Consider the following 135,588-nt stretch of genomic DNA (forward strand, 5'->3'; position numbering starts at 1 on the left):
AGAAAGTGGGTTGTGATGGAACAGAGAGGGAAAACCCCAAAACAATTTGGTTGTGTGTCAGCAGCAGGACTACTCAGAGATTCACAGAATGGTTTGGGTTGGAAGGGATCTTAAAATTCGTCTGCCATGGGCAGGGACACCTTCCACTATCCCAGGTTGCTCCATGCCCCATCCACCCTGGCCTTGGACACTGCCAGGGATGGGGAAGGAAGTACATAATGGAGCTGAGTGATAAATAAGCAATGAAAAGAATAGACCTACAGACAAAACTGGGTAAACAGAGAAGGTGATCACTTCTCCAGGCTGGCTTTTCAGTAACAGATCATTTCCTCTTGTTTTGTTAATCCTTGCTGTTCTAAACCCTGATGTTAGCACACACTCTCCTTCCAGCCACATCAACATTTATTTAAATGCCTCTACTGTGGCAGGTTTTTAACTGGCTGGATGTTTTTGTCCACCTCAATTTAAGCTTCCCTCTGGCATCCCAGGATCCACTGATGCTGCCCTGAAAACTGGTGCTTCAGTGTTTTGGAGACATCTGGAATAGCAGGGGGAGGCTTTTGTGTGTGACTGTGTGTGTGTCTGGAGCCTGATGAAGAGAACGAACAGAGCTGATAATGGATGCTCACAATTAAATCCAGACCAGATAATAAAATCAGATGAAGAATAAACCTTTGGCCCCAAGCTTTAATTCTTGTTGGCAAAGAAGAGAGAGTGTTAATGCAATTTCATGTACTGCTACCTTGATTCACTTCTCTTCCTCACCAACAAATACACTCAGGAGTTGTGCACAGATTCTGGCAGAAGTAACTATAAATACTTACCCTGTGTATAAATTATAAATACTTCCCCTGTGTATAAATTCCAGCACTGGAAGCCTGGCTTTACATCTGAGCTCTCTGAGAGTTGGCTATTGAATCTACACCCCAAGAAAATCCTAGCAGAACTCAGAGAAGGAAGGAGTAGGCAGAGTCCCACCGAATTATTTTTTCAGCGACTGAGAGCTTGAAGAGGACCAAATCTTTGCTTCACTGTGGAGGAAAAACAAATCTGCATAGATTTCCTTGCCATCACTTTATGAGACAATATATTACTATTTCCAGTGTCACCATCATCCAGTGCTGATGATTGCAGGTTGGGCTGCTTCAAGGGCTATAAGAGCAGCCACTGGGATACGCTTTGCTAACCAGTATGTGCCCGTGATGGTGAAAATTAGTGTGTGATTGTCCTTGATTGCATAGCACACATCATCTCATCAGCCACCTTCCTGCTCCTCCCAACCCCTCGAGTGATGCTCTTGGGATTGTGGCTCCTCTGAGCCTTCTGCTGCCAATAGTTTCTGCATCACTTTGTGGATGTGCTATGTTCATGTTAGTGCTTATCTTTGTGTCTGCTTCTGTTTCTGCCAAAGTGTCTTCCCGTTCAGTGAAAAACACCACTAAAAAAACAAGTAGTGAGAATATTATCATTCCAACACAGGAATAGGAATTTCTGCTAATACAATCCAGGATACAGTGTCCAAACAGTTGGATTAACACAGCTCTGCTGCATATGGTACTGAGTTGCAAATGAATCAGAACATATTCTCTATCCAAAGGTGGGCAGATGTATAACTTTGATAGAAGGCCATGGACATTGGCTCTTCCAGATTTTCAAATGCTGCCAAGGAGACAGGAATGGCACAGATCTGAACTGGGCTGCAGCCCTGCTTCACACAGTGCAGTCAGGGAATTTCAGCTATTTGGGGTTTACAGGGTGAAGGAGAAAGAGTCTGTCTATGACTGCCACTAGAAATGCATATTGTAGGACCAAAGGGCTTTTTTTTCCCTGTACAAATTGCCTCAGTTCCACTTTCCTAAGTAAACAACCAGCTACAGGCTCAGCTAAACTGCTAAATGAAAGCACAAGTTGAAAGAGAGCAGTGTAGATTAACTGAACAAGAAGAAAGGAAATATATGTGTAGCAGACCTGAAAAGGAGACAGAGAGCTAATTAAATGTAGGACAATAATTTCACACAATGTCCTTCACATGCAGCATCATAAAATGTTTGCCAGATCAGTGCACCAGGAATCAGCTGCAAGTCTGAAATCTTCCTAAAATCAGAAACGTTTTGCATCTCTTGTGCTCCACCTTATTGTTGTCAGGCTGGTGCAGCGAGCTGCTAAGAGGGAAAAGCATCATAGCTCATCAGTCCCTCCTGAGATCAAGGTGAAATTCCACCATATCAACCAAAGAATGGGAAAGTGGGAAAAGCAAAGAGACCAAAACTCTGGGTTGGGCAACAAATCTGAAAGAACAATCTGCCATGTGCCTTTGCAATAATCCATGGGGGTTTTTTTGAGTAATCCCTCCCACAATCTCACAAAATTCATGCCTGTGCCTCTACATGTGGGGCATGTTCCAGTGTGTGTGCATGGAAATGCTGCATGTTCTTTTTTGGTGCTGGAGGTTGTAGGAGTGATATCCATGTTCCCTTTTCCAGCTGTAATCCTTCCACTGTTTCATTTTGGCTGTGCTCAGCCAAGGACTACACCTGAGGGATGGCTGTAGGCACCTTAATTAATTCTTGCTTTCCAGTGACAGCAACACACTCCCTGTATCAGTTGCCAAGGGTGTTACTTAGCATGTGCAGGAAATTGAGGGCTGGTGAAAAGAGCATAAATTTCATTATTGTTGAAGAAAAAATATTACAAATGGAGCAAACTGAAAGTCACTGGAGAATGATGGGGCTGAAAGGAAGAAATGAAATACGTGAGCATTCCTTTAAGGATACTGATATTTCTATACCGGTGGTTTTATGCAAAAAGCAGAATTCAGAGCAATTTTGCTTCCTGCTCTGGCTCTAATCTTCACCAAACTTCCTGATTTTCAGCTAGCAAATGTGCAGCCAGTTTTTTCTGTGCTTGCAGCCTGAATCACAGCCACTGCTGGGAGCCACTGTGCAGCCAAGAACCCGACCAGCACATGGGACAACAAACCTTGAACACGTGTGGGTCCTGTTCCTCTGCTCTCAACACTTCCAGGGTCCAACCTGCTGCATCTCCTGTCCTTTGAACACATGGTGGTGATGCCCATGTGAGAGAGACAGATCTAGGCAGATGTCTTCCCTTTGGAGAACTTTTCAGTTGTCAGTTCCTTTGAGTCTCACAAATGAAGGCAAGATTTTCTTGCCCATGGAAGAAGATTCCCCTGTTGGACTTACTCAGTACTTAACTGCCTGTTTCCAGGAATAAATTAGAATAACAAGGTAGGGCAAACCATTTCATTAATTGTGTGTTTGTGCTCCCATTTAATCTCCTCTGTGCTGCCCATGAGGGGACCAAGTGAGTCATGAGATGCTTTGGACATCAGCTCCAGCCTCCTGGGTGTTCTCCTCTTTGCATGGGATAGAATGAGGGCAGGCAGAGCTCTCCTGCCCACATCACAGCCTATGGCTTAGGCAGGTGTCCCTTTGCTCATCAGTGAGCTGGAGGTTGCTGCGTTATATAGTTTTCATGATGGAAAAAAGCACAATTATTATAAGGCGCTGTTATCTCCTGTCACATTCAATAAAATCAGCCTGGCTCTCAGGAAGTCCTGTGAGGAAGGTGTTGGGATGAAAATTCATGAGTGCAGGGTAAGAGACATTGGCAAATCAGACCTTCTGTCAGTCATCACCCCACAGATACTTTTTCTAGGGCAGGAATGGGTAAGCTGGGGTTATGGGGCCTTGCTGTGGGATTTGCCAGGCAGTCCCAAATGCCCTTGTGTAACGACTGGTGGTGAAGGCAGGTTGTGTTAATGGTCCTTGCACTGCACTGAGCTGGGTTATGCAACTGTGCAGCTCTGCCTGATGGTGGATGTTGACTTTGCTCAGCAGGCCACAGTGGTTCCTTGAAGAGAAGGAAAGGGGAAATGTTTTAAAAGGCTCCAAAGCACGAGATCTGTAATGGACAGCATGCTGAGAGGTGAACAAACACTACAGAAAAAAGAACTTGTGACAAGAGCATTGGAGGGAGAGAAAGAGACTCCTCTGCTTGAGCTGAGACTGCAGCACTGAGGTGAGATCTCTGCTGTCAGCCAGGGAAAGCCAGGGACTGCTTGCTATGGTTGCTCTTAGTAGGATTGCCACAGCAAATGTAGTACTTTAAATTTAATACTCTAATTTATGAAAGAATTGTTGCTGCTGTCACAAAATGCTGTTGTCCTACCTGACCTAAAGTTAGGAAAAATCCAAGCAGTGACTTGATTTCTCCTGGCATTAAAGCCCATCATGATAATTACTGAAAAACCCAAACCCTTTGCACTGCTGTGGCCACTTGACCATGTTTGCTGAGGTTACCCAGATGTCCATTATGGAGTTTTACCCTGTTTGTGAGGAGAATCCCTGGGAAAAGGGTGGATGGTTGTTGGGTTTCACTGCACAGCCTGGCTTGGAAATGCAGCACAACCAGGGAGCCTGTGGTGATGTTTCCCAAACCTGCAGACCTGAGGAGGAGCTGTCTGATCTGTTCTTGGAACATTAAACCCAGACTGCTTCTGTCTGGGCCTGCAGGGTTCAGATCTCCTGGGGCTTTTCTGAAGTGACAAAAAGCCAGTTGATTTTCTGGAAAAGCTTTTCTCGGGAAAAGCTTTACCCTACAAAGTGTTGGCAGCTCTCCACACTTACTTTCTTTAGGGTACAGGGGGAAACTTGCTTAGTAGCTGGCAGAGCAAAGCTCATGAGGGAATTTTAAAACATTGAAGTGCCTGCAATTCAGAGATGCTGCAGCAGTCATCTAATGCACATTTATTTTGCATGGGAATTTTGCAAATGTAGCTGAACAATAACATTCTTTTGCCATCCTGCTTTTTCTGCTATGAGGTGTTTAGCATCTCTGATGCAGATTCCCAGGAATATATGTGTTTAAATTCAAACTTGACCCTAGGAGGGGAAGAACCAATTTTCTGCTTTTGTGTCAAGCCCGAGTGATGATGAATTGGCAGGACCTGCCTTACAGATACTTTCATTTAGATCCTTTTGAGTATGTAATGGAAAATGGAATGTTGAAGATAAGCTAATCCTTGTCCTTGCTTTGTCAAGCATCAAACTGAAATAGCTGATGCCTTCCTGAGACACTTTGTCAGTATCTCATGGGAAAATGGGAGCAAAAGGCTGCACTCAACATTTCTGCAGCACTGCTCCGAACAGGGTGGTTCATGTGTGAGCCCACAAAAACCTGCAAACGAGGGATGTGACCACATTACCCCTTATCTGTCAAAGACCTCAGCCCAGCCCCTGTTTCAGCAGGAGGGCAGTGCCCCAGGGGGGCAAGGCTTGCCCTGTGTCAGCACCCAGCAGTTACTACAGAGGAGTGGGCAAAACTCAGGAACTTCTCCAAAGATTCCAGGCACTTGTGAGTAGGATTTTTTTTTAATTGGTTTCCACCTGTCAGACTTGTCAGTGGTGAAACTGGATGTTTTCACAGAGAAAAAAAAAATCCTTCCCCCTCATCCACCCCCACACGTCCTGCCTCCCCATGGCCCATCTCCAGCTCCAAAGTGACAGCTGAGCAGGTTTATTTCTGTCAACAGGAGTGGAGGAGGCTGTGAGAAGAGGCATCCCACAGCTCTGGTTCCTAGCTGATATTTTGTGTCTGATCTCTGTTTGGGAATCATTTCCTTTGGGTGCTGCTGAGACTCTGCTGTGCTCCAGCCTTTTGGCTGATGTTGTTCCTGAGATGTGCAGGTGCTTTAACAACAGCCTGGCAGCTCTGCACAGCATTGGGATGATCTGTCCCTCCTCAGAAAGTCCCAGGTGCCACGAGATTGGCCTCTGGTACCAGATCCCACAGGTGGCTGCAGCCTGGGCACAGAGGGACCTGGCAGGGTGTCTGTGGGAGTGTTTAAACTGGGACTGTGTGGGAGTGTTTCAACTGGGACTGCTCAAAGAGGAGAGTCCCTGGCACAAGCCCAGCCTCCTCTTATGGGAAGGAGCCACTGGAAAGCAGGAGTGAGGATTTTGCCACAGAGTGGCAGGGAAAATTAGGGGAAAAGGGAAGCAGTTCCCTTCTGCTGACAGTAGGAGACAGAGGCAGAGCAGTGAACAACCCATCCACAGCCATGTTGTCTTCGTGTATTCCAAAGCCCACTCTGCAGGTGAGTTCCCTGCTGACACCCCTTCCCTTACTGCAGCTGAAGCATAGGAAAGACTTGGGTGTTGAAACCAAAGTGTAAGAGGATCATTGCTATGAGTTATGGGGGGAACAAATGACAGAAGCTTCCCTGGAACACAGTTGTCACCCCAGAGATTTCCACTTCCACCAAATTCACAGAATTCCCTGAGCCTTTGAGACAGAATGGATCAGTTCAGCTTTGTGCCACCAGACAACTGAGATGACAACATTATTGGTGTCCTCAGGTCAAGCCTGTCATGTTGAATTAACAGCTCACAAGGCACAAGAAGTGCTGTCTCCCCCCTGTGAATCAGAGCTGAGACATCACCTGCACAAGTAATTGTATTAGTTTTGAATCAACAATGAAAACAAAGGATAAACAATTATCTACTTAAGTTCTTCATCCTTTTTGGTAACATTATTGGGCAGAGTAATTGAATTACTGTTGTCTTCCCATTTGTCACAGGGTTTATGAGACACCCTGTCTTCCTCTCCACTGCCCGTGCCATTGTGTGCATGAACACTCTGAGCAAACAGCCCAAAGTGCCTCTGGCTCTGCCTCTCAGGGTGGGAGCCCTGGTCAGAGGTGTCCTGGTCCCCACCTGCTTCCTGGGGATGTCAGCTGCAAGCTCCTGGTGTGGCTTAAAAGGAAACGTGGTCCCCAGCCAAAGGGATGGGAGCAGAGAGGAGAAATGTGGGAGGAAGGAAGTGTTCATGCACCTGATGACCTCCTGAGTGTTGCAGGGCTGATACCCAGAACTGGGACTGGCCTCTCAAAGTGATGCTTACAAAGGAGCTGGTCTCTTCTTCCTGGAGATCTTTTCTTCAGGTGAGATCCAGATGTAGCTGCAGTGTCTCATAGCCCTTATCCAGGTGTGCAATCCCAGGTTTGCCTGACTTGGATTTGATTTCTCTGTACCTATGGAAATGTTGCGCATCAGAACTCAGCATTGTTCCCACCACAGCTCATGATTTATTTGGAATGAAATCCACTTTTCTGCATCAAGGTTTTTCTGGGTACATCTGGTTATGACGAGGTCCCAGTGTTTGACTTTTGGAACATTAGACTTTCCAGTAGCACAGAACAGTTTAAAGGAAAATAAGGACTCTTAGCTATGAATATTTATGGCTAGAGTTGAATTGTATTTCAGACTGCAAGTCATTATTGCTGGGAGAACAGTAGATAGAAGGCGATATTCAATTTATTAAAATATTTTCTCTTTTGTGCCTTGATCGGTGAACACATTTATTTGAAATTTGTGTCATTTAAATCTCAGTATTAAAATCTTATTAAAGTTACAGTCTTACTAAATAAAACAGAGCAAGGAACAAGGCTATCCACAACACCAATAAGCCAGAAATATTTCTGCTCATAAACAGTAAAAATGTAGAGTTGACCCAAGCTATTTTATAGAGCAGATACTTTGATATGAACAGAAACACAAATTATTCTCAATTTAAACATTCATGAGGTGGAACCACAGCTGCTCAAGTGAAACTTGTACTTGTTAATCCTAAATAAAAGGAGTTGGTTGGAAAGATATGAATATTTGCACCGGAGATGAAATCAATCAAACCAAACACACCCTCATTTTGAGGGTCCGTGACTGAACATTTCTTCCAAATTTAATATTTGGAGAGTAGGGATGACTTTGAAAACATCTGTGATTGAAAATACAAATGTGGGAAGGTGGGTACTGGTAAAGATGCAGATTAACATGCTCTGGAGCTGTGTTTGGCAGCAGGAAATCCTGAAAACCTTCCCAGATTTGGGTGTTTATCTCTCTCCCAGGTATCCCACTTCTCTCTTTCTCCTGCAAGCCAGGTGAGGGTCCATTCCTCAGCCTCTGCAGCTCTGATCCTCTTTCTCCCCCTCTGCTAAAACACCAAGTGTTTTAGCAGCTTTCCCATTGTTGGGTAGCTACAAGAAAGACTCTAAAGACAGGAGATTTTCTTAGGTGCTCTGAGGAGCTACCACCAAACTGAATTGAAGTAAATTTCATCTGAGCAGAAGGGAAAATGTCCTCAGTTGCACTTAGGAATAATTGCTCTACAAGAGAGTTGAGAACAGCTAAAAAATACAGAACTCTGGCCAAAAAGAGCCAGGGATTGTGGGAACAGGCATTTGCTGGGAGATGTGAGCAAAGTTAACTCTTTGCTTCTCTGCTTTACTCTGATGCTTGGTGAGGGGGATGATTTACTGAGCAGGTTGACAGGGTTGTACCTGTGCCTTTGCTTCATCCCAGTGCAGTGGGTGATCCTCTGACCAGCCCTGTTTCCCCTCATTTTTATCACAATCCTATTCTGTATTTCTCTGTGGACAGTTAAAAACCTTCCTGAGAAACGTGATTAGTGCATCGCAAGAAGAAGGCTCAATTTCAAATAAACATGCCTTACCCTCAGTTTAAAAAATTTTCATTCCAACGAAACACCTTTCCCATCACATCCTCTGATTCATTATTTCATTTTGGTCCTACAGCTCCTAATTCTCCAGCACTCTGAGGCCAACCTCTAAGGAAGTCTATTGGTTTTGTCAAAGTCATGCTGTGACTCATGGTGCCTTCTTACAGAAAACAGGCTTTTCCTCCTGATGAAGACAACCAATCTTCAAACCCTGTGGTGCCTTCTGGAGAGATGAATATGAAACACAGGCAGACCCCGAGCCCTGGAGCTGATCTCCCAGGAAAATTAATAGCACGGGGTGGGGATGAATTCTTGTAAACAAGTGGAAGTGAGATTTTTGTTGAAGAGAAAAGCTTTTAACTGATCTTTTAAAATGAAAAAAATCAGAAAGGAGCAGAATATATTATCTTTTTTTTTTTTTTCCCTTTTCCATTTATCAGTGGTTTTATTTTGTTGCGCAGTGATGTTACTGACACAACTGTATTTTCCCTGGGAAAATCTGTGAATCCTTTTGATGACGTGATGCACAGAGAGCAAATAGAATTGTCATTGTGCACTGATGGTGCCCACACTTTCTGAAGACATTTGAAATCCTTTGTACCTTTTATCCTACACCCTAAGCTGATATGGCACAATCTTCCTCAAAGCTGAGCTTTGAAAAGTCAGAGTTTTTGGGCTGGGGGAAACCAAAGTGAGACCCCCTCTCTGCAGGAACATTTTCTGTCTCCATCTCCCTATACAGAGGTTCCTTAATTTTGTATTTTCTGATAGTGGAGCAGAAATAGCCCTTCCCAATTTTTATTTTAATGTTCATCCACGTGTAGCTTTGGCTTTCCTGTTCACCACAAGTATAAAGCTGCCACTCACACACTGACTCTTCATTAAGCTTAGTGATGAAATGTTCTTCCAGAAGAATCTTCCCCAGGGATCAGATGATAACAATGTGGCTGATCTCCCAGAGATCATATCATCCTGGGGCAAGGGGTCAGGAACTTTTGCCAGTCAGCCATTCTAAGACAAAGACACTGCTCTTCAAGGCTCTTCATGATGATGCGCTTCACAGCCAGGTTGGATAGGGCTTGGAGCAACCTGATTCAGTGGAAGGTGTCCCTGTCCATGGCAGAGGATTGGAATGAGATGATTTTTAAGGTCCCTTCCAACCCCAACTATTCTGTGTGTAATGGTGTATCCCCGGAGTGAGACAGGCAGCATGGCAGAATGTATTTTTCCCTGTCTCCAAAATTCCATAAAAACTTTTTAAGATACAAAGTGAAATCTGCAAGTGAATGCCAGTGAGCTCCAAATGATGAACAACATATTAAAAAGCACTGAGCCATGCTGTGATAAAAGCTCTCCCACCTCACCCCTGTAATATATACAAAAAGCAAGAGATATTGTCCTGTATTCCATAAAAATCAGCACCAGAGTCTTTATTTCTTCCAGACACAATCTATGAGCTTTGATTTCTGTTTTAATCTGGTCATCACCTCTGCCATTTAAGGCAGGAACTGTAAACAGAATGAAGAGTGTCATTTTCCCCTGCTAAATGATATTTTTCAAAAAGAAAGCCTCAGAAAAGAGAAACAAACAGAGCTAGATTGGGTCACTTACAAACACAAACTGGGTTTCTTTGCAGATGCAAACAGGTTTATACCAGCTGTGCAGGTGAGCATTCATCAAGGCTCAGAAACGCTCCACCAATTTGTATTTTCTTTCATCTCAACACATGCTTACGTGTTTTCCTAGATCAGCCTCCTGAAGGGTGCTCACTTCTTTGGGCAAGAGGATTAACCCATCTGGCTGCCTTGCTGTGGTATCACTGGTGACCAGCTTTAAAATCCCTGTACCATTTGCTTGCTCTGGTCTGGCTCAAGCCAGGAGGAAGTAGAGGGATTGAGTCTCAACTTCTGAGTCAGAAAGCACCAACCACGACATCAGGTGTTTTCCTGGACTGGTCATGAAAAATGGTATTTCATGCTTGTGTTAATGGTAGAGACAAATTAATCTTATTCCGATTGCCAGTTTGAAGGAAGACAAAAAATGATTTATTGCAGTAATGTGAAACTTTGTAAGAATTCATGCTCTGTGTGGGAGCTGTACTAATAATGCTATTGGCAGTCATCGCTGCTTTCCAGCTGGACAGAAGAACTAAAACATTGAAAATGTCAGGTGCCACAGATTTCGTTACAGCTCCCCGTGGCACTGCTGAGGTCAGTCCCAGTTAATGGAGTTCGTTGCTGTTTGGGTATTTTTTAAATTCAGCAAGCAATGCTTCGCCTCCTGCAATCTGCATGGAGGATAACAGCGCTGTCAAGAACGCTCTGAGAGCTGCCAAGGGCTGTGACAAGGTTGTTGCTGTTGCTGACAACCAGTGAGAAGCTGCGTTTTAATGGCTGAATGCTGGCATGTTTTGCTAATATATGTCTTGGAATGGAGGCTTAATGTAGCTCATGAGCTACCTGCTGATGCTGAGTGAAGGGAAAGGTGAAGCTGAGTTGACTGCTGGAAATGCTGGGGGGTTTGAGGCTCTGGTCTACAAGATTGCCCTTGGGTGAATCCCAGAAGTTCCTGTGCCTGAAGTCCATCCCTAAAACGAGAGCTCCATTGCAGTGACAAAGGGATGGAGTGGGCTGGGCTGTTGTAAGTGTCCTAATGCTCTTAAATCTCAGTAACAATGGCTACTACATCTCTGTTATGTTTGTGAAATTTTGGGGTCCTGGCAAGATCTAAATCTACACTCCTTCAGCTTAAAGCCATTCCCCCTTGTCTTCTCACTCCAGGGTCTTGTAAAAACTGGAGTTTTTACCCTCTCCAGCTCTCTTGAAGCCTCCTTCAGTACTGAAAGGGGTCCTAAGTCCTCCAGGCTCAACAGCCCTGGGCAAAACATCATCCCACGTGTGGCTGCAGCACCCACATATGCCCTTACACACTCACTACAGAGAATTGGCCTTTCTCTTTCTCCTCCTTGAAACTCCTGGCTGGCTTGGCTGGTTTGTATCACCAGTCATATGGTGTTTAACTAACTTTGCTGCTTGTCTATTTAGATTAGATGTTAGGAAGAAATTCTCTGAGGGTGGTGAGGCCCTGGCACAGGGTGCCCAGAGAAGCTGTGGCTGCCTCATCCCTGGAAGTGTCCAAGGCCACAAGGATGGGGCTTGGAGCAACCTGGGATAGTGGAAGGTGTCCCTGCCCACGGCAGGGGGTTGGAATTAGATGAGCTTTTAGGTTCTTTCCAACACAAACCATCCTGTGATTCCATGGTTCTATGATCCTTTCCCACTGGCATTTGGCTGAGCGAGCCCAGGACGGGGCTGGCAGCCCATGGATGCTGGGCTGGCTGCTCTGGGCTCCCCTGGCATGTTTTTTGTTCCCAGAAAACAACCCAGCAGCTTGGTTTGGCCACCCTGCAGCACTCAGGCCATGCCTGTGCATGTGCTTCTGAAGGGGTTTTGCACTTGAGTGCCCAAAATCACTTCAGGTTCTGCTTTGTGCTTCCCAGCCCACAGGAGGCCTGGAATAATAACTGTGATGTGCTGCCTTATTGCTTAAATGCCCTCATGAATATACTCCAGCCTGATCTACCGTTCAAACAAATTCAATAAGGCAGAGCAGGATTTAAAGATATTTTAAATAAATTAACTTCTGCATGGATGTTTATTAAGTTTTATGAAGCCATTTACTAAAACATAACATTTTTTTCTGAAAGGTGCCTGAAATTTTCCTGTCGTGAACTATGGAAATTGCTTTTATAATTGAAATGAGAAATAAGGGCCAAGCTGAAAGCATCCCTCATGGCTCGAGGCACAGTCCTTATGCCTTTCTAAAGGAAAAAAAAAGAATTCTTTGGCTCTTCATATCTTCTGTTTTCCTTCACATTTGTGGGGTGGGACGTGGTGCATGATTGCGTGACACCAGGTGGGAGGGTGGCTTGGGAGGAATGGGAAGCTCAGCTTCCCAGGATTTGGCTTTTTCAAGGAGCCAGCCCTGAGCTAGACAAGTCACGAGCAGACAGCAACATTGTTCACTCCAGCTTGAACACAGGCTGGATTTCTGCACAAACCACTGGGTTTGTGGTTTGTGCTCCACTGGGAGCGCCGTGCCCAGCACAGAAATCTCCTGCAGCCAGGGAACAAGGATGCTGCCACGTGCTGTGGGTTTCCACTGCTGGAGACATGAGCTGCGGGCTGAAAATGCACCTTTGAGCAGAGCAGGGGTGAATACCAAATAAAAGGATCCATAAAATAAATGATTTTGATTCTTTAATACTTGATGGCGTAGGGACAATAGAGGCTCCTGCTCTTCTCATCTGGAAGCAGCACGAAAAAGCCTTTTGAGACCATTTGAGCTAGGTTTTAGAAGAATGATTCCAAATATTTAAATTTTATTCTCTTGCTGCTTTCCAAGCAACCTTCCACTCCATCAGAAATCAAAACAAAAGGGTTGAATGGTTAAAAACTATGAAGATTTTATGGCTCAGCTCAGCTATTGCACAACAGAACATTAACCAGGAGCTGCAGGGAGAATGAAGGTGACTGATTTTTGCTCATTTAGTGTTAGGATACTTTAATATCATGGGTTATACCCAAGCATTCTGACCCCACAAAATTACATTTGTGTTAGAAATATAAATGCCAGGGAGGAAGAGGATCACGCTAAAGATGGGAGGATAGGAGGGGAAATCTCACTGTTAAAACACAGTAAACCTGCTTCTTTTTCATCACTCTTTGGGATGAGGGCTGACTCCTTCCCTGTGCCCCCACAGCTCCCAGTACAATAAAGCCACAACCTGCTCAGTTTTCTGGGCAAAGCTGCTGCAGAATAATGGCCAAGATACAACATCTGTCACATCTGCCCTGCAACAGGGAAAAGCAAGCAGGGAAGATAGGCAAGGCAGGAGCTCAGACCCCTGCAGTGCCCCTGGGATCTCAGCACTCGGAGCAGCTCAGTCTGGGAGCTCAGATCTCATTCCCACACTTCAGGCTCCTGCACTCCATGTGCTCCAAGCCCTGGATGGGCTGGATGCTCACAATTGCTCTGCCCAACAGCAGAGCAGGACAGCACAGATCTGATGCTTATCTCAGATCTCAGGAAGGATTTTCAGGGCGAACATCACTGATGGGAGTGTCCTTCACACCTAACTAGTCCCTCTGTTTGCTGAGCTGAAGTCAGGAGCAGCAGCTGATGTTTGGATGCTGTTTGAGCCGCAGAGTGCAGGGACAGGAGCTCTCAGGGCCCTTCTGCAGAGCTGCAAATCCCAGTTCAAGGCCAGTGGGACCCCACAGTTTAGAGCCCAGCCAGGGTGCCTGTGCTGATAACCAGGCTGTGTGATAAAGGCACATCTGCCACTTCAAGCAAAAGCAGCCCGAGCCTTAAATTTGGATATTTATTTCTTAGGATCAATAAATGACAAAATAAAATACCATACAGTACAAAGGCTATATCAGGAATTAACCATTTCAGTACACTTTGATCAGTAAATACAGTATCAGTAATAGCATGTTACATTGAAAGTATTTCCCATTGCCATACAGGAGGATGCCACACCCTCTTCTTTCCCTTTGTCACAGAAAATATCACAAAGTAGACACTGACACACTTTTAACATTCATTTTTTCCCCACTGAGCAACAGGCCACAAAAAATAAAGCACATCAACATATTAATATTTCAGAATAAAATAAAAATAAAAAGGTGCACTTCAAAAATATTTGCCACAAATACAATATGTGCAGGACTAGCAGGTGGCACAGCTGGGGAAGGACTCTGGATCACAAAGCCAGGACACAGCATCATGAAATTTTGGATCAGCAACTTCTACTTTCGTACTAAGCAAATCCAGACTGAGAACAGGAAGAGTGGTTGAGCTGGGATGTGAAGAACCAGACAGAGCTCCAGCAGACACAGCTTTGGTTAAAGAGACACCAAAGAACACAGCCAGGAGGACACTGGACGGACACGGCTCCCACGCCCTGTGGGTGTTTGCTGTCCCTGCCCAAGGGCAGCAGCCATGCAGCTGCACAGGTGGTGGGTTCAAACCTGCAGCACGAGCTGTCTGCAGCAGCAGCACACCCAGGGGCTGCTCCACTGAACGCTGGGTGCTGGAAATGCAAAGATCCTGCTATTGACGTGTTCACAGCACGTGCCCTGCTAACCCTGCTCGCTGATTTTCCATTGAGTTTTCTCCTGAGAAGCTCGCTGAAGTGAGGTCTCATGCACCTTACAAAAAAAGAAGCTCAGCAGAGCATTCCAGCACTGATGGACTGGGCCTGTGGTGAGACGGTCCTGTCTGGGGGAAATTTCTGGATAGCAAAATTACTTTTTAAACCTGATTTCACACTCTGCTAAACTGATGGCTCTGGCAAGGACACTCTGAAGAGAAACAAAACCTCAAAATAATGTTTGAAGAGGTCAGTTGACAGTCTCTTTTCAGAATAGAATTTCTCAGAATCCATCTGGCAGCACTTCACATCTGCAGGTTCCACAGATTTTATTCTTTTTTTAGTCAAAACAAACAGTTCCAAACACAGGGAATTTGCATAGATAAGCAGAGACCCCAACACTCACCTCTGCTTCGGTGAAGAGTGCAGCCAAGGCAGGGACACGATGGATGGGAGTTTTTGTTCTGTCTAATGTCCTAAAGCCATTCACACCAGATTAAATTAAAAAACCTTGTTGGGTTAGCAGTTCAGTCATTGTTAAAAGGCATCTAAAGAACAATTTCTCTGGTAAATATGGGGCAGTTTGTACCTTTTTCTTCTTTACTGTATCAGCTTTCCTTTACAAGGCCAGGTTGGACAGGGCTTGGAGCAACCTAGTCTAGGAAAAAGTGTCCCTGCCCATGGCAGGGGTTTGGAACTGGGTGGTCTTTAAGGTCCCTTCCAACCCAAACTGTCCACTGATTCTCTGGAAATCATGAAACCATGGGGGTTTGCAGTCAGTTATCCTCACCTCATTGTGCTCAAGGGAGCCACACCTCTAAGGTGAATATAGCAAAATTAGGTGAGGGGGGAAGAGAGGACGAAACCAGTTGTAACTTACACTGCTCAGCTCAAGGTTGTCAGATTTGGCCAGTGGAAGAGGTAGCTTTGAGCTGCAATCTCAAATTAAGGCCATGGACCCAGGTCTGCTTTCCTGTTAAAAGAGCTGTAGAAGTCAGCAAACCACTTGGGTAAATCCCCCAAATCCCCCCAGCTCTTCAGCACCAGAGTGGCCCAACAAACACTGTGGAAAGAGTTTATGATAAGTTCACTTTTACTCCAGCTTTTTCCCACTGTCATGTCAAACCAAAAATAAACCTGCCAGTTTCTCCGAGCTGTGATCAAATATTCTGTAAGCTGCCAGTGTATCTCAGTAGTGAAAATCTAAACCAAGCATCTTATGTGAAAGAGCAATTTTTGTACAGTGTTTTTGAAGATAATCAAGCACATTTCAGCAGGTTGGTGTTGAACAAGTGTAGTAATAATGTTTAATATTTCAAAAGCAAATAAGACATGCAGGGTGTTAAATTGTAATAAAAGTCAAAGCATCGCAGTTACAGCTTCCCTGGGAGGTCTCAGAAAGCTCCTCCCAGCTGCTGAATGTATTTGGAGGTGCAGTAAAAAATTTTGGGTCATCCAGAAACATTTGAATTGTTTTGCCTGGAAGGTCAATGTTAAATGTGTGACATCAAGACTCTTCTTTCTCCCAAGGCAGATATTTCCCCTCTCCTGTTCATGGTACCTGGATTTTGCCACTAGGCAGGATGAGGAGGTCTTCTTCTTCCAACCTGCCCAAGCCATTTCACACACCATACACACAAAATACTTGCTGGTTTCTCACATATTTCTGAAGAGATCAGTCTCCCTTATTCCTCTTTTTTTCAATTTATTTATTTGTGTGCCAGTCCCTGTTTTCTTTGTCAAAGAGGAGTCAAAAGTCCAGGAGCAACAAAAGTGCTTGGTCAAATATAATCTCTGCTCACTGCTTGGTACAACCAGGGCAAGACATCACAAGAAGGCATGACAGAACAGAGCTTACAGTTTGGCTGAATCAGAAGGAACTGAAGCCCCACTGACTTTTATTTTGAGCCCTTTCTTTTGCAGGGTTTTTGTACTAGGCATTAAAATCACCTCCCATCCCTGACAGGTGTGGCTTATGGGCTGCCGTGGTGGCCAGCTGGGTACAGGTTCTAAATGCTCCAAAAGTAGTCACTCATCACCAACAACTCACAGCAAATGTCCCCAAATTGGTGTTTTCTCTTTGTGCTGAGCCCAACAGGACCTAAACCACAAGTCCAGCGAGTTGGAGTCGATGATTCTTGTGAGTCCCTTCCAACTTGACCTGTTCTGTGATTCTGTGATGCAACACTTGTAGCAGGAAATGTCACCAGTGGTTCTGGTCTCCATCACTGTGTGACCCTCACTTGGGCCAGCCCACACCTCCAGCACTGTGGCTTCAGTTAGGGACCACAGGTGCTCATTAGCTGAAGGGTGACATGGGATGGGCAAAGCCCAGAAAGCCAAACTGAGCTGACTCTTCTGCTTTGTCACCTTTCAGAGGCAAGTCCTGCTCTCCTGATGACATGTGGTGTGAAAGGGGACACCAGGTCACCACCAGCACAGGGTGATTGGTCAGTTCCAGGTTCGTGCAGGTCACCATCTGGGGAAAAAGCCCTTTAGCGCGTCCCAGAGCCCTGTCACTTCAGTACTAAAGACTCTGGAGCAATTTGTTGTATCATATAAGGGGCTGTTAGAGGTGGAACCATATGGGGAAAAAGCTCATGCTACCTCTCCTTACCAGCTGGGAAATTTCAAACAGAATTTTCAGATCTTGTTTCTGTTCCTCTGGCTTGTTAAAACAAAGTGGGTTTAGAGTGAAGACTCCCCAGTTTAGACTTCCTTATGCTCTGCATTTGAACTATCTGGATATTGGGGGTGCAGATAGGTGTGCCAACAGTTATGGTAGCAAAAAGTAATACAAGAAAAGGTAGAGCAAGAGGACCTGCTGCCTACAACTGCTATATATGAGATGTCAGCCTTGTGGAAATGGCAAGGAAACAAGTAAAACTGGAATAAGAATGGGAAAAATCTGAAAGTCCCACAGAACTGGGGCAGATTGCTCTTATCTCAGCAGCCTGGAGCCCTCAAGAGCTCAGAGTTTTCTCATCTCTTAATGCAGGCCAGCAAACTGTTCTCCCTGGTAAAAAAATAGGATTTGGCTGTATGGCAAAAGGAAGATTTTCCATTTCTGTTCATTTTCAGCGCTCCATCTGGGCACAGCCTCTGCATTCTTGACTTTGCCAGAGACTCTGCTGCTATCGGTGCAGTGGTACCAAAGCCAGGCACTGTGGATGCCCTAAAGCCAAAGGTGACCCCACTCCCCAGGCCACAGCCACCCCAGCCTAGGTAAGGCATCATCTGTTCTTATTTAATTTCAAGGAGCTAGAGAGGCTCTCTTGAGCACCTCGGTCGTATTCCTCACAATGGAGATATATTTCTAAAATAACCACCTGGCTCCCTGAGTTTTCACTCCTCGTTCATCGAACATCCCACAGATGAGCATATCCATTCTCCAAGAACATCCCTTTCTGCTCAAAGCTTCTTTCTGCTCATCAAACTCTCTGCTCGGTGCCACCAGGAGACGTGATCTCAAACCCTTGGATGTGGACACGGCATCTCTGCACTGAGAAAAGGATGAAATGCAGAACAGTTTTGCCTAAGTTGAACACATTTTGGCTTCCCAGTTAACACCACATCTGGATTTATGCCAGACTGAAGTTACAATACATGTAGACATTACTCACAAGAGGCAAGGCCAATGCTTGAAAATAACCTCAAAGTTACTGGCAGAACAAAGCCTATTTTTTCCAACAAAAATGACTTTGCTAAACACATTTGTGTTACGTGAATTTGGAGACCATGCATGAAAGTCACAGAGGCCTCTCTCAAGTTTTGACTCCACAATGAATTGCATTCCTCCTCCTCCTCCTTTGGCTTCAGTACGTAGTTTCCCTTGTGACCTGGCTGGAAAATGTGTGGTTGCTGGAGATGCTGTTGGATTTCCTGGTGAAGGCCAGTCGTTTCTTCTTCTTCCTCCATGGCAGGCACAGGATGGTGAGTGTGGAGAGGAAGATCTGGCGGAAGTTTGCCGACACCAGGTTGTAAAGGATGGGGTTGATTGCTGAGCTGACGTAGAATAGGACATTTGTCAGCATGTAGAAGTAGTGGTAGAAGTTGTAAAGGAAACTGTAAGAACAGATGAAAGGAAAAAATCTGAGTGTGAAGAACTCAAAGTCACAAGGGTGAGAAAAACAGGAGCTGCTTTCCAGCTAACCTTTCTAGGCTGCAAACAGAGCTTACCAGAGGTGCCTGAGCCACCACAACCCATCTGTATCTCCAACTGAAACTGGCCAAACATGCATCAGATGCCTCTGTGAAGATATTCCCCACTCACCAGCAGTTAGTGACTTATTTAGGCTCTGGATCCAGACAAGATATTTACCTCATGCATTCTTTCTTTTTGGAAGTAGTCATTCTGGAAACTGAGAGGCCAGATGGAAATTCACTTCTGTGTCATACATACACATTAGCTTGACTTTTTTGGCTGCAGTTCTGGTCTACAGAGGTTGCAGAAAAGCCAGACTCCAGCAACAGATGCAGCTGTCTCCTCCCTCTGGCAGTGAGAGCAGCATCAGCTCATTCAATGGGTCTCTGGGTTGGGATTTGTCCATAATGTGGGACAGCATTTCCTGTTCTGGGGGCAAGCTGATGACAGCATGCTTCCAAAAGACATCCTAACCACCACAATTTAATGTTTTTTACTAGAACTGGTTGAAAATGTTTTATTATCTTTTATGCTTTTGTATATATCTTTCCTTGGGCCAACTGAGAACAACAGCCCTCAGCTGGTAAAGCATTTATAAACACCACGGGTCTCATTTTCAGGAAGATGTTCCTCAGAATCATTTATCTTGGTGAAAATTGCGGACCTTTTTTCTAGTCTGAGCAGTGTCTAACAAAAGATAAATAGAGGAGTGCTGGACTACGTTGTCCATCCCTCCACACCCCCTCAGCAATGCCAAGGACTGCATGGCCCATCCAGTTCTTACAAGCAGAGTTTCTCTGTGTAGTTGTGAAGAATTAATATCGGAAAAAATTCTCTTCTTCAGGGGCAAGGCACATGTGTTTATAAATGAACATGCCAAGCTGCTGCAAACTCGTGGTTAGCCACTGGACTGATAGTTCACTATCGTTCTGAAAATTCAGTGTTTTCCTGAAATCACTCATGGTTTAAAAAAAAGAAAAAAGTATTATGTGAACGGAGCCACAATGCATAAATACCCACTAACTGCAGACAGATTTCTCTACCCTCTTGCTCAAAGCAAATGCAGTCATTACATAATTGAACAGTGCCTTAAGTGCCTTTCATATAGGAAAGCAAAGGAGAAACAAGAGTTTGTCCCAGTGTGTGCCTAGAGCTCTGTTTTCATGACTGAAGATAGATTTTGGATTTTACTGTGGCTGGATCCACAGTCCCATTCAGTAGACTGCTATATCCTAATTTATTACGTTTTGTGTTTGGAGTTCATAGAATTTTAGTTTTTTATTGTTCTGCTTTTTGGTATTGCAGATTTTTCTTTCCTTTCCCTTGAAAGAAACAGGCCTGGTATCAGGGAGAACAGGGATGTAACACCATGGGAGGAGACACAAGAGAGCATCCCTTGGCATCTCAGGCTTCCTCAGTGTGTGTCCCCAGACAGCATCAGCTCTTAATGACATATTTAAAAATAATAATTAGTTTGCTGGCTGCTGTGCTGAAGAGCCTGGCCTGGTGCCTCAGAAAGGAGCAGGGGGTGCCTTTGCACATCTGTGAGCAGTGCACATGTGTCCATGCAATTAGCCCAGAACTCTCTGACAATCTGGGCATTTCCTAATCAGCAGCAACTGCTGGCATTTCATTTCGATCCACTCCTGCAAAACCCAGTAAATAACCTGGCCCAGGCTCAGTAAGGAGCACAGCTATTCCCCCACCTGTGTCATCTCCCCTGTCAGAGAGGAAATGTGGCCTCGTGGAGCTAAACTCTGTGCTGACAGGAGCTGCTGCATCTTAGGGCTGGGGATCAGTATCTCTGAAATCCACTCTGGATGTACCAACCCCCCTGTCCAAAGGCCATTTCATCAAGGGCTGCCAGACTGAAGTCTGTGGTTGCAGCCCTCAGGAGGAGGAGGAGGAGGGGCGGATGATGCCTTTTGGTTCAAAATAATGCTTCCTGAGGGATTTGGGTAAAAAAAAACCTCTTAATTTGCCTGGCAAATGCTGAGACATTCAAAAGAAAAATCCAACCAAAACAGCGATTAGGTTTTGAGACTTGAACCCCTCGGTTGGAGAACACCTTTGTCCCCAGATCCCCACCTCCACCTCCACACCTATGGGTGCCCTGGCATCCCCAGCCCCAGCCTGAGCCCCCAGCCTGTCCTGGCACGCCGGGACCGTGTCCCCACGTTGTCACTCACTCTGTCCAGTGGCTGGAGGGGACATAGCAGAACATGAGGCGCCGTATGTGGTAAGGGAGCCAGCAGACCACGAAGGCAATCACCACAGCACCTGCAAGGCAGGAAAAAAAGCCTTAACTTTGTGAGCAATTCTCCATCAGGCTGAAAAAGGGACCTGTCTGCTTGGCTTTAATTGCTGTAACTGTTTTCCTGCAGCCCCACTTGTTCTTGTAGTGCTGTAGTGCAAAGAACTAATAACCCTGAGGGACAACCAGCCTGCAAATGTCTGTAAAAACAAGCAAAACAGAAGTAATAGAGAGCAGCACTAAGCACTGGGGCAAGGGCATGAGGAGGAGCAGAAGGTACAGATGAAGGACTGGCCATGCCTAGTGCAGACATGGGCTCAAAGAGAATTCTGCATCTGTGTTTCACGCCCTTGTGGCACGGGGTATTTTGTCCATGGCATTCACAGCTGGTGTATGGTTTTCATCCAGGTAGACAGGGAGCCAGGGCCACTCTAATTCCATTAGTTTGTTACATGGAGCCACTGGCCATGGGCCCCACAGTGCTGAGCATCGTTAAATTGCTCTTTCTAGTGGCAGGGCTCATCCTTTTGTTCTACATTTGTGCCATACCTGAGATTACAACGTGTTTGGGTCTGGACTTTGTCATAATTAAAATGATCAATTAAAGGGTAAGCAGAGAAAGGCACTATTGCTTTTTTCCTTTCCAGATTCTGAGGGATGTCAGACAACAGAAAATATAATACAACAACTCTGAGGCATAAAAGTTCTGTTGATAGAGTGCATTTATCAGTCTGGATTAAAAAGACCTATCAGGCAATCAAGAGAAAGTTTTGTTTCCTTTTGTAATATACGTTTCAACTTCTCTGTGGAACAGCAGTATTCTAGCAGAATCCTAGCAGGAAATAAAGAAATCTCAGTTAAAACATAACACAATAAAAGGCAAGAAGAAAATAAAGACTAAATAAAATAATTAAGTTAATTTTTGGTCCCAAATTTGCTCTACAGACAAAAAGGGACGCATCACTCTTGTCCTTTATGTGACCTGTAAGGGGGCTGGGAAGCAGCAAAGCTCTGCTCCGGAGTGAGGTACCTCAAGTACAATGTGGATTTGGAATGTGGAGCCAAAGGCTGGGGGTTTTTCTGCCTTGGGGTTGAAAATATTTATGTGGATATGTCCCAAACCCATCCCTGTGGGATGCTGCCATGTTGTAGCTCAAGGAGATGTGCTCCCTTGGATAATGCAGTCCAGGAGGACTAAGTCTAGCTGTGGCTGCATCTGCCCATCACTGCTGCTTAGCTAAGAGGCACAGGAGAGCAGAAATTAAATAATCCCTGGTGTCCAGCTCCCTACTCACACCCTGCTCCAACTCCATGAACTCCCCCTCTCATTAAACACACAGCTAACAGTGGAGAAGGTTCTATTCCACGATGCATGACAGCATCTTCCAGGAGCGCTGCAAAAGCCATTTATCCAATAAAGATTTAAGCAGCTGAAGGGACATAATTTGGAAAGAAGGCTAGAGGGTCTGTTTTTATTCTCTTGTCCAAGTGAATTCATTTTTTCAAACTGTTTTTTGGCTGCTCTCTGGCCACAGTGATCACAGATGTAACTCATCACCAGACAGCCTGCAGCCCTTCAGATGCCATCAAGTGAATGAATTTGACCTGTGTCTGATCCTTCCCTGAAGAGCTTTGATGGGACTTTGGCAGGAGAGCCCCTGCACGACGTGTGGCACAGGAGAGGTGGGCACAGCCCCGGGAGCTCGGTGGGAGTGTGGCTGCCTGCCTTGCTCCTTCACATTTCTGAGCACCTGCTTTTGGCCACCTCCAGAAATCCATTTCTCTGTCGGATGGGCCTCTGGGATGGAGCAGTCCCCCTATGATTCTCCAGGAGATCCCTCCCAGGGGCTGCAGGAGAAGCAAAACTCTCCAGCCTCTCCTCCTGCATCCATCAGCCTCAGGCCAACGGGAACGAGCCAACATCACAGCTCCAGCCCATCTGCTCTCCCAGCGCCTGCACAGGATTAGCTGCATTTTCAGGCTGCAAAAGCAGCTTCCCAAATGGCTCCAAACACAGGTTCATTCAGGCACATCATAATTCTTGCAGAAACCTCCACACGCTGGCACTTCTCAGCTGCTCACCCCTGTGTGCAGCTCTTTAGGAACGGCAGGATCCGGATTCTTTCGACAGCCAATTATAAGAATCTCACACATCTGCTTGCTACATTTACCAACACGTTAAATGAAAGTGGTTTTCTCCTGGAAAATGATCTCTGCTTCTGCTGCTCAGGCACTGCTGTGCCAAATAATATGGATCTATAGTAACAAAAACACATATTGAGGGAAGTATCTGCTTAACATCAACAATTAAGTAATCTGTGATAATTCTGTAATATCCCATGCAATCACTCTGCAATTAAATCTCTATTAAACATGTGAAGTGCACTGGAGACACTTATGGTCTGATTTGGAAGTCCCAGCTGGGTGACACACTGTGCAGTTCTGTGCTGCACCGATTAGGAGATCCCGACCTGAATTTGTCACCCTTAATCCGTATGTTTTCATTTCAGCATACAAGGGATCAAGCAGATTTAGGATGGCAATCCTGCCCTCCTGAGTCCTTTCCCCTGGGAGGAATATGAAACACAAGACTGTGTTAACTTTCACCTAATACAGAATGAAAATTCCCTTTTCTCCCAGATACCTGGTTCCTTTTCCTGCTGTTTTGCTCTGCCTGTCAAAATGGTGGAGCTGTAAAAGAAATCCTGGGCAAACTGTCTGCCAAAATGATTTTTGTTGTTGTTATGAGCTGCTAGGATGTGTTCTTCATCATCAAAAGCTTGACACATGGGTTCCTTTGGTGAAGTAATAAGGAGCAGGTCACCCTGCTGAAGCTGAGCACTGCAGGGGAAGGGTTTGACTCAATATGTGATGGGATCACTGTCCAGGATGGTTTGTGAGGTTGGAGATTTCCTGCCTTTATTTTTTGAACTAAAAATAAACCAGACACATCCCTCACTTCTAATTAATTCAATAAGGTTCTAATAGGAGCAGTGCTGCTCTGTGAGCTTCTGATATTTCCCATAATTGAGCAAATGAGGTGCCAAACCTCCTCAAGGCTGGGGAGTGGATGTGGGACCCCAGCAAGGTGACCCCAGTGTGCCAGGGGTGGCAGGGAATGATCCTTCCACCAATGTATGCCCTCATTTCCCTTCTAAATCAAACTCACAATTTAAATGTGTATTAAACCATGAATTATTACATCCTGTGTCTTTCTATTTTGTCTTATAATGGCCTTTTCTCTGCCTGTTTGAACTGCATGCCAAGGAAGAAGGGGAGAGGAAGGAGGAGTGGCAGAGGACGAGCCCTGGTTTGTTTTTCCTTCAGGAAGTCCTGCAGAGAGAAACATCAATTCTGACTGACATCTTTTTCATTGTGAGGAGATTTAAACTGTGCCAATCTCTACTCTCAGACTAAACTGGACATGGCAGCAATCCTGGAAGTTAAGTTCTATTAAATCACACTGGGTATTTTATTTTGCCTTGTGTGTATCCTGGGCTGAGGCTGGGCAGTTTCCCAGCTCCGCTGGGTTAGCATGTGCTCGGGGCAGGGCACCATGGTGGGAAGCCCATGGTTTGGCTGGTTTGGCAGAGCTCAGGAGTGATGCTCATGAGGGTTTGCAGCCCTCATGTCTTGGTGGGGCCATGTGAGGTTGGGAGTGACTCAGAGCCCCGGGACAGCGATGGCTGAGGAGCCACAGCCGCTGACTCACCCGGGAGCTGCTGCGGCACAAAGCTCGGCTGGGCTGGTGTTCTCCTCCTCCTCCTCCCCACTTCATCTCCTCCAGCTCCTCTGGGATGCTGAGTCACAGCCCTGCAGCCCCGGGGTGGCCCTCGGTGAGGGTATCCCTGTGTCCTGTCCTCCTTTCTCTAGGAGAGGCAGAAAAGGGATGCTGCTCCTTCCGACAACCACCCCTGCTGCTGCTAAGGCCTCCAGAGAGGCTCAGATCCATCTTCCCTTGATAGTTTTGTCCAGACTATTTCAGCCAATTTATTTCTTTTTCTCTGCATTTGAAGAGGAGCTGAGCCACATACAGATGTGGAACAGCACACAGGTGGAATTCCTGAGCAAAGGCAGGAGCTGTTTGGGGAGGCATTGGCCCCCCTGAACAACAGCCCTCAGCCTTTTCTGTGTTTCAGACTCATCCCCAACGCTGCCCAAGGGGTGTACGCCCACCAGCTGGCACTAATGAGGTGTACAAAAGTTATCAGGCCTGCGTCAGGCTGGTTTTTGGAGAAACAATCCTTGTATATCCCAGCCTCCTGGGTTTTATATACTTATTTAGTTGATGCCATTACAAGAGAACCTCTCCCAAAGTGCTGTTTGATGTGAGAGGTGGTGAAAGCTGGGCCAATGCAGGCACAGCTGGCGCTGCCTCGTTAAACCTCGAGGTGCTGTTTATATTAACATGATGTTCTACCTGACAGGCTGTTGGCAATATTTATATCAGCAGGCCCCCAAGTAGGGATTGCAGGAGCCCAGTAAAATTAAAACTACTTATGCTGGTATTTGGGTCATAAGGCTGTGGAATAAAGGATTTCCATAAAAGTCAGTAACAATCAGCAGGGTTTGGGGACCACCAGCATGAACCAGGAGTACTCAGGAGAGCAAAGAAGAAACTGTGAGTAACAGTGAGCTTGAGAAGTCCTCAGCTCCTTTAAACACCACTGAAAACACTCAACATTTGCTGGATGCAATCTCCTAATTCTCCTGAACGTATGATTGAAAAAAACCCTAAGTTCTTCCTTATTAGTGAAAGTGAGACAGCACAGTGAATGGAAAAACTTTTTGGCATTCAAAATCAACATATTTCACTCAGACTATATTCTCCAGTCCTGACTTAATGGCTTCAGATGACAGATTTGAAAATAGATGTGAATTCCTGCCCCAGTTCACGCCAGTGGTTAAATCATCCCCTGGCACCAGTTCTATCCATAAGGAGCAAGGCAGAAAATACAGATTAAAGCTGGCCCAAAAACAGGCACTAGCAAGCAGCACATCACTGCTGTCCCACTGCATACTGGGGTCTCTTTCCAGGTTTCCTTCTAAGGTAATTATTCTTTTGGAAATTAGAGAAGGTGTTGCTTGATTCCATTTAAACTTCATTCATGCCATTTCCCCATGGGATGTCTGGATGTTTGGACGAGAAGGAAGAAGAAAGGAAGAGAATTTCCCCTTTGAAAGGTAGAGAAGGGATCCTGTTTTATCCTCACCAGGTTCAAGTCTCTTTCTATTTGGTGAGATCAGGTGTAACCTGAACTGGCTTCCTCTGCAGCCCTTTCTTCTTTCCCCTCCAGTTTTGAGTTTCACGTATCCTTTGTTCCTCCCAGAACATTTTCTGCTCATCAAAGGGAACCTGGAGCTGTATTCACTGCATGCTTCTACAGTGACTAAAGCCCTGGCCAGACTTCATGTTTAGAATCACATAAGTTAACTTTTTAAACACTCACAGTGTCACAGCTTAATACCTGGAAAACCTGCTTCCAGAGCATGGCCAAAGCTGGAGTTTCCTGCAGAGATGCAGCCACAAGAACCTGCAATTCCTGCAGCAATGGTGTGCCAGGCCGAGCTGTGGTGCCAGCAAAAGGACACATCTTTGGAGAGGGGAAAAAAGAGAACTCCTGCCCCAAGAGGTGCAGCCAGCCCTGGTTTTTGCTCCTTGGAGGGTGTTCAGAGAGCACTCTGATGCTGCTTGTTTTATCTCACTTGGCAGGCTGCAAAGTAAACCTACAACTACAAACATCTCTGGAAATATATACAGCTGTTAAATAGGTAATTTATCCTCCCAAATTTCAGTGTGACACTTCAGCTGTTAAAATCAGCTTGCACTCAAGCTTAATGCCACAGGGGTTTTGCTGAACTCCACTTGGAGTTGCTCAGACTTTTTATTAGAGATACAAAGTGCCATGAATTTTGTTCCTTTCTTGAAAAGAAATGATTCATGAACAAATAAATCTGCTTTCCTTAGAATATAGGAATTATGAAATACAACTGTTTAAGGAGTTTAAGACTGGTGCTCTTTTGTGTATTGTGGCTGCAAAGTATGAGCTATTCCTGCCTGTAGGCTGGTTAAACTAAATCTCATGGCAATATTCTTCTCCTGAAATGAGTAACTCAGACTTGGAGCATTGGTAAGGAGAAACAAATGGACTCTTCAAAGTATTTGTTCAGAAAACGAATTATTAATGCTCAAATTAATTAAATACATGGATACATCATTAATTCTTGGCCTTTGTCTTACATAACTTGACGTAATGCAGAGGCCCCAAAATCATAATTTAAAAATTCACAGACATTCAGTAAAAGATGCATCTTGACTTCATCTGCTAAGAGGCATTTTACTGAAGCATCACCCAGACAGCTATGGGAGACTGAAGGATATTCTTTTAATTGGTTAAACCTTTAAGTGCTTTGTAATTGCTTTCACTAAGCAGCTTCAGTAACAGAGCATACGCTACCTGGAACTGATTACATTTTAATAGGCTTAGCCAACGTCCCCTTGCAAAGCCTCCTCTTGATGTCCATCAATTTGTCTCAATGTCGTTATCAGAGCTCAGCTGTGCCATTCAGCAACTCCTGCCTTCCTTCCATCCACATGGGAGCTGATCTGACAGGCAGCCAGGAGCTGCTGAGGGCTGCCTGGAGAAGGGCTGCAGGCACGTGTATTGGTGGAGGTATCAGTCCATACCACAAAACTGCCCCTTTTCCAGAAGACATTTTGGCTGAACAGAGCTTTTATCCCGAGCCAAGCTCAAATACACCCTAATTTTTGAGCAGCAGAGAGAATTGGGGTTGTTCAGCCTGGAGAAGTCTCCAGGAAGAACTTGCTGCAGCCTTCCAGTGCCTAAAGGAGCCCCAAGAAGGCTGGAGAGGGACTTGGGACAAGGGCCTGGAGTTACAGTACAAGGGGAATGGCTTTAAAGTGAAAGAAGGAAGGGTTAGACTGGATATTAAGAAGAAATTCTTTCCTGTGAGGGTGCTGAGGCCCTGGCACAGGTTGCTCCGAGAGGCTGTGGCTGCTCCATCCCTGGAAGTGTCCAAGGCCAGGCTGGATGGGGCTTGGAGCAACCTGGGATAGTGGAAGGTGTCCCTGCCCATGGCAGGGGGTGGAATGAGATGAGTTTTAAGGTCCCTTCCAACCCAAACCATTCCATGATTCTATGATTGTTCTGGTGTGTATGTGCATGTGAATACTTAAGGTTATTTAGAATTTTATCAAGTGATTGGCATATCAGGCTGTGCAATCAGAAAACTTCACACTTCTGTGAAGCATCACACAGCTTTGGGAGGCTCAGCATTCCAGGGCTCCAACATAGCCAAGAAAAAGCAACACAAATTGGAGGTGGTTTAAGGAAATGAATTGGATGGGTGAAGGAGAGTATGGAATCTCTTGGTGGAAGGTATTTTTAACAACAGAACTGGTTGCCCTGATATCCTCAGTAAAAAAGCTGTGAGTGCCTGGAGCCCTCTGAATTTGAATCCTCACACCTGGTGAACTCTGTCAGCAGAGAGGGAATTACAATCAGGAATCTCATGCTTACTGACTTAATGAGTTGGCTCCCAGGCAACAGGCCTGACACATTCCTTGATCCTGATCAGCCTCATTATTTTGTACATGACCACAGTCAGACAGAGCCAAGAAAATACACAAATGCTACCAAAAGGGAGGAAAACACTGTTGTGGATGTTTTGAATGAGGCTGTTAGCCTGGCCACTTTTAGCTCTTATTTCAATGTAAACAAATACTTACTCCCAGTACATTTGAAGCAAGGAAGTTTTTTACTGCTCTGATCTTATCCAACAGCTCTGCACACCATGAACCACAAAAAATTGTTTTCTACACACTGCTTTTACAAGTTCTGAAACATTTCACCCTTAGACCTAAATCAGCCTTCTCTGTACCTCAGGGCAAAGTTCACTTTTGAAAATGGAAAATACTTTTATCCCCATGAAGTTCTGATACTCAGCCAGCAGTTTTATAAGAGGGGACAAGTGTCATTTGTCTTTTCCTACCCTCTTCCACAAATGAGCTCAGACTCTGTTCATTATTTTGGCTGTCATGGATGCTAGGATAAGTCATGTGAATCCTTGTGTATTTTTTTGCTACTTTTCAGACAGCTCAGAGACTTGGGTTATTAAAATATAAGTCACAAGGAACAGGTGACAAAAGTAAGTGTGAATCAAGCACCTCCAGTAATCAAGTGTATCTGAAAAACTGAAATGCACAGGATTTCACTCCCATTTGCTACATAAAGAGAGCATTTCTGCATGGTGGAGTGAATCACAGACAAAAGTGAGGCAGGATTTTTGTATTTGCTGGATCTTCCTTAGCACAAAAATGCAACAAACAGCTGTCCTCTCATTGCCTTCCCAGCAGGGAGGGGAGCTCAGTCCTGCTGCTGGGGTGGCCCTGAGGAGATGCCTGGAATATCTGGGCATCCCTGCATGGGGGGGCCCCATGGTGCCACATCTGACCCACTTTTGAACCACCTCAGGCTCCAGACTGAAACCTTCACTTTTGCCAAACATTCTCAGCTTTTGCGGTACACAGCAAACACAAAAATTTGCCTGGAGAAGAAAAAGAGGAGGCAGAAGAAGATGAAAAAGAAAATTATGCTTATTGTTCAGAAAGTGAAGAGTTGTTTTTCAGTGCCTCAGAGATGTGGATCTGTGGGTGAGGGGTGCAGTTCCTCCAGTGCTGAGGAATGCCAGATGTAAATTTAGGTTTCTCTGCTATTATTAATGAAGAGCTCTTCTCTTCTTGGTGATCAAAGAGGATGCAATACTAAGAGGAGAGAGGGAGAGGTGTGTGAGGTGGTGTAGTACAAGTGACAAAAGGCAGCTTCTCACTTCATGGCAGCAGGCAGAAGTGTTAAAAACCAGAAAAAGATAGCAAGGAGCACAGTCCTTGTAGGCTCGGTGGGGAAGCAAGGCTCCCTCCTCACCCACCCCTGGATAACAGTTCATTGGGGTGCAGAGACAGTAAGCAAACACGGTCCAACAAGGTAATTGTGGGGAATTTAATGTCCCCTGTGTTTTTCTTTCCTTTTTCTCAGTAGGCGTTTCTCACTTGGAAGCTGGGATGCACACGTGGCTCACCAATGGCACAGGCAAGGAATGCTGCATGGGGTGCATTCCTTGTGAAAAACAGCCAGAAAAATGTCCTGGAGGCTCCTGGTGCTTTCTCCAGGGATTTCTCTCATTGGAAACCTGGTCTAAGCCAAGGCATTTCAAATACCAAGATGCCCCATCCCTGGAAGTGTCCAAGGCCAGGTTGGACGGGGCTTGGAGTACCCTGGGATAGTCAAAGGTGTCCCTGCCCTTGGCAGGGGTTTGGGACTAGGTGAACTTTAGGGTCCCAGCCAACCCAAACCCATCTAAAAACACCAGAACATCAGAAAGCTTTCTGCTAACAAATTCTCCCCATCTCATGTTTCAAACCACTATGGGCACACTTTGTTAGCTATTTTGGGTACTATTTTTGAGCAGCTTTTGCTTTATCCTCTCTAAGGTTAAGGTACCAGATTATTTGGTCTTTTCTGCAGCTTATTTAATCAAGACATCCACTATTCTGCAGTACAGCCCAATTCCTGAGTGCAGAATCTTTTATTTAAGCTCTGTCTAAACCAGAGCTCCACAGAAAAAGGGAAGTAATGAAACAACACAAGCAAGGTTTAAATTGCTGTCGTCAAAATCACTAAAATGTTGGGTTGGTTTTGCTTTTCCAGAGTGAGCAGGTCTGCTCGTTAGCTTTGCAAACCAACAAGCAAAGACACAAGGAGAGGGCGTTCTGGGTGAAAGTGTTTTCCAATTTCCACCTGTTACTCTTCAAGCTACGTTTATTTAGACACCTCCAGCCAGCTGCACGCTGAGGGAAGGCGATACTCACGCAGGACCCTCACGCCGTGCTTCAGGGCTTGCACTCTGCTGGGCTCCATGGACATGCTGAGCATGGTCTGCTGCCCACCAATGGTGCACACCTGGTTCTCCTGGGCCGCCTGCTTGAACATCACCAGCAGCTGGTTGGCGATGATGGTGTTGAGCACGGAAATGACGACCATGGGGAACACGAAGGAGATGAAGGTGTTGACCTGCAGGGGAGAGATGGGGCACAATCAGGGATAGGAGCAGCGGAGCAGGAGGCTAGGTTTTATTTCTCAAAGCAACAGAGGAACAGCCTGCAGTGGAAAGCTTTCCCTCCTCTTACTCAGCTGGTTTTGAAGGTTTGTTGTAGAGAGGGAGAACTCAAACGCTGCTGACGCAGGTTCATTCATGTCGGTCAATACCCAAAAAAGGCAAAATCATTCATATCTAATGACGTTCTTTTCCCCTTTTAAGTGCAGTTCATTGCCAGAAATGTCTCCACTAAAACACGCCATTGATCTTTTCATCTCACAACAAGCAGGATGCTGCTTAGCTGTCATCATGCATAGCATGACTTCTAAATAACAGTGTGTTATTGTCTTTTTCCTGCATTATGAGCACTCCTTGGGATCTTTTTAACTATCTTTTTTTGTCTTGTGTCCTTTCCTTGTAGATTTAATGACAGCGTTTTGTTACCTCATAACTACGTTAAATAAACCTTGTGCCTTAAAGGATTAAAATTGATCAGAATAAACAAGTGGAAATCGTAATGTTTTTAGTACAAGTTATTTGATTACTACAGTTTTGATAAAATTAAATGGAGGATCAAATTTAGCAGTGATTGAATCAAGTAGGAGTCACAGTTCATGTCAAATGCAGGAAAGCTTTTGGGCTGTTTAAAAACTCCAGTGGAACTGAGCTTGGCAAAGGGCAGCCCAGGGAAACAGAGGCACGTGTAGGGTTTGCCTGCACATCTGCAAGGCTGCCCTGGTGGGATGGGGAGATGCTCTGCTAGGCCCAAGAGCTCATCCTCTCTGCTGGATGGCACAGGAGGAGACTCAGCACATCACTCAGCTGAGTGTGGAACAAATCAAAAGCCCTTCAAGTTTTTAGAATTTCAAAATATTGACAGGAATTAAACCGTGCTGCAAATTGCTGTGAAAGCAATTGCATTAGAAGTGATAAAATGATGATAAGATGAAACTATGAAACTCAAGAGGGAATTTGCTCAGTGGGAGGGCTCCAGGGCAGGCTGACTTCTTCCCCAGACAGGGACTTATCTTTCACCTCAGTGATGTAGGACACACAACAACCCTGCACTCCAAACCAACCCCAGGTCCCTCTGCAGATTACAAAACCTCATCTACAGACAGGTGCTCCATCTGCTGGGATGGAGACATCCCCTCTCCACCCACCTCCCCACCCCTGCTGGACCATCACCACGGTGGACAAGGTTCTCTGTACACCCTGTGGCTGGTGCAGATTTGTGGGCTCTGTGCTCTGGAGGGATTCAGAAATGCTGGAGGTGAATGAGGATCACCCAACCACACCCCCAAGATGCTGCAGGGCATCTGTAAAAGAAATGAGCAGCACATAAGCACACGGGAGCAGAGGCACATCAGAAGCACTTCACTTTCTTTGTCCATAGATCTGAAGCAGAAAGTCCTCTCTTGGTGAAGATAGGCTCTGTGGTTGTTGTCCAGGTTTTCTTTGGCTCTGTGGTTGTTGTCCAGGTTTTCTTTGGATGGATCAAGTCTCCAGACAGTTTTGTGCTCCAGAGCTCAACGTGTTAAGCAGAAGCACCAGCTGGGTTTTGTCTGTCTCCCACGTGGTGAGAACTTCCTCTCCTGTTTATGCTGGTAATAATAACAGAGCTCCTCTGTGGGCTGAATGAATTCCTAGATACACCCCACCACTACAAGCTGCTAATGCCCTCTTTTATTAAGTATAGTGCAGTTTTCTACTCTTCTAAAAGATCTCACAGCCTCCTGCATATAAAGAAGAATTATCTTTTGGAGTTGCCTCCATGGGCTAAGACAGATCATTAAGCAGTAAGGACCAACTATTTAACCTTTGCCATGCAGCTGGGCTGAGCTGGAGCACATAAGGGTGAAATGATTGCTCAGATTTACCAAGTCAGACTAAGACATGAGCCCTGTAGCTTCTCACTCCAATCTCTGTGGCTTTAGCTGCAGAATGCCCTTCTTCATCCCCACTGCTGAACAATGTCTGCACATCAGCAAATGCACCACTTAACTCAGGAAATGTTTCACTCTGTCATCTGTGATTCAGGATTTATTGGTTTTCATTCTAAATTTTTCCCCTAGATGTGAATTACACTTGCTTGATATCATTTTGCAGAACTCTAAAAGTCTTCTCCAAGCTTTCTTAAAAGCCTTGATTCATTCCATAGTTGCATTGTGAGGTCTTTTAAAGAGCTTAAGAAATTGGCTAGAATAGCATTGACTTTCCCTTTTAGGAATTGTTATGGTAAAAGTGGGAATATTATATAGTTTCCATCAAAGGCTACATTTAAAGATTTATTTTCCTGCCTTGACTTGTAGGAAAACTCTCATACATTAAAAAAATCAATATTTTCCCCAGTAGCAAAATGTTTTAATTTGTTGAAGGAATTATGAATTATTTGCAAACACAAAGTCCCAAAGTACATAAGGGCTAGAAAAGCCAATTTTCCTAGACAAACCTTTTATATTCCCTGTTTTTCTGTCAAGCTGCTTGCTGGGAGCCCAGTACTCTGTGCACATCAGTGCAGCAACACCTCATTTTCAGGTGACTTTGCACACTGCTGGAGCTGGTGCCTCCAACAACTTCTCAAAGTCAGTGGAAAATTTCCCATTTGCTCAAGAGGAGCTGTTCTGGGATCCCAGGATTATATATTCGAAAGTTCAGGAGCAGAAAGACTTGTAGAGGTGTTTAATGGGATTTTTTACATTTTCTCCAACATCGTGGGCTAAAGTGGATACAGCTGTCAGTGAACACCCACGGGAGCCTTTGGAGCTTTATAAATCTTTACAGACTACTCTGGCCCCAGGAAGGAGGGTTTAGAGACTGTGCAGGCTCATTTTGAAGGTCTCAGATTTATGTTGGCTCACCATGGAAAGCACGGTCTGTGTGATGCTGGATTTACACTAATCCTGTGTTCAGGGTTATTTGGGTGCACAAGCACAGGGGTCTGCCCTCATCTCTGCTCTCACCAAACACGGTTCAGTCTGTTTCTCCTCTCCTTCAAAACTGATGTGTTTGCACCAAAGTGAACCCACCAGAGCCCAGCACCACAACGGGCAGAATGAGCTCAATGCAGGAGCCCAAAGCTGTGCATGGAAAAGCTCAGCCTTGGTTGACCTCTAGGCTAAAAAGCTCACACAAACACGACACCACAAGCCCCATGACAGTGTGCTAAATCCTCATTAAAAAAAAAAAAAAAAATCCAATATTGCAGCATTTGCCAGTGGCAGGACAGAATGGAACACCAGCCCAGTTCCATGCTGCTCTCACTGCTGGAATCAGTGCAACCCCAAATGCTGCTCAAGCACCAGGCCGGCAGCATCTGTGGGATGGGATTAGTCCTCAGGACCAGATCATGTTTTGTCTGGTACAGAACAGCAACCTTGCCTCCCAGCACTGCCTGAGCAGAGACAGCCAGAGACCCAAGTCACTCTTCTCTGGCTGTGCTGAGCAGGACAATCACAACACAGGTGTCACCTGAGGGTGAGCTCCCAGCAGAAACCTCTGCTGAGACCCCGAACCCCCACAGGCCCCTGAGGTATCTGTTCACCAGATGGATGCCAGGATGAGGCAGAGACACCTCTGTGACCCACCCAATCCTCAGAGGTACCACACCTTCATTGTCCCCAGGGTGGTGACAATGACCTCCCCTGCTCCATCAAGGCCAGCAGGCCTTGGGGTCCTGCCCTGCCCCAGCACTGAGCCTTCCTGGCTCTCTGATGATAACATTCATCCCACCTTTCTCTTAGCTATCCACTGCCAAAGATGATTTCAATATGAAATAGGAATTATTAAAATTATGCAGGGTCTTGCAGGACACAGGAGATGGAGCAAAGCTGAGGACAGGGCCTCATATGCTCGTGAGAAGATAAATGGAAATTTGTGGGATTTAAATCAAACTTCTAGAAGGGAAAATAATGCAGTTATCAGCCTCACAGTTAGCTCAATAAAAATCAAACTTTGTGTGAGACAGAGAATTCAGCCTTGTGAATTTGGCTTCTTCCTTCCAAACAAAAGTGTGGGAGAGACACGGGGGAAGGAACAGCAAAACCAAGGGACACGAAAGCAGAACCCAGTTCTTAAGTTTGTGACTCTTCCTAAATCTTTTGCATGGAAAACTGCTCCCCTGGCTCTGCTGAGCTTCCTGCTGACGTGGCTCACTTTTGCCAAGTCGTCCCTCAAATTATTTGACTGTGTGGTTTCCCTGGGTTACCACCGCAAGCAGCCATCAATTCCCTCGCAGCTGTGATGGAGAAGATGAGCACAGAACTCCACAAGGAACTCCCCAGAGGGCTTCAACAAAGTCCTGTAAATCAGAGGGTTTGTAAAGACTTATTCTTTTGTGCTCCAAGGTGACTGTTGGAGGAACACAGATTCGAAAGTCACCTTGGAAAAAGATGGGGTTTGGATCCCTACTAGAAGCCAAGACTTTTTTTTAGATATATCTGGAGGCAAGGAGGGTAAAATTTATGAGAATTACACTTGTTTGTGGGTCGCCTTTGCTCCCAGAAAAACCTGAGCCACCTGCAGCTGACTGTTCTCATGGTCTATCAGTACACAATTTTGGACAGGCACAGAAAAAATGAGTGACGTCTTGGAGAACTCATGGTTAAAAGTAAAAACGTTAGGCTAAAGGTTCTTCTGGAGATGCAGTGGCAAATTAGACACTAAGTATTTATGATAAAAAGAGCCAAGAATCAGAACTACTCACAACATTTTAATTGAAAGAGTTTTGATGAGAAAATAGAAAATGTTCCAATACTGAGAAAATAAAAGATTTTTGAACATGGGTCTTGTGTTTTCCCTCATGCCTTTTTTCCAGATAAGTAAGTAAAATCTCCCAAAGACAATGGAGCATGAAATGCTGGTCACAGCAGCAGCACAATGTGGTGCATCCCATGGGGCAGCAGCTGGGGTGCTCTGCCAGCAGGAACAAGGCCCCTGCAGTGGACATGGGGGCCAGCTGAGATTAAGGGATCATTTTAACCCTGGGTTATGACAGGGATTTTGTGCCAGGGATCAGAGATGTTCCCTTGTAGCCTGATAAGTGAGGTGACAGCAGAGGCAGATCCTTGGTCTCTGTCAGCTCAGCCTCTCCAGGGACACAACCCCTTCCAGCAGTGAGCTGGGATGCCCAGAGCGATTTTTCTCCCTTTCTTTTCAGGGCTGTGGGAAGGACAATTAAAATGGAGAGAAGTGTGGATGATGACGAGCTGGGAAAACCTCATTTGTACCCACTAAGCTTCTGTCATAGCTCATTTCCCTGTGCACACCTGGGGAATGCTGTGAGATGGCTGCAGCCTTCCTGTTTTCTGCTGGGGAGGATTCTCAGTGCTGAGACTCCTGTGGATGGACCTGGGGAAATGGGTGAGAAACTCCAAAGGAGCTGAAAACTGACTCGGGAGGAGATGTGTCCTTGCTGGTTTCCTGGAAGTGATGAGGGAGAGGACTGAGGATACAGAGCATTGTTTGATTTGTGGTTTTGAGCAAATCTATTAAACCACAGAGCCACATTTTAACAATCTACCACATTCTGGTTCACCTCATTTCCAATGGAAATGGAAAGTAAATTATCCTCCCCCTGACTATGGAGGCAGTATTGTTAGCATATGTCAATCAGGGAAGCACATTCTGCTACAACAACATTTGGCTGCCAAAAAATCTTATTTGACTAAATGTACTTTACAAAATTACTGGTTATCTCACTCAGTAGCCAGAATTAGTATTTTTTTAACCAGCCAGTGGATAATTTCAGCTGTTAATAAGCACAGTACTGCATTCCAGGATACAGCAATCTGTGCAAGACAAAGCAGGGAAGGGGAAGGTACATCGTGTTGGGATGCCAAAGGGAGCATTTGGCAATGGCACTTGTGTTTGATGTTCACAGAATGTGTCTGATGAAAAAAACATCCACAGGTTTTTTCTCCCCCACAGTAAATAAATTACCATCTAATCAACCCCACCTTTACATCAGCTCTCCAGCTTTCCATGCCAAGTATCTCATGATTGTCAGGTAAATGCCATCCCTTAGCTACTCCAGGGCAGGAGAGGCTAGTGTTTGTGAGTGACAGAAGAAAATAGCCCCTGCTTTTGGAGCGAGTAACTGGCACAGGGGAAAGCGTGGAATCTGGTCAACTATGGCCTAGTAAGGGAACTTATAGCTTCTGGAATTTTTTGAGAGGATCAGTACTGGCTCTGGTCCTTACCTTGGATGAGGGCATCCTGGTATGGGAGCACAAATCCTGGATAAATGGGAATATTTGGCAAGTGACAAAGCCTGTGTGTGTATCTGGAGCTCTACCAGTGCATTTGAGCAGGAGCTCGACCTTCACAGGCTGCCAGTTTTATCTCGGGCAGGTTTGTCTGTCGTGCTTCATTCCGGGCGGCCGCTCTCTGCAGCATCCCTGACAGCATGGCAGGGGTGACACAGCTGTCACCCTCGGTCAGAGGCTGCCTGCTGACCCGGGTGGGTGGCACTCTGTGCCCTGTGCAGACACTTTTGGTGGGTGCATGAGGGTATGGTGGAATCCTGCATCCCTGCAGGGTCCCCTTGCAGCACCAGAGTGACACAAACCCCACTGAGCTCAGCCGTGTGAAATAACCCTCCCCTTTCCTCCTGAAGAGGGACAGGATGCAAATATCTGTGTAGATCCGGGATATAATATCCCATCATTAGCTTCAAGAATAATCAAAGACAAGATACCAAAACCCAGCTATTATTTTTCTCTTTGAAGGACCCTGAGAATTGGCCACAAAAACCTCTGATTGTACATCCCGGTGTACCCTGTGCATTTTCTACCCAGCTAGAGGTGAGTACACATTCCACACACATTATCCAAGGTAACAGAGTGTGGCTCTGTGAATTGCTCTGATCTCACCCAAAGAGCTCCCCTCTTCACCCCCTGGAGCTGCAGGAGCTCAGAGAGACTGAGGAGCACCTTCCCTGCGCCTCAGGGAGACCTTTTCAAAAGCGCTGAATATCAAGCCCAGACATTTCAAAGAAAGGTTAGGATGATGTAAAACGTTGCTCCCAGTCACAGGTATTGATGTCAAAACATGTGATCAGTTCTCAGTTGCAGAGGCAAAGCCTGAAGCCAGGACACAGCTGTGTGGGGACACTGGGGTGGATGGCAGTGACAAGCAGCTGAACCTCAGGAGCTGGGGCAGTGATGAGAGTGTGAGCATGAACACAGACACAAGCAGGACATTCAGAGTTTTTTTCATCCAGGGGGAAAAAATCCCAAAGAACATTGGAAAATCAGGGAAAAAATCCCAAAGAAAATTGGAACACAGGCTCATCCTGTCCAATCCATTGCTGATTAAATAACTTGGCAGCTTTTGTTGACCTCAGCTGGCATCAGCCACAGGAGCTGGAATTGGCCAAAACTCTGTATTTCAGACCTCTGCAGGAGCCCCAGCTTTATCTCTGCTTTGGATGTGGTCTGGGAACAGGAGACTGCAGGTACTGGTGCTGAGGTGAAGAAAGAGAACAGATTAGTCTGAAGATAAATTATCAGATGGAACTTCTGAGTTCTTGAGTCACTGGACTGGTTCCTGTGCCCATGCTGCTGCTGCCCTGCAGCCATTAGTGTCAGTGAGGCTGGAGCTCCATTGACTGCACAGCAAGGGCAGGTGAGCATCTGTTCCTGACATTTATTTGCTTTACTCATTGAGGGAAAACCCCTCCAAAGACAACTCAGAGGATAATGCAGAAGACTTGTTCTTGAGCTCTGGCTGCTCGATGCTGTGGAGGAGTTTCAGGTTTTGTATTGGTAGATATTTATACCAGAAGAAAATCCCTGTTTCTACAAGGGTTGGGGTGGCAGACTGCAGTCTGTGCTGCGCTTGGAGATCTACAAGGTGCAAGTACCTACAACCTGCTGCACAGCAGGAGGACATGGCCATGCACAGGGCCGTGGTCCTCTCCTCCCTCTGCGCTGGCTGGATGCCTCCAGAGCTGTCTCCAGCTGGATAACACCAGCCATGAACTCTTCCAAAGAGCTTAATTTAGCTCTAGCACTGAGATCAGAAAGAGGATCTGCTTAAACTCTGTTTTCATTAGCATTTTGTGTCTGCTCCATAGTAGTGATGGTTTCCTGGCTTCTCTCCCTAGATCTGTGGCCATCACAGAGACTAACCAGGCAGTGTGGATTAAGGTTTTAAGAATAACCAACGTGCACCATTTTTGAGCCTGTGTGTGGTCCCACACTGATGAACTATAATGGGAATGCAGAGCAGCTAATGATGTTGAGAAGCTGAGTTAATCACATACTCTGCAGGAGTTAATCAGATACAGAACAGATGGAAATAAATTGCGTACTGACAAAAAACATCCATCATGTCGATGGCAAAAACATTCCCATTCATAAACTTCCCTCCTTGGAGAAAACATTTGCACATAAAAAACAACATCTGAGGCAGAACAACTTAAATGGGTCTCTTGCTCGTGATGGGTTGGAAAGATGTCAGAGCACTGAATAATGGTGGCATTCCTGAGCATGACTGGGTACCTGAAGGATCATTTAACCTCATTTCTATGCACGGTTGCAATGCTGTGACCTGAACTGTTTTCATATTTATTTATTTATTGTAAGTAACAGAAAAAGATATTATTCATCCATAACTGTTTCGTATAAATCTTATTATTCCCAACTGCACACAAGGGTAATACCTAAATATTGAACTCCCTGGGGACCTCAGAGCTTTTCATTACCTCCTTAAATGCCAGAGAACCTACTCCATTATAACTGTTTCTAAGAGAGAAAAATTCCTCTTTTCCTGGTCTTTGTCCATCAAACTCAAACTTGAATGGCTCTGCTGATTCCAACCTCCAAAGAGAAAGAAAAACTGTGAAATTCAGGAAATCCTGGAATAATGGACTGGAGAATAGACTAATTGGAAGGTTCTAAGGTATACCACTGTGCACTGGAAATGCCTTGTATATCATGGATACTCAGCTTTTTCTCTAAACAAAACTGAAGGTAAAATGTTTATTTAGAAAAATGGAAGATTAATAAAAAAACCCAATGCCAAAGGAAAAAACCCAAAAACCAAATAACCCAAGTTCTCTCTAGGACTGAGCTTAATAAAGATGATGAATTTGGGGCCTTTTGCATCTCACTTCAGTTAATTTAGGGCCTCCTGCCACTGATTTAAGAGGGATATGTGGAATTTAAAAAGCAAGGGTTTTGGTATGGGGCAGCTGCTGCCTTCCTGTACCTGGTAAGGGAGGACAGAAGAAGTGACAGAGCAGCAGTGATGATCCTCCATCACATCATCATTAACCCAAATCTTCAAATCCTGCCCACTTCCTCCTTCAGGAAATCACACAATCACAGAATATTCTGAGCTGGGAGGGGCCCACAAGAATCACAGAGTCCAGCTCCTTCCCTCTTCGTTTCCTGTGACTGGTACAGTGAGCTACAAGGTAAATTAAATCAATTTACCCAATTTTGCTTGCAACCAGGAATAAAGTCAATTCATACGCTGTCAGTTTGCTGGCCTCAGCCTTGCTCCTTATATCCATTGCACTATTTAGTGCAATATTTTTGGTTGAACAAAAACTCAGTGAATAATGTTCATGCTTTTCCCTTTGAACACACAGGTCTTTGGTACTATTTCCCCCTCACCCTACCCAGCAGCTATGTTCTACTAAAGGGGAAATAATACTTCAAATGACAGACTGGAAATACACTTTAAATAATTTAACAGTGCAGTTGGATTTCAGTTCTCACTATCTGCTGGTATTTTGGTTCCTGCCTGATTTTGCCAAAGGGATATTGCCCATTGCCTTTCACAAGTTGAGTTTCTCCAGCTCTGCTTCTTGTCAGCCCTCTAAAGAATTTAATAAATGTTCATACGGTGCCTAATGCTCCTGACGGCTGAGTAATCCTAATCCAGATTTTGCAGTCATTTTCTGCTTAGCCTGTTTTGGTTCTTCTTTCCTACTGGGCTGCACAAGTTGTGGGGGCTCACGGGGTGGACATCCTTCCAAAGAAAGTGTCTCCATGGTGCTCCCTGTGGAGCAGACTGATGCTGATGTTGAGTATGGCTGATGATGTCCTTGTCAAACCCCAGCAAATCAGCCTCTTTCCTCTGTTCTTCACCACAACTGCAAGTGCTCAGCACATCTTACACTCCGGTGTGGCTTCTGCAGCCTGGGATGCTGCAGGAGGAGCAGCCACCACAGCCTTAAGGACAGCACAGGCTGCTCGTGTGTCTGAGGGCACTATCACCACGAAAATAACTCACAGCAGCTGATTTTGTGAGCCAGCACCCAGATCCTTGCTGCTCTAACCTGTGCCTGCTATTCCTTTCTTGTTTGGTTCATGCTTGAGATGGCTGTTGTCATGAATGAGGCTGTTATGCTTGGATATTTACTCAAAGACAGCATCAAGAAAAATATTCAAACCCTGGTGACAGCCAATTATCCCCAAACTTTTCTTGTTCTGGCAATACTGAGTCATTTCATCCCTCATCATCAAAATGGATGCCTTTTTCCCACATGGGTATGAAGTCACTCGCAGTGGCTGTTTCAGGATTCTGACTGAACAGCCTGCTTCAGCAGGGGAACAAAGCCAAAGACACAAGCACAGGAGCATAACAAGCAAAGATTTCTGACTGTGAAGAGCAGCAAACAGTTGAATCAAGTGGTGCTTTCTTTCTTCCTTCCCACACTCTCCTGGTAGGTGGATCATGACAGAGAGAAGTGTGGGGCTCTTTGGCTCACGTGGTGCTGCCAGGCTCCAGTTTTACGCTTGGAATGAGTGTGTAAATGAGTGTGGAGCACTCAGGTGCTGGGCTCCCCTCTGCCACCCGTGTCCCAGCCAGGTCCCTCTCTGGGCACAGGGGCTGGGTGGGCAAAGCTGCAGTGGCCCCTCTGTCCTGCCCTTTGTGGGGAAAAAATGAGGATGCAACCAGCAGCTGGCTGACAGGAGAGCAGAAACTCATTAGAGCACAGGGTAATTAATAAATGAGCTCCATTCCCCAGGATGCTGCTGAAGATTTAAGATAAAGACTTTGTTATAAACCAGCCAAGGACTACAGCCTTCAGCCTGATGCATGAGGCACACACTGCAGGAGGATCCAAAGGAAAGTTAATTTAAACAAAAACCCAAAAAAATGGGAAGCACAAATCATTTTCCTATTGAAAAACATGTTATACCCAATTCAGGAAAATTCAAAGGAAAGTTAGGTTAAACAAAAACCCAAACAAATGGAAAGAAAAAAATCATTCTCCTATTGAAAAAATACATCAGACCCAATTCTGGTTTTGCATTTCTGCCAGGTAAGGTGGAGGTAGAGGAGGATAAGAGATGCTATAGTGTCTGAGAGACAAGTAATGTCATGACAAAAAAAAAATTATCTGTTGAATTACATTTCAGGATCAATTTTCCTGAAGCTTTTTGTAATATTTCACATATGCTGAAAAGTCTCATTAATACAGCTGGTAAAATAACAGCTTGTCTGCTTAAAGTAATTAGTAGTTGACAATTGGGTTGAATTTTAAATCCATGAGGAGCTTTGGTTAGCACTAATAAATGTTGATTAAGGTAGCAATTAAAATCTAACAATCTCTCTGGGGGTCTGAACTTAAAAGCTGAAGTTTGGAACATACCTCAGTTTGCAGAGAAAATGCTACAGTTCCTCCCCAAGCTGCTTTATTAAGCTGTGGCAGTGTGGATTTTTATTTCCTTTGGTTGTTTTTTTCCCCTTTGTTTTTTTTTTTTATTTTATTTCCTTTTTTTTTTTTTTATTTTTCCCAGTTTACACAAATTAATTGCAACCTAAAGTAGTGCTCCACAGCTTGGGCAGCCACCAGCACCTCTCCTGGCTGACATAAAGACTTGGGGACAGTGGTGACATCTAGCAGAGTGAGGTTTGAGCTTTCTCTCAGGAAATGCTGTAGGACCCTCTTGACGTCCCTATTTCCATGGCAGTCCTTCCTTGGCTCTGAAGTGGGCTGGAGAGATCTCCAGCTCTCCTTCAAGAAGCTCTGCCTCGCAAACACAGCCAAGAGGGGAGGTCAAGCAGCGCTCATCTCTCCTGATTCCCTCCCCCGCCGCTCCTCAGAGCATCCCATAATCAGGGTGTTTGGATGAGCTACCAAGGAAGAGTATTGACTAGACAGTGTCTTGAGGAAGAAGAAAATTCTCTCTCTTTGTTGCACTTGAGCGGCGTGAGCAAGGCAAATCACAAAGCACATTTTGTTTATGACTTCTTTTACTGATTTATCATCAAGGCACTATTCATGGACGTCTCAGGTTCTTTGTGATCTTACTCAACCCGGTACAATTTCAGTCACTTCCCTGCATTTTTTCTATTTTGGAAGTCAGAAAGCACATTTGTATTTCATGGAGCACCTCCTTTATAGTGGCCAAATCATTTTGGTTTTTTTCACTCTTGCTGTGGGCAAGACATAAACTGAACACAAAACCAGACTTGTCTTTATCACACATTAGCTCTGCATCACCCATTAATTACATTGCATCCCCCAGGTTTTTAGATGAATGCCAGTGGGGGAAAAAATAGGAATACAATGTGAAATGGGAGCACCTTGGTCCTCTGGTGCTCCTGGGAGTGTGTCGGTACTTCTGCTCTGGTCATGCCTCTTAAATCAACAGACTTGTCATTATATTTTTTTCCAGGTCTGTTCCTGCTGACTTTGGGAGCTGCTGAAATGAGCTCCTTTTCCTGCAGGGTACTTGCCGTGGCTGTAATGTTAAAAACAGACCAGCAGAAAATTTGTGCACACCATGGTCAAATCCAGGGAGCAGTACTGGGGCAAGGCAGGGAGGTCAGAAGGAAATTGTGTCCCTCTGACTCCCCAAGGCTCCTGCTGAATTTGATGGCTGCTGCTTGGTCCTGCTCCTGGCCCCAGCATCCCTAGCATCCCCAGGAGATGAAAGAGCCTCCATCCTGAACAGCCTCTCATTCTGGGAAAGAGCTTTAATAATCAGATTCTTTTTAAGGTGCTTTCTTAGCCCAGCCTATGTGATCTGAGTGTGGCTGTTGGTTTCTCCACAGAACTGTGTGTTCCTGAGAACATTTCCTGAGTCCATTCATTGTTAAGGATATTTACAGAAAAAGAGAGCTGGAGAACTGAAGATGTCAGGAGCTGGAGGAGGAAAAGGAATAAATCCAGAGGGTGAAAAAAAAGCCCATTCACTATCAGTCAATGTGTCTATCACTTTCTTTTTCCTTTTTTCCTTCTGTGTTGTAAGGATGAAATACAAATGGCTCGGATAAATGTGGAAAGGAATGCAAATAAAAGCTTCATAGCCAGAGACATTCAGAGCCCTTTTTTTTTCAGAGGAGGCTTGCTTAAGAACTGGATGAAATTGTCCATTTCCCTTTGAGTGAGCAATTTCCATGCCTGAAGCTTTGGGACAGGTTGTTTTCTCTACAAGATGGACACAAGGGTTGAACCAGCTCAGAACTGCAGCCACAGAGGGGCACAAGGGTGAGCAATGGTTTGGGTATCTTGGCACTGCAGTTTTGGGGTTTTCAGGGAAAATAGCTGCTCTGAGAGGGTCTCCAGTGGACACAAGTCATCCTGGACATCTCCACCCACAGCCAATACCACCCTCCACATGGATCCACCTGTGCTGCAGTGGGCACTCAGAGCTGCTGTGGAGACATCACCTGGGGTCTGGAAACATTACTGCATGGAAAGCCATGAGCTCCTGAGGAGAGACCAGGGTGATTATTCATGCACAGGCTTTCAGACTACTTGAAAGGGCCTATTTAATATTTTTACAGTAATACTATGCACTCTGCTGCTCTTACAGTAGAATTACAGGTGTCATCCTGAGGAGGTGTGTGTGGGGGGCAGGTTTTTGGAGAAAAGCCATTTTGGCAGGGAGACAAGACAAACAAGGGGCTGCAGAGAGATCTGGCATCTCCAAGGAGCTCAGAGGATCTCCTGGTTTCAGGCTGCTGCCCTGCCCCCTCACACAGCCATGAAGATAAATCAGCAGGGAAATACTCAAATGGTGGGGACAGCATGGAAGGACACGTTGGATCAAGTGGCATGCAGAGGGAGAAATCCTAAATCTGGCACAGGGAGGGAGGAAAGCAGGTATGAGCCATCTGTCCCTGGTGACAATGTCTCTGTTGGCCAATTAAAAGCCACTGCATTGAACAGGTCGAGTCCTAATGAGCTGTGTGGGTCCAAAGCCTGACTGGACAGCTGAAAGACCCCATAACCCCAAATCCACGTGGTCTTTCAGAAAATGAACCCAAGGCAGAACAGATCGAGGAGGTCATGGCTCTCTCCGGCAAACCACAGCACAGGCAAGCCCTGAATGCTTTCCCACTTCTCACAATTGATTTTCTTTTTTCCAAATTAAAGTACAAAATGAACATGTGAGACCAAATGCTATCGGAGCAGACTGCAAATGAGGCTAATAGGCCAAATGTCAGATTTGTTTCTGCTGAGGAGTCATTACTGAGGAGTACAGACTTTATGTAACCTGCTTTGCTCTAAAGCATAATCCAGCCAGCTAATGACTGGCATGAGAAAGATGTTTCGCCTGTGGAATGGTTTCTTTGCTGTTATAAATTTCTCTGGACCTTATCCCAAAAGGTAGAGGTATAGCCAGCATTTGAGGTTGGCTAAAAATCTGATGGCTAAATAATTCCTTGGACTCTGTATGGAGCAAAGGTATAAATTGCTATTCCTCAAATCAAGATTCTGATTTGCAGGTTTGGAAGAGTCTCTAACCATTTCCCCATGGCAGCTCCAACTCCTGCAGCACAATTCACAGGCTCTTAACAGGCGTTTTTCAGCTTTACCTTTCTCAAAACCACAGAGCTCCATGGAGGAGTGGCTGAGAACGTTGACCTGGAGCAGGTATCAGCTTCCTGAATCCCAGGCCCCCAGTAACTCATGGTGCTGTCCAAGGCTCTTGAGTGTGGCTGTTGGTCACATCCCCCTCTGCTCACAGAGATGTTGCAGCTGCTGTTGCTGGCACTTACTTACACCGGCCTGTGCTAGGCATTAACCAAAATAATTTCCTTTTTGAAGCACAAAAATTTCAGTGCAAAAGTTGCTGCTTTTATCCCTAAGGCAGGCTGCCCAGACTCAAGGCTGTCTCAGGTAGGAACCATTCCTGTCCAAACAGTTGTGGAGGCAGATTCCTTGCAGAAGAGGAAATGATTTAGCAAGATGAAGTAATCACAGTGTCATGAATGCAACCAGGATTTCCCTGTTAATTACCTCACTGTTAATTAAGGGACCATTTTTTTATTAAAATTAATTCTCATATGTTAAAAATGTATCACTTAAAAAGGGGATGTACAGAAGTGTTTATCACTGATACCCTAAGATGCTAATTTCCTAATGTTATGTCTTGTAATCAAGTTTAATTTTCTGACTTATCCTCCAAAGGAGAAACTTTATACCAGTTTTGACATTTAAATTACCTTTGATTTGCAAGTCCAATACTGCCATAAATATTCATAGCCAAGAATCGAGTATTTATCCTTGAATTTTTTTATATTTTTAATTCACTACTAAAAACCAGCTCCAGAGCGAGCTGAAGGAATGAAATGAAGCACATTTTCTCTGAAGCACTGCGAGCACCTGCCTCTGCTCCCTAACAGTGCACCGACACATCCACGCTTCTGTTTGATGCCGCCGAACAAAACTTGACAGCGAAATCATCCTTTGATCCTTTCCCTTCCATCTCCTCACTAAAAGCTGCTGCGAGGCGGGGGCTGCTGCCCAGCACTGCTGTTGTTTTGGCATGTGGCACGTCCAGCCCGGCACGGGGGCAGAGCAGGGGCAGCCCACGGCAGGGGCAGCTGCTGGCACGGTCGGTGCCGCGTGCGGGGCTGGCACGGCTGTGCCCGGCCTCTGCTCTGGGCAGGCAGAGCACTTGGGCTCTCACAGCCACACAAACACAGCAGCTCCAGCCGTGTGGGAATCAGAAGGACAGAAACTTCCCCAGACACTGAAGGGTTTGATCTGCAGCCTTAGAAGAAGCTTAGGTTGATGTAAAAATACAATACAGAGATGTTAAGCAGAAAAAGAATAAACTTTTATTACAGTTGTAGGTGAGAATATGCCTTAAGTGAGTGAGAGACTGATAAAATGGTGAGGAGTTGTAATGTAGAGATGTGGTGTCATGGAATAAGCTAACAGTCTAGAAGTTATAACAGAAGCCAATGTGTGCATGTGAGTTAGAAGCCCATTAGATAAAAGTATCCTCAGTGCAGTAGAAGTGAGTAAAGGTGATGGGTTAGAAAAGCAAAATAAATCCTGTGGCAACTGTCCATTGGGTTAGAAAGTTCTAGACTGCCTTGTAACGAAGAAACTTGTGACTACTCTTGAGTTACAGGCAACTGCTTGCTCTTACAGATCTCAGGCCCTCTGGGACTGATGTTTATCTGAGCAATAAATTGTTCTGAGCTTGAAAATAGTCCTGTCCCTTCATTTCTAGCAGTGACAATGATGCACTCACCCTGAGCATGGCCATGCAGAGGACAAAGCCCAGCTTGGCACGGGGGAGATGCCTGCTGAAAGAATGCCAGGCTTGGGGGGAAAGAGCCTGTTTGGTGCTGCCTGGCTGTGACCCTGGGAGCTCGCAGACCCTTCCCTGCCCAGGGTGACAGCGTGCCAGCCCTCAGCACGTTGGCCACAGCTATCCCAGGAAAAGGCAGCAAGCTCCAGGCCATGGGAGGATCCCTGTTCCCTCTGGCAGTGACAGCAAGGTGCTCTCTTGCTGCTCTCCTGCAGCCCCCACATCCATTCAGGCTTTGACACAATTTCAGTGACCAAGGAGAAAGCTGTGCTGGCAACTGGCAGCTCTCAGGGGTGATGTGCCAAACTCCTTTCCCCTTCCCTGAGCAGAAACCCAGGTGAGAAGCAGAAGAGCTGAGATGCTCCAGGCCCTGCCCTTGTTGGAGGGGGCCTCTCTGGTGGCTGATTTCAGTCTCAAAATGTTCTAAAGATGCTCCATTTTTCCTCCAGTATATTGTGAAAACATGGGTCAGTGTGGGATGGGAAGAGGGGCAGGATCAGTTCAGATGTTGAGCAGAGAGCTCTGAGAGGATTCTCGGAGCCCAACTCTGAGGCATAGAGCAGGCAAACACCTGCACACATCAGTCACAATAAAGGGCAAATTGGCTTCATAATGAAACATTCTTCTCTTTTCAGTGACTGATGACTGCTTCAATTTTTTTTTTTTACATTAGGTACACTTCAAATGTAATTAGTTTCTCCAGTCTTTTTTCTTCTTTCAACAATAAGGCAGGGACAGAGAAGCAGCACTATTACTACCCATTTCTTAAAATAATTTCTATTTGCAAAAGGCTAATAAAAAAATCAAGATACGCTGTGACCCTTTCTGCCCTTAAACCAAGGAATTTATTTTAAGCATAAACATCTACTTCTGAGATGAGCCACTGCCAGTGCTTTAACCAACACACGATGGACTTTGACACTGCTTTTATGGCATGTTAGACACCCCCAGCTCACCCTCACCCCAGGGACAATGAATATGTACCTCAAATGTACTTCTGCTGCTGCCAGGAGTTTCCTTGACTTCTTGTGTGGGCATCTTTGCACCACAGTTACACTGAGAGATTGATTTTCTGCTCCATAACCAAGGTGCCTGCTCCTACCTGAGATCAAAGGAGGACCTGCTTTCCCGGGAACTCACCCAGATGTTTACTTTGTCTGCTTGCTTTTCATTTCAGTTCAGTATTTTAATAAAAGTTGTTTTCTCTACCTGCAAAATAATAGTTCATAATGGGTGACAGGCTCACTTCTGATATTATTTACCTCTTCCATTTGAAAAGGAATTGCTTGCAGTAAAACCCCATTCAGTTGGAATCTGAGTGTCGCCTCAGAAACTCCAAGCTTTGAAAATGTGAGATGGACCACAGAAGATCAGGGATGCCAATTTCAGGTCTGTTTCTGCCAAAAAACCTTAAAAATGTTATTATTTGGTGGGGTGATGCTCCCTCTGGTCAGTGCTTAGGACTAAATTTAATCCAGGACAGCAACGCCCTTCCAGATTCACTTTTCATGAAGGACCAGACATGAGAAGGATGAGCATCAAAACTGGTGAAACGAAGCAATTCAGCTCTGAATTGTTTGCAAAGACTCCACAATGGTTAGAGAAGACTCATAAGAATACCTGGACTTTGTTCTCCCAAATAACTCATGGCCAAATAACTCATGGCAAAGAGATGATCCTGTGCCACTCTGGCAGAAAAAAAAGACATGACAATGGCCTGAAACTTCTTGATTTTTGATTCAGTAAAATCTGAGAGTCTTTTAAGTGACAAGTTCTCATAAATAATTCCATCTAATGGAAGATACTTTGGTAATTGCAGTATTTTAATTTCCACCCTTTAAGTGCAGAGAATCCTCATTAGCACTCAGCATTCAGGTACTGCAATGAATTTTCATGGAGAGAGTAGCATACACAGTGCTGAAATGGTGGAACTATGATGAATTTATGCATCATTTTATGGACAAAGATATTAAGTGATTCATTAAGCAAAACCATCCATTCCCTTATGGGTACAAGAAAGTTTTTATTATTCCTGTTCTTCAGGTAAATAGACGGAGGCATAAAATTACTAGGTCTGGCCTAAACTTCTTCTTCCCAAGCATTTCCACAGTGACTTTCTCTGGTTTCTAGAAAGGTTTATTTATAAAAGAAGCCTCCAAGTGACCTTGGAGAGTCTGACTTTCCATGCCTCAATCTAACTCCTGTGCAATATTGCCTTGACTAAAGTCAATAAAAACATCCACAGGGGAGCTGAAGTGCCAGGCTGGCAGATTGAGTGCATGAATATTATAAATGAATGAAGCAAAATTTGGATTTCAGGACAAAAAGTTGCCTTTACACCAATGCAGAGAGAACTGGGCCTTGTCATGGCTGTTTAAAGGAATTTGCAGTACTTTGGAGAAGTCACTCCTCTGTTGCCGTGTGCTGCCAACTCGGAAACCGAGTCATGGAAATTAAAACATCCAGTTCTCAATTATTCCACTGGCACTGGAAGTGCTGAAGGAGGAGGAGGGATATTAAGTAAGAGTGTGCAAGAACAAAAGTGCAGGTTTCACACTGAACTCTGAGCTCTCTTGTGTAGCAATGACTCACAAAGACTCGGGCAAGCAGCACTCTGCAAAGGTGACACCGTGGGCAAAGAAAGAAGAGTCATGGCACATTTTCCTTCTAATCATCTCCTGTCTTTTAATTGGTTTAAAAACTAGATGTTAGCAAGGAGACAAATGCTGCTTCCTTCTTGTATACTGCAGCAGGGAAAGGTAAAGCACTGCAGGCAAATCTGGTGGGAATCACAAACTCACAAAAAGACTGGTTTGGGTTGGAAAGGACTTTAAAACTCATCTCATGCCACCCCCTGCCATGGTGGGGGGTGGAATGGACCTTCAACTAGATCAGGTTGCTCCAAGGTCAGTCCAACCTGGTCATGAACACTTCCAGGAATGGGGCACCCCCAGCTTTCCTGGGCACCATGTGAGTCGTTCCCTCCATTTAGGCTGTGAGTTACCAGCTCAGAGAGGCATCACTGGATCTTATTTAAGATAGAAATTAAACATTGCCAAACCTCAGCTCCCTGCTGAGCTGCTGTTTACAATCAGCAGGTGAGTGATGGAGACAAGGACAGTGACCAAAGGCAGGACTCAGCCAGCCCAGGGGAATTGCTGAGCATCACTCCATCACTGCTGCAGACGTTTTCCTGTGGGGATGGATGTTGGGGACAATGAAACAAGAAATCACTATAAATATGATTGCCTGGCAAAAGATTTTGAGAATATAGAAACTATAAGCGAAAATGAAATGAAAGCAAGCTTTGAGATACCAAGCCTTGGTTATTGAACAGCTGAAAAACAATGGTATGGCCGGCTGAAGGTAATCCCCTTTTGATGAAACAATACCCTCTACTTGTAGACAGCTTCAATGGTCAGAGCAAACCCTACTAGCTTAGCAGAAGGGGTCCGAAGAGTAGTTTTTAGAGTTTAAAATATAACACAGTATGGTAATGTCATGATTCTTATAGGCTGTATGTAAATGCTATGAGATTTGTATCTTGTACCAGATTGGTGAGTGAAAATTAGAATATTCAGCACAGAAGAAGATTTATTGTATTGTAATGGGAACTTCCCTCTCTTGCTCTTGCTCTTGCTCTTGCTCTTGCCTCTCTCTCTCTTGCTCTCTCTCTTGCTCTTGCCTCTCTCTCGCTCTTGCCTCTCTCTCTCTTGTTCTTGCTCTTGCCTCTCTCTTGCTCTTGCCTCTCTATCTCTTGTTCTTGCTCTTGCCTCTCTCTCTCTTGTTCTTGCTCTTGCCTCTCTCTCTTGCTCTTGCTCTTGCTCTTGCCTCTCTCTCTCTTTCTTGCTCTTGCTCTTGCCTCTCTCTCTTGCTCTTTGGGGCCTGCTCCAAGCTGTGGCTGGCAGCTCTAAGCAGGGCCCCTGCACCCATGCCCTTTGCAATAAACCACAAGTTCCAAGCCCTGGCTTCAGAGATCTCTCGTCTCCCTCCGTCCCGACCGTCCTACCAGCCAACGCTCCTACAGATGGTTAACACACACTGCTGCTTCTTGCTCCATTACTCACAGCTCTCAATCATTTTACCTTCTATCCTGGCACTGCTTCATTTGGAAAAAATGCTACAGAGACAGGTCTATAGCAACTTTGACCACATTTCAGGTTCACAGCTTAAACGAGGGAGCTGAGGAGTGCAGGTTCACTCAGCCCAAACTTGTGGGCATCCAATTACATGCAGGTCACTGCAGCTGCACTTGTTACAAGCAGACAAAGCTGTTTGCTCTGCAAAAATCCTGTTTCAGTGTAATTATTTTACATTTTTTTCATGAAAAAAGGTTGTTTGTATGAATACATGCATGGACCAGCTTTAATTCTAAAGGTAGAGTTCAAACCTAATTTGAGTGTGTCAAAACTTCACAGGTGAGGACCTCTCAGTTGCTGCATAGACATTCAGAAATTCTGCTTTTCTGCACAGCCTTTGGTAAAGCAGAGATCCTACAGATGAAAAAAAGGGATCGGTCTGATCTTCCATGATACAGCCAGTCTCACAACCTGAGAACCAAAATAAAAAGCACAAACCAAACACAAAGAAGGAGAGACACCAGCCACTTGAGTGCTATTTGGATTAATGTATTTAGAACAAATTAGAGACCTTATTAAAGACTCTTCCCCCAGGACCCCTCTGGTCTATACCTGAAACATGCAAGGAAAAACATTTGATCTTTACCAGTGAAGGAGCAAAAGCAAAATAAATTAAAAAAAAAACCCAAAAACACATTGAAGACAGATACTTCAAATAAAATTAATCAAGAGAGAATGCCAAGAAGATTGTGCCTAACTTCTAGGGGACAATTGAAGTATCAGTTTACTTATTTATTATGCATTAATTAAAATGCCTAAAAGAAGTGCAACCTGGCTCAGGGAGTGATGAAGCCAAGTCAGATGTGCTTTGACTCATCACAGTGGCACAGTGAAACCTGTACAAAAATATTACCAGGAAGATCTGTTTGGAGAATTTAATATCTTTGTGCATTTAAGGAGTTGTGACATGCTGCTGTAAGGCAATGAAAAGTACAGGGACTGAGGAGATGTGAGAACACAAATTATAAAAACAACTGAAAAATGTTTTTGTCCTGTAAGAGGTTTCTAAGAGCTGAAGCAGTTCTAATTGCCTTGACTAAAGGCAATTAGAAAAAAAAAAAAAAACAACTAATAAAACAAAAAAGTGAAAGCAAACCTTGTGGCCCTAAAACCCTCGTGTACCTGTGTTATGAGCTTTGAATATCTGCTGTAACTTAGAGCTGCTCTAACAGCTTTTGCAATGTGTTTTTGGACCCCTCTGCAGAATGAAGCCCCTAAATTGAGGGTAAAACCCTGTGCTTGTACTTCTGGAGATCCCTGGCTCAAGCTCCAGCAGCTCAACCAGTGACGCCACGAAGACTGAGGCAGGTGGGGAGTTACAAACCTGGGGGCACAGCACACAGCCCTTGCTCAGGAATGCAGCAGTTATGGACAAATAATCTCCTTAAGAGAGTGGTGAATTTGATGCAAAGTGAATTTTTGTGAGGAAACCAAAAGCTGTGTGTCATAATTCAATATACAGTACTGACAAAAAAGGGGGAAATGTTGAACTATTTCAGTGTTTTCAAATAAACACTTGTTTTCTCCCTAAAAACACTAGCACATTTTGTTTCAAAATATTAAATAAGAAAACATGCTGATCTCCTGCTTTATTTCAGAATTGTCCTAAGCTAAAGAAGAAAGAAGAAATAGATGGGTTGTAAGCCCAAAAGGAAGCAAAGTGATCCACCTCAGCTCGAACCGTAAGTGTAATTTACACACAAAGGGCTGTAGGTCAACCATCCCTGATAAATTTCTTAATTAATTCTTCTTGGTTTGACCCGAGCTCCTTTTTCTCCTTTGAAAACAAATTACTTCACCATGAAACCACAAATCCCACCATTCTCCCACGTGCAGCAGGAACATCTCCAGTGGAAAGGGAGGAGGAAGGAGAAATAAAGACTGCAGTCCATGAGCTCTGGGAGCAGCGTGCCCTTGGGGATCCCCCACCTGCTCTGATCTCATCTGGAGCCTGCTTACCCAACATTTCTCTGGGTTCCTGCCACAGCAGAGAAGGTCAAGATTTCTCCCAAAGCATCAGTGCTTTTGTGAGCCCAGCATTTGCGTGCAGAGGTTGAAAACTTTGTTTCAAGCATGAACCACCAGTGCCTTCAGAGTATTTTGCCTCTCCCACCCCCATCCAGAAAAAAAAGTGTAGAAATGAAGAAAGTTCATCTGGATGAAACAAAGGAGGAGGAAAACAGCCTGTCCTTTCATTTTGATGGATCTTTCTCTGCAGGGAGCACTGAATATCTTCATTTTCCAGGTATCATTTGGTCTCAGATTAGTCATTCTTGACACAGGCATTTTCCAGCCAACAGATTAGGCTTCCCCTACTGAGTGCAAAGTATTTGGATGTTGTCTTGTAAAATAAGTAATTTCCTCCCTCTCCTTTTGGCCAGAAGAGTGATTACTGCTTGCTGGTTTAGGCAGTAAAAGAGTGTGTTATTCTGGAAAGAATGAAAAAATAAAATAAAATAAAATCCGGAAACATTTCCGTTTCCCTCAAAGCTCGCTTAACTTGTTTTAAGGTTTCAGGCACAGAATGGTTGACAATAAAATTATTTCTCTGAGCTGGGAGAGGTAAAGCAGATTGTTACACACAGGGAGGGGGGAGCTGACTGCTCTCATAAATAAGTCAATGTGTTACTCCTGCAAGACTGGAAGTGGAATGACAGCTCCTCCAGATGCTGATGCTCTACTTCTCTGTGACCCTCAGAAAAACTGAAGTTTGCTAAAAATACCCTCCAAAAGCACATGTGCTCCAGGGCTGCAGAAACCCTTTGGAGCAGGGGAGGTTTTAAATAGGCAGATTGTCGCACTACAACACAAAATAACTCACCCACTCACACTAAGATCAAAAGAGCAAAAGGAAGTAACTTTTATTTCTGACCTCGCAATATATAGAATTCCAAAAGTGGCAGTGGATTGGAGGATAAAATTGCCACCTCTCCAAACACACTGGTCAAACCAACAGTCCATCAATTCTCTCCTCCCACAAAGAGGAATGCAAAACAATCATTATTTACATGAACAGTGGTAAGAACTCCAGTAGAAATACGTAAACATCAGAAGGTATAGAAAACTTCTAAAGGAACTTTAAAACTTTTAAAAGAACAGGGCAACAGGCAGATCCCAGCTCAACCCCCCTCCATCCCCAGCTGGGCTGGGTCTCACACCTCTGCTCCCAGCTCAGGTGCCCAAACCACCACAGCATCATCATGTGCCTGAGGGCCTTTGTGGCCAGGGAGTGGGGAGGGCTGGTGGAGCCTGAGCTGCTGAGCCTCCCCAGGGTGGTGGGGATGGTCCCTGCTGCATCCTGGCTGTTTGGGGAGCAAATCATGGCTCTGAGGTGCTGCTGAGCCACGCCACGTTTTAATGGAGATTATTTCAAGTTGTGTTTCCAGTAGGGATGTTTCCACACATGCCCAGCCTTGCTCTCCTCCCTGCCCTCTCTTGATACAATGAGGAGGCAGGTAATAAAACACAGCAAAAATTAAAAGCAAGAGGAGATGGAAGCCCATTAAATTCCAAAGCAGAGCTGTGTTTTGGGATGAAAATTCCTCCATTCCTCAAAATACAACTCGTGCAGACAGTGACTACCCAGGCAGTGGGCAAGGACATGTCACCTTCCCTTCCTGACACCCAGCAGAGGAAATAAATTAGTGTCATCAACCCCCAGCCTCTTTCTTTCCTTCTTTTGCAATTTGATGTCTGAGATGCATAAGGAAGAGGAAAGCACAAGTGTGACAGGGTGTTTAGCACTGATCTTTACTCACACAGAGAATAAGTTACCAATCAGCCAATCTGTCCCTATCTCCTTATTTAAAATGCAAACTAACATGAAGGAAACAATAACATTTTAATTAGATGGAAATAGAAAAGCTACAGGAGAATGTCATTGTTGCAGCAGTCTGAGGTTCCTGAGCCACATGTAATTACTTTGATGGATCACACACTAAAGGGAGAGTTACACAGCACAGTTTCCACAACACTTTTTGCACCGTTCCATCTCTTCTCACTTTCAGTGATGGAAGCCAGGGATAGTTAGGGTGGGAAATTATTTTCTTTCCAGTGCAGCAAGGACAGCCTTCTGGGAAGCAGACCCAGCCCACACTCCAACCCTGACTGTTTTGCTTTAAACAAAAAGAAAGAAAAAAAAGCCTCAGAGCAACAAACCAAAAGATGCCCAGAAAGCATACAAAATGGAGAAGAACATGTAAACCATGATGGAAAGTAGAACAAAAGAAAGGGAAAACTGGAAGTAAAATAACTCATGAAACTTTTCACAAGTATAAGTATGGGCTCTTACAAGAAAGGCTGTCACAGACCAGCTCTGATGCCAGCTTGCACTCTGGTGTGGTCCAGAGTTCAGCCTGGTTCCCCCAGACTCAGCACAGCTTCAAGTCCAAATTTTGGGGAGGAACAGGCCAGACCATGCGGTGCATGGAGGCTTTCGAGGCGGGGCCTGCTGCCAACACAAAATGTGTCACTCTGAATCATCCACACACCAGTTTCAGACTAAAAACTCTTCCCTGAATCATGGGGAAAAGCACAAATGTTCTGCTCTGAAACAGAAAATTCACTGACTCCTTCTTGAGCCAAAAATAGGGAAAAGAGTTATGTAATTCATACACTTTGAAAAATAAGCATTTCAAAGTTATCTAAACAGCACTAATAACAGGGAGATCTCTGTTTATTTAATCAGTCCACTTTTTGCTGGGCTTGGTGCTGGTGCTCCAGGCAAGTTTGTCTTGTTCACCTTAAAACAACTTAAACAAAAAACTTCACCCAACAGCTGTGAGAGGCTGGCAGGGCAGCAGCTCCACTTCACATCTACATTACTGCCTTAACTATGTGCTCCTAAAAACATCCCAGGTTTTGTTACACACCACATCGTGAGCAGAAGGAGAAGCTGGAAGCATTTTTTGAGTCTTGGAACAAGCTGTCTTCTTAGGGGTGACCAGTCCACATTTTTTCACTGGTTTTCCCCATTTTTTATCACTGGTTTGCCCCATTTCCAGCCCAATCAGCTTGAATGGAGGCAGATTTCTGACCAGTTGGAGCTAGAATTATAAATTAAAAAGCTGTGATTATTTTCAGCTGAAATTCTTGTTTCCCTGGATAAGTACTCTACCCCCTCAGCAGTCTTTGCAAATCACTCTTTGTGACCAGACACAAAAGCCCTGTTTTCTATGAGATCACTTATCTCCAGCAAATCTTCAATGGAATATTGAATGAAGGCATCAAAACTCTGTCAAAACAACCACTACCACAGCCTGGAAAGTAATTTTTCAAGTCTTCTTTCTTGATGTTTGCTGGTAATAATTTTCATCAAGTTCATTCCCAGAAAAGGTTGGAGGATTTTCTCCCCATCAGCCTCCTGGGATGCTGGACACAGCAATGCCCAAGGCCAGGTTGGACAGGGTTTGGAGTAACTTGGTCTAGCGGAATTTGTCCCTGTACACAGCAGGGGGTTGGAGTGAGATGGTCTTTAGGTCCATTCCAACTAAAACCATCCTGTAATTCTATGATTCACTGCTGGTGAAGAGGTCTTTGATTGCCAAACCCATTCCTGGGTGATTCCCAAGCGTTGGGATCACCCAGCTCCGAGGAAGGAAAGCAGCTTTGCCCCACCTCAAGCCCCTGTCTGGGACTGCTGTCTGTTTATAAGTGAAGGCAGCCAGGCAGAAAGACTCTTTCTCCACCTGAGTGGTTTCCCTGCTGCTGAGATGCTGACCTGAGAGGCCCCAGCCACAGGCTGGGTCTGGGCAGGAGAGCAGCTCCTGAGGGTGCTGGATCTGGAGAGGAGGATGGGGTCGGTCCACGTGATGGCTCCACAGAGCACAAGCAGGTTTTCCAAGTGTGCTTGGAAATTTGTGAAATTTCTAGGACAGAAATGGAGGGAAATCTGCTAACTATTAAGGTTTTCATAGAATCTCATTGCTTAGCCACTCAATATGGAAATTTTTCCTAGCATCCAAGCTGACCCTCCCCTGGTGCAACTTGAGGCTGTTTCGCCTCATCCTATCACTCATTGCCTGGGAGCAGAGACTGACCCTCCAAAGTATAAGGAACTGAGGTGTGGACCAGCCTCCCAAAGAGGAAAAAAGCCCAGTGCTGGAATGGAATTAATGCCCACAAGATTTTCAGCTGCGCTTCAATCTCGTCTCAGCAGTACCCACAGGTCACAAGTCAAGATAATCCCCACAGCCCGATCGATGCACGTGGCCTTTTCAGCAAACTCCTCTCTGCTGCCATGAGGCTCAGGAAAGGTGTTAGTGCAAATCCACATGGAAATCAGGCACTGCACCCTGGCAGGCACAGCCCCAGCAAAGGGCACCTGGCACAGCCACGCTGCTGCAGCCCTGTGAAACTGGGGGGGGAAAGGGAGTCTTGCAAATCACCTGAACTAACCCTTTCTCCTGAAAAATCACTTGGACTGTTTTAGGGTTTTTATTGGATTTAAGAGCACAGCTCTGATTTAGAGCACCAAGGGAAAGCATTGGCTGTCTCTTCTGAATTCAGTGGGGAGGAAGTCAGTGTGTTTGCAGGCGTGTGGCTGCTGTGTGCAGCTCCAGCTGCAGTTGTAGAGCTCCAGTCAATAGCTGCTTTACAGAAAAAACAGTTTTGTTTTGCAGGCACAAAGACCTCTTCTATCCCTACCCAGCAGGAGGTTTATAAAACTGTCATTTCTTGCCCTGTTTCTGCCCTTGCCTCTTTGCTTCTACTTCTTACAGACTGCCGATTGGGTTTTTATTGCTTTGGGTGTTTTCTTTTAATTGGAAGTGAGTAAAATGCATTTTTCCCCTAAATAGTTGATGAGTTTAACAATTTTTTCCATTATTTCATGGGGGAAAACCAACAAGCTGTGCAGCAGAAAACAGAAACATTATTTGAACATGGTTTATGCAAGAGCACAGAGATATGACCTCACAATGAGGGGGCAGCTCCTTAGGGCCCTTAAGAGCAGTTTTTGCCTGGGCAATGTTTAAGGGATGAAGTTTAGCACAGCACTAGATGATATGAAAAAACCTCTGGGGTATGACCAGTGATTTTCCCTTTCCCAAACACTCTTTTTAAAGTAAGGAAGACACCAGCAAGCTTTATTTCTGGTGTTCACTATATTTGTTACAGTATTTCTTGCAGAAGCTCCATTGATAACAGGGGCAAGAGGGAAGATAAAAGCAATCATGAAAGGGAAAGACCTGCCTCATCCCTCTCTGATAAAGCCATTCCCTGCAGATCACATCTTTAGCCCTTTTTGGAGGAGCTCAGGCTAGGCAGGGACAGGGGTGGGAGACTCCTTTGCTGGGAAGAGACAGAACTGCAAAGCAGTAATGCAGCTGGCATCTCATTCTCAAAAACAAATGGCTCCTGCGATGCTTCATCTTCCTTCTCTTTTCCTGCAGGACCCCTAACATTAATATCACTGAGCAAGAGGCCTGTTCTTCCTTATAAAAAAGCAGAGCAGCTCCCTCAGGCACAGCTCTATCCTAAAGCCCCATCTCTGTTTTTAACCTAAAACATTTCTCTTCCTTCCAAGCATCTGCTTGAGCTGCCAGCCTGCCCCTCATGCAGTGGGAACAACGCCACAGAGGGGGAATTGGAAGAGCAGGGATTGCAGCAAGCTGAAACCTTGTTGAGACAGGACATTATGGGAAGCACCAGGGAGACCTGATGGGATCTGGGAGGAGCAGGGAGGGTTTGTGGCTGGGGGCTGAGCTTGGGCAGTGGGTGCTGGGAGCCACAGCCTCTCTGTTTTGCTGTTATCATCCCCTTTCTGCCCTGGCCCCTTGGAAAAGCCCTTTTCTTTGGGTAATTGTGGTTTTGTTCTCACTGGAAGCACTGCCCTGGGACACACTGTTGGTGACACCCCCGTACTTTGGCTTGTGATGAGCTGAGGGAAAATGCACCCATAATGGAGCTCATTTGGAAACTCCCTGAGCTTTCTGCTGCTCCCGAGCAGAGTATTCAGCAGTGACACAAGATCTAATAGGCTTCTGCTGATTCCTTTGACTCAGAAAAATGTCTATTGCAGCTGCTAGTGCTCTGTCTTCAAACAAACTCCCTTTCTTGCTAGATACTAAAGAATGAATTGTATTTCCTTGGCTCCAGGATGCTCCTGGAAAACAGCTGTCACATCAGGCAGTGTTTCTGGCCATGCTGCCATTGCACTGATCTCTGTCCAGTTAAAGCTGGGCTGGTTGTTCCCCTCTGATCCTCCAACGCTGCCCTCGAGCAGCAGCTGCCCTTGGGAGTCTCATCACTGCTTGAGCCCCCCTTGGAGAAAGGAGGGGAGAGGTTTCCCTTCCCCACTGCCACAGAAGACAAGCTCTCAGCAAGCAACAAGTGCAGCAGTGACAGTGACAGAGCCAGTGTCTCTGTGATGGCACAGGGAACAAGTGGCATCACTCTGGTGGGGCAACAAACAGCTTTGGTCACACTCTGCAGCATGATGTTGGTCACATTTCTCTTCCATGAAAAGTGAACAGAGGGAGACACAGACCCAAAACAGACACAAACCCTACTAGAAAATTCCATAATGAGGTGCTGGGCCCATGGCATTACACCTGACAAATTCACCAGAAAAGATCCAAAGGAATAAACCAGCTCCAGATAATTCCAGGGCATAAGAATATGTTCAGTATCATCTTAAACTCAGCGAGGTTAATTTTCCTGATAACCTGTTTAAAAGAAAAGTGGGTTATATGATTAAAAGAAGTAAACCCCTCTCCAATGCCCTGTTGTATGACCAGCAAAAATAGCCTTTCTAGGTGCCCACTCACCTGGATGTCAGCATTTCCCAGAGGTTTTCATGCCTCCAGCCCTTTCTTTGGCTGTGGAATCACAAGCAGGCTTTTGGGCACTGATTTTTGCAAAACAGGAGGCTTAGATATAGATTTCTGGATTCAAATATTGCCAGCACTTGCCTACAAAGCACAGGGCACAAATCCACAGTGTAAAAACCAGAGTAATAGAAAAGCCAGACTGTTAATCTTCATAATGTGCCTCTCAGTGGGGATTTCACTTGAATGTTATTTGCATTAAATATGATACTGAGTGGTGGATATGCAGTTATAAATAAATTAAAGGCCATATTTAAGTCAAACACTGTCCCCCTGTTGACTGCAGCCCCAAGTGTGAGAGCTGCTAACAGTGGGCAGGCAGTGCAGCTCTGTTCATCTGCATGACTTGCTAAAGGGAAAATGGTGGCAAGTTCCATCACTGGTGCCCTGAGAAACTCTTTTTTGGGGAAAATCAGCCTGTTTTCTGAGGTTAAGGGTGTCAGCCCAAGCTCTATGAGTGCTGGAAATGTTGTAGACACTTTTGCTTCCCTGTCCCCATCCCCACACTCTGCTTATGGATTTTCTCCATAAAGGCTGAGCAGGCAGGAGGCTGTGCTGGAGCCTCCCCTTGGGCTGCTGGGGATGGGAGCAAAGAAAATTCAATTAGACTTTCAAGGGAGAAAAAAAGGACTTATCCCAAAGGAGAAATGAACTTACTGGTTACTTTATTACTGCTTTTCCTTGGTGGTTTTCTCTGCTGCAGCTCCTCTCAGCCTCGTGGAGCCTCAGGTATTACAGGGTTTTTTTCCTGGCATGGTTTGAGCTCCAGGCTGTGTTCAGAGTGCCAGGCTGGCCAGGTGCCCAGCTCCTTTGGACTGCTGCACTCTGAGACACTTACTGATCAAATTCCTGCCCTTTCTTGTTTCCCTTTCAAGGGATTTTCTATCCTGCATTAGCCAGGAAACACCTGCAAGCTTGTCAGGGAGACAAGCCTTAGGCAGAGTTTGCTCCTTGGCTTAGTAAGTGCAGTCTATCAAGTGTTAGGGGCATACACAGCTCCCCATCATTGTTCCTTGAGGTCAAATAATCTCTTTATTAGTCTAAACCTATCCTTCTTCTGCCTACAGTGCTTTATCAAACTTGACACACTTGGATTTAAGGAACAAGCATGACAGTGTCACAAGCCCATGACTGACAGCAATAAAAATGAAACGTGGGAAACTCAAAGGATTGAGTTTCTTTTTTTAATTAAATGAGTATATTAAACTGTATAAATTACCCCCATGGGGATAAAATGTAAGGTCTTTGCAGGAGGAATCAATAGTGATGGCAGTAATGAGTTAAACTTTCCCAGCTGCTGTGTGAGCTGCATTTTTATAAGATGGTTTTGGAAAAATCATTGAATAAGAGAGGAAAGTGGATTAATTTCTTATTGAACATACACAAATAGTTATGGACTTATTAAACAAATTCTGCAAGGGAACAAGGTGGTACGAAAGTCCTGCCACGTATTAAGACCACATTTGATCAGTTCAGCAGTGCAGACATCCTTTGTTCTTGATTAAGTTAAAATTAAGAGTATGTGGCATTGCAATGACTGTATTAATTAGCTCCTTGGAGTCCTGATCAAAAGTAGGGGTCTGCTGAGCATCCCAGTGCTCGTGGCAGCTCTGCAGCAGGTCCCTGCTCCCAAGTCTGGGTGAAGCTGGTAAGGTGATAAACCCCTTTTTTCAAGGTTAAAGGAGAAAGAAAATGGGATGGTTAAGGGGTGAGACTGCTCCTCCTCTGGCTGCCTGACAGCTCCCAAAGCCCTGAGAGCAGACCAGGGCAGTAGGGAGCACCTCAGGCTGAGCTGCCCAGGAGGAGAAGGCAGCAGGGACATCCATGGATGAGCCTTGGCAGCAAGGGGCTGCCCCCCTGCAGGTGACAACACAGCCACGGGCAGTGCCACCCGACCCTGGCACAGCTGCCCCTCCTGTGCCTCCCTGATTTAGTGATTCTGAACATGCCTCCTGCTCTGTCCATGACTCTTCAGAGCTACTCCCAGCTTTTTCATGAGCATTTTGCATAAAATAGATGTTTTTCTCCCTTTTCAAATATTGGGCTTTATGAAAGTTTACATTTTTTTCCTTTTTTTTTTTTCCATTTCTACTAGGAAAATCTTATCTCTTTGATTCCTGTCTTCAGCTGACAATTGCCTCTAGCCCATGAGAACACAAAAACTTCAGAGAAACCTCACTGAACTTTTCCTCAAAGGAAAAGGTTCAGCTACAAAGACCTTGTCCATTCTATCTTTCTCTCCCTGGGAGAGGAAACGCCCCCATGGAGCTGTGCCCAGCAGTGCACTCTGCACTGAGAATTATTGAAGTGAAAAAGCCACAGGAGATGAGGAGCAAGGAGCTCACATGCTGAAACCACCTGCAGGTGAGCAGCTCCTCCAGCCCAGCAGATGCATCCTCTCCAAAGGCCGAGGATGAGAGTCTCACGGCACAGCCCTGTGCCACAGCACCCCTGTCCTGGCACGAGCAGGGGTGGTGATGAGTTTCTGGTACCCCAGGGAGGGAGGAGGAGGATGGACCTCCTCAGACAAGGCACTTGAATAATGGGATTCAAAGCTGTCTCACTAATATTTTCCTCCCATACACAGAAAACAAGCGAGTGCAGAAAAATACTGGGAATGAACTGTCAGCTCAGAAATGTGCTCCCCAGTCAGGGTGAGTACTCCACCATTTCTAAACCCAAGCACTTTTTTTTCTAATAAGTCATCAGCTCAACTGATTTATCATCATCATTCTATGTTTGGGGTTTTTTTAATCCCACACCTAAGAGACTTCGCAATTGGATGGAAGAAATGGTATCCATGGGAAGCAAGAGGTGGGGGAGCTGTCCCTGGAGCACGATGAGTGAGCTGGGCATTGCAGGCATCTCCAGCTTCACACGGTGAGAGCGGCCTGTCCTGGAGGGCAAAGAGCAGCCAGACAGACTGGGAATGTAAAAACCCAGATTCATCTGCTCAACGTGAGGGAAAGGAGGGGTGTCAGCTCTGGGACTGATGGGTTTGGCATTTAATGCTCTCTGCTTTAAGGCTCAGACCTGCAACCTCATCAGCCCAGGATCCCACCACGTTCCCCAGCGCCTCCAGTCACCTTTGCTCGCTCTCTGTCCCATGGCCCTCAGCAAGGGGCAATTTCACAGCAGGGAAAAAGCAATGGGGACACCATGGAAGCCCAAATTCCCCACCCAGGCACCCCTGTGTCCCACAGGGGGATGCTGCACATCCTGCCTGCCTCGGGCAGGACACAGAAGCGTTTCTAAACGTCAGGAAGAAAAAAAGCCATCTGTGAGTGTTGAGCAGATGCTGCACAGAGACAAGAGTGAAAGTCTTTAAGGGAAAGGAGGGGGGAAGCAGGGAGATGACAATTAAATAGCTGTTTTAAATGATCTGAAAGATTAAAGGCAGATGAAGGTTTTTGGATTTTTTTTTCCTCTGGGACGAGCAACTATGAGATTGCCTTCATGTCTTCTGCCTTCACAAGCTGCTGGTAAGAGGAAAACCTAAGAGGTAAATCGATCGGCCACATTTCCTCATTTTTTTATTATCTCTCCAGCTGACATCTTGGGAAGGGGGGAGGGAAAAAGAAATCAAGTGAATTAAAATCAATTGGGGGGGAAAAAGAGAAGAAATTATGTAAGAACTGGCAAAACACAGCAGGCAAAGTGGTTATGTAAAGCAATGAACACAAGAGCTTATTTAAATTAGATCTAGCTGCGAGACAGAGCAGAGTGTAAACGGGCTGGGATTAGGCAGGCTGGGCTGTCGTGCATATGCTGAGTTAAAGCCCTGGGTTCCCTGAATAGTCCATGAAAAAAAGGCAGCTTTTTAGGGATGCTCCCACCACAACAGATGGGATCGCTGCTGGGGCGGGGGTCCCTTTCCACCACTGTGGGGAAGGACCCAGGCACATTTACACACCAATATCTTCATTTTCTTGTCTACCTGGAGGTGTGGCAGCACCATGACCTGATGGGACACGGTCCTGCCACAAAGGTGCCATTTGTGAGGGGTGAGCGGCACCCAGGACTTCTGTGGTGTAGTGAATGGTTTAGAACAGCACTGTTCTAAATTAAAGCCACTGTAGGATTTTGGCTGTGACTTGAGGAAGAGAAATAAACTTCAATTCCTCTAGTCAATACCAGTATAAACACAGGGTTCCTGGACTATTGACTAATCCTGGACAGGATTTGCCAGCAAACAGGAGAGAGAATTCAGTCTTGGTTTATGGCTTGCTATTTTCACGTAATAGGGAGAAATGCTTGTCATGTTTATTTACTTGGCATCACAGATCTGACGGTGGGCAGGGCCCTGCCTTCCGATGCACCAGAGCAGTTAGCACATCCCACCACCCTGCCAAGGTGCTCCTCACCAGGGGAAAGTGTAAGGGAGTGTTTGCAACATCATACATGGAATTAATAACTCTGTGAGCCTCTCAGACAAATGGAAATTGAATAGATCACCTCGGAAGAGTGTGTAGAGAGCATGGTAATGGATGTCAAGACTCCTGGTCCTTCCTTTCCTTTCCCTTCACACCTGAGGCTCTTTGGCAGGTCTCTTCAAAGGCATTGCATGAAGAAATGTAGGCAGAAATAAAGCTGAGGAACCACTTGGGCAAACAGTTGCTTTGTGTGCAGAGTTATTTACTCTACAAATCATCCAAACTGTGAGCAGGCTTCATAAAACACAATAAACGAGGGCTCTGGAGGGATGGGTGAGCTGCAGCCGCGCAGGGTGGGCTAAAGCAGAGCAGATCCACAGTGGAACAGAGATCCTTCAAAAGGGTGAGGAGGTCCAGAGGAGTTCCCCAAGTGCTGCCCTAACAAATGAGCAACTTGGAGCTGCTGGAGCTGTGGCAGTTTCTGGAGGAGCAGGGCCTGCTGCCATGTGTTTTAATAAATGGGATCACACCAGCTGTCCGTGCAAATCAAACATTAGCATGTGTCAGACACTCTCCAGGCACTTGCTGTGACTTGGGGGACATTTTGCAGCAGAGCCATCCAAGCACAAGCTGTGCCACACCAGTGGGAAAACATCTTCCCCTGTGAATTTTGGGGGGCCAGGAGCTGCCCACACCCAGCTCGCCTGGCACGTGTGCCCAGTCCAGGCTCAGATGAAATCCTGGGATTTTAGTTTGAGGAGCTGTGTGTGGGGGCACTGACAGTGCACCAGGACTGTAGGTATTTCCTTCAGCTTCCCCTCTTCCCCAGGTCTTGCTGTGAACCTCTCCAGAAAACAGGTATGAAGGTAAGAAAGTAATAAGCAGGGAAATCAATTTGCACTGCATCTGGCCAGTAAAATTCAGAGCTTTTTGAAAATCAGGGCTGAGGTTTTGCAATGTTAGTGGCACACGGGGCTGCACATGGTAGATCAGGACACTCAGTGGGATGCTGTTTTGAGGAAGTTGGTTCCAGAGCCACCCCCACGGGCACAGACTCATAAGTGAACAGGGAAAACCTCTCATCCTGCCCCAGAACTCTCGTATCTATTGCTGCCACAACGAGGAGCTTTAAAACCTCCTCCAGCTGAAGTGCCATGAAAACATGAATTTACTTCTATGGCTTTAAGAGGTGTTTAATCTATGTGAAAAAAGCACCTAAAAACTGGCAACAGTGCTTTTCAGGGGATGTCTGCCAGCTAAAGAGTTTGCTAGACCTAAATAATGTGGCTATAATGGACTTGCTCCTGGTACCAGATCCCACTGGATGCCAAAATCCAAAGCAGACGTCCCTGACTGGCAGAGGCAACGTGAAAACTTGGCAATGGAGAATGTATAATAAACCAGATCCACAGGCTGATTAAAGCAGCTGCAAGGACAGTGATGAGCAAAGCTGGGAAATAGTTCTAAGAATTCCATATTAGAGGCCACACAGGGCTTATGCCTCGACGGCAAGAGGTGAGATGTGCCTGGTGTCGGGATTGTGGGGACACACAGTGTCGCCCTGCAGAATGTCTCACCTCTGCTCTTCCTGATTATGTGCTGCCCTGAACAATTTGTAATTGCTAGAAGAATATCAGTCATTACCTCTTACACTTGTTGTGGAGCTTAAGTGGTGAAAGTTAATATGTGGAAGAACCAAATTTCCTGAGTGTTGTTTGAATAATTACTTTTTAAATTATTCTTACAAGGAATCCTGGTTGTTCCCATTCAGTCTCATTCCACTCTGGAATGTCCATTAAAATTTGAATACTCAAAGCAAATACAGAGGAACGTTTTCAAAATCAGAAATATTAAATTACTACAATCAAATAGGCCCTTACAGCTCAGAATATTCTGTGATTCTGTGAAATACTTTTTCCAGGAAGGTTGTTCCAGTTCAAAGAGGATCGTTCTCCTGTAATGATCCCAGCAAAACAACTCACACTGGTCTCTGAGGGTAGAAATGGTTACAATGCCCTGTTCTGGGACAGAACTTGAACTTCTTTCAATCAGTCAACAAATAAAACCACTCGGAGAGCTAATGGCTTCCAAAAAAAAAAAAAAAAGCTAGTTTGCTTTGCTTTAGACAGTTTGCCAAACAGGAATAGAAGTGAAATATGTTGAGTGATTTATTACAAGTGATTTGCCAGCTCGAGCTAGTGCACAACTGCTCTCCTTAATTTAAAGACAGAAAACGAATGCAAAGAGATGCAGAGATGTTCTAAAGCAGCTTGAACCCACCACGAAAGACCAGGGCTCCAGACTGCCGCCCAGCAAGACCTCTGCACGTCACACTGCACATCAGCACTGCCCTTTCTCTCCCGGATCTTCCATCACTTGTCTTTTTTTAAACCTCTGCACAGCCTAGGCCGTGGGAGCGGCGGCTCGCACGCTGTGCGATGGTTTCCATTAACGCACTTCAAACCTGACTTGCAGCTGCTTTGCTTATTCACTCCAGAGCCCTCCCCTGTCCAGGGCCCTGCCTCACGTTGTGTGATGCTTCCCTGTGCTCAGAGGAACGGAGTGAAACCGTGAAACAACCTTCTTGTCTTGGCAAAGCCACTTCTGCAGCCAGATCCCCCGAGAAGGAACAGACTGGCACAGTTTGGGGTTTGGTTCTTCCTTCTCCCCCAGCAACTGCCTCTTCCTTTTAACTTTTAAATTAATCCACTAGTTAATTAAATATATTTGAGGAAAAGCCCACAGGTGAACTTCACATATACATAATACATTCATGTCTTCCTACTCCTGACTTGGCTAATGGGGTAAGGCATAGCCTGAATAATTGCAAGACTGTAAGGTACACTGAGAATTGTTTAAAGTGTAATCTCCAAAGATATGGATAGGAAATAATCCTCTGGTTGTAGCCCTACCATGGTAACAACGAGCATCAGTTTAATCCTAGAAGAAAGATGAGTGGAAATAATGCATTTCAGTCCCATTGTTCTCAAATCAGATGGCTCAGTCTCCTCAGAGAGCAGAGAATTTGGGTTAAGTACACTGGGCTGCCACTGACAAAACCTTCCAGGCATCTACAGGAGAAATGCAGCCCTCACCACCTCAGATGACAGTTAGGGATCAAGATAAAATGCAGAGGAAATCCAGGGCTTCTATCAGGGCTTGATTTCGGTTTACTTGAACAGTACAGAGGGGAAACTGGCAGAGTTACGTCTAAACATTTACTGACTCTGGTCTTGAATCGAAATGCACATACCCTCACCTGCTTTTAGTGGGAAGGAATGGTTCTGATTCATTTCCATTTAAGTTCCCTCCCTTCAAGTGTGGCAACATCCCAGCAACTTCAGTACACATGCAGCTTTAAATTCCAACTGCCCGCTGATTAACCCCCCTGAAATTCATGTTCCAAATAAAAAATTGAGCAGCTATCACACGCAAGCCTGGCAGCCAAGGGACTATGGAGATTGGTGTCTTGCTCTCTTCTGTCCCTCCTTCCGTGTCTTTTACATTTTTCAAGCTCAATGCTCCAGTAAGCAAATGCCTCAACCTGCCAGGGCACTGGAGCACGGCAAGTGTTGATGCTGAAATCCGTTCCACGCATGGGCGTGTTGGATTTAGCACTGCGTGGAGAGCGGCAAAGCCGTGCTGAAGTCAGGAGGGGCTGCTAAAACCAGCTACGGATTTCCCCAAAACAGCAAAAATAGCAGCCTCTGGTTTCCACGATGCAGCTCCTTTTCAGAAGCCTATGTTACACCCTGTGTCCAAAACTTTCTGAAATTAGGAGCTGTCACTACTGAAGAAAAGGGCTCTGGATTAACACAAAGAACTGGGAGAGGGGGAGAGATTTTTTTTCCCCTAAACTTGCTGGCTGCTTTCCAGCAGAAGGGGGGGAGATGCAGAAAATGCAGAGAAAGGGTGGAGATTTGGAGGTTTCTGACCATGATCGGCCACCAGGAGCTCCGGACCGGGACACGGGAAGCTCCGGGCACGGGAAGGGGCCGGATTAACCACGGAGCAGGATTTTCCCCGGTGCAAGGTCTCTGCTCAGCGTGGCGGGGCAGGAGCGGGTGCGGGGAGGGGCGCAGCAAGCGGAGCCGAGACCCCCACAAATCCCTCCTGAGCGCACCCTGGGCCGGTGCGTCCCGTCAGGGCTGCCCGGGACATCCCATTCCTGAGCCGGACCCCGCTCCAGCCTCCCCGTCCTGCCCCGCAAAGTTTGGCCAGCCGGGGGAGGAGGCGGCTGCCCGGTCCCCCGGCCCCTCACCTGGATGACCGTCTTCAGCGTGGAGGTGTCCACGATGGCGGTGCAGATGAGGGAGTCGGGATCCTGGTCCTTGCCGTAGATCTGCCCCATGGTGAAGATCATGGGGATGGCGAGCAGGAAGGAGGCGATCCAGATGCAGCTGATGAACTTCTTGGTGCGGCTGCGGGACATGATGCTCTTGGCTTTGAAGGGGTGGCAGATGGCCATGTAGCGCTCCACGCTGAGGCTGGCGATGTTGAGTGCCGTGGCATAGGTGCAGGCGTCCCGGAGGAAGTAGTAGCCCTTGCAAACGGCCCCCCCGAAAGCCCAGGGGTGATGGACCCAGATGAAGTTGTAGAGCTCGATGGGCATGCAGAGGAGGAAGATGAGGAGGTCGGAGAAGGCGAGGCTGGCCAGGTGGTAGTGCACGGTGCTCTGCAGGTTCTGCAGCGACTTCTTCCGCACCAGCGTGTACGCCGTGATGGAGTTGCCCACGGTGCCCACCAAGAACAGAGCCAAGTAGATGACGGTCACCATCACTTTGGAGTAGATGTCGGTGTTGACGTCCAGGTCCTCCTCGTCGGGCACTTTGGGGAGCAGGTCGGAGCGGTTGGACGCGTTGGCATAGCCGCTGGGCTGCGGCTGCAGCGGCCCGGCGGGCACGGCCGGGGCCGTGGCGTTCGGGTGCATCCCCGGCGCCGGGCAGCGCCGCCCGGAGCCGCCGCGCCGCCCGGAGCCGCCGCTGCCCCCGGCGGGGAACTTGGCTCGTTTTAATGCGGCGGGAGGAGCCGGCGGTCCCGGGGCTGCCGCGCGTGTGCGAGTGCGAGACGCGCCCCCCGCTCGGTGCGAGCGCCCGCGGCCCCGGATCCCTCCTCCCTGCCGCTCCCCCGCACACAGATGTGTGTGCTGCGCGGAGCCCCCGCGGCGCACCGGGACACCGACACACCGGGACACCGACACAGCGGGACACCGATACACCGGGACACCGACACACAGCGGGACACCGACACACCGGGACACCGATACACGCACCGGGACACCGATACACCGGGACACCGACACACCGGGACACCGACACACAGCGGGACACCGATACACGCACCGGGACACCGACACACACCGGGACACCGACACACTGGGACACCGACACACAGCGGGACACCGATACACGCACCGGGACACCGACACACGCACCGGGACACCGACACACCGGGACACTGACACACACACCGGGACACCGATACACGCACCGGGACACCGACACACACCGGGACACCAACACACACACCGGGACACCGACACACCGGGACACTGACACACACCGGGACACCGACACACCGGGACACCGATACACGCACCGGGACACCGACACACACCGGGACACCGATACACCGGGACACCGATACACGCACCGGGACACCGACACACACCGGGACACTGACACACTGGGACACTGACACACACCGGGACACTGACACACACACTGGGACACTGACACACACACCGGGACATGGACACACACACCGGGACACTGACACACACACTGGGACACGGACACACACCAGGGTCACCGACACACCGGGACACCGACACACTGGGACACTGACACACACACCGGGACACCGACACACACACCAGGACACTGACACACGCACTGGGACACGGACACACAGCGGGACACTGACACACACACCGGGACTCTGACATACACACACCGGGACACGCACACACACCGGGACACGGACACACACACCCGCCTGCCCCACTGGTCACCAACACCATGCCCGGCCCCGCCACAAAGAGGGGCTTTGCAGCCCCAGCTCGGTCCCCAACGCGCGGCCCGTGTAGGGAGAGAGGGAGGGAGAAGGTCCCGGGCTGGGCTGCACAGCCACTTCCCACTGAGGCTCCCCCAGTACCTTCTCCAGTCCTCACTGAGTCAGGCACAGAGGCACAGCTGGAAGCTGAGGGCTGGTGAGGGGCTGCTCGTGGGGCTGAGCCCCCTCCTTCATCCCCCACAGGGTGAGCAGAGGTATCAGGGGTGCTCTGACACTCCTGTACATCTGTAGGTACTGCTGATTCCCAGATACCCACTCAGCTCTTGCTGTTGCTAGAGTAAATGAAGTGGAAAATTCACCTATAAATACCTACCTGTGCCCTGGCCTGCTTGGGGCACCCTCAGTGCCATGGCACATCTGCTTTGCTTTGGTCCCTGTCAGTGACTTTTCCCTTAATATCTTCATATTTGGGGCTGTGGGTTCCTCTGTGAGCTTCCCTGTTGCAGGGACAGGGGCTGTGGGGTTGTTGTGGTCATGCTGAGGGTGACAAATGGATCGTCCACAGGGAAAGGTTACCCAAGGATGAGTGGTCTGTGATGGGGTTACTCTTTCAGGCACTCTGTAAACCTCTGGTGAGCTGTTTGTCCACTCAGTCGCCTTTGAGAGGAAAATCTTCAAAAATTAAGAGAGAAGATGGAGGAAAATCCCACTCAGGGCATCACTGGTTTATCCAAAGACAGCCATAACTTTTCCTATTCATTACCAGATGCGGAGTACTTTGTTTCCAACAGCCAGTGGGCTCTGTGTTCACCCAGGCTGCTTACCTAGCTGATAAAAGATGTCTAATTCTTCAGTCAATCAAATAATCTCTTGAATACAAGCAGCAAATTTTCCCCAGCCATCCACCAAGAGCCAATATTCCCCCCAGTTCTGCTCCTCTTAGATCCATCCAATAAGAACACCACGGAAGACTAACCAAAATCAGATTTATTTAGTCATGTTATTCAGACCAATTTGGAGAGAAATATTTTCCGGCTCTCATCCCACTCTAGTTTAGAGAATGACTAATAATCTCTTAACACCAATGTTTCTTCCATTTAAGCTCTTCTGTTATGAAATTTCTATTAGTTGAGAGGAGTCTGTCAGAGTTGCTGTTCCCAGCTGGTCTCCCCAATTGCTCCTGACCCTTGGACAAGGTCTTGGGATAGATCAAGAGTATTTATCCTGGAAAAGAAGAGTGGAACATGAGGTAAGTTGGTGGGGTGTACTGATGTCTGAAGGAGATCTGCAGCTGGGATTCAAACCTTCTCCTGGCTACCCACTGTCCCCAGCCCTCAACCCCCAAGCTGGGGGAGCTCAGAGCCCCGTGACTGAAGCACAAACCCACAGTTACGGACTAAAGCAGCTCTCCCACAGATGCAGCGAGTTCCTTTGGGATCTTTATCTGTAACGAAGAGTTATTGTCCCTTCTGGTGCTGTAACTTTGTTTTGGCCTTGTGAAAAGCTGCTGCTATTCCCACAAACAAGATACCCATCTGCTGGTCTAATTTTGCAGTGTGGATGTGCACGTTTATATCAATAGCTGTCTGCAGAAATGCTCTGGTTTGGGTTTTGCTGCCTCATCTTTCTGCACACAGGCGATGCTCAGGCACGGCTGACAAGGAGACAATTGTCCCAGCAGCTCTTCCTGAATGCTCCATGTGCTGCCTCGTCCACTTTCCCTCCATGCCAAGTACTGGCAGGGAGTATCAAGAGATATAATTTAAAAATAATTCTAATTGCAAACTGAAATAGCAGGTACCTGGAAATAATGTGGCTGTTGATGTACAATCAACACTTCAACAGGCTGGTGCAGTTTGTACCGGCCAAATCTCTCCTTTCCTAAAAGTGCACGGGGAAGGTACTGCCCCAAAAGTTGGTAAGGACCACCCCAAAAAGGGGCTGAGTGCTCCCATCAGGAAAGGCCTCAGCAGCACATTTCTATGAGCTAATTAAGTTAGTAAATTCTAATAATTCCTCGTCAGACCTGCCTCAGCCACACGTGAAGGATTCTCAGTCTCTCGAGCAGACAGCTATTTCTCACAGACAGTGTGTTGAGCACAGAGCTTGTCTCTTGGGATGCAGCCTCGCATTCCCCAGGCAGGGATCAACCTCTCCTCCTTTCCAGAAAGTTTTTGCCCAGGTAGGCTCTCCCTTCTGTCCTCACCTCGCTTTTACAGAGCTGGGCCCCTGCGGCTGGTCCAGCCTGGGACCCTGCCAGCCCTGCTCTCCAAGCAGGCAGGGGCTGAGCCTGCCCAAGGAAGCCACCCAAGATATCCACCCCTTTCCCATCCCACACCCACCCCTTTCCTGCCTCTCCGTGTAGCACCTCTATCCTCTCCCAGCTGCCAGCGCATGCCCTGGGGGATTTGTGAATTCCCTTTCTACAAAACGAATAACAAAAGCATCTCTCCTCACCTTCACTCCTGATACCAGCAAGGTTTTAATCCTCATTCCCCTCCCAGCCAAAGCAGAGGCGGGGATGAACCGCTTCCTTCTGGTGCTCCAAAGCCTCCACCATAAATCCCCAGTGTTTGTTTCGGAACCAGCCGACCTTTTAGCTAATCTGGGCTCGTTTTAATATATTTTGTGTGTGTGTGTCTGTGGCTTAAAAAAGGAAAAGAATCATGGAAACCAAGAAACGCCTGATCTCAAATGTTACAGCAAGGCATTTACTTAAAATCTTGCAGGAAAATGTCACCCAAAGACCTCATCTATTTAAACTGCCTGGACTTCGAGCCGAGAGTCCCATTGTGCTTCACTCCCCTTTTATGGAGACTCAAGTATTTTCATCTTTCCTTTTTCCAGGTGATTCCAGTCACTAGGAATTTTTCATGTTAATCTTATTCCTGCCCGATTTCAACAGAAGGGATTTTTCTGAATGGCACGGGAAGCAGCAAAGGGGTTGGTGCTAAGAGACAGCATCAACCTTTTTCCCATGGAGCACCCAGCCCCAAACCCCTGTTAGAGCAGGTTTGTGAGGCAGGTGATGCTGGACTGATGGAAGCCTTTAAAATCACTTCCCAGCAGGCTCACTATAGACAGGCTCTCCCCTAAAAGTCAGGAGTATCTAAGATAGGTTGGGAAGGTAAAATCCTGGAGTGTACATGGACTTTTCTGGGGGCATGCTGTGCCTGAAAAGTGAGGAAGTGAGGGAGAAAGGGATGGTAGAAAATGAGACATCGATCAACATTGTTGGTGGCAATATTGACTGGATCATTACTTACAGGCACTCCTACACTCAATTTATTGCAAAATAAAGTGTTGGTTTGGCTGAGCAATAAACAATATTTACTGCCTTTGGCTGAACTGTTTTCAGAAGAGTATTTTCAATCAAACCAGTTGATACACAGGAAATTTATTGACTCTGGTTTTCATGGCAGATTCACCCGCTGAGGCTCTGCAGTGTGAGCACGTCGGTGTGTGGGTTGGCAAAGTGGACAGACATGCCCAGAGCAGAGCAATGATCACACACCCCAGCATGTGTGTTCTTGGGCAGCTTTAAAAAAGAAAAATGCAGCCCACCACCCAGATCACACTGTGATGTGTATGGTGCTATTGGTAAGAAAATCACTCTGAAGAAGGATCAGTCTCTGGGAAGGAAACACTTGGAAATAAGGTGTCCAGGCACCTTTTACAGGTCCTGTATTCTGGGTGTTACATGGTCAAATTCAGTCCTTTACTCAGGTAAAACTCCTCCTAAGATAAAGAATGTACTGGCTGAAAGACCCAATAGTATTTGTCTCAAACATCAGAGAGTGATGCATTAACTGGACACACACAGGAGATATCAACTGCTTCAGCTTAGAGATAAAGGAGTTCGGGGTCCCTTGAGCTGTACTGCAACAAGCCCAAATCTGATTCCTCATGGCAATAAATGCATTTTTTCTTTATATATGCAGTACAAGTGCTCACCACACAGACAGTCGTGCTGCACATAGGGTTTCTCTGTGCAAATCCTGGGGTTTATTCCAAGAACAAACACATAAAAAAGGCGCAGAGGAGTCTAAATGGAAAGTTTGCACTCGCTGTGCCTGGGACCCTCCATCGTAGCCCCAAGCACGGCAGATGCAGTTGGGCTGTTCCTCTGCTCCCCAGGGGTTTAATCTGCTTTTGCAGCCCTGGCAGCTCTGCCAGCTGTGCTTCCAACAGCTCCACGCAGCGGTGCCGGCTCGGAGCACAGCCCTGGCTGCCAGGAACACTCCAGCTCCAGCCCAGTCCCCTCTCCTCACACACACCACACCAGCATCTTTCAGGAAGTCTCAGGACTCAATTCGCAGATTAACCTCATTTTCTCAGCCCTCCTCCAAATAGTTGATGCTGTTTTCCAAAATTTCGGTGGGGCTGGCAATTGTAAAATGCAAAGGAAAAAGCAGCACAGCAAAACTCCTTGGCAGCCAAATGCTCTTTACTGTCTTTTCCCAGTGACCTTCCCATGTGTTTGAAGTGCTCACAGATCTTGATTAAATGCCTTGGATTTCAGGAAACACAAAAAGCACTGGGCATGCTTTGTGCTCTTTCCTGGTGTGAGCTTTTTTGTTAAATGCTGGAAATGCCATGGGCTGGAAGAGCTTTTTCCTTGGCTCTATGTCACCAAACAACAGGATGTGTTCAGACACCCTTCACCCTGGTCCCTGGCACCCAGAAAATCCCTTTCCTTTTCCAGGGAGACCAGCACTGACAGATGCAACAAGCTCAGCACCAGAAAGGTTCCCAGTGGAAACTTTCCTGGGACTCCCTACACTGGCTTTGACATTTCAAACTCAAAAACTTGGCATTTGGTGTCTTCCAGAACCCACTGTGACCTGTGCAAATGCTTATTATTGGTTCTCTGTAATCTGGCTCGTTCCTGCTGTTCTTCCCTTTAAGAGCCCACATCCTCCTATTTTTTCAAGCACTGACACCCTGAGCCTGGGCTGCTCCTGGACGCAGTCTGGCATCCCTATCCCTTTGTGAGCAGAGAGTGCTGACACTGCTCTGCAGCCTCTGAGGGTGTGACAAGGTCCCTCCTCATCATCACCAGGAGGAAGAGCAAGAGGCTCTGCTGAAGCTGCTGAGCTCCATCCCTGCCCTGCAGCTGCCTGGGCACAGCCTGAGCTCAGCCTGGAGAAGCCAAGTTTCTGTCCTGTTTCCTCATTGATGTCACTGCAGGACCTGCTGCTCTGATGGTGAATGTGAGACTCAGAAAGGTTTATTCACACTCCTGTGACCAGGAAACTGTTGGGATCACTTTGTGGGCTTGCCTGGGATGCTTTGTTTCTGAGGCAGGAGCAGTCCTGCTGACCCCAGCAGATCTGCAGAGGCACCAGCTCCCAGCCCTGTGCCCATCCTGACGCCTCCCAGGCACATCACACACCCCAGGCTGCGCTGATTTCCTTCCTCCCCTCGGCCAGATTTACCCAGACAATTTCTCAGTTCAAGCACCTTGAACCAGAGAAGATAAAAACAGTATTAACCCTGTTAGAGTGAGCAGAGGGTCCCTGAAGAGGGACTTTCTTTTAATTCTTCTGTTATGGCTCAGAGGCTGTTGCACCCAACCCAGGGGAAAAGGCTCCCATAATCAGGTAAAAGCCCCAACTCCAGAGGCTCTATAGTGTAGAGCAGCCCTGGGACTGCTCTAAATTAAACTGTAAGAAAACAACCAAAGGATGCAAGAGATAAAGAAAAAGATATCTACCCCCCCCCCCCCAAAAAAAAAAAAAAAAAAAAAAAAAGGCCAGGGAAGTTCATTCCTTTCATCCTGTGTTAGAGAGGGAGCTCATTCAGTGCCTTTCAGTGATAACTGGGGCTGCATTCAGTGCCTGACATCTTTTTTCCCATAAGTCTCATCAGAGGTGTTTGGGGAATTGCAGGTACTGAAGAAATGTAGGGGAAAAAAAAAAAAAGAGCCCAGCTTGTGGGAAACAAATCTTTGGTTGATTTAGTGAAAAGATGTTTACTGAGAAGGGGAACTCTCTGGACAATAGCTATCATAAAGATTCTCATAAATCACAGACAAACTGTTCTGACTCCAAGGGAAAATATTTCCAACTGTTTCACTGTTAAAAAATAAGTTGTATTTTTCCATCTTACAGAAAACAATGTCTGCTTTTGATGCATCTTTTCATTTTTACTTCTAGAGACTTCCCTGCTCTACTTCTTGTCTTGCCTAACCTGTGAATATCATTCCAAAGCCTTATGCCAAAGCAAAGGGGTGATCCTGTGGTGTCTTTGCTAGAATTGGTAACTGGCTCCTCAAGAAACTTGCTGAATCAGAATCACAGAATGGTTTGGGCTGGAAGGGACCTTAAAGGTTGTGTCCCAACCGCCTGGGACAGGCCGTGGGCAGGGACACTTTCCACTGTCCCAGGCTGCTCACAGCCCCTTCCATCCTGGCTTTGGACACTTCCAGGGATCCAGGGGCACCCACAGCTTCTCAGGGCACCCTGTGCCAGGGCCTGCCCACCTTCACAGGGAAGGATTTCTTCCTAATATCCAATCTCTACATGTTCTCTGTCAGTTTGAAGCCACTCCCCTTGTTCAGTCACCCCATGCCCTTGCACAGTCTCTCTCCATTTTTCTTGTTGCTCCCTCAGGTACTGGAAGGCCACATTTAGGTCACTCTTTCCCTTAGCTCAGGCTACAGTTTTTGTCTTTTGTTTACAAAGCCCATGTGTGCAGATGTTGAAACCAAAACAAGTTCATTTTTAATGCAGTGCATGATTTTACAGCAAAACAGAAAAGGTTGCCCACCCAGCCTTGAATCCAGGTCTGAATGCCCGAGGAAAAAAGTCTGGAGAATGATTTGGATAGAAGGGTGCATTCATACAAGAAATTGCTAAACATCAGCAAAGCCACGCTGGTGACAAGGATGTGAATTAGGTTAGAAAAATTAGATGGAGTCCTTCTTCCTCAGCAATGACCATGTCATCAAAGGAAGTCATATTTCACCAGGTGGCAAAGAGGAGTAACAATGACAGAAACGTCCACAAAGGCAGCTGTGAGATAAGCTGGCAGGCAGCTGGACAGATTTCAATTAACAAAATTATTTCTTTAAATTACTTCATTCTCCAGAATTTGCTCTGACCCTTCAGCAAATTTTGCAGCCAAGTTGTCAGCTTGGCTCTGACATTGTGTGAGCTTCAGAGAGACACTTAAAGCCCTTGTCTTACCTGGAGCTATGCTGACAAGATGAGCAGGTTGACCTCAGTGCAAGGAGAAATATTCCTCTGCAAGGGAGGCACAAGGAGAAACAGAGCTATGAAATTCAAGAATTAAAAACCCAAAAGTCAAGCTGAAGTCAGGGTGGCAGGATCTGCCTGGATTGTATTTGCATAAGTAATACTTTTAGAGGGCAGAAGTCTTAGGCAACATTTTCTGTCACCTCTACAGCTTAATTTGCACAGCGAGGGCAATGCTTGGCAATTATTTTCCAATGTTTGGGGCCTATAACAATATGGGGCATATAAAAAATGTGGTATTTTGACCATAAATACCAGGAGTTATTTTTAAAGATTTTTAGAGTAAATTTTAAAGCCTTGTGGAGTTCTTCACCTCTTGTCCCCAAACTAGCTTGTCTCGAGGGGTGTCTCATTTGAGTGTCTCCCTGGAGAAAGAGAGGCACCTGGGGCACCTCAGTGGATCATAACAGGGAGAATAACAAATTAACAGCACTGATGAGCCTCTGAAACCACTGGCAAACGAGCTGAGCTAGCAGCAAGTCCTAAATTCATCTTTGTGAGGACTAAGCTTTGGATGCATTAGGAAGATGTGTAGTTCCCACCTGCTTGTATCTGTACCTTAATGGAGATCTTCACTTCCCAGAAGCCTCTCCAAGGAGTTCAGAAATACACCCCTGTCCTCTGTGAGACTCTCTCCTTCCCTTGATAAGTATGCAAACACATTTTATTATGAGCCTAATATGCCAGCTAGAAGGAGAAATTGATAGTCTGCCATATAAAGAGATCTGAGATATGCTTGAAAAAGGGCAAACTTGCAAGAAATAAAATCCATCTTGTGTTGCAATATGAGGAGATCACTTTATCTGTTCATCTTTTATTGGAATAAAAGGGCATGTGTAGGTATTGAATTAGCTGCGTGACATGTCACAGCCTGAGCTGGAAGTATAAAAAGAAAGATTTTGATCAAATGCACACTTGCTTCAAGATGTAAAAGGGATGATGTGAAGAAGCAATTTTGCAAATTTAAGTGAAATTGGTTTAGAGCAGATTTTGACAGCAAATAGAGACAGAAAATGTGACAATCTCACCCTCACCCACCAACCAACCCACAGCAAACCCAAGTGCAGGGTCTTGTCACAGCTGCTCCCTTCCCTCCTGCAGCCCATGATGGGAGCTGACCCCGGGCACTCAGCACATCTCTGCTGGAGCCACGGCAGCTCACAGCTCTGTGGCTGGCCCAGCCTCAAAGAAAGGGAGAAGAGAGCTGGAGACAGGGATGACTTCTTGGGGGGTGGCTCCTGATCCTGTTTAGCTTTTGAACCTAATCACAGAGGATCTGGGAGAAGGTGATGCTCCCAACCCAGGAGAGGTGCAATACTCTCATGTTCAGTTCCTGACAGGCTGAATTTCTTCTTCAAGTGCTAAAAGGCAAGGAGATAAGTCAAATCCATTTGTCTTTAGATTCTCAGTTTGCCTAATTGCAGACTTCCTCACAAGTGCCATGCTCATGGAGGACTCAGAAGACATGAAGCTATTTTTACTCTTCATTTAACTCTTCTCAGCCATTAGCAGCTGAGAAGTTGTGATTAGTGCTGCGAGTTCTCCTGTAAAACAGTTATCCAGTGAATCACTCTTCACTGACAGGGCTCTGCCCATCTTCCCACCAGCCTCACCAGGTGATAGCCTACTATTATAACTCCTCCAGGAGACAGTTTTTTCATGGAGAAAACACTTTTCTTCCTCTCCTGCCTGGCTGGGAGCTGCTCTGCTCAGCTTCATGGCAAACAGCAGCCGCTCCTGCTGGTGGTGACCCTTCCAGCCAGGGTATCCCCACAGATGGGTCTTCAACTGCTCACACACCAGAGAGCCACAGGGGATGGTCCTGCTTGGCTCCAGGGAGCTGATAAAGATGGAAACAAATAAATGTCACCCCATGTTCCTGGAGATCTGAAGTCATGGTTCTGGGTTATGAAGAGCAGAAGTGCCCTTGCTTTAGCCACCTCCAGCTGGATCAGGAGGGGATTCCCCCCAGAAACGAGGACTTCCCTCCAGTGTCTGGTGCACACAGCACTCCTGTCCCCCATTCTCTGCTCGACTCAATGCACAGCAATGAAAATCAAAGCACAGCAGTCTGCAGGGTCGCTCCTGTGCTGTGTTTCATCAGCAGGAGGAAGCAGGAGCAGATCCAGACCTGCTGCAATACCTTGTCCTGCTGTCCCAGGGGATGGGCTGGCCTGGGCTCAGCAGCAGCACTGGTATTGATCATGGGCAGGTTGTGCTGGAGAGGAGCTGCAAGTGACAACAATAATCATCATCATTTGCATTGCTTTATTTGATCACACAGACAGAGCCCAAAATGTGCCGATAATAACAGGAACACCCTGTGAGCATCTTTGATTTTCTCTTCATGAAATCACACATTTCACTGTTGTTTCTGAAAAAACATTAGATAAGAATCATTACAAGGCAAATTAGGTTTGAATGTTGCCAGTTTGTGGAGGGAGGATGGAGACACAGCCTCAGTGAGCTCCTTTTCTACCCAGAATCTGGAATCAGTGGCAGAGCTCCACATCTGGGTCTGATCCTGCCTTCCCGACTGCCCAGATCTGCACCAGAATTCAGGAGTTTCTGATTTTTGCCACGTCCCAGCTGACTAGGAGCTAAATAACATGCTGGGCTCAGATATCACCACCAATGTGTTTTCATATTTCCATTAAGATTGGTCTTGACCATCCTGGAGGTCTTTACCAACATTAGTGATTCTATGATTTTATGCCACCACCTCAATAAAATGGAGTGGAGAAACAACAGGGCCAAAACCCACTCCCTCCCTCTAACTCGGTGCACTCCTGTCTTACTGTCTCAAGCTAATTATTACAGATTGTGTTTATGTGGATCTTTTTGCCAACCTATAAAATAGCAGCAAATCCTCATGCTTGGTTTTGGCACTGAGCAAACTTCTCAGACAAACCTCCCTTGAAGCCCCCTGGGTCCTGCAGCCTGTGGATTTGTCCTCCAGGGTGTCGTGACAGTGAGGTTTGGTCCCAAATGGCTTAAATTACATTAAGTGGTTTTCCCATTACTCCAGCAGCAAACCCCATTCACGGGTGTAATTTCTAACCTGGCACAGATGAATGAAATTAAATTTGTGTGATGATATCCAGAGAAATGTATTTGTTTTGGAATAAATCAAGGAGACGGCTGGTGGTGCAGGTTGCAATGAAGCTGCAGGAAACCTGATGTTACTGCTCAGAGCTGCCACTCCTGGAGCCAGGCTGAGCACCTGCAGTGCAATAGGGCAGATTATGGATGCAGAATATGTTGTAAACATTATACATAATGGGCTTTGGCCAGCACATATGGATTTGAGCCCACAGAAGGAGCAGCCTTCACTTTCCTTCCCCACTTCTGCCCACTGAGGATATTCCTTCACAGAAAGAAGACGTAAATCCCAAGGTTTATAACCAATTCTGAGCGTGGGGTGAGAGGGTGTTTGATGTTAAATGTTTAAATTAAACACAGCAACTTCTGCTATTCAGACAGATCCCACTCCCTTGGGAGGCTTCCTCGTAGGTGTGCTTAATGGGACCAGCTTTGCAGCAGCCAAAATCAATGCTGAGTCTGCTACAGCACAACCACAAGCTGGAGAATGTTGGCTCAGGGGTTTGGTTGTGGGCTCCCAGTTCAGCCTGTGATGAGGGGATGTGCATCCCAGAAACTCCAAGACAGCTTCTTAGTTAAGGATTAAAATTTGCCAAAGTACTTTGCTATAATTGCACACTTTTCCTTAAATTAAATGCTTGAATAATTCTAGAAATTAGCTTGAACTAGAAAATGCTTCACCTCTAACTATAATTTGCTAGGAAACCAGTAAAAAAAGGAAGAGCTCAAGCAAGAATAAGTAGCACGAGTATAAAGAGGTTTGGGAGAGAGGAATTAAGTGTGAATATGAATCAGCAATAACTTACATTTATGTTGCTGCCACAGAACCCTGAAAATAAAATCCATGAACAAACGGGGATAAATATTAAACCAGCATTTATGTTCACTTTCATTTGAACAGTGCAAGTACTTCAACACATTAAAAAAGATTTAGATTTTCTAGATACTCAGAGGTTTTTTAGTCACTGTCAAATTTGATTCAAGTCGATGAAGAAGTCTGAATACTCTGTATAAACATGCAGCTTAGTAAGCCTTGTGCCCAGCCCAAAATGTAAAATATTTTTAAGCAGCAGATTAGAAATGGGATCCATACAGCCTCCTCATGATTGCTCTGGAAATTTGGACAAAAAAGAGAAGCTGCATGGGAGTGTGCAGGGGGTTTTAAGCTGTGCTGAAGCAAAGGTGGGAGAACACAGCCCTCCCCAGCAGACAAAACACATTTTCTTTGCAGGGTGCTCGAGAAGTGGAGGCAGGGACCAGCCAGGTCCAACTAAAGCCCTCACTCCGATCTGACACATTTCTGTGTTGAATCATTTGACAGCTCAAGTGTGACCTGGGGCTGGAGGCTCAGCAGCTGCTAAAAGACTTGTGATGTTGAGACTGCCCAGCTGGAGAGTGTTGGGTGCCCATGGGGGTCTCCTGACCTGTGCACTCCAACCCTCAGGAGCTGCTCAGCTTTGTCCTGCCCTTGCCATGGCTGAAAGAGATGAAACCTCATGGGGGAGATATCCAGGGCAGGAGCAGGCATCACCTCCTTCCTGAGGCAGCAAGGGCTGCTTGGAGCCATGGACTGCTCGTTTGAAAATGAGATAAATTTAACCAGTACAGGAGTTTGCAGCACAAAAGGGGTTCTGAGGAGGCTGCAAGGTGCTGTGTGCTTGGGCAGCCTCAGCACAGGGAAAAATCCATGTCCACAGAGGCTTTGGTCACTGATTCTAGAGCTGGGAAGAACTGACCAGGGTGTTGATTGACCATGGATGTTGATGCTCTTTAATTTTCAGGCTTGTGAACGTGGTTGCAAACTTGGAACTTTGTTTGACTCACGACTAAAAGGAACATATGATTATTACAGCATTTGGACCCAAGAATCAGTAAAAAACAAAAGCAGCATATGAGGCAACATATGGTAAATATGTATTTAGAAGCACAGAAAGTAGACAAACTCATCTGGGTCAAGATTTAATCAGATAATGTTTGGTTTAGACTCAGCACTAATGCTGCTTTGGAAGCATATTACATTTGGAGTCAGTATTTAAAACTCTGTTACAGACAGCTGAAAATAAAAACTAAGGGGGAAAAAAAGAGTGGCAAATTCATGGCATGGCAAATTTAAATTTCTTTGGCAACCAGGAGACCAAGTCTAATTAATCCATACCCACCCACTTTCCTTACACTTCTGGTACAAAAAAGCTAGCCTGGGTGTGTAATGTAGTTAATAACTCATTTCCTTTTAGTTTCTTCATCTTTATTTATTAATTCCCAAATTCCAGCTAGACCTACAAATACCATTTTAGACTCTGAAGAAGTTCCTGAAAGAAGAAAAAGGAAAGCTCTGATAATGCTGGAACTCCTTTGTGTTTTAGTGAAAGTCATTCTGATTCAAGAGGTCCTGAAGGTTTTTAGCAAAATATTTTCCCACAAAGTCAATGAATCACAAAACACAGTCAGTGCTGCCATGGCTTGGGGTAATCTTTTAAGAGCTCTGTGGCCCTGTAAATGTGATATCATCTAATGTTTTTCCTGTACCTTTATAATTTCCCAATTCCATCATTATCTGACTTTGGCAAGCTCCATAAGTTTATGTTGCTCCAGCATGACAAATGCACTGTTCACATTCAGATCTCTCTTACTCAGGTGGAAACAATGGAGTAACACCATTATCTGTAGGCTGGGAAAAAGATCATGACCCATCCAGAGTCTTTTCCTCAGCCAAATAGTTACAGCTGCAAGCCATGAATAACACAAGACATATGGGAAACCAACACGAGCATGCACGAGACTCGTAGCACATAAAGTTGCCTCTGAATCCTGATGGATGGAGTGGTCCAGCTCTGTTCTCCACCACTTATTTCCTCACAGAGCATTGCACTGCACAAGGCCCCTCGTGGAATCCCTGTGCCAAGCCAAATCCAGCCACCAGCAGAGCCTCTCACACCTCGTGCTTGAAACTCTGCATGCCTTGGGACTTTTCATTGTTCTTCCATTTGATTAAATATTCACAAAATCTCTCCTCCATTTGGTACAGGGTTCCCTACCCAATTTGCACTAACAGGTATGAATTTATTCATTTAGTGAGAACTCAGGTGAGGACACAATAAAGATCACGGGAGAGAGCAGGCACTGCACAATAGCCAAAGTCCAGGACGACTGATTTCTGAGCAGAAATCTTTTGAGCAGTGTCTTTCTTTGAGAGTCAGGTTTAAGTTAGGATCAGGCACTTGATGTGGTCGCTGAATTTCCTACATATTTATGACTCTACACATGAGAAAAGTTGTCAGCTTAGCAATGAGATGAGAACAGTTTGCCGCTCCCTCCCCGTTTAACAAAGGCACCAGGTGGCTGGCAGAGACGCTGGATTACTTCATTAGCAGCAAGCAGAGCAGAAGGCTGGCTGTGAACAAGCAGAGATGAAGGAAGCCAAGCAGATGAAGCTGCAGGATGGAACCCCTCCAAGTGCTGATAGGAGAAGGGAAGATGGGCCAAGCCAGTGAGAAAACCCTGTCACCTCTTCCAGGAATTCACAGAGCCCTCCAACACCCCTTTCCTACATCTGTGAAACCACCTCCTGTCGAGACACGCTCTGCCTCAGCCTCTGTGTTGTCTTTCCCAACAAGGGCTGCTGTCCACAGGACAGTGATTGCAGCAGCCCCCCTGGGAGCCATAAACCACTCAAACATATGGCCCTGCTCCTCCACATCTGCTGGGATAACTGCTGCCTCCCCTCTCACCCGGGACACCCAGCAAAAACGGAGATGTGCACTAGCGGTTCACAGGTACCTATGGCTTTGGAGGGAACCATTCCACTCTCCTGGTTTTTGGGCCATCTCTCCTAATTCCATCAGATTATGGCATTAGTGAGGGTAGGAGAGGCAATAAGCTAATGCATCAGCCTTTCAGGCTCGGGGGGATTTGCTACCTTCCTTTTCCTTGTCTCACAGAGATGCAGCATGGTTTGACACAGATACTGGGAACCAACCTTGAGACTGCACCTGGGAAGCAAGGAGCTGATCCTGGAATTAATTAATTAATGTATCCGTCAATTTTAAAAAGGCACACAAAAATATCAGACTTTTGGGGCACTTGAAAATTCTGTTACCAACAGGTATTAAAAAGCATATGGCTTGCTGCCTGCCCAGGGCATCAGGGAAATGAGAACGGAATATCTCCAATTTTAGCTGAAGAAAGGACTTGGATAAAGGATCACAAAGCTCTCTGACAGGGCATGCTGCCCCTCAAGGTGCTCTAAATAGCCACAAGCAAATGATGGCAATTATGGGAATGTTTTCCCTTTTCTTTTTGGTGGAGATTCAACGAGCCCTGGCAGTACGAGTAACGTCATGCATTGTTAATAACAGCATGGGAAACTCAAGCACGGTTCTCAGGGCCTCACTTGTGCTGAACACAAGACAATCTTTCCCAAAGCAATTGCACCCCCTCTGAGATCCAGGAAAAACCCAGAAGCTGAGTTTATTCTATGTTTTCTCCTAGGTTTTTTTCCAAGTAAGGATTGCAGCAGGAAAGGTGTGGCTGTCAAGCCTTTCTCTGGAGGGAAGCTTGGGTGTCTCCTCCCTCTGTGCCCCAGCTTAGCAGTGATCTTGTGCTTATCTCCCTTCCCATTCATCTGCTGTGCCTTCAGAGCTGGCACTGCAGACAGGGTAATCCTCTTTGGTGCCTCTAACTCTAATTAAAATGTCACTTTCCAAACTCCAGTGAGAAGAACCCAGTGGTCCTTTCTGCTCGTCTCACCAACCAAATTAGCCATCAAGTCACAACTGGGAAATTTAGCATCTCTTTGCAATGATGGTAATTAATCACCATTTCAGTTTAAAGGACTCTCTGGTTCACCCAGGACAGCAGCACTGAGGGAAAGCAAAAACCTGAGGAGCTGTCAATGGGAATCTTAATACAAAGGTATTGTCAAGTGAATGAAGCCTTGAGAACACATTTTCAGACTTGAAATGTAAATAGATGGAAAAAGAGGAAGGCTACATCTTCTTCATGGCAGTCAAGTTCTGCTGCTGGTTTGAACTGGCATGGTCAAAAGGAGGGAAGACTGCGAATATTCTTGCATTATAATCCACGTAATTGTGGTTTTGGGGCAGGTCACTTTGAAAGTCATTCTCTATTTAAATGTTCCAGGTCAGGGTGAGTTGGCTTTGAGTGTGAACGCAGTGTAGACAGTACATCCTCCACCAAAACCTCCCTGTTCCTCTTCTCCTGCCCATGTGCCACCAACGACAAGGTCTCACCCACCAAGACATGTCACAGCAGGTGAGCAAGGACCCTCCCCAGCTGCCGTGGAGAGGAGTGAAACTGACAGCCTCTTCTTAGCAGGAATAACACAGGAAGAGCAGGACTGCTAAAAACATGGCAAAATGAGTAGCTAAAGCCACAGGGACCATTTCATAATTCCTCTGGAAATGTGGAGCTGCTCGTCAGTTTTCCCTCACTGCTATTTCACAATGCTGGCTGATTAAATTTTGCTGTCTGGTATTGAGTCTAAATAACAATGAATAACTTATGAGGAGCTCTTCTAATGAGGCACGCTCTGTTCCTGCGATTCACTCAGCGTTGGGATTGTTGCTCACCAGACCCAGGGGAGCCAGCCAGGTCTCCTGCCCACTTTTCATAAATCTGGATAACAGTTGGTGAGTATCTGTAGCTGCCACTCCAGTGCCACTCGCAGCTGGCTCCCAGATACGTCAGGCCATGGATTGGGACTCCAACCTTTGCTCCCACATCTCTGGGCATCATGGCCAGCTCAGGAGATGAGTTGACTGGTGAAGAGTCCAGGGAGAATACAAAACCAAAATCCCACCAGCCTCCCTGGAAGCATTCGCCTGTCCCATCAGCTCTTTCTTCTAATCCAGCTCTTGTTAGGTTTTTATTTTCTGTTGAAGGCAAGTCTCTGGCAGAATGAAGTGCTGAACAAGATACTTTAAAACATTTTCAGTCCTGCAATGGGTTTTAGATCTCCCAGCCCCCATTCCTAGTGGACGGAATTTGCACCCAGAAGTGGTGCAAAATGTCCATTTGCTTTGCTTAGTTGAGGCAGCAGGAACTCCACCACCCCTCGCTCTGCTCTGCTCTGCCCCTGATAGGGGTGATGCTAAAACCACTTCACTTGGATACAAACCACATAGGATGTTTTACAAAGACAGCTCTGAATTCCCCAGGCTGAAATGCACTTAAGCAGCAGCTTTTGTGCAGCTTTAGCTCTGATGATCCACGATCAGATGGGTAGTGCAAAGTGCCTGTCTCTCTTCCAGACTGGGAGGCAGCAATTTCTCAGCCCAAGTGCTGTGAGTGCATCCGAAATGCATGAGGAGCTGTTTAAGCACCAGTTGCCAGAGCCTGCCAAACAAGAAATAGATTTGCCTTCTCCATTGAAGTGAATTTTTATTTTTGTCAATCCTGCCACTCTTATAACATGTTCCCCTGTGAAATGTGTTGAGCTGAGATAACCGGGCATAACGCATCCGCAGGGATTTGCAGTGGCAAGAAAACAATCTTGATATTCACAATGAAAAATGTCAAGTAGTTTTATAGTATCAAATGATGATGGTTTTTACATTCTGTCTGCAGAGAGTAAGCTGAGGAAAAAGCTGAGCGAATTTATGTACGTGTGTGTATTTTCTGTTTCCTGCAACCACTGATCAGATCAAGAAAGCAATGAGGAATCTCAAACAAACCTCATTGTTTTGCCTACACACCCCAGGACTTCTTTTCTTTCTGTGGGTTTTTTTCCCCTTCTAATTACAGTGATGCTATTACCCAAATTAGCAGCTGAGAGCACAGCACACCTTTTAAGAAACCAGAAAACCTTTTCAGGACCAGGTGTGATGGCAGTGAGACAAATGCCATTGAGACGTGGCAAGATGATGTCCCAGGCAGGAGGAGAAAACACACTGGATTTGGGGAGTCCCCTCTGCTCCCTGCAGCTACAGAATCCCCCAAATAGTGATTATTTGTTTATTTAGCCCTTGTGGACCACAATGTAATTGCAGCTCAGAGCACCTCTGAGGAGCCCATGTGTGGGGAAGGCACTGGGAGGAAGGTTTACCCTCCAAAGGGGATTAATTAGGAGAAAAGCAGCTGGTGGGCACAGGATAAATAAGAACTTAAGAGTATAAATGAGTAAGCATGAGATAAGAACATTTCTCTCTCTGCTCCTGGTTCCACCATGTGTTTTTGCTATCTGCCATCTTCTCCAGCAGGGATAGTGCTAAAAAACCTGAGTTAGTGAAATGAAGCCTATTTTCCAAATATGTGCTGCTGGCTGGGAGGTATGATGTGTGTTAACTCTGTCTCCCTCGAGTGATTTTCTAAAATGTCAAGTAAAACTTATTAATTTTGTGAAGATTTGTGCAGAAATTTCAGTTAAGGAGTGGGCCAGAGGTGGGGATGAGCACCAAGACCCTGCAGGGGTTGAAGTCACATGGATTACTCAGGTGCTGAGCAAGAAGATGTGAGATCCACCCCTCCTTGGGTTTTGACTCAGACCTAAAGCTCCTAAAATTATTTGTTTGCACCAAAGTTTGCATGATCTTACCTGAATTCAAAACTGAATCTGTCAAGGTTTAGCAGCACTTGGGTCTGGTACAGAGTTCCAAGCTAATCTACCATGGTCGTCATGTTATATTGAGTAAAAATTTAATTTTTTTTGTCTTTTCCAAGATACTTTCCAGTCTGGGTCCATTTAATGTCACTACCCAGGTATGTAATACCTAATTAGGCAGCAGGACTGCAGAAGGATGCAGCTCCGGACTCTGTGTATTGTCAGGAGGCTGCACAGGGTGAATTTCCCCAGAGACACCCATGGCTGCACAGTGCCACTCCTTGCCTATGTGTGAGAGAAGGGAAAAAGCTCCAGGCAGTGAGGTGGGGGATGCTGTGGAGCAGAGGGAAGGGAAGCCCCTGACATTACACTTGTCAGCCAAAAGGTTACCAGGAATGATCTCTCCCTGGTGCCTTCTTAACCACCTGCTTCCAGTGTCACCCTTCAATTGGCTGCAGGTAGGCAAGGATGGATTTCCACTATTTCCACAGCTGCTTAGGAGTTTTAATTACACCTGGCACATCAAGAGAAGCCTAAATCAAAGCACTTGGCACGGGGGAGGTTGAATGTTGCTCTTTTCAAGCTACATATTGTTTTTGGTTTTATCTCAATAAACAGAATGTTACAGAAGCAAATGTGGCAACGCTCAGTGAGCGCTTCCTCCTTAATCCACCTCAGCATTTGCCTGCTCTCGGTTGGTTTCTGCAGTAATCACATTTCCTTTATCTTTAATTCATAACCTGATCTTTCATTTAAAGTGTTTCTTTCTTCCTCTAGCCCTGTGTATGCATATTCCTGCAATACACCATATAACTTAATGCCAGAGGGAAAGTGAGGTGAATTTTTGCAGTGCAAAACTTCCGAAGGAGGCTGACATTTGAGGAGGGATTCAGGTGCCTGAACACACGTCATGTGCTGCTTTGGAACCCCCCATGGCAGCTGAGGCATCCCCAGAAGGGCTGGAAGACGTGACAGGAAACCTTTGGGAGGCCATGTCCTCGGGGGGACCGTGGTCCCCAAGGTTGGGTTAATAGAGCAGACAGAAAATCACAGTGTCACAGCAATTATTCCTCATGCTGAGACAATCCAGGGGATGATGGAAACCTCCTCTCTGGCTTATTTTATTCAGGGATTTTGAGGAGATGAGGGCAAGAGCTTTTAGCCTTTGCAGTGTGGCTGGGGAGGGTTGTCCCCAATTTTGGGCCACAAGGGGACCCAGCGGCCCTGGCCCTGCAGCTCTGGAGAGTATAAAATGCTCAGATCTGCCTTTAATCTACTGACAGGATTTGTATAAGAATTCTACGAAATCTGGTAACTAAAGCTCTCAAGAGGTAGAGGATTTGCTGTTAAGCTAAGATGTTATTTCTTTCAAAACCTAATCTGGCATAGATGTGGGTAAAACTCCCCAAATCCAAAGAAGCCCTATTTTAGCCTGAAAATATGCAAAAATACATGTTTTAAAAGAACTGGACTCCAGGTATAGGATGGGTGCTTTTTCCTGAGCTGCAGAGACATAAAAGGAGTTAATTTTAATAAATGTGGGATCACTTTCTTGCCTTGTGGCTGTGGAGGGGAGAGACCCCCAGGGCAGCTGTTTGGAGGAGGAGGGTTAATAAATCACCTCCCAAAGCTGCTGCCCCTCTGTCCCATCTCGACTGCACCAACAGGATTCCTTATCCAGGTAGGAAAACTGTTTCCTTGAGTCTGGATTCCCTGAGCTGTGTCCCTTTGGAAATGAGAAGCCAGAAAAATACAAGAATAAACCTTAATAACCTGCAGCTACCTCCTGGCACAGGGCAGCATTTGCGATGAGATCTTCCCTTAACATCTTGAGCCTTTGGATGCTTTGTCCTGCTGAATGGGAGGTGTGGGCGAGAGGAAATGAGCGACATCAACAAATGCCAGCCTAAATTAGCAGCAGCAGTCTGGGAAGTGGGTCCATTGAGCAGTTTATCTGTGAGTCAGATCACAACGGGCCCCGCTCATTCCCACTGCTTTCCCCCAGGAGCCCATGAACACAAAAATAATTCTGTAAATACAATTATTTGCTTCTTGGAAGTGCCTTTTTCTCCCCTGGAACAAACAGAAATAAAATTCCACAATGACTCTATAGGAAGGAAGTATGAAACTCAATTCATACATAGGTGCATTAATCTGCTTTGCAATTTAAAAAACAAAATGTGCATTCCTGAAGAATAAACCCATTTTTCCCAGCTGGAGAGGGGCTGTCCTTGCACAGAAGCCACAGCACACACAGCCTGTGCTGCTCCTTTGTCACTGTCCTGGTGTGACCCAGATTCACAGGGGATTTGTTTCCACTCTGGGGAATGAGACCAAACACGGCCAGGGAATGCAGAGGCCAGTCCACATTTGGGGAGGTTTTGTAGCACTGGCCTCACCCTGGGCTTTTATTTGCCCTGGATTGGCTCAGATGGACCATGTGTAACTTGTAGACTGATTTCTGCTGCTGGAGGAAATTGGGGCAGGTAAATGCAAACGAGAAAAAAAACAAAAACTGGGAAACAGTTTTCCCTCTAGGAAATAGGGCAAAGCTGCCTGAAAAAACAGCCTCTTGGTAAGTTCCCTAAGAAAGTCTGGAGCTCTTAATATTTTTATAACTTGTTTTATCCCTCTCGTAGGACAAGAAAAAGGGAAAATACGACCAGAATTTGCATGCAGTTGCTTGCAAAAGGAATAATTTGATGGTCTAAATTTAATTCTGTTCCTACACCCAGATCAGCTGCTGGAGCCTGGGAAATCCCTCTGGTCAGTGTGTATCTGGCAAGAGACATAAATCATCTCACATTTATCCTTTTAGGAACTGAAACTTCCTGGTATAAGCAAAAACTAGTATACAGATATTTATGAAACTGAATGAAAAAAGAAAGGGAGGGGAAAAAAAAGAAAGAAGACCTGCAAAATGAAAATTTTGAGGTCTGATTCATTCCGATGGAAACAAGTTGTATAGTTCCAGGTTTTCAGCTCGCTGAAGCCCCCTGTTATTTTTTTTTTCCTATGCAGAATGTAAAATCTTGTTGTCATGTTTTGGGATAGGAAAAAAATGATGTTATTTTTATGAGATTGAAAAAAATAAGAATCTTTCTGCCTTTCACTGTTAATGAGGCACAAAAGATAACAGACCTTCATAGTGCAAAACCCTCTGCTGTTCTGTACTCGGGGGTTTTCCCCCATCTCCTCCCTTTCCCCCTCGTCACTAATAGCCCTGTAAAAATGCACAGCACTTCACAAAGGCGGAGAGGAGATAACACAACACATTTGCAACTTGGGGCAAAGAGGAATTGGCGGCTCCGAAACTCCGCTAATGAGAGCAACCTTGCGCTTAGCGGGAATGTTAATCAATTAGACACACAGAGTATTAATGGTGTTCTTTTGCCTAATTAGATTAGCAAAACACGACTACAGCCACTTGGGTTTTTCCCCTCCAGCTCGCAGGGAGCATCACCCACCTGGCTGCGGGATGCTCCGGAGGGAGGCGATTCCCCGGGAGCAGCTGCACAGCCCCTCTGCCCACCCTGGGGACGGGCAGGAGAGCAGCCCAGCGGGGAGGTTTCTAGTTGTGCCCACAGTTTTTAAATGCCTGAGGCTGAAGGCAGAGGTTGAGCAGCTCTCGCTGTGCCCTGGGCAGCTCCCAGCGCCCGCAGAGCTGGAGCGCGCTGTCCCAGCGGAGCTCGGGGAGGAGCAGATGTTCTCCAGCCTTCGCAGCATTCTCCAGGAATCTAAAACCCAAGCGGGTGTTCCCAGCAGCCAGCCCACGTGGAGCTGCGGGGACCTCCAGGACAGCAAAATAACAGAGCTGCGGGAAAATGAGAGGAGCCTTATCTCCGAGGGAAAAGCATCGTAAGATGTAGAGCAAGACAAGAAGCCGATAAGGTGCCAGGAGCACTCACAAGTCCACTGACCTACAAAGTGTGAGATCTCTGAAAAACGCTGATAAATTGGGCCTTCATCAGTTTTCCTCCCGGTTATCTGATTTATGCAGATGCAGGTAACAACACTGCCGAGGGCCCAGCTCTCAGCACAGAGAAAATGAAAGACACTGCAGTGCCTTAATGAGGGAATATTCTTAGAGCAGATCCAACTGAAGTGTTAAAAGGATGGCACAAATGATCTTCCCAGATTGCTGGTGGGGAATTGGGAATTATCACATTTAAAAAAGAGAAAACTGGGGAAAAAGAGCTGAAATAAGGTTTTAAGATATTGTTAAAGAAAGATGAACCACACCTCAGAAAGGCCTCTGACTGGGTTTCTTTAGCAGCTTGGGCTGTCTCTCAGAAGCACAGGGAGCAGCAAATTTTTGAGCAGTTAGATGGACAGCCCTTGATGTTTAAAAACCAAAAATCCATCCTTTTTTTGGTGCATCAAGCTCAACCCTCCTGATTTTTTTTTTCCTTACAGAGTAAAACAAAGTGAAGTGTCTACATCTCCCAAGACAAATCCTCTGCCAATTCCTCCTTAGGAATGAAGACATGCAGAGACAACAAGCGTTTCATTTTTTCTATTAAAAATACTTTCATTGCTACTCTTTAGGTGGTAAGTGTACAGCTGGAATTGGCACAGGTTGCCCAGAGAAGCTGTGGCTGCCCCATCCCTGGAAGTGTCCAAGGCCAGGTTGGATGGGGTTTGGAGCACCCTGGGATAGTGGAAGGTGTCCCTGTCCATGGCAGAGGCGTGGAATTGATGATCTTTGAGATCCCTTCCAACCCAAACCATTCCATGGTTCCATGATTCCATGATTCTATGAACTACAGGGCAGATTTCATCTGCAATGCCATAGAGGCTCGGGAAGCTCAGCATTTTCTATTCTTCCCCCTGCTGAGGTGCAAGGCTTCATCTGTGATTTCATCAACTTTCAGAGCATTGCTCCACTTGGAACAGGTTTGTATTTTTAAACCAGAAAGCCAAAATAGTAAGAGATCACATTTTTCACATGAGTTTGAAGCAGGGCACATTAGTATGTTGAACACTCATGTCTGGAGCTACAGTTTCTATAGTTACTCGTGCATCAGTGTTTCACTGAACTAATGCAACATTCATTCTACAGCAGCTCTGCTTCCCCCTCACTAGAAGGAGAGGTTTGTAAGAGAATTTGTGGTGGGTTCCTCCCTTTGTGTGCATTTAGGTTTCTCAGGACTCTGTTAACTGACAGAGTGTTACTTGATAATGAAGCAGGCGAGATGTAACACCTCGGAAAATTCAAATTTAATGTGAGATTCATTCTTCTGTGTATCTCTAGGAAATTGGATGGCAGGTTCCTGGCTGGAGAAGACATGCAGCACCTCATTAGAAGGAGCAGAATGGTCTCATTTTCCTCTTCTAAAATTGTTGCTTGCAGGTCAATATGAAAACTTGAGGGAAGACAAGAAAATCCTGGCATTTATTCTGTTCCAGAGAAAATTATTTGGCAAGAGAAAATGCTAGCCCATTCTGCTTCCTCAAATTCCCTGGAACTGTGTGATGGAAAGCCAGCTCTGCTCCCTTGGCAGAGCCACAGCCACCCCTCACACCTCCTGGCCACCCTCAAATTTGCTGGCTTGAGGTTGCCCTGGCTGGTAAAACACACACATTTCCCTTAACCTACCACTCCTCTTTTTTTTTTTTTTCTGTTTGATTTTATATAGCAAGTTAGATAAATTATTAATTATGAGCCTGACACAGAGACCACTGGGCTCAGTATAAGGTTTACCATGGAGTTCCACCTGGGCCAGAGCACCCGGGGTTGCTCCTGTGCTCCAAACAAACATCCTTTTAACATCAGGAGAACCCAGTCAGGCTTGTCTCAGAGTGAGGTGAAAGGATTAGGCTAATAGCAACTCCAATTATAACATCTGAAGAAAGAAAATCAAAATATAAAAACTGCCCTTTGAATAACAGCTCAGAGCCCTCCATCCCAGCTTGGGAAGGGAACACTTCAAATAAGAATTTACCGGCTTTTGTAGAAATAATACAGCTGCTCTGTTTGAACCCTCACCTGTTGCACAGCCTTCTGCTTACAAATTGTACATTTTCCCTGGAATAATGCATCACTAGATACTACAGTTTTACTTTTGGACCTTATTTGGATCTCATAAAACGTATTTGTGGTTTTTGCTGTAGCAAAGCTGGAACCCAGTGCACTGGCTGGGTTTCTGTCCTCTCCATCAAGCACCAGGAACCCGCAGTCACCAGCACACGGAGCTGCTGGCCATGGCACCGTGCTCCATTGCCATCTAGTGGCACTTTCCCCAGTGCCACCTGGCCCTGCACAAAACCCTGACCCACGGCCACGAGCAGGGGCTGCCCCTTGGAAAAAGAGGGGCGTTCTTCCTTTTGCTGAAATCACATCATGCCAATCACGTTCTGTTTGCTTGGTTGGTGTTTCTTTTTCCTTCCTGTGTTATATGAAGCTAAGCATGGAAAGTGAATTGTTGGGGTTTGCTCCCGTTCCTGTGTGTGGCACGAGGCCAGGAGAGCTGCAGGGATGGGGCAGGGGAAGCCGAAGGATGCAGCTGCTGGGACAGGGAGGAACCGAGGCTCTCCTGCACAGCCAGGCGTAGGCGACACCGCGGCAGCAGAAGTAGAAGGCTTGGAGGCTCTGCAGAACCATCTGTGTGTCACTCAAAGCTTTTATTTACTGGCATTTTGAAACCTCCAGGAAGCTTCCAAACAAACTCCTCAGCAGAGAGGAACGGCTCATCGACTGCCTGGGATGTTGCTCACAATAAATAACATCCAGCCCCTGCTGCCTGCCCTCCCCCGGGCGCTCATTTGTTTCACTTCCCCGCGGCTCTGCTCAGCACCAAGCGCAGTTTGTTTGCATTCCCAATTCGCCCTCAGCAAACCACAGGTGACACCAACTTCTGACCTTTACTTACCCACAGCAGGGCTGGCACACACTCCATGGCTTCAACAGGGTCGGTCTGTGGATGAAGAAGGGAAATGATTCTTCTTCCCCAGCAACCACAAAGTTCTTTTTGCCTTCAAAAGCGACAATCCTCTGTCTCAGGAGGAAAGGCTAAGTCAGCATGAGACACCAACTCACAGGGCCTCGATGTCACCTGATGTCTGGACCTCCTGTAGCCATGAGGGGCTTTGTTAATGCTACAAATAAAGCACAAACCTGAGTTCTAACCTTCCTCCTCGAAGAAGCCACGATGGCCTTGCAGCAAATGGCACCATGGATACACTCCTGCCAAGAACTGCAGCTGGGGAAGGGTGACAAGTGATGAAAAACACACACACAAGTACCTGTGAAAGAGTGGTTGTATTTCTATGCTTTTATGGCAATATAATACTTTATATCAGACTGGGAAACATACGTCCAAATGTTTTAAATGACCTGTACACCTAAACAGCCTGGTTATGGAACAGGAATGCCATGTTGCTGCTTACTAAAATCCTTGAATTACCAGTCCCACAGCAACATAATAAATGCCCAGAATCCCAGGAGCTTTTGTTTAGCTCTGGAAACAACACCCTCAGGTAAAGCTCATTTTATAAACACTAAAATTGCATTTCAATATCCATATATATATCTATATATCCATATATATACATATACATATATATATATCCATATATGTGTGTGTGTGTGTATATATACACATACACCCATACATATATATATATATATATATATATATATATATATATATATAAAAAGAAAAACTTCTAACTTTCATAAATACATCATGGATAAAATAAGCTCCCAAAATACATTAATGCATTTCCTGATCTAAGATCCCTGCTTGTACCCCAAGTGTCTAAGCTGGGAAGGGCAAGGCCTGGAGACAGGCTCGTGTTTGCATGTGGCTCCAAACCCAGGTGAAGGTGTTGGGGCAGTGTTGGGGTTAAATCCTGCATCAGTGGGTCTAATCCTGCCTCCCTAGAAAAACAGGGCTCTCCTGCACACTGTGCCCCATCAAAGCTGCACCAGCTGTCCTTCCACAAGCAGCCAAAAGCCACCATCCATCTTGCCGTTATCACTTTTAGTTTTTCCAGCAGTTACTAGAGATAGAAACAGAATCATAGAATAGTTTGGGTTAAAGATCATTTTGTTTCAATCCCCTGCTGTGGGCACAGACATCTTCAGTTAAACAGGTTTGCTCAAAACTCCATCCAAGCTGGCACTGAGCACTTCCAGGGATGGGGCAGGGGGTGCACAGTCTGTCCCAGCACTCGACAGAGGCTAGGAAACAAGGGCTTTGGAAGCAGGGAGGTCACCCTCTGGCTTTGGTGGAAGGGGATCTGTGAATGGAAGAAGCTGCTTTCCTCCACTGACCTGAATATCAACTACACTCCCAGCAGCACCATCCCTGCCTGCAGCAGGAACACTCTGAGAGTCAGTCCTTTGTTAATGAAGGAAGCAAATGCCCATCCTGTGTCCATTTGTGAAAGCATAAATACACAAAATATACAAAAACATCTACAAAGTAATTGTGAGTCAGAGCTGGCACGAAGGAAGCGCCAGTTGTGCAGCTCAGTGATGCAGGTCCTGTCCTGTGAACATGGTTACACCAGGCAGGAGCTCCAGGGGGGCTCCAGGGACTCCAGGGGCTCCCTCTGCCTCCCCTGGGCATGCACCTGGACCATGTGGCTGTGCAAACACTGGCACACCAAGCACTAACCTGGCCTCATCTGCACTGAGAGGGAAGCCAGACTCACACAGGCCCCATTTCCACTTCTGCCCCTCAGAAAGGAGCTGATCAATATTGCAAGAGCACATTCAAAGGTCGTTTTGGGAATGCTGCCCTCTCTCCTTGCAAGCAGTCACAAGCCAGCATCCCCCTTCCACAAGGCAGACCCATCCCTCAGGCTACTGGTCTAGAGACAAACTGAATTCACTGCAGCCTTTCTGTTTACCCAAACCCACTGTCTTTAGAGAACAACCCAAGATGAACATTGCATAGATCTGTATCTCACATCTTCCCACTCCCAGCCAACAGCAAGAAGTTCGAGTTTTGCACAGTACATTACCAAAGGCATCACTTTTAAACAACACAAATAAAAAAACTGAAGTGTCACCACGGCGTAAACCCTGCAATGAGTGAGGCAGTGAGTGTACAGTGCTTGGCAGCTCTGGGAATGGCTGGCCGTAGTGTACTGATGGATTTGCTAATCAAATCTCCTCTCCCAGTAATAGGAACTTGCATAATGAGAGAAGCTGCTCCTGAACAGAGTGATTCTGTGTGCCATGGGAAGGAGGAGGACACTGCCAGGGCTGTCTGCTTTGCATGCAGCAGTTCAAGGGCCAGCTGACCTCTTTGCAGTGCGGACTGCAGAACAACAGTGCTCCTCCCCAGTTTGGAAATCCCAACAGTAGTTTTGCTACAGTTGGCTTTACAATTGAGATATTCAATACAGTCAGCCCAGATCCTCTGGTGGTTTAAACCTCACATGCTCCATTGGAGTTACCAGTGATTACTTCCACGAGTGGAGAATGTGGTCCTGGCTTGTCAGAGACACAGAATAAAGCTACAGTAGCCCTTTCTTTAAATAAAATTAAATAACTGCATGTGGCACCAGCACACAACCTTAAATGTGCTTCTGCTGTTAGGAAAATAGCAAAGCGCACCAGTGGTTACTTAAATTATTTATCTTCAACCAAAAAAAGAATAAAATTTTAAAATATTACTGTTGATTTAAAAACTCCTTGAGATACTGCATAATGTCTTCTCCTGGTATTTCTGAGGCTGAAAAAGTCACTTGCATGTGGACAGCACTATATATCCTCTTCAGCTGGCAGTGAAGGCTTGTGCTCCTGGAGGTCACTGGTGCCATTTTCGGATGCATCCAAGCTGCCTGGAGCTGACTCTGGAGGTGGGGGCTTGTAGAGTAAACAGGCCACTATAAAGAAGGTTGTCCCGAGGACCTGCAGCCATGGAGACACCCCATTACTGTCTGCTCTCCCCCAAAACCAGGAGCCCACCCCACATCTGCCATGAGCTTTGCTGACCAAGCTTTGGGGAGGAGGAGATGTTGGCCAGCCTGGGAAGCAGAGCAGCACACAGAACTAGAGGGGACAAAAATCTGAATTTAGCCAGTCCCATAGCAATGGGAATTTGGAAAAGTTCAGCCCCACACAGACACCTGGAGCACAGTGCTGCATGAGCCAACACTGCCTCAGCCTTTTGCTGGAAGGCTTTTGAAAACCTCTTTATCACAGCAGCTGCTAAACACTACTATCTAGGGCAAGGACTTGTTTGGAAGCAGTTAAAATTATGGTTTTGTGCTAATAAATAAAGCCCACAGCTCTAAGCTCTCTTATTTTCTAGCAGTGACTGGGGAATGGTTATTTACAGCCTGCCCACAATGCCATCTCTCACTCTCACTAATACACTGCACTTGGATATTTTACTCCATTTCTAGCAAAAATCACTTTTGTTGCTGTTGGAAGGGCATATTTCATATGGTGCAATAGAAGCTGTAATCCTAGAAAATAATGGGAATTTAACAGAATGATGTGTCTGGAGCACCATTACCTGATGAGAAGCAAACGGTGCTTTTGCCTTCCTTGAGAAATTTCTTGTGTGAAAATTTAATTTTGTCTGGAGGTGGGCCAGATCAGGGCAACCTAATTTTGTAAAATTCTTTCCCAGAGCAAAACGTTATGTCCTAAAAACCTGGCTGCTTTACCAGGGAGTGGAGTTAAGCAGCAGCATCACCTTGTAGACCAGTCCAGCGACGAGGGTGGATCGGCTCATGGCTGAGTTCTGGTAAATGTAGCAGGAGCCCTGCTCGCCACACTGGTCCTGCCAGAGCAGGCAGGATTTATCAATCATGGAGCCAAAGGCAATGGGGCCAGGGATGCCTCCTGTGGGCAGAGAGAGGGCACCTTCAGTTTGGGCAGCACCTTGCAGAAAAGCACCAAGTTCTGCTGATGTCATGATAATAATATAGAGTAAGGATAAGAGAACTCATTCTGCAGCATCCAGAGCCACCAGGTATCAAAAATATGCTGGATTTCAAGATCTGAGTGTCCAGCAGGTCTTTTGGGCATCCTGACCTACATGTTGCACAAGAGCCAAAAGACACTCACAGGAGCTTCAACATCTCTGCTCCTTTTCCTTAAAATAAGGGCACATTGCCGGGACATTGAACCTCTGTCACCTGTGACGTGTTACAGAACCCTCCACTGAGTTTGCAAATCACATGCAGAGGGAATTAGGCTGTCCTGGATGACAGCAAATGAAAGAAAGCATCCTCCTTTTCAGCAGTGTGTGTCCTACTCCCTTCTTCTCCAACCGGAGTGTTTTGGTGACTCTTGGTGACCACCAGACCATTGCGGTGTGCAAATTCCCTCTGCTCCATACCTAAGGTTCGTACCACAATCCACTGGATCCCGAGTGCAAAGGACCTTTGTCTGTCAGAGACACACCTGGGGAAGGAAAGGGGTTTGTTTAAAAATGCTGCCAGGCTGCACCTCCCTGCTTCACAGCTCCAGGTCCTCAAGCCCAGCACACCTGGGACCTCCATCCCTCTGGAGATTTCGGATCACCCCAGTGCAATGTCCCTCCACCCCTGCTGTAAATGTGTGTATCCCACATCAGAGGACAAAGCTCCCAATGCTGAAATTTCCTTCCCCAGCTAGACTGGGACAGGAACTAGTCCTGATGTCTCCAGGTTGCCACTAACTCAAGTGGTTCCCATCACACCTTTCCCATGCTTGATCCAGCAGGATAAAGCAGACAGGAGGATATTGAGGCTTCTTGCAGTGCTGGCAGAGGAGGAGGCCATCCTGTGCTTACCTCAGAGTGGCAGTCAGGGCAGGAATGCTGCTCAGGAAGGTGAAGAGGATGACCACGAACATGAAGCAGAGGAGCAAGGGCTTTTTGGCACAGGAGGAGGTACATTTCCCTGCCTCTGCTTTGCCAGAGCCAGGCAGGGGGGCTTTGTCAACACAGCTGCACTCTTGGTAGACCTGGGAAAGAAAGGCTGGTGGGGGCTCTGCCAAGGAGAGCGTGGTGACAGTCAAAGCTTTAAAAATAAGAAATTCAGGGAGGGCAGAAAGCAGCTGGTTAGACTCCCAGAATAAAGTAGAAATCAAGCTGCATTTTTGACACACCTCTGTTTACAAACAGGTCAATCAAGAAAGGGAAATTAACTCTGCCGGGCAGCTAAGTATCACCTCTACCCTCCCTAAGCCTTAGCCTGACTCCATGAGCAACATGCTGGAAGGATGAGGAGGTGTATCAGGTTCATTCAAGACCCAAAATGAGCATTAGGAGAGAAATCAGGGGCTTACCAAGCTCCCTGCATGCCTGGGTGATTTTCCATGGATTTCAGCACAGTTTGACCCAGAATGAGGCAAAGATGATTGGACACAACAAGAGAAGGAAAGCAGGGTGACCTCAGAGGACCTTCTGCCTTCATCTCACATGGTACCTGAGAGCATCCACCCTGCCCTGGCTGATTTTACACTGATTTACAGCAAAGCTCAAACCTTTTGCAGAGCCAGCCAAATCCCTCCAGAGATGTGCCACCACCCTGTTCATGCACAGTGCTTTCAGACCTACCTTCTTGCCATTCCTGAGGTTTACAGACACACTTTTGCAGCCAGCGTGGCAGGGGGAGTAGTACATGATGCCATCAGTTCCACAGACGGGGCTGTAGGTGTCCTGCAAACAGCCACACTGGGCATTGCAGGCTGCTGTCAGGTTGAGGTGCCCACCTGGCAAAGCACTGAGGGAAACACAGGAGCAGTCAGTGAGCAGCACTTTACAGGAGGACATGGGGAGAGGAAGGGACAGTGGGAGTTTTGATGGACCCCCAAGGAGCATAAAGCCAGGTTTGAAAAGGCTTTCATCCCACCAAATTTTAAACATGTCCTGGAGCTGTCTCTCCCCCAGCCACCAAGGGAGTTTAAGTGACCAGCTCTTAGGATGACACTTCCATTCAGAGAGGAGATTCCCACTTTTGGTCCAGTTTATCCCACTGGATAGAGATGGGGGCTGCTGCAAAGGCAGCTGAAGAGTGGAGTATCTCCCACTCTGGTGCTGCTGATCTGCCCTCCCTTATTAACTAGGGAGCCTCTTCCATAAACTTCATCTCACTGCAAAACTTAGGACATTTATTTTCTGTGTCTCACCCTCTGCCTGTAGGACCAACCAGACACCAACTTTCACCCCCAACACATTCACACATGACTGCCACCAGCACTGTGTGTTTGAGTTATCCTGTTCTGAGCAGAGCCCCTCAGGACGGACAGGCAGACAGACAGGGTGGTTGTTGTTACCTTCCATCATACATCTGGGTTACTCCTGCCATGGGCATGTTAGGGCAGTGGATAAAAAAAATGAATATGGCCAGCAGACTTGACACTGTGCAAAGCAAGCACAACTTGATGATTCCTGAGCAGCGTAGCTTAAATTTATTCACAAGGAATCCTCCCAGGAATGTGCCTCCCCCTCCGGCTGGCACGACCAGATAACCTGAAAAAGAAGAGGAAAAAACTCACAAGTGAGTTTAGAAATGTCAGCAAGGAGTTTGCAGGTTTGAATACATTAATTGCAGTGTGTTTTGCATATAAATGACTCCTTGCTTTCTGTGTGGCTTCTTGGTGGGAGTTCAGTGGATGTTGCTGTAGTGGGTAGTCCTCTCTAACAGTTCAGGTAATGTGGCATGAGCCTGTAACGGCAGCTTTTCCTACCCAGAGATCTTAAAACTGACTCTTTGTCAGAGGAGCACATCTTGAGTGCTGATGCTTGTTGGACACCATTCCTTGGTCTATTACAGCACTAAGGTGAGGATCCTCCCAGTTTCTGGATGCTGACAAAATATCCCCCCAGCTCTGACATCCCTCCTCAGAGGAAACGTTGAGCCAATGTTTCCTGGTGATGCACTAGGAGGAATTACAATTATTTTGCCTTCCTCTAGAGGGTAACAGATGGCTACAGAAGTGACACATTTCCTCCTGATGTCAGTAGATGCAGCTCTGGAAATGCACAGGGTGTAGGTGTGCTGATAGGAAATGATCCCATCTAACACTGAAGGGGATAACCAGTCCAAAATTAAACTGCAAAGCATCTGTCTCCATTCTAAACAAGCTAAAAGTGCTCTTTCTATTTGTTGGCAAAATGGGAAAACATTGCAAAAACATGCTTTCCTTACCAAAAAAGGTGGCAGCTTCAGAGGCACTTAAACTAAATTGAGACTCCAGGAATTTGGGTCCAAATGTGGACATCCCAGCAATCAGGGTCGCTTCAGTTGCTCCTGCTAAGCAGAGGAAGATGAAGGTGGGGTTCTTCAGAAGTAGCAGCACTGACCTGGGAAGGAGAAATATATTGGAATGGAATCACTGATTTCAGGCACATTTTAATTTCAGGTCTTCTAAGTCAGAAGGATCACATGTAAGATGAGGCAGCATCCCATCGTCCTGCAACTCTTTGAAAGGAAAAACACCAAAAGGAAGCTAATTGGGGTTTGAAGGAGCTTTTTCAGTCAGTGACACAGAGTGTATGTGTGTGATGGCACTCACTCTAAGGGCACCCACAACTTGATTTCAGCAGTAATTTTCCAACATTTAGGGTCAGGCTGAGTACTTTGTCTGTTTAAATGGGGCAATACTGAAAGGACATTTCTCCTCACCAAATCTCCATTATTTCAAGGTTTTATTAGTGCCTGTTGGCTGATATCTTGGGACTCCCAACTCAACCAAGAGCAAATTTGTGCTACATCCTCACATACACATGGTACTTGTGCACCCACACTCTCAGAACAATAACAAGCTCTGATAACCATAGATGTTTTGTAACTCAGGGGAAATACCAAGCAAGCCTTTCTACATGCAGGAAACACCTCCAAGACACCTGAAAAACGGAAAGCAATCTTTCTGCCACAGCCTAAGCCCAGTTTTACTTGAAGCTTAACGTATAAATTGAGTAACTCCATTTCACTTTGACCCACTGGGATTTAGGAGTGAGCTGCAGATATGCCTGAGAAATTGCCATGTGTCATTTATATGCAGATCCAGCAACAATTCCATCCCTGAGATGCAGAAAGGCCCTCAGGCACAGGAATGGTCTCAATTATCTCTCACTATCTCGGATATTGGACTAAAAGGACTGACATTGCTTTGCAGGGGATGTTTTGTAACCAGCTTCAAATTCTGCCCCATGACTTCCCCCTAGCCAAACCCAGGGCGGTGCCATGGGTTATCCCATTTCTGGGATGGGCACAAATCCTGCAAGAGCAATGCCATGGGATGCTCACTGAGCAGAAAGGCACAGTCACCACCTCCTGCTCTGGTGGAAATGTGAGATCAGAGAAAAGCTGCCTTGGTACAAGCAAGGGAGAGACATGCTGAGGCTCAGAGTCAGATTTATGCAACTTTACTCACATGAACAGGAGAATTTCATTATACCAAAAGAACAAAGAAGCTGAAAGACAGAAATACCACACATTCCTACACTTTGATTACAGGGGGCTTTACACTGCCTAGCTCTTGGGATTAGTTTAACATACTATTTTATTTTCCAGATCTTTTTGACTGTGCTTAATTTAGAAAGCATAAAGCCTAATATTTTAGTGAGAAAATGCTTGTGGATCTTGTGGCTGAGGCAGAAAACGGACAGTGCCTTCACCTTTTTACAGAGAAGAGTTACTCCCTGGCACTAGTGTGACTTTGTACCCTCTGCCCAAAAGTTACAGGCTGGACTTGCAAGTAGGAAAATGCAAAGGAGCTCCTTTCAGCACTAAGAATAAGGATTTACTCACTTTAATCTGTCTGAAGACAGAATATGTAGTTGCGAGGAGCTGTGGCACATAAAACCTTACCAAAGACAGCACAAACGTTTTTATTACATCAGTAGGACTTTGAACACAGCCAGAAATCACCTAACTCTTGAATAGCCTTGGCAGTACTCAGTTATTGCAGCCAAAAGGATTTCAGGAGCCCCAGCACTGCAGAGAAGTGCTAATTCCACCACCTAAAAAAGCTGACCCTCCAAGGCTTTACTGATCTGGGCACATATAGGAACTCTTTCTCACATAATGGCTCTCTGAGTAGGCTGGTACCACCTGCATGATCAGAGCCTGCTCCTCTGAGCATGGCGTGCCCAGAACACCCCAGATAAATGGATATTTCTGCAATATTACAGCATGTGAATGGGGGCTCTTCCAGCACAAAATGACACCCACTGTCACCAGCACCAAGGGAACAGAGGGCACCACGTGCATCCCACAGGAACATAAACCAACCTCCCTTTGTTTCATTTCATGGCTTTTCTAAGTCCCACCCTGCACCAGGAGTGATCAGTGTAATACTGACCACAGCTGCTGATGCTGAAGATCAGGGTTTGCCAGGGAGTGATCCTCACAAACTCCACCCTGCAGCTTGCAGGGACAAAGCCTCCTCTTGGTACAGCTCTACATGCCCTCCCTTTGAGTCCCTCTGCTCTGACAGGAGGGGTTACTCCATGAGAGCAATCATAGGGAAGCAGAGAAAGGGAAATGCTGTTTTATCAGGCCTTTTCAACCCAAGAGTTAATACAGAAGTGTCTCCAGGGCAGAGGATTAGGCTGTATGGTCTGCATTCCTGTAAGCTCCTGTTCTCAGGCAGCACTGTGCATGCAGCAACTCACGAACCTCACTTAGAAAGGACCTGATGGCATGGAACAGTATTTTATTTATCAGTATTTCTGCTTATCTTTGTGAGACTGTTACTGCCTGTACTGTGAGAAAATGTGTGGCACACAGTCCCTGACCAACACAAAAGGAACAGGGAGTGTCCTTCAGCCTCAGCCTCCAGCCTGGTCCACGTGTCCCCAAGAGCTGCCTGCACAGATGGGATCTCCTCTTTAATGCAAGTCTCCAGAGCAGAAAGCCTTGAAGGCACTTCCTTTTCCTTAATCAAAACCAGGGACCACAAAAGTCTGCTGGGTTCCTGCTTTCAAACCGCACTGAGGTCTGGACTGGTCTGAATTGCCTGATACAAGTTCCCTTTGGGTATTTGGTATTCAGGTGTGAAAGATGCTCCTGGAGGAGGATTGTCTCTGTTCCTGCTGTCAGACAGCAGAAACAGTGGGAGCTTTGCTCCAGACAAGCAAGAAAAGCATCAGCCACTGAATTTCGTCCCTCTCTGCTGCCCAGTTTGTGTTGGTTTTAGTCACAGACTTATCGTTATTTAAATGCGGTTTGAATTCAATTTCCGTGAGGAGAACGAGCCATGACCTCGGAAAATGGCACCCAGTCAAGAATGCCATTTAATAACAGCATTGAAATCTGTTCAATGTAATATTCCCCATAAAACTGCCTTAACCCCTGGTAAACTTCCTACGAAGTCTCCAAGAATTTCAGATGGGTGTGAGTTGTTGTGTTGACACAACACAGCTCAATTGGTGCTGAAAATTCCTGTTCTGAGCACCTGCTTCCATCCTCCTCTGCCAGCACAACAAAGACCACAGCTAATGCTCAGAAGTGATTGCTGGCAGCAGCCTGGGGTTTAGCAACATCTTTGCAGGGAGCAGCCATCACACATGGATAAAATCTCCTCCCTAAAAATGGTCCTGGAGAAATAATTAAAAAAAAAAAGAACATCCCCTTACTGACTGCAAGCTCCAAAAGGAATCAATATCCAGATATCTCTGCAACATCCAGAGCCTCCATGCCAGCTAACCCCAAGCAATAAATAAAGCAGCACCTCTCCCCCTGCCCTCCATTTCAATACAACTCAACATATTAAAAAAAACCCATAAAATATTTCAAAAATCCATAACAAAAAAATATAGTTAAAAGAACACATTTTATTTTGGCTCCTGCTTTGTTCCCATCACTGAGCCGAGCAACAGCTCAAGATTAAGCAAGTTGCTGTGTCACTGCCTTGCTAGAGAGATAAGAAGTAGTAATAGATAAAAGGTGGCTGGAAGATGTGAAGGCAAAAGGAAAAAAAAAAAAGGAAACCAAGAATAAAAGAGAAAGGGAACTGAAAGTTACTGTGTGGTATATTTTGTTCCCTGGGATTGGAATGGAGCTGTGAGGATCACAGGGCCTGTTTCATCTTGTTTCTCATTAAAAATGACAAAACAGGGATCTAACCCAAGTAAAAATAGAGGAAAGGAATAAAGCCCCGAGGGGCTGGGGAGGTGGAGCTGTTGGAAACACGCAACTGGGCCACGTGAGGCCAGGCAGAAGCAGACAGGCAGAAATAATGCTGCTGGGGAGAGGGAGGGAGCTGGCAATGCCTGGGCATCTCCCATCACCTAAAGCTTGGCATCAAGCCACTCTCAGCGAAACTCAGTGTGTGGCACAGGACTGCAGGTGGACACGAGCTTCTGAAAACCCAGATGGGACCAGCCACTTGTCGCCTGCTCCCCTGTGTGATCCTCAGCACCAGTTCCAGCTCAGCCTCCTTGCCAAGAGCTCCCAGACCTTGACAGGGTCAGGCACCTCCTCTGCAAGAAGTGTCATTGCTTGAAGAAGAGCACTTCTGAGCTGGCAGGGCTGAAGGAAGCTCAGCCTGGGCTCATTACTCTCCCTCCCCTCTGCACAGGGCTCCTTAACTTCTGTGTGGGGTGGTTTTCTCACCGAGGCAGATCTTTCACCGTTTTCCCAAAGTCTGGATCCGACGCTTTCTTGTGGCTCCCATCCTTTAGCTGATGAGCCTCTGACACCCTCATAACGATGTAGCGCTGGGATCCTGAAAATGAGAGGCAAAGGGAACGAGGAGCATGTCAGACACGGGGCGTGGATGCTTCTGCAGCCGTGGATTTGCAGGGGGAAAACGCAATGTGACATCCTCCCTCCACCAACAGCTGCAAGGGAGAAGCAGTAACAGAGGCAGATGGAAAGCCCAAGGGGTGAAATCCATTTAGGAATTACAATTTAAACACAGGAAGCTGTTCCTTTGCTCCCACATCCCCAGCTACACAGGTACAGGAGGATGGAAGCTCAAGGACGAGCGGGATCACCGGCAGTCCCAGCCCCAAACCCCGAGCCCAGGAGGAGCCCCGTACCTGGGAGGCGCTGGGGGTAGCCCAGGATGGGGATGGAGATGAGGAGGGAGGCGGCCCCGGCCCCCAGGAAGCCAATCCACCACGCCCCCACCCAGAGAGTGTTCTCGGGGGCCATGTCGATCCTGCAAGAAGCCAAGCCAAAGGGACACAAGGGAGAGAGGTGATGGTTGGATGGAGACGGAGCGGGGCAGCTCCGTGTGCCTCTCTCTGAGGCTGGCAGGGCTGGGGGGCCACGGGGGTGACAGCGAAGGACACTGAGTGATCTGGTGGGGATGCCATGTCCACCACCCCTCCTGCCTCAGCACAGCACTGCCTCACCAGAGCACAGCATGAGCCCAGGAAACCACACAATTTCATTCTCATTTAATCTCGGGTTTGCACGTTCACCTCACTGCTGCTTTTCAGCTGTGCTTTAAGGATTGCCAAGATCCTTGTTCCACCCCAAAAACACCCTTTGCAAGAAAACTGATGGAAATAACTAATTTCTTCCCCTGGAAACCCATTCCCCCTTTTTAATCCATTTATCTGGTCAAGTAAATGGTGTCCCTGCCTAAGGCAGAGGGGTTGGAACCAGATGATCACTAAGGTCCCTTCCAACCCAAAGCATTCAGTGATTCTACAATCTACCAAAGAACCTGTAAGGAAAGAAGAATAAATCACAAATATTACAAAGCAAGGGGGGACTGAGCATCCTGGTGGGATGACTGGGAGGGCGAGCAGCACCGCTGGGAGCACTACCTCATCAGGGAACTCATTCAAAAAATTCACCTGCTGCTCGCAGCCTCATTAGCACAGGCAGTGCAGCGTGAGGAAGGATTTAAGCTGACAGGTTTGTCAGCAATTTCCCTTCAGCAGCAGCGCTAATGCAAACCACCCTTCCAGCCTCCTTGCCTGCAGACACACCACCCAACACCCCAGGCACACTTCCACCCAGCCACCAGCTCATTGCTCCAGATCATTGGTATTATTTTGTTCTACCCCAAAGGAAACACAGAGCAGAAAGGGAAAGGAACAAGATTTTTTTTAACAACTTACTCTCTGCCAATTTCAGTATAAATATTTAGAAACATTCCTCCTACCAGATAACCCGCTGCAGGCCCAAGGATTGCAGCAGTGTAGAAAACAGCTGAAAGGGAAAACAAGTCGTGTTAGACAACATCAGCCAGGGATCCCCAACCCGATTCCCTCCTGGATGCGAGGATGCTCAGCCTCTGCCTGCCTCATGCCCTTCCCCCTAAACCACCAAGACACAAACCCAGATCGTTCCAACAAGTTTTCCTCTCATGCTTCTGTTCCAGGGAAGCTTTTGCATCCAACCTGGGAAGTTTTATAGTATGGGGCAGGTAAAACTGGTTCAGAATTAAACCATATTTAGCAGGGATGCAGCTGATCCCACTGCCACATCATTGCCACAGCAATGAGCAGCAGGATTCTCTCCCCACTGACAACACGAAATGTCTACACTAAATACAGCACCACTGGCACTTATTTCAGTTTGCTGTTTAAACCATGAAACATGGAAAGATCAACTTGCTGATGATCTCCTTGTGATCTCCTCCCACACTACACAGCCTTCTGATACAGCGTGGGCAGACTGACACATTTTGAAATTGGTAAAAGAACACCCTTTTGGCACTTTCACCAACAGGACTCTTTAAGTGTTAGGCAGCTGCTGAGTGACCAGTGATACAGAGGAGTGAGCTGCGCCTGTTCTCTTGGCTGTGCTTTGCACCAGCAGTAGCTGAGCAGCCCAGTGACCATTCCTGCTGTGCTGAGGCCTGAAGGGATGATGATCTAAAGATTTAGATTAGATATAAATGATGGTGATAAAACACTGGCACAGGCTGCCCAAACAGGTGGTGGATATTCCATCCCTTGACTCATTCAAGGTCAGACTGGATGGGTCTCTGAGCTACCTGATCGAGTTGAAGGTGTCCCTTCTCGTTGGACTAGATGACCTTTCAAGGTCCTTTTGCCCAAATCATGCTGTGATTCTATGCCCCCTTGCACGGATGGGGGTATGGCCTCATGGCTGTCTGCCAGTGATGCTAATGCCACATGGGTTGGCCCCATGCCAGGAGCAGGAGGCACTCCCCACCTACAAGGCACGAGCTGCAGGAGGAAAAACACCCAACCGAGCTCACAATTTTCCTCCTGATAAATAATGAAAACCTCCCCAACAGCTGCCACGTCCCTCTGAGTTCCACCTCGCCCCTCAACGGGAACAAAAGGCTGAGCAGTGTCGGGCGAGGTGCTCCCAGTGTGGCCTGGGGACCATGGCCTCTCCTTCCCACCACCCTGCTGCTAAAGGGCTGGAGCTGCCCCTCAGCCCCACTCACCAATGTACACGGGCGAGTAGTTGGTCTTGACGTTTTCATCTAAGTAGGTGACGCCGAGCGTGTAGAGCGGCGTGGCTCCCATCCCGTGCAGGAACTGCCCCAGCATGAAGACAAACCTGTAGCCAGAGAGGCTGGAGGCAGCCTGGGAGCAGGGCAGGCTCTGGTTCCCCCCGCAGACGCCCAGCTGGGCTGCCGAGCGCGCCTCGTACTGCCCCGTGGTGAAGTGGGGCAGGGCGAAAAGCAGGGAGCCCAAGCCCATGACCAGCACCCCCCAGCCCAGCCAGCGGGGCTTGTGGCCGTTCCCCCCAAAGTAGCTGACGAAGGTCAGGCAGACGCAGGCCGCGATGTCGTAGGAGCTGGCGATCAGCCCGCTCTGGTAGCTGCGCAGGTCGAAGCGGCGCTCGATGGAGGTGATGACGGTGTTGATGAAGCCGTTCACGGTCATGCCCTGCAGGAAGGAGGCCACGCAGAGGAAGAACAAGACCCCTTTGGATGTGTTGCAGAGCTGCAAGCAGCCGGGGGTGAACCCCCCCCAGCCGCAGGCCAGTTCCTCCCCTTCAGCAGACACGTATTTGATCCCTTCCTCGAACGGCGTCTCCTCCTGTGCCGGGCTGGGCGTGCAGAGGGGCTCGGCGCAGGAGCCCGAGGGGCTGGGAGCCCCCGAGGATGCGATGCCATTGCTCAGGGAGGTGTTGCAGCCATCGCCCCCGCTCACTGCACCCAACGTCCGGCCGGCCTCGCCGGGATGAGGGCACGCGCAGGAGAAGTCGAGGGGCTGAGTGAAACAAAAGCCATTTTCTCTGGTGGAGTTCCGGGGCATTGCCATGAACGGGAATGCAGAGTCCAGTGGCAGACTGAGGTGGGCTGGTGGCCAGGGTGGCTTTGTGGGGCAGCGAGGACCAGCCTGTCCAGAAGATGCAATTTGCAGCAGTTACTTCAGTAGGGAGATGGTGAAAGTCTGAGCCAAGACCATTCTGATCTGTGCAAGGAGAATTTTTACATGCCTTTATATAAAACCATGCTCAAACCCCTCAAATAAACCCCTCAAATATTCTTCTTCCCCCCCTCCTTTTTTTTTTTTTCTTTTAATAAGTATAAGCATTTCACTGTGCAGTTCACCTGGTCACGTGCCTTCCACCATGGGATGTCTTGGTATGTCAGGTGTCAGGGCATCACCAACATTACAGAAAAGAGCAAAACATTCAAGAGCCTTAAAAGAAAAGCATCTCTAAGGCAGTGTCCCCATTGACTGAAGCCCCTTATCCCTCCTCTGATAAAGACCCAGTGAGACCCTCACAATCTCCATCCCCCTTTTTCCCTCTGCAGAGAACAGCCCACACAGCTACAAGTTTCCCACTGCTACAAGTCCTTTGGTCTCTCTTTCACACTCTGCCAATAACAGTTTATAATTATCCTGAAAAGTTTCCACAGTCAGATTGATTTTATTCCAAGCCCTCAGATCTGTTTACAACTATTCAGTAAAATCCTTTCTATAACTAATTAGACTACATGCCATTTCAGAGCAGGCTGGAGGGCAGAGGCAGCTGACTCTAACCTGATTACCAATGCAGACTGCCTTCTTTCACCCTGTTCCTGTGCATTGCATCACCTGACCCTGCCAGCAACCAAGAGTATTTTTCCTTAAATACCTTGGCTCAACGTTAAATGATGAAAATAAGGTTCTCCCTTGAATACTGGTTTTAAATATGCAAAAAATGCTAAGCGAGAACTGTTTAATTAGAGAGTACCCCCAAAGCATCCTGTATTTCTCAATAATTTTGCCAATATCTGTTCAAGAGGCTCCCACAAAAATGCTCCCCCTGAGATGACAGCCTCATCAGCATGGAAGAGGGAAAAAGGGCATTTTTTTCCCTGATAAAATGAGCTATGTTCAGATGGCTGTAACCTGGGAATACTGCAGCCTTTGGTGAAGACTTTAATACTTATCTGTGTGTTGCTGTAAAAAAATGATTGACATTTGCTAAATAGATGTGTTTCCCTGCACCAGCAGGTCTTGCAGGCACTGGGGCAGGAGGACTTGGCAGAAAGGACTTGGCACCACCAAGGTGCTGCTCCTACCCCAGAAGGGCAGGCAGGGGGCAGCCCACGTGTGCTACCAAATTTTGCCATTCATGTCAGGAGTGCTACAACACGTCTGGTCCCTAAAGTAGGTTAAACAAATGAGGTCCAGCTTTCACTTGCAAATAACTTTATCTTAATTACCCTGTCTGGGGAGCAGCGTTCATGGACTATTTCCTATTTCAAGGTCCAGATTCCAGCAGAGATTTGATGTCAGTGCAGGGCAGGTTGAGCCTGGTGGGCAGGAGGGGACTGCTGTGCAGCTCCATGCTGGACTCCTCCAGGTAACTCCTACCTTAGCTGGCTGAGTACAGCAGGTAACTTTGATCTGTAAAGTGTAAATGCAAAAACTGACTGCAGGGGTTGAAATTTTGCTGCAGAGACAGACTGTTGTAATGAGCTGGCACAAAAAAAAAAATGATGCCTTGGTGCAAGGCTCTATTTTTTCCACTTTTTTTGCCTCTCCAGTGTTCTTATGACTCTTACAGCTCTAAATCTGTTTCTCATCTTTGGATGCAATATTGGAAGCAATAAATAAGCCTGCTTTAGCACTCTGTTAAAGTCAGGAGTGATTATTAGGCGCTGAATCAGGCTCTAAGGGGCGGAATGGTTCGTACTCATGTAAATCAAACGCCTCCTTGCACAGAAGCCAGGGCTGCAGCTGCACCCTCCTCCTATCAAACTTGTATCAGACTCATGTCTGATGTTACACTTGACTGCACTTGTAAAGAAGGTTTCTTGGCCGGGGATTGATTTTGCTCTCACTGATTTCAGCAGACAGAAAAAGCACATCTCTGTTATTACCTGATATGCAAGCAGGAGCCGTGAGCTCCCCAGCTGGCCCAGCTTCACCCTGGAGGAAACACTCCTTTAAACACTGGGATCTCTCCTTTGATACCTCATGAATTTATATCGAAATTTTAGTATTTCATGAGTCAGGAAAGAGACTACAGTTCTTCATCAAAGGTTTTATTTCCTTGGTGGCAGCAGTCTGGGCCATCAGACCCAGGTGACCACAATCATCCCCTCTTCAACTCCTGCCACTGTTAGTGCGAGTTAACAGCAAACAGGGTGAAACATTTCCAAGAAAGCAGCCAACCTTTCCTCCAGGCAGCAGATGTTTCCCCACACCCAGAAGCCTTCTCAGCCCAACACCTCCCTCCTGTACATGTCCCAGTGGACCTGGGCTAATGACTCGTGCCCAGGTGCCGTGGGCATGAAGCCCACTCCTGCTCTGTGCTGCCTCCCGAACTGCTTGGCATCCCTTGAAGTATTTATAAACTGGCTGTGACACATTCACTGTGGGTATCAGCTTTCACAGGAGCCATATGCCACTTTAGAGGACAAAATATAATCTTCAGGGGAAAAAATCCAAGCAACTTCGTGCACTTCCTAATCATTCATATTCTTCCGAGCCATCCATTTACTGCCTCCCATTCATCTCTGTTTTTAATGACTCAGCGGGTGATTTCTTGCTTACACTGAATCAGTCCCAATGCTATTATCTCTCTGCCATAGATTTCCTCATTTTGCAGCAAGATTTCTACTTTTTTTTCCCCACTGTACAGCTGGTTCCAGAGTGCCAACATTATCGAGTCAACACAGCAGAAGGAGCAAGGCAATGAAAGCATATGATTTGTATTTCCTGATGAAATCTGTAAAGACTTCTCCCCCCATAATATTTAGTATTAAATCAATAGTAAAACTTACAAGCTTTTCATCAGGTGATCATTTAAAAAGTCACAGGACCAATTAAAAAATTTTGTATTTCTGCCAAGGACTGCGATGAGATTAATGTTGCAAATTAACTCATAACTGACATGCAAAATAATCCCATTTGCTGAAACATGCCCAATAATAGTTAATCTTCCTTTTCACATTATGGTTTTTTGACTTGTATATGGTATTATTGTGGCAAATAACATCTATACATAACTTCTGCTTTCCACAGCTGAGCACAGTTTATGAGTAGACTTAGCATTTTTTTCAATTCTATTGCATACATGGAGATATTTCCTAATGAACAGGGGTAAGGGATTAAAAATGATCAGGAAGTGTTCTGCAAACAGGAGAGGAGCAGCCCCAGGCAATGCTTGGTGGTTGTGATGGATCTCCTTTATTTTCCTCTGGGTCTCCTCTATTTTTATTTTCCTCGATGTGTGACTGAGCCTGGACTTACTGATCAAGTACTTAGAATCTGGGAAAGTCCACATCCAAGTGCCAAGCTCATATTACTGCAGCAAGGGATAAATTCATCTGGGTTTGTCCATTTAACTTCTCTTGGTAACACGCACTGAAATTTTCCTCTGAGAGTTTGGCTTCAGAGGATTAGCAGCACTCCTGTCATGGCTGATAAACACCATATGGATCAAGTGTAATCCACTGGCTGCTTTAGGAGTGGGGAAGCCTCCCAGAAGTGAGATAAATCCAGTCCTGTGAACAGAGCTTGTCCTTAGGGCACTGGTTCAGTGCAAGGGAGATAAAAGCAAGAATGGGATGAGTGAGCTGCTCTGAGTAACACTGAACTGGTTTCCTGGCAGCTGAGGAACTTCACCCAGCTCACACCAAGTGTAAGCCTTATATTTTAAGTGTAAACCAAGTGTAAACCCAGCTCACACCAAGTGTAAACCTTAAAGCCCGGTTTTTAAAAGCATCCCTTTGGATCAACAATAGAGGATGCTGCTATTGTGGATTGGCACGAGGACCAGACTGGAGCCTTTGGTAAGCAATTCCTGCAGGAACAGCATGGTCCTGCACACATGGAAAAGTTTCAGGAATGAGAAATACACCCAGAGAAGCAGCCAGCTGACCATGCACCGAATGCTGTGCTCACCATCCGTGCTGCAGGGACAGACAGAGGATGAGGGAGGAACTTCCTAGGAATGGGGGGTAATAGGAATATCCTGACCCACTCCTCATGTCAGAGACCTGCTTTTCCATGATTAGCCCTACTGGAGTCTGAAGCATGGAAGAAAGCAGCAGAAGCTGGCTTCAAGTATTCACATGAGCAAGGACATATTTATAATTACATAAATTCCAAATAGTAGAGCTCAGCACTCACAAACCCTTTGTATGTTTTCCAAGTGCTTTCCATTCACTGGGAAATTATTGCAATATACGCAAAAAATCAGGAAGGTGGCTTGGATAATTTTCAATTAGCTGCTTGAAAATGCTTTGAAGATAAATCTAGCCAGATTTTCTGAGTCTATTTACTTGTTCCAGCTTATCTGTGCAAATACAATTGGCTGCAGCTGCCTCAGACCATCTTTAAAAACTTGCAGTGCCAATGTACAGAGCAGATTTAACCCGGACACTGCTTTTTGCCATAGCACAGATTAACCAGACAAAAGGGTCTTTTATGCTAATTCCTAACTCCCCCTCCCTAATGTCACTCTTGCTTTAATGTCTTTTTCCTACCCATACATTTGGCCAGGGCTGGGAAGGTTTCCACGCTGGCACAGCACTGTGCTCTCCATCACTGTCACTGCCCATGGAGCTGGGTGTTTCCAGATACATTTTCCCAACCCCTAGCCCTGCATGGTGTTATTTCCCATCATTTGGATTCTTACAACCCATTAAAGAATGTTCTATATTCAACACACTCTTCTGCATGAGCTGCTGGTCAGCTCTTCCCAAGGATTACCAGTTAGTTCCTACAGCTGTCCTTTCTTTGTTTCCAAGCAGAAGATGCAGACTCAGGCAAATCCTTTATGATGTAAGAAATTAAACAAAATGAACAAAACCCAAATAAAGCGTGAGACATGTGATTGTCTGGTGTTTCTAAAGACAGAAGCACTAAAATGCAAAAAATGCAACATCTTGTGTTACACAACTCAAGGATGTTGAGAATAGATGTATTTCAGAATAGATGTATTTCATTAATGTCGACACCATGGTTTACAGGCACTTACACTTTTTTATACTTATGGTTTGATCAATATAAAGGCAGAAACAAAAAAGAAAACCAGATTGAATGTTACCATGAAACTACCTAGAACCTCACTTATTCCTGAGACACAATTGCCTTCCAGCCCCTCTTTCTCTGTACTGTGGGGACTTTCTGGGGGAAATCACGTACCACAAAGTCATTTTGCTCTACAAGCCAAGGACAGACTTCAGCTTGAGCTTTCTATGACAAGTTCTCCAGCTCAGCCCTGTGTTGGTGGGCTGGATGCCCACTCATTCAAGTCCAACCAGACAACACAAAGCTCAGTGGAGCACATTAGAAGAGTTAAAATCATCAGAGAAAAAGAAACTTGCTGTTCATCAGCATCTCCTGCAACACTCACCACTGCAGTGAGCACAGGACAACATGAGATGAGCAGGTGGAAACGTGGAGCCAGGTGGGAGCAGGAGAGACAAACACCAAGGATTCAGCTGAGGGAAGGGTATTTCCCCACAACCCCCCTTGTTTCTTCTAGAACAGCAAGTTATAGCTTCCCCAAACAGCCCTGGGAGCACGAGCTCACCGGTGCACACTGCTTAGCCTGGATCTTGTTTAACATCCAGCGATGCTCCCTAATCCTCTTAGGTATTAGTCTTGAGATTCCTGCCAAGCAGGGGAACAGCAGAGCCTCCCAGACAGCACTTAAATGAACTCACTGCTTGAAATGTACAATACTTCAAAATGCAGTAGAACTCCAGCTGTTCTGCTTTGGTTAACCTCAGATTAGCGCCTTGGAGGTCACTGCGGCGTGCAAAATGCAAAGTTAAATCACCTCAATTTCTGTGTCTCAGCTGCCTCCCTAGGAAGCCATTCTGCACTAGGACTGCAATTTTTTGTCTCATAATGACTTGCTTAAAGCTAAGTACCTAATCTGAGTTTGACATTCCTATTGTGCCTCTGTTGCTAACTGCAAGGAGATCATCCATTCAGGTTACCCACAGCCCTCAAGTCGCAGAATGGTTTGGGTTGGAAGGGAGCTCAGAGACCATCCAGTTCCTGCCCATGAGCAGGGACACCCTCCACTATCCCATCCAACCTGGCCTTGGACACTTCCAGGGATGGGCCAGGCACGGGCCAGGCACAGCTTCTCTGGGTAACCTGCGCCAGGGCCTCACCACACTCACAGGAAAGAATTCCTTCCTGATATCTAACCTAAAACTACTTTCTTTGAGTTTGAAGCTATTCCCTCTTGTCCAATCACTCCATGCCCCTGCAAAAATTCCTTCTCCAGCTTCCTTTAGGCACTGGAAGGGGCTCTAAAGTCTCCCCAGAGCTGTCAGAGACTATTCCCAGCACAAATGACCCACCCTCAGTCCTCTCCCCTGTCTCCACAAGAATTAGTTTGCGTTGCTAAATCACCCATTATTGCAGATATGATCTGGAGAAGGAACAGGTACATAATCATATTTCTGTTGGATTAGCCGAGGATATTACTCCCAGTTTATTCTGGCCTCATGTTGGCTACCACAACAGAAACAATATTTGCTCTAGCATAAAGCCAGATGGTGCAAAATTAACCCATTCAGCACAAATCTGATGTGGCACAGGGGATTTGGTCCAGTACTGGCACAGGCTCACACAGCTGTAAGACTTCTGACATGGCATCTGCAGCCTCTTAGCTTCCTGATACCAAGTACTCCCCATCCATCCCCTAAAGATGACCTAAACAGGAATCACACTTCATTTTATTTCATTTAACAGAATGTCAGCTTGCAGATAATTTGCATTTGCTCATGCAATACCCTAGATCTTGACAGGCTGTGGTATATTGGGGGATTTCTCTGAAGAGGGCAGATCCCTATTTGTGTCATCGAGAGGAAATGATCAACACTTTCAAAGGGATGACTTCTCTTCATTCTCTGACTCAAAATCCCACAAGCAGAAATTAGAGCAGCTATGAAGTGAAGGGCAGGAACTCAGGGTCAAAGGGGAATAGTTTTTCTTGGATTTTTTTTTCAGCCAGATTACAAAATCAAAGTATTTTTTAGGGAAAAAAGTGTTTCATCTTGCTTTCTCAACATGAAAATGACTCCCTAACTCCTTTAAACCATCAGCTACAGGTAAACAAAGCTTGTCAGCATTTAATTTTTTTCTTGAAGCAACCAAGCCAAGGTCTGGGAGCTCCAGTGACTGAAGATTATTGATGCCATACAGCAATATGCCATTAACAATAGCAATTAAATTCAGTTTTATTGCAACTCTACAGATGTCAGCAAAGTAGCACAAGTGAATAAAGGGGACTTCACTGCTCTAGGAATTTCAAGAGCTGATGGAAAAGCTCAGCAATTTGCTGAATGAGGTGAACCAGAATAAACAGAGTATTTCCCAGTGCTAACATATGCCCACTGCTCAAGCTCATTTACAATCGAGAGGTGGAATGACACTCTTTTTGGCAGAAGCAACATTGCAGAACAGGTTCAGGGGTACTTCTGCCTGAAGAGGGATTTAAGGTTAGAACAACACTGCTCTGCTAATAATAAACACTTCACCACCTCATCACATGCTCTCCTCTGTACTAGAGAGAGCTCTGACATAAAATCCACTGAAGTTAGTGGCCCTCTCTGAGCACTTGTCTACAATCACTTATCCCATCTACTGAAGTAGGATGGATGCTTTTGTCTGGGATTCATAAAGCAGATGAAGTCTCTGATCTCTCTGGGAGCGTCTTCCCCGGAACGTGCGTGCAGGAACTCTTTGTTCTCCAATCCCGCCATTCAGCGTCCGCGCTCGCACGCCACGAGGTCACTCAGGGCCAAGATGGAACTAAACTAATTCTGTGGTGGGGACGTCTAGGAATAAATCAGTTTTGAAAAGGGAGAGTGGCTGCAGGAGAGGAGATCCCACAGACAGAGAGGGCTGGGATAGCTGGGCATAGGTGCAGCGAGAACCACGCTAACACCGACCCTGCTGACAAAGCCCCTGATCCTGCCTGGGGCGTGCTCTGGGCTGCTCCAGCTCCCAAATTCTGCTTCACTGCACAAGGATAAGCCCCTCACCAGACCAAGACAATGCAGTTTTTAACTGTGCTGGGGAAGCACAGCACCCTGCAGAGCGGCCAGAGAAACCCAGGCCAATGCAGTTCATTACACCTGTAACAGCCTGTCCGTGGTTGATAATTCTTACATGTTGCTTTAACACAGTGACCTCAACTCATTAAGCACAAAATCCAAAGGGGAACCTTTCCCCTGAAATCATACCCAGCATCTCACTAACCTACCAGCAAAAAGCTGCCAACTCTGTTCCATGGGTGCAGAATCTTGCAAAACTTTTCCACCATTCACTGTGATTATGCAAGATACAAATGTCCCAGGCTCTGAGTAATCAACTTACAGGCAACACCTCAAGGAACGCATGAGGAAGACAAAAAACCCAAATGGTAAAGCAGAATGTATGGCATCCTGCATATGAGCACCTTAATCTGTGCAAAGGGCTTGGCACACCCAATTAAAATAAAGAAAAGCAAAATGAGTGCTCAGTGATGCTTTTTGGGGTGGACTGAGCAAAATGAGCAGCATAAAACAGAGCCATGATTCCCTGCTACTGCACTGTGTAAAGCCCCACATGGGAGGGCAGGATCCTCCCCAAGATACATGCACAAAAAGAGATTAAAACTGCCTGGAGGAGTTTGCAGTCATGAGGCACCGAGCAGCTGCATGCTGATCTCCCTAAGCCGGTGGGTATTTCTTTTGTTAGTGGCTGATCCCATCTTCCCCCTTGCCTGCAAATCTCTAATCTCTGTAAAGACTTCCAGCAAGTGCTTGCTCAGGTAGCTCCTGGATTTACTGGCCAAGAATATCCAACCCAATATGGCAGGAATCGCTGCTTCCCAATCTCATCTCTCATCCCAGGGTCACACTTCGTGTTTCTGCCACTGTCACCGAACAGGTTTGCCCCATGGGCAGGAGAACTTCAGGGAATATCAGTGGAGTTGCCACTTCCCAGGGCTTCAGGTGGCACTTGTGACACCTGAGCACGCTCGTCACTCACTGCAGGGCTCTCATGGAGTCGTGGTGGGGCAGGTGGCTCTGATCTGTTCCCCCCAGCCCGCCCAGTGCACAGAGCTGCTGCTTCAGTTTCCGACCACTTTTGGCAGTTTGCAAGCCAGACCTCTTTGCATATAAATAGCTACATTTTTTTTTCCTTTTCATTATTTGACTAACCGGCTCCCCCCACAGCTTCATCCTTTCTCACGTTTACGAGAACTCTGACACACTTTTCTGAAGATCTCCTTTGTGTTCATTTCTGCCTCATATGCTATTTTAATGTGTGTTTTTACAACCAAGTGGCACTACAGAAAGTAGAAGCCCAGAAATATATATATATGTAAAAAGAGGTGCCAGGCAGGGATAACTTCAGGTTTGCAGTGTGTTGCCTGGTAAAATCAAACAGCCTATAAAATGGTAATAAAATGTTAATGCAACAAACTCATGTGATTAAGGTCCACTTGTGCTTTTTAGACTCTCAGAGCTGAAAAACATGGTTTTATTACAGCAGCTTTTGATTTGTATCATCTGAACAAATGGGTTATAAAAGTAATATAGGGCAGGTAACTAAAGTGCTCTGATTCCACCCAGCATCCTGCCTGCTACTAACTTCAGTTCTGCTCCTGTGAAACAGGGATTAATTTATCATTAACATAACATTTTTTTCTTATTGTAAGGATCCTGCCGTGCCACTTTACTACCCTTCCTTACTTTTAAAGCAAATTAGCATCTTTTAAATTTTCCATAGCAAGACACAGTCACGCTACAAGGAAAACCCCAAACCGCAGTGATTCAGTCCGAACACAGTCCCAGGCAGCAACCCAACCTTGCAGCATCCTCGCAGAACATCGCAAAGCGGAAAACCTCAATGACTTGGGCCATTTCGGTGACTCTCCCCGCGGGCTGTTCCCGCCACGGACCCCGCGCTGTGGCCACCAGAAGCCCCCCGAGCGGGGCTGAGCCCCGGCCGAGCCCCCCGTGAGCTCCGCATCGCCCGCGCCCAATCCCCGCGCCCTCGGGGCTCCCCCGCAGCCGCGTGGGCACCGCCCGGCAGGTCCCGCCGAGGCTGGGGAGGCTCTCCCGGGCATCCCCCGGTCTCGCATCTCTCCCCGCACCCCCTGCCCGCGGCACTGCCCGGTGCGATGCCCGGTGCCCGGTACCTGCTGCTGCCGCCGCCGCCGCCGCTGCCCGCGCTCCGCCACCTCCGCTCCGGGCTCCGGCGCGGAGCCGGGGCCGGGGCCGGGGCCGGGGCGGGCAGCCCTGACGGACGGACACCTCCTCCAATCGTCGGGGCCGGCGCCGCCCGCCGGGCCAATGGGGGGGAAACTGAGGCCGAAGCGAAAGCGGGGAACGGCAGAGGATGCGGGCGAAGGGAGGGACGGGAGGGATGCGGGGAGAGGGACGGGGATGGGAGCTGGGGAGCGGGAGAGGAAGGGCAAGGAGAGGGTTCTGTGTCTGGGGCAAGAAAAGGAGGAGAGGGATGAGGGAGCGACAAAAAGAGGGTGAGGAGAGAGCAGGGGTAGGGATAGTGGTAAGGGCTTCGGCATCACATCAAACCCTGCCTGTTCCCGGCCCCCTGCGCACCTGCAGCCTCGCAGCCCCAGGCTCGGGCTGCCCACCCTCGTCCGGGGCTATCCCGGCCTCCCTTCACCCCCGGCCGGCTCATGGAGAAATTCTGGGATGCATCCCTGCCGCAGACCGAGGGGGAAACAGTGCTAAGGAGCTGCATCTGCAGCTCTGGTGGCAGAGAGCAGCGACAGGACTTGGCTCTTTCCTCCAGCTCTTGCTGGAGCTGAGCTGGCGTAGAAGGGGGAGTGGAGGAGCAGGTGCGGGCATTATGGAACCCGGGACACAAACACGGCTATCGTGGCACGATACCGTGCTGGTAGGCTGGATACGACTGAGCTAATGATTACAGAGGACGCACAACCCCTCCGGAGCTGAGGGAGCTGAGCAGCAAAGCTGTGGGACACCCCAAACCCCCTGCATTTGCATTAGCACATTTGTTTGGGCGTTTTTCTTTGCTTTTTGGGGACTCGTCATCGCAGTGGTTGGTTTAAGGCAGAGAGGTGGCTCTTGAGCATTTTCACAGAAGAGTCTCCGGATCAGAGCCCACACCTGAGGGCTCCACACCCTCCAGTACATAAACCACCTGGGCAGGAAGAGTCCCAGCAGATGTGATGTGCACGTGTGAGGCTCTGACCATGCAGCTTCTCATGCCCACCCATGCAGCCTTTGCATCCCTTTTTGCATTTCTTCCAAGAGCTGTTCCACATCACATGGGGATTTGGCTCGGCTCGGTACGCTTGCAGATAAATAATTCAGGCCCTGCATGTTTAGCTCCTGAAGTGCAATCAGCACTCCATTTCCCGGAGTGCACAGGATAACCTGGGTAATGGAAAAGCCCAGCTAACACTGCATGAGGCAGAGAGGAGGGCAAAGACGTGGGCAGACATCTGACATCCAGCTGCCATGCCGAGCCCCACCATCCTCTCTGTGCACAGTGCAGGAACAGCAGTGTCCAAGGACATCAAGGAACCAAGAGCTGGGGCAGAGGCTGAGGCAGAAGCAGACCCAGCAGCTCATCAAAGCTCGTCTTGGGCTGTGGTAATGTACTGTCCACATCACTGTCTCTTCCTCATCCTCTGTGGCTCTAAGATGGAGCTGGAAGGTGCTGCCTTTTTGTGCCATTCTTGCTTCCCTTGGAGCTGGAGGTAGATGGGGTCCTTGTGGGGTTTGGTTGAATTGGGAGCTGTTGAATCTGCTTTTTAAGTAAAATGAAGTATAGGAGAGCCTGTTGTTTACAACAGTCTGTGGCCAGATAAACTAGGAAATATTTGCTCCATGTATACAAACTGATATTGCTTTTTTATATACAAATCATTTCCTGCACAACAAAGCTGGGGTATTGTTCTGACTGGTGCTGTCAGTCACTGATGAATAAGGCCCTGTTTCAAACCAGTTTTATTCTAAATAAACAGGGTCGAAGGACAACAGATGTGCAAAGGTGAAGCAGTGCATCCAGGGCATTTGAGTTGGGGAATTCCCTCACATTTCCTATTCCGTGGTGCAGAGCTGAGTGAATCATTGGCTCTGGCTGCAGGGGGATGCATCCTGCTCCTCAGCTCAGCTCACCTCACTTCTCCACATGTATTTTGGTCTATTCTGCCTTGGCTGAAGTTGTCCTCAGAGGTGCAGAGTAATTTTTTTCCTAGTTTTTAGGGATTTTTTTTTTTGTTCAGCATCTTGAAGTAGGTTAGCTCTTGTGTGAGGAAGATGTAAAGATAAGGAGCTTGTGCTGTGGATTTGCATGAGCTAATAGCAAGTGTGATAAGGTAACCAAGGGGGAAGGTGTGGCAAGGCAGGACAGAGGTCTGGTAGAAGTCTGTCTCCTACTAAAATCTTCAAGAGACGCTGGGCAGGCACTGCAGATCAGCCTTGCCATCTCTGCTGATTCACTTGTAAATAAAAAGGAGTCTGTCCCAGGGGCATGTTTGTTTAAACTCCAGTTTCCCGAACCCTGGGGCTCAGCATGAGCCAATGCACACCTTGCTGTGTGAGTGGCAGAAGGCTCCTCCAGAGCCTTCCCAAAGGCTTATCCCAAAGGTCTTGGTAGCTGTTCTGAGGGATGGGGGAAGCTGGAATTTGTTTCCCAAAGCACAGAGGTTGTTTCTCAAAGCATGGGGCCTGTCTGCCTCTGTCCATCCTTGGAGCTGAGAATTATCAGGGCAGTGACAATAATAAACAATGACAAGGAGACTGGTAACTCTCTTAGTAGTGTTATTACTAACATTATGGTTATTATACTGTTGTTATTATATTTGTTATCTCCGTGTGTTTGGGGCACACTGATAATTTTAGTTGGTCTGAATCCCTGATTTTATGGGTCATGTTAACACTTGCAGATATGCCTGCACCAGTTTTCATTCAATATTTCACACCAGGATGGATTTATGATGTGTTATACTCCTGTCAGAAGCTTTGGGAGTGTCAGCAGCTCTGCACTGCCATTTTTTATAAATCTCCATAAATCATTAAAACGCTGGGTTTAATGAATGCAAATTCAGGGCCACAGAAGGGAAGTCACTGGCTGGAGGCACTCCTAGAGCTGGAATTGCTGTGTCATGAGCAGATGTTGAAAGAGGTTTCTTCAAGTCCAGTCCTGTGAGCCATGTGGGCCCTGTGATCATTGTGACAATCTTTTGGCTAAATCTGTGCAGACATCAACTTTTTCAATGATCATCAAATCTTGTTTTTCTGAGACCAACAGAGCTGACTAGGCAAAAAGGGGGAGTTGTTTATTCATCATGTGAAGTCCGGGTCTGGGAGCATTTACATTTTTAATATAGTTAAGTGTGCATGTATTTACAAGATTAGATTAACATAGCAATGAACAATTTATTTAAAGCCATAATGTCTCATATGGATTTCTGGTGCCTGAATGATCATTTCCTGATACTGCTGTTATTAATACTTCCATAATTCACATCTCCTATTGCAGAACAAGCAGTGAATCTCCAGGAAGGAAGAACAGATCTGGATTTTTTTTTTCCCAAAAGCAGAATTCTTAGTGTTTTATTATAAGTATAATTTATAAGTTTTATTATAAGTATAATTTGAGACAGAAATTCATTCATAGGAAACATATAATAAATAACAAATAAAGATAGGATTTTTCAAGACTGCTGGTGCTGGCTTGCAGTGAGAGTAGCACTTCTGAAAATCCCCCCTGGGATTTTACCAGCCTTTGTGTTATCCTGTTGTGAGACCCTGTTGTCTTTGCAAACTGGACCATCAGAGTCTGTCCTGCTCAGATCTGTGAGTTGCCTTCATTATTACAAGAGCAAAGGTTCCTGTAAATGAAAGGGTGAGGTAGGAGGTTTGTAGTAGCTGCTGATTAAACAACAGCAAGTGGTGGCCGAGGCATCACAGAGCCAAAAGTGTAACTGTGTTTAAGGAAGAATTATACAAATTCACGGCTGACACATGCTTTGGTGGCTGTTAAACCCCATAATCTCTGTGCAAACCTCTAGTTCAGGGTGACCCTGAGGTGCTGGTTGTCACTGGCCAGGGGAGTGAGTGTCCTGCTCTCACCCTCTCTGTAAAATAACGGCATTGCCCCACTGGGCCTGGGGGTAATTGGAAGCTACATTAGGAACTTTGTTGCTCAACATGTGCAAAGTATGATGTGTTAATTTTAAAAGAGATAAAGGAGATCTGGGGCTTCTCTTTGAAAGATTTCTGAAGGGTCTGAGCTCTTTTTCCTCAGGTCCTTCCCCTTTGGGGATGTGCAGACACCGCAGCCTTCATTTCCTAAGAGAGAAACAGAAGTGAGTTCTCACATTCCAGCTGAGCTTTATTGGAAGGAAATATGACATTAAAATTTCAAGAATGATAGCAGAGTCCAAAGACACCATCATCTGAAGGGAACACACGCTGAAGCCGAGTGCAGCAGCTGTAGGTCTGTCCCTGCAGAGTCTGAGCAGAGCGTGGCCCCAGCAGCTCTGCATCCCCACCAAGGACATTTTAGCCTGAGCAGTTAAAAGGGAGATTTTCACTCCCTTTTGGTGATGATGAACACAGTGCTTTAGTAACTGTTGCTTTTTGGCAGAAAGCAGCCCAGATTAGCAAAGCCATGCCGCTGCTGTGTTCTGGGTGCTGTTGCCATCAACACCCCTGGCCCCTCTCAGGTCTGGGCCCGCTGTTCTGGGCAGGCTGTCAGCAGCTCAAGGGCTCCTTCCTCTGTCCCAGTGTGCACAGGAGCTCTTCAGCTACACGTGGGAGTGCTACAGAAGTGCAAACAGAAATTAATAATAACAATATTTACAATCCAGATCATTGCATGCATTGTGTTCTGCTCCACAATTTAAATTCTTTGAGCATAACCAACCTCCCAAGTTCTTATTTAGGAGGGACCATAAATCATGGCTTGTCTCCTGAGATGAGGGCTGGGACAAGGCATATGCTGCACCTTACCTCCATGGGCTGCCGGACACAAAGCTCCACTCCAGAATGAGGATTTCCCCCTTGGGGAGCTGTGGGAATCCAGGATGAGGATCCCCTCCTTGGGGAGCTGTGGGAATCCAGGATGAGGATTTCCCCCTTGGGGAGCTGTGGGAATCCAGGATGAGGATCCCCACCTTGGGGAGCTGTGGGAATCCAGGATGAGGATCCCCTCCTTGGGGAGCTGTGGGAATCCAGGATGAGGATTTCCCCCTTGGGGAGCTGTGGGAATCCAGGATGAGGATCCCCACCTTGGGGAGCTGTGGGAAACCAGGATGAGGATCCCCTCCTTGGGGAGCTGTGGGAATCCAGGATGAGGATTTCCCCCTTGGGGAGCTGTGGGAATCCAGGATGAGGATCCCCACCTTGGGGAGCTGTGGGAATCCAGGATGAGGATCCCCTCCTTGGGGAGCTGTGGGAATCCAGGATGAGGATTTCCCCCCTGGGGAGCTGTGGGAATCCAGGATGAGGATCCCCCCACCTTGGGGAGCTGTGGGAGTTCCCCAGCTTGGGAAGGCAGTGAGGGCAGAGATGTGCCCCAGTCCTGCTTTTTCCTCTGTTCAGTTCACTGGAGGGAAAAAGCTATGAAGAATAATCAGAGAAAAACATATAAAATCAAAACAAATACTTTGTGGCATTGTGGCAGCTCAGAATTCATCACACTCTTGTACCAAGCAGGAGTGCAAATGGGAGTGTGGGGAAAATCCCCTGCACCCAGGTCTGTGCTTCTTATCCCCTCTCTGTGCTGTTGGCACTGTGTCCAGTGGGAATATGTAGTCCTCATTTAGCAGCAGCACAAGCTCCAGCACAGCAAGGAAGAGGCACTGAGCTCTCACAGGGCATGAGGGAGGCGGCAGCATCTTGGAGAGGATCCTGGCAATGCCTGCGCTGTGTGGGAAGTGGTGGAGAGCACCGGCACAAGGGTTTGAGCTCTGGTTCCAGCTCATTTGCCACGGTCAACACAGTGTGTTTGTACAGCAAGAGGAGGTCTGTTCATCAGAGCAACACCCTTCATCTTTACGTGTGTTTCTGAAGTGTAATCACCGTCAAACTGCCCATTTAATTCGGCTTCTCTCTTGCTAGGAAACAAGAGAAGATGGTTGTTTTCAGTCACCAAAGGTTCTACTTTTTATTTTAATAAATCCTGATGAAAAAAGCAACATCATTATAACTAAGGCATGGACTTTAAATTACTTTATTTCATAATAGTTTTTTTAGGTTCCTATTGAACTAACTCTTTTTTTTTTTTTTTTTTTTTTTTTTTTTTTTTTTTTTTTTGTCACTGGCTTAAAATGCTGGCACAAGCATTGCTCCAGCTTGCAGCAATTTTCTCAGCCCAATGCCCCCTGCAGATTTTGGTAAATGCTGCTGCTGCAGTGCAATGAGGTACAGAGGTTTATTGACAGTGATATCATCTGGGATCTGGGAGATGGTCAGGTGCAGCATGTGTTTGGGAAGAATATATTCCAGCATGATCTCTAGCATGCTTAGTTGGCCGTATTGGAAAGATTTCCAGATAGCTATCGATTTTCCAGTCCTGTAATTAGTTCAGAGATTATAAACATAGAAAATATGGCTCCAGAAATTGATTTTTTTAATTGTTCATAGAACCAAAATATGGTGTGACTGCAAATCACATGCTTCCTGCAGAGGAAAACTTTGAACTTTGGAAAAATATTATCCCTGTAAACATGGAGAAGAAATCACGAGGCTAATTCTATCACTATCTCAGATAAGGTCTTGATCACACTAGTTCTGCCTGATTTTAAAAATCCAAGTCTGGAATGTCAGTTTTTTTCACCTCTAATTATCAACTGAAGGAAGATGTCTCTTCTTTTCTCTGGAGGGGATTTTTGGTCTTCCCCTGGGAGGTGAATGAGCTGGTCACTCCTTCATGGTGACTCAGTGGCCTCGTTGCACATCCAGGGTGGGGTGGCTGCTGCTTATGGAAAATTAGAGTAGATAGATCCAGTAAAAAGCCAGAGTTTGTCTTCTAAAGAAGCTGTTATTTCTGTCTAGCAGGATAATGTCAGATATTTCCTGTGGCAGCAAAGCCAGGAGACCCCAACCGAGGCAACAAGAGTACTGCAGTTAAGGAAGTTATTAGAATAATTTCATCTCATTGCCCAACTGTGCCAGGCATTAAACAAATAAAGTGAGTCACTTCTCTAACGAACTTGCAATTTAAGAAGGTTGGGTGGAGGGCAAAACCCTCCAAAACGATAATTTCCACTTTACAGGATTGCATCTTCTGATTTAGTCACACAGGCAGTCGGAAAATTTGTCTGCTGTGAGGTTTCTTGCAAAATCTGTGAAATCCCAGGAAGCAAGATGTTCCTTTTTAAAGCCCCAAACCTAACAATAATAAAAATAGCCCAACTGGACAATCTGATTGGGTTGAAAAACTGCTTTTGCAGCTATGTAATTCCTAAATAAACCCCATCTCAACAAAACCTTGGGAAGTCTCAGGAGCTGGGAAGTGCTGCAGTTAAGGTAAATTTACTAAGATATTAATGAACCAGGGGCTGCCCCTCCCTCACCCACGGCAGCTCCCGAGGTGAGCAGTGTCAGACCAAGGCATGAATTCTCCTCCTGCACATGCAATCATTGCAACAGCCCAGTTTTATTTTCTGCAGGAAAATGGTATCACTGGGAAGATCCTTACAGAAAAATCCTGTAAGAGAAAGAAAATCCTGTCGAAGGAAAAGAGGAGAAAATGCTGCTTTTTTTATATTTACCTCTTGGATGTTGAACTAGATCATCTCCAAAAGTCACGTCCAGCCCCAACCATTCTGTGATTCTGTGGCTTTTTAACTTCTCTAAACAATTTTTGGGGTCACTTGGATTCCTGGGAAGCAGAATTTGGGGTACCGATGAGACGAGTGCTTCCCCTATCTCCCTTTGCTCTAGGACAGGTGGATTTGAGGAAAAAGATGAAGTGTTTCACCCCAAGAATGTATCCAGTCTTTGTGTAAGTGAATGTCCCTTCCATGAGGGCAGTGTGGGACTCAGGGCGTTCCTGGTATTTTGGGAAAGCACCAGGCAAGCCTTAGTGCCCCTAACAGTGCATTTTTGGGGTTAAGCAAGTAGCAAGTAGCCATTGTGGCAGTTACCCGATCCTGAGGTGGGAGGATTTGCGGGATGACCTTCAGGCATCTCTCAGTTCTCCTCTCCTCTCGGAATTCCTACCGGGATAAGGAGGGGGAGCAGCTGAGTTAGCCCAGTCTCACTCTCCCATCTAGTGGTAAAACAAGGAAAAGTGGTCCAGGCAGAAAAAAATTAAACTTTTGCTGCTTGGAGCCTTTGGAAAGGTATCATTGCAGGCTCAGTTAAAGCCATAATCCCCAGCACGCTGAGGGTTGGGAATGTCACTGAACTGATCCAGAGGGGCACACAGCAAAGTGCAAAGGTGGCTCTGAGTCCTTTCCCGGGTCCAGTGGGGTTTGGGGTGCCCCTGCTCTGGGAAAGAGCCATGAAGCAAAGAGGTTTGCACACTGAGGGATACAGCCCAGGGGGAGCAAAAATAAAAGCATCAATTTCCTGAGCAAAAAAAAACCTCCTAAACCACTCGTGGAGGATGGGAGGTGGAAAATTTTGCAGCCACGTCTTCCCACAAATAACCTGTTGTCTTCAAATAACCATGCGAGCCCCACGGCTGCTCCACTGCCTTCTCAGAAAGGCCTCAAAAAGCAGGGTGGGGGCACAACCCACAAAGGCTGGTGCACAAAGGCAAGGTCAGGGACCCACAGGCATCCTCTCAGGAAATGTGGTCTCAGAGGTGTGAGCTGGGGCTGCCCTGCTGAGCGTAGGGTGCAGAGCCCGAAACCTCTGCAGTGCAACAGCCTCTCCTGGGAGGTGATCAGGGGAGGCTGAAGCATGGCAAGGTGGGTTACTCTGGGCTGTAAAGCTGTGTTTCATTTCAGCCAGACACACAGAGCTGGAGGGGAAGGGTTTCATGTCTCCCACAAAAATTTAAGAGGCTCAAGGTGATTCAGGCAAATCCCCCCAACTTTTTCCAAGAGGAACTGGTGCAGAACCAGCTCAGTAAGTGCCAACCCCATGGGGATGTTTTTCCTCAAGTTGGGGAGGTGCAGGGGCTGAGGTTCAGCAGCCCTGGATTCAGGAGGCTGAGATTCCTACTCCAGTGTCCACAACTCAGTTCCAGAGACTTGAGATGCAGAATGGATGAACACTTACTGAAGATTTATGTTCTCATGTCAGATAGAAGATTTGTGGTATTTCCTGGAAGGCTGGATGATGTTTCACTTTCAGCAAATAAGGTCAAAATCACAAGGGGGGAAAAAAAAGTAATCTGTCATGGATCAGCTGCTTGCCAGCCCCAGAGGTGCAAGAGTTTGTCTCACATCTCTGTTCATATAAAAACACTTTCCTGGAGCAACGCACTGCTAAACGTGGCTTTCACGAGGGTGTCACCCACACAGTCTGCAGCACAAACAGACTCAGCTGGGAAAAAATAACTCAAAGGAGTACAGGATTCACACCTACACTACCAGATTATGAAAACGAAACGAAAAGGAAGAAGGTACTGGGCCGGTTTGGAAGGGCTGGGATCGGTCAGGTAAAAAGGAAATCAGCAGGCGGTTCCTTAAGCAGCATCCCCGTGATGCTGGAGCGGGGTGCAGGTTGGATCCAGCATCAGAGGCAGGCGGTGATGGGGCCGGGACACCTCGGGGGATGCCCGAGGCTGTGCTGGTGTGTGCTCATGGGGCAGGACAGCTCTGGGCTGTGCACGGTGCAGCGGGAGCAGGGTGGGCGCTGGCAGGGGACGCTGGCCCGGCTCAGCCACCGCATCCCTCGGATCCCGGCGCGTCGGGAGAGGGCAGCCTTCGCCACAGGCAGGTGAGGGCGGGAGGATCCGCACCCCACCGGCCCAGCCCAGCCCGAGGAAAAGCTTAAAGGAGAGTGTTTAAGTGTCCAGTGTGGAAAAGTGTCTTGTTCATATGAAACACGGAACACTGGTGCTGCCGGCGGTCAAGCACTGTCCCGCCTGCGAGGATGTCCCAGCACGTGATCCACATGTCCGAGCTGGGGGGATGCAAGCACACCTGGAGCAAGGCTCACCGTGACCTGCTGCTCCGAAATCCCCTCTCCACCAGACTGGCAGACATAAATCAGTTTTCCCTTCTTCACTGCAGACCACCAGGCTCATCCGTTTGGCTGCAACAGCGCCACATGTGCCACAGACTGGGGACGTGGGACATCATGGGCTTGCAGCTCCAGTGACTCACCTGCAAACCCTCCCCGGAAAGCGTGTTCCCTGCTACAGCACAAAAAAAAAAAAAAAAAAGAAAAGGCTAATGAAAAGACAAACTGGAAACGTGGAAGAACAGTTAATGCTACTGCTGTGATGCTTCATTTGAGCTGCAAAGAGAAGATAAAGTTCTGCCTCCCACCAGAGATGTCACTGGGGAAAATGATTGCTTCCTTCTCCAAATGGCATCACATTGTTTCCTCTTTGCAGCTTGCTGCCAGCTTGGTGTCACAGCCTGTTTTTCCCGGACAATAATCCAGTTAACTGGCAGTAGTGGTGCCCTCCATCCAATCTCCCTGCCACCCTCCCCAGACAAGATCACTACAAAAGATATTCAAAAATAGATTCACCTAGGAAAGAAGAATAAATAAGTATTGCTCTTCGCCTGTGAATAGCTAATGAAGACCCACTTAGCAGTCTCGGCAGACTCATCAGCCTTGGCGGCTGAGCCTTGATTGTGTGTCTGCAGCTCCGTTCCTCTTCTCTGCTCATTAGACCCAGGTCAAACGAAACACACACAAGCCATGGCAGAAATGCTAAGAACCAATGGAGATGGGCATAGTGGTGACCCATTCCAGCTGGAAAATTACAGGTTAGGAGTTTTTATTGCCTGTTACATGGAGCTGTTTCATCCAGCAGCCAGACGTAGGTCACTTCTAATCCCCAAGGGTGAGATCCAGCCCACCACACTGTCCCACATCTCTTGTTGACCTGGACAGTCCTGCATGGGGAGCGCTGGGGCACATTTTGGGGTTGTTCAGGATCCAGTGTGCTGGGTGCAAAAGCAGCAGGTGTGGGCTGAAGGGATGGCACATCTGCTTGGCACCCATCTCCTGGGAGCAGCTCTGGAAGTGACTGTCACCCTTATGGATCACTGCACCATCCTCCTCTGCCCAGAAAGACTCTGTAGAGTCCTGTGAAACTATAGTGAATAACATACATGAATACACTAGGAGCTCTATAAATATAGGGAATCCTCTAACAGGATTTTCTTCTTAAACACCTTAGGACACTGATTTCTCCTTTTCCTGAAACCAAACCTGGTCATTCACTCAGGCACTGCAAGGTGAAGTTAGTTTTAATATTATATTTGCTAATAACCTGGGAAAGAAGAAAGGGAACAAAGTAAGAAAGAGCAAGGCAGCCAGCTCCTGCCTCACACTGTCTTGATTGTCTGTCACTGAATTGTGGCAGTGCATAAGATGGGAGAGGGATGCAGAGGTGTGAAGCACCATTGCCAGAGGATTCTGCTGCAGTCTGGATTATGTTGGAGTAAAATCTGCTCTGTTCTCCTTGTCTGTGCTCTGAGACCTCCCTGACAGTGATTACTCACAGAACATTCCATCTTCACTCCTCTCTGTTCCTAACCTAACAAACCATCCTTTTCTCACCAGTTCTGGGTCAGAGGAAAACGTTGTTATTTGGTTACCTCTATTTTATGGTCTCTTAATTATTTCCACCTCTGTGATTATACTAATTAGCTAACTGGTTTCTAATGGTTGTACAGTAGCTTGCATTACACTTTCATTAATCACAGCCTTAGCCAGCCTAGTTAAGAGTCCCTGCTTTTTGCATTATGATTTAAAATTATTAAATGCAAAAGTAATCTGAAGGGGAGAAAGGAGTCAATAGGAATAGACACCACCTTCTCCAGCAGCTTGGCAAAAAGCCTCTTTGATATATTTAGAAATGTTATGATTCACAAGAACCTGCCAACCATTTATAGTGTCTATAAAAAATAAGAAAAAAAAGGTAAATCTGAAATTTTCAATCACAACTGTTAAAGACTCCTTCTCACTTTCTTTGATTCAAGGCAGTTGACTGACACATTCAAATGGGATCAAAAATAAAACAACTGACAACACATCTCCTCCATCCTGATGGCTGTGACCGAGCACTCGCTGCAGCTACACCCAGGACAAAACAGAAATGAAAATCAAAGAGAAGGTTGAGTTTTCACTGCTGGAAAAACATTACTCTGACAGCTCTCAAGACCTTCCTATAAATCCTTGCCTAGGGAGATTATGTGATGTGCTAAAGGACTTCTTAAAATAATCAAAATTAAGAACAAAGCATCTCCCACTGGATAGCTTAAATACCTGCACAGGGGAATGTTCATCATTGGCTATGATGGAAAGTCATAATAATAATAAAAATAATAATAAAATAATGGTTTCATTTTTATTATCATTATTGACACCTACGTAACAGGAGAAGTTCAAAAGGCTGTACAAACACCAATAAATTATTTCTGCCAACCTGCTGCATATCAGGCACCCAGTTCAGTGAGGTGCTTTACTGCAGCACAGTTTTAGTGAGAACTAAATAAAATGCTTTTAGGCGATGGGACAAGGGCGACGATGCTCTCTCCTGCCAGGGTGTCTTTGACAAGGAGCAAGAGGCAGAGAACCTTCATTTCCTGAAAATAAGAGGCTGAAGAGGCCCCATGACAAGCGAATCATTAAATAGGGAAAAAAAGTAACAATAATACAGAGCAAAATTTTGCTTCAGGGAAAAATTTCTCCTTGGTTTTAGCACAGATGTTGATATTGCACACTCAGAAATGGCTGTGTGGAAGCACATTACTAGATGGTGCACAAAAGCAGAGAGCTGGATTTGCAAGGAAGGAACTAAAGGATTTAAAAATTAAAAGACATTTTAAAAATGGTTCCTGAAAGGCATCTTCTCTCTGAAGGAGAAGTTATGAGTAGAGAGACTGAGCTTCCCCAAATCACAGAGTCTTGAAGTCAGAGCCTGTCAAGCACTTTTCCAACACTTGGCTTCAAGAAAAGGGAGCTCTGGTGGAACTGTGGCCTCTGCAGATCCCTGGAGGGCTCCTCTGCGTGTGGAAAGGCTTTCAGAGCCAGCCTGGGTGGGAACTCCTGCCTCACCTCACCTGGAATGTGTGTCCGTGTGCTCAGGACACACCTGGAGCAGGGATCTGCACCATGCCAGATCTCCCCAGGGCAAGTCCAGCCCAGACACCCGTCCTGCCTGATGCCTGTGCATGTGAATTCCACACAGCTTATCCACGCAGCACCCTCAGGAGCTCCCAGGAAGATCCCACAAAGCACAAGGACGTGCTCTTCAAATTAATGGATGGAAATTCAGAGCCCACATCCCTCGGGAGGAGGGGATCCTGACCCCGTGGGCTGAGGGAGGGGCAGGCCGAAGCAGAGCCCAGTATCTTGGGCCTCACGCATGTGAAGGTGGCACAAAGCAAGGCTCACACACAAAGGTGATCGCTCTGCACTTTGCACATTCCCTCTGTGCACCGGGCTGGGATTTTTCATCTCATCCATAATTCATGGTTTGCTGCAGCGACTCCACAGAGGCAGCAGGACCTCAGCCCCGCTGGTAGCAAGGCAAAGGCAGAGTCGCTTTTGTTGCCAGACTGCAAACTGTGGAGCTGGGCCCCTCCACGTCATCCCAATTAACCTATTAGGTTAGGCAGGAGTGTGAAGGAACAGTGAAATAAAGGCTATTTGCCCCTATAGATAAGTGGCTGCTAGTGGCCACTGGCAGCCCCACACGAGCCCACGCTGACCCCCCATGTGGGCTGTCTGTAGCCAGGGGAGGCTGTGCCCAGCACAGCACAGGGCTGGTGCTCCTCTTTTACACGTGTACATGTGATTGCTAACCCAGCTCGGTGTTTGATGCCCCTGCACTGCTAGATTTTGGGGCCAGGCTGTTTTTCTGTTTCACCTGGCCCCAGCAGTGCTGAAGGGTGACAGTCCTTGCAGTCACTGTGCCACTCCTGCGGTGTCACACGCTCCGAGCAGCCCACGCTTCCTCCCAGGGCTATAAACCTTCCTCCACCAGCCCCGCTGCCTTTCCTCTCCATAACACACAGACCAAAAAACCCGGTTTGTCAGAAAGGAAAGTGTTTGGGGAGATTAAAATGTAAATGTTGCACTTGGCTTTTCAAAGAGGGTTTGATATTTTACTTGTGACTCTGCAAGGAAATAGATTTTTGATAACTCTGTGGAACTGCTGCTGCCCAGCCACTGCTGCAA

The 135,588-nt window shown here is 46.5% G+C and overlaps 2 protein-coding genes and 1 long non-coding RNA gene across 3 annotated transcripts; all 3 read right to left on the minus strand.

Annotated features, from left to right (window-relative positions):
* Positions 1–13,907: 13,907 nt before the first annotated feature.
* NTSR1 (neurotensin receptor 1) lies at positions 13,908–70,056 on the minus strand. The gene is made up of 4 exons (XM_068207931.1): positions 69,331–70,056; positions 30,983–31,184; positions 21,029–21,119; positions 13,908–18,760 (listed from the first exon to the last, which is right to left on the minus strand). Exons 1-4 carry the CDS (start codon positions 69,997–69,999, stop codon positions 18,511–18,513), a joined length of 1,212 nt encoding a protein of 403 aa, XP_068064032.1. The 5' UTR covers positions 70,000–70,056; the 3' UTR covers positions 13,908–18,510.
* A 26,189-nt stretch (positions 70,057–96,245) lies between these two features.
* LOC137484449 (uncharacterized) lies at positions 96,246–97,521 on the minus strand. Its single transcript, XR_011004868.1, has 2 exons — positions 96,604–97,521; positions 96,246–96,535 (listed from the first exon to the last, which is right to left on the minus strand). It is a non-coding gene; the product is annotated as an uncharacterized lncRNA (long non-coding RNA).
* An 863-nt stretch (positions 97,522–98,384) lies between these two features.
* Positions 98,385–111,253, minus strand: SLCO4A1 (solute carrier organic anion transporter family member 4A1). The gene is made up of 11 exons (XM_068207932.1): positions 110,290–111,253; positions 108,986–109,076; positions 107,951–108,072; positions 107,523–107,634; positions 103,110–103,264; positions 102,235–102,430; positions 101,516–101,681; positions 100,748–100,920; positions 100,313–100,377; positions 99,665–99,813; positions 98,385–98,871 (listed from the first exon to the last, which is right to left on the minus strand). Exons 1-11 carry the CDS (start codon positions 111,113–111,115, stop codon positions 98,722–98,724), a joined length of 2,205 nt encoding a protein of 734 aa, XP_068064033.1. The 5' UTR covers positions 111,116–111,253; the 3' UTR covers positions 98,385–98,721.
* Between the last annotated feature and the right edge of the window lie 24,335 nt (positions 111,254–135,588).

Source organism: Anomalospiza imberbis, chromosome 17 (genome assembly GCF_031753505.1).
Source record: "Anomalospiza imberbis isolate Cuckoo-Finch-1a 21T00152 chromosome 17, ASM3175350v1, whole genome shotgun sequence".
Lineage (NCBI taxonomy): Eukaryota > Metazoa > Chordata > Aves > Passeriformes > Viduidae > Anomalospiza > Anomalospiza imberbis.

Coding starts and splice junctions, on each gene's coding strand:
- SLCO4A1 (XM_068207932.1), bottom strand. CDS start 111,115: ATGGCAATGCCCCGGAACTCCACCAGAGAAAATGGCTTTTGTTTCACT. Junction 108,073..108,985: donor TATACTGAAATTGGCAGAGA/GTAAGTTGTTAA, acceptor GGCTTCTTGCAG/GATCGACATGGCCCCCGAGA. Junction 101,682..102,234: donor ACCCAGATGTATGATGGAAG/GTAACAACAACC, acceptor TGTTTCCCTCAG/TGCTTTGCCAGGTGGGCACC.
- NTSR1 (XM_068207931.1), bottom strand. CDS start 69,999: ATGCACCCGAACGCCACGGCCCCGGCCGTGCCCGCCGGGCCGCTGCAG. Junction 31,185..69,330: donor CGCTGAAGACGGTCATCCAG/GTGAGGGGCCGG, acceptor TCTCCCCTGCAG/GTCAACACCTTCATCTCCTT. Junction 21,120..30,982: donor GCACGGCGTGAGGGTCCTGC/GTGAGTATCGCC, acceptor CCTGCCTTGCAG/GTGCTGTGGTGATTGCCTTC.